This window comes from Globicephala melas, chromosome 2 (assembly GCF_963455315.2).
Source record: "Globicephala melas chromosome 2, mGloMel1.2, whole genome shotgun sequence".
In the NCBI taxonomy this organism is placed as follows: Eukaryota; Metazoa; Chordata; class Mammalia; order Artiodactyla; family Delphinidae; genus Globicephala; species Globicephala melas.
In genome coordinates, this window is record NC_083315.2 from 171,810,977 (window position 1) to 171,955,155 (window position 144,179).

The 144,179-nt window shown below is 50.3% G+C and overlaps 1 protein-coding gene across 3 annotated transcripts; it reads right to left on the minus strand.

Annotated features, from left to right (window-relative positions):
* Nucleotides 1-15,196: 15,196 nt before the first annotated feature.
* BCL11B (BCL11 transcription factor B) lies at nt 15,197-107,650 on the minus strand. Of its 3 annotated transcripts, none has more exons than XM_030883404.2 (4): nt 107,522-107,650; nt 93,753-94,118; nt 67,647-67,862; nt 15,197-18,486 (listed from the first exon to the last, which is right to left on the minus strand). In XM_030883404.2, exons 1-4 carry the CDS (start codon nt 107,577-107,579, stop codon nt 16,415-16,417), a joined length of 2,712 nt encoding a protein of 903 aa, XP_030739264.1. In that variant the 5' UTR covers nt 107,580-107,650; the 3' UTR covers nt 15,197-16,414. The 3 variants fall into 3 exon arrangements, with proteins under 3 accessions (XP_030739264.1, XP_060149651.1, XP_030739266.1); XM_060293668.1 differs by lacking the exon at nt 107,522-107,650 and adding an exon at nt 105,434-105,442 and having other exon boundaries at nt 93,753-94,121; XM_030883406.2 differs by lacking the exon at nt 67,647-67,862.
* Nucleotides 107,651-144,179: the final 36,529 nt, after the last annotated feature.

The window sequence follows — 144,179 nt, forward strand, 5'->3', positions numbered from 1 at the left end:
TACTGCCCAATATGATGACCACTAGCCACATGTGGCTACTGAGCCCTTGAAAGGTGGCCAGTGCAACTGAGGACCTGAATTTTTAATTTTATTGATTGTTAAAATTCACTTGAATTTAAATAGTTTCTGGTAGCTACCATATTGGACAGCACAGTTCTAGAAGATGGCAGCAAAACAAGACAGAAGGGGCTGGAATTCCTGACTCTCTCCATAGGAAGCTGCCCATCATTCACTTTATGGGACTGTGACATTAACAAGAAATCAACCTTCATTACATTGAGTCATTGGGATTTTGAGGTTGTGCCAGCAGAAGTGTGAATGATCCTGGCTGACTCACTGGTGCCTATTGGGTGTTGACTCAGTGCACCGTGCTGAGCACTTTGCATGCCGTACCGCATTCAATCATCCCAACAACTGAAGGAGGTGTGTAGCATCATTACCCACATGTTACAGATGAGGAAACTGAGGTGTCGGGTGGTCATACATATGGAAAGAGGCTGAATGGGATTACAACCCAAGACATCTGGCTTCAGAGCCCCTCCAAGGTTAAAACCAAGGAATCCATGAGGGATGTTCTTGTCGGGACCCAGACGGAAGGCAGTGGCTATATTGGAGATGAACCCCAAATAGTTCTATAATCTAAGGGAGCTCAGACAAGAAGACCCCTTGGCAAAAGAGGCACCAGGTACCTGGTGGTCCTGTTCCTAGCTCTGAAATCCTCCTTGCCATGCTGCTTTGACAGTGCCTCTGAGGGGAGGGTAGCTGATTCCCCAGGGTTCTGTACCCCCCCACACACAGATGGGTGTTCCCCCCACTGAGCACAACGGGACACTTCCTCCTTCCTCAACTCATAGCCCTCCAGGACCCAGGATGCTAAAAGCTACAGGGGACCATGCCAGGGCCTATGTGCCCATAGGTGAGAAAGCAGCACATGGTCTGGGGTGCAGGAGGTCCAGGAGACGGGGCAGGAGAGGATCTCGAATCATACATCCCATAGGACATGGATGGGAGGGGACACGTATTCCTGAAGGCGGGGACAGCGTGGAGAAAGGCCAGATGTCTGGGAAGAGCTTGCAGTGTTCACAGGGGCAGGAGGCTTCCTCTGAGGGATGTGCTGTGGCAGGTGAGGTGGACTTGGGGTTGCCATCGTTCATTTGGTTGTTTATTTAATACATCCATCATTTTCTGATATATGTCTAGGAGCATAAGTCCTTCAGAGCCTTCCTCATGCATCACCTCATCAATCTTCCAACCGTGCTGTGAGGACCATACATCCACCCCTGTTTGCACAGAAGGAAGCAGGCTGAGAAGTGACGGGACCCGTCCAGGGTGAGGCCTCAGAAAAAAACGTGGAACCAGGAGGCGCCAGCTGACGGGGGCAAGGCCGACTCTCCCTCGCTTCTCATCGGCCTGAAATGGACCGCACCAGCTCCGGAGACTAGCATTCATTTAACCCACACGGGGCTTCTCGCATGTGAACCTCCCCAAAAACCCAACATCAGAATCTCTCAGGATTTATGTTGAAAATGCATACTCCATATTACTCAGCCACAAAAAAAGAATGAAATAACACCATTTGCAGCAACATGGATGGACCTAGAGATGATCATACTAAGTGAAGGAAGTCAGACAGAGAAAGACAAATATCATATGATATCACTTATATGTGGAATCTAATTTTTAAAATATGATACAAATGAACCTATTTACAAAACAGAAACAGACTTACAGACTTAGAAAAGAAACTTATGGTTACCAAAGGGGAAACGTGGTGGGAAGAGATAAAACACGAGCTTGGAATTAACATACACGCACTACTATATAAGATAGATAACCAGAAAGGACCGACTGTATACAGGGAACTCTACTCAATATTCTATAATAACCTATATGGGAAAAGAATCTGAAAAAGAATGAATATATGTATATGTATAACTGAATCACTTTGCTGTACACCTGAAACTAACACAACATTGTAAATCAACTCTACTCCAATTAAAAAATGCATATTCCAGGACCCAGACCTGCAGACTCGGAGTCTCCAAGTAGCATGAGCTGGAAATCTGTATTTTAAATACAACCTCCATGGATGAGGCTTCTACTAGTTAAAGTGTGAGAACCAGCAGACTAATCAGGTTTTGGGAGCTCCACATCTTCAGGGAGCCTGTGGGACTTTCTCCAAGAGGCAGCAGCCTCTGGACAGGGTCACTGGTCCCTAGAGCCCTCAGGATGACCTGGGTGGGTGCCACACAGCATCTTTGCCCAGAAGATGCTCGCCAGGGTGGGTTCACTGGGTGTGCAGCGCAGGGGAGGGAGGAAAGGATCAGAGATGAAAGAACAGAAGGAGAGACGGAGGCGAGTGAGACTCAGTGATGACAGACAGACAGACAGAACGAGAAAGTGGAGGGAGAGGGAGGGGAGGGAGCATAAGAAAGACTAGAAGACAGAGGAGATGGTGCAACGTGACGGCTGCCATCTGCCAGGTCTCTGGCCCCTCCTGCGAGCGGGGGCCGGCCAGGCCGGATCAGCGCCCCACCTCCGGAGAAGCGCCCATCCCACATGCCAGCCACCCCCTGCCCAGCTGCCTGGCACTCAGGGCTGGGGCAAGTGGGTGTTTCCATGACTGTGCCCGGCAAGGCTCCCCCAGACACACACATGGTGGGGGGTGCAGTGATGGAGCCAGCCTTCCCGAGTCCAATCCCAATGGCGATCCGGAGGCTGCAGGTCATCTGCAGACTGCAGGGCGTCACGGGTGGGAGGCAGGGGGCAAGGAGGCTGGAGTGGTGAGGGGTGAGGTCCAGGGCTTGCTGGGAACATGGGACCACAACCAGAAAAGGTAAGGGAAAGCAATGGAATTTTGTTGGGCACCTTGCTTGTACCAGGGGCCTTGGCTACCTTTTGCTATTTGAGCCTCACAACTCTGCAGTGAAGAGATCTTGTCCCCATATTACAGATAAGGAAACTGAGGCTAAGAGACTACAGACCCCAGGTATTTAGCTGGTAAGAAGCAGAGCCGAGATTCCTGATCAGTCTCAAGTGCATCCAATTCTAAATTCCATATTCTTTCCACTGCACAAAAGTTTCTAAGTTCATAAGGAGACAAAGAACAGTACAGGAGATTTTGAAAACAGTGCAAGTTGGCAATACCAGAGCCATCACAAGGCAATCATGACCAATCATAGACAGGCATGTTTGGGAGTCTGGGGGAGAGAAGAGTAGCTTCAGCACAATGTCTTGGGAAGGCTCCATGGGGTGAAGGGAGTTATCTACTTATTTATAATTCTCTATCTCACCATCTTCTAAAAAGTATTGAAGAGGTTACAATAAGATCACATATACAATAAAGCTGTCAAAATAGAAACTCAAAAATAATATAGAAGAAGGAATATTTTTTTCGACATCACTACAGCAATCGAAGGAGGAATATTTTTTTTTAAATCTCAAACTATGTGGATGCCGTGGTTGAACACTAAATTTACACGGAGCTTCCTGGCAGTTGTGGCAAAAAGGGAAATGCAGCAAGTTACATGATTCAAATACAAGATGAGCTATATGGACTTATCAAAAGAGATGTTTATTTCTCAATGCTAAGTCCTAGAAATCAGGGATAAGAGTTCCAGAAGGATAAAATATCACAAATTCTTGATATACACTCAGACACACACATATATATAACTACATATATAAAACATGTGTGTATATAACAATATAGTTGTGTAATTACACAGTTATACAACCATATAACTATACAAGTATAGTTGTATATAAAACTTGTATATGTAACTCTATATACTCTTCTAGTTATGTATATATGATTGTAAATACAGTATATAACTATATAGTTATATATACAACTGTAGCAATAGAGCTAAATAGTATATAGTTATATGGTACATAGTTATATATAGCATGTGCCTGTGTGTGTGCCTGTGTGTGTGTGTCTAAACCCAAAAGAAAGGGAATCCTTCCTGTAATAAACCATAATGGAAAAGAATATGAAAAAGAATATATATATATATGTATAACTGAATCACTATGCTGCACAACATTGGAAGTCAATTATAAGTTTTAAAAAAAATTAAGTTGCATGTACCTAATAAAAAAAAAAAAGGGGAATCCTGGAAAGAAAAAGGAATCAAAGCCAGAGTGGTGAGAACTGACTCCACAGCTCATGGGTTGCAGACCCACAAACAGAACCTGGAACTAGGGACTGTAGTTCTGGCATCAGTCCCTGTGATGCTGGGCACGTAGACTGGATCCTTCTATATAAAGCCTGGATTCTGAAGAGCTGCTCTGTTGGCAAAAACAGGACAAGAAACACTATACCCACTGGAATGTAGTAAAGAAGTGTGTGGCCTCTCTGGGCCTTAGGTGGAAAAAAGTGCTGGGGCCAAGCATGTGTGGGATCCAGGTTTACACTCCCTTTCTAGACCAGCTGAAGTTGCTGGGGTCCCACAGAAGCAGCCAGTAATGTGTTCTGAAAGATGTTTTTATAGCAGAAGTCATCAGACTCACCCAGAGGGGGAACCCACAAAGATGAATTCACAATCCGAAATCACAAACCACCATGGCATCAGATCCATGAGAGTCCTTGGAGGAAACAAACCAGAGAGAACTCAGAATGATGCAAAGAGCTGAGCAAGAGATCAAACTACTGTGTTCGAAGGATGTCAAACAACATAACAGAACGTGTCTTTAACAAACTTTTTGTTTGTTTTCATTGGCCGTGGTTGAGAGAATTGTTGAGTGACAATAATTGTTTTTGTAGCCAGCCCTAGAAATGGCCATCCATGGCAGATGAAAGTATCACATTATAATGAACCCCATTTTAGGTGTAGCCATAGAGAAAAGTTAATTGCTCGTGCAGTTTTGTGATGTTGTACCTGGAAATGAGGTAGATCGTGAAATTCAGAGAGAACTGGACATCTTGAAGGATACAAGTGGTCAGACTCCGGTGAGAGTCTAAATTCTGGTCCTCTTTAAGAAAGGGGACAGTCATAAGCCCAGTTACAGGTGCTCAGAGGTTTCCAAGTGGTTGGCTCACTGGATATGGAGGCACGTTTACAAGAGTTATTAATTGCATCCTCATCATAACTCTATGACATAGTGTCTCGATCAGCTCACGCTGCCATAACAAAATACTACTATCTTCTGTCCTCCATCACCTGCTTTACCTCCTGTCCATGACAGCCCGCCCCCCACATGCAGCCGGAAGGGTCCCACTAAAATGTAATCCAGAACCAGCCACCAGTATCCTTCCCACACATTTCCTCCTGGCACTTGTTTTGACTCATATGTGTCTTCATAAAATCACAAGTATATAACAGACCCTGTAATGTGTTTATTTTAAAACCTAACATTCCATCACGAACACCTTTGCAGTGCCATTTAGGTCGATCCAATAGCATTATTTTTGATACCTGAAAAAATATTCCATTGCATGGATGTTCTATCACTTACTTATCTCATCCCGTGTTTTGGGGCATTTTCTAGATTTCCAGCACAGTGAACGTCTTTTTAGTTAAATCTGTGACAGAATTATAGTTTCTTGAGGATGATTTTCTAGAAGAGACATTATGTCAGAGATTAATAAAAAAAAAAAGGCAAGTTTGCTTGTGTTGTGATCCACGCTAGGTTTAGGGATGTATAGGCATTTCCACATTGCCCAATGGTAATTCTGTATGGAGCCTTTATATGTCTTAGAAAATCATCTGCTAGAGCAAAGGGCTCCAAGAGAGAGCAAATACTGGAGAGACATTTATTAAAGCCTCTCTGACACACATTGTTCACTTGAATATTTTCAGTTGCAAAGGCAATAGCACTAATCTCCTGAAACTCTGGAAAAGGTAGGAGAAATGAGGCTCTCCCTGAAGCAGCCACATCTGATATACTTCCATAGCCACACACACGTTTAGCTAGATAATTTGGAATCATAGCATATGAACATTTTCTATTCTTTTAAGAGTTAACATTAGGTAGGGCAGAAGATCTGAACAGACATTTCTCCAAAGAAGACGTACAGATGGCCAAAAACACATGAAAAGGTGCTCATCATCACTAATTATTAGAGAAATGCAAATCAAAACTACAGTGAGATATCACCTCACACTGGTCAGAATGGCCATTATCAAAAAAATCTATGAACAATAAATGCTGGAGAGAGTGTGGAGAAAAGGGAACCCTCCTACACTGTTGGTGGGAACGTAAATTGGTACAGCCACTATGGAAAACAGTATGGACGCTTGTTAAAAAACTAAACATAGAACTACTATATGATCCAGCAATCCCACTCCTGGGCATATATCCAGAGAAAACCATAATTCGAAAAGATACATGCACCCCAATGTTCATTGCAGCACTATTTACAATAGCCAGGACATGAAAGCAACCTAAGTGTCCATCGACAGAGGAATGGATAAAGAAGATGTGGTACATATATACAATGGAATACTACTCAGCCATAAAAAAGAATGAAATAATGTCATTTGCAGCAACATGGATGGACCTAGAGATTGTCATACTGAGTGAAGTAAGTCAGACAGAGAAAGACAAATATCTTATGATATTGCTTATATGTGGAATCTTAAAAAAAGGGTACAAATGAACTTATACAAAACAGAAATAGAGTTACAGATGTAGAAAACAAACTTATGGTTACTGGGGGGAAGGGAAGGGATAAATTGGGAGATTGGGATTGACATATGCAAACTACTATATATAAAATAGACAACTAATAAGAACCTACCGTATAGCACAGGGAACTCTACTCAATACTCTGTAATGGCCTATATGGGAAAAGAATCTTAATAAAGGGTAGATATATGTATATGTATAACTGATTCAGTTTGCTGTACGCCTGACACTAACACAACATTGTAAATCAACTATATTCCAATCGAAATTTTTTTTAAGTTAGCATTATCTCACATACAGTTTTTCTACTATTACCAAAGTCAACCCCCTCATTTTAAATGGATATAAACATTCCATTTGAACAAAGCCTTTTTCAATCATTCACTTCTTTTTTATTGAACACAGAGGCTGCTTCCAACGTTTGGCCGTCATGCATGTCATTGGCTGGAAGTTCTCTTCATGAATAATAAGCAGTGTGTCTATGTTTCTTCTTTCCCTTTGACTAGTGAGAAGCTTAGACGCACACTTATGATTTCAGTGCGGCACCGTATAGCCTGCTTCTCTATGATATACTTGTACACAGGTGCGGACACCTTGCTCTACCTTTTCTTCTCTCTGGTCTTGACGTTTTTCCGCTTACTTATATTTTATTATGTTTCCTATTGGCCTCTTCAGAGCTTTGTGGAATCATGGAAAAAGAATTTAATGAAATGTCAGCGTGACCATCTGTAAGCATATAACTCTTCCTCTCTCTAGGAATCGCTGACGAGTATACTTAGTACAGTTGCTGAGAATAACATGACCAAATCAAATAATCACAATACCATTAAGCCCTTGATATGTACTACCCCAGAGCTTTCAGAAGGAAAAAGGGGAACGTGGTTGAAACACAATAGAGGTAACAAAACTGAATCCTCAATTACACCACCAAACACAGGCCAAAAGGCTGAGTGCCAAAAGTGGTTGAACGGCTGGGAGTGTCACCTGCAGTCTACCTCTTAATTTCTTCCTTTCACTTACCAATTCCTTGGATCTGTTTCCACACTGTACCGTGGGCCATGGAGTAGATGTTTTGTACAATCTTGTCAATGGAAGGAGGAAGAAGGGCTATGAAGAAAGAAGGAGGAAGGAGACACCATCCCTGATCCTCAGTAGTTCCTGGCTTTGCTGGAAGACCTGCCTACCCTTTGGAAACTTCAGCCTGCAATGCATTTTGTGCCAAAAAAGTTCCATATGGCCTGTCCCATGAGCGACATGCCAGCATTGTTATCACATCATGGGATTTAGACTGGAAGGGAGACCACCCCCTTCCTCTAGACAGGACCCCTGCGTTCACATCCTGGATGTGTCCCAAACTAGACATTTCTTATTTTTTACATCTTTGGTTATAAAAGGTCACAGAAACACAGGTATATTTTCATCGTGGCCTGTGAGAAAGAGATCACAGTAAAGGGAGACAGTTTGGACTGCAGCAGGACACAATGGGGCAAGGATTGTGTTTCTAATCTGTAATGAAGACATGAATGTCTCCCCCAGCCTCATGTTGGACCCTGAGCTCCCATCCAAAAGACAGAACCCTGCTTGTCTGTTCACTCACTGCCTCCCCAGCTAACTGGAAGTCATCCATGCTGTGGACTACATCTCCAGGGTCTAGGAGCATGGGGCACTCAGCAGGAACTCCAGGGTCATTAAGGAAATAAATAACTGAATAGATGGATGGATGTCCCATCCTGCCAACTGAAAGGTAAACCCCTGGAAGGCAGGGGTGAGTCTTACTGATCTGTAACTTCCCAGCAGAGTATGTGACACAGCATATGTCTTTGATAAATGTTTATTAAGTGAATAACTTGTGGGTGGTTGGCTGGATGGATAAATGGAAGGACGGATGGATGGATGGATGGAATGGAATGGAAGGATGAATGGATAAATGGGTAGGTGGATGGATGAATGGTTGATGGGTGGAATGGATGAATGGATGGATAAATAAATGGATATATAGATAGAAGGATGGAAGGGTGGATGGATGGATGGACGGACAGATGGATGGATGGATGGATGGATGTGCTATAATTTAGGGTTTGGGAGAGGATTCCTATATTAGATGGGCTTGTAATAGATGACTTCTAAGGGTCCCAGCCAATGATAAGATTTTGCTTCTCCATGGGCTTCACTGTGCTTTCCCAACATCCATGCATTCTCCTGTTCCATACCCTCTGCAAGACATGCCATTTCTCCCTCACCTCTCCTCAACTTCCCAGTGAATCCTTACTCATCTTTCAAGGAGCAGCACAATTTCCCTAGTCTGCCCTCCCCCCAGCGGATTAGTTGCTCCCTCTTCTGGGCTGCTCTCACTGCCCACATTGCCCCATCCTGCAGCCTTGTTTCATAATGCATTTCTTTCATTAAACAAGGAGTCCCTCGAGAGCAAAGACCAAGCCCTAGACCTCCCTGTGTGCTCAGGTCTGACCTCCAGCTCAGTCTTTGCTTTGGGAATTAAATAGACTTTTGAGCTCAACCTGCTTTGACTTCTTCAGTGCATCCTAGATGATCTTTAACCAGAATGCTATAAAATTGTTTTGAAGGCTAGACAGAGCAGACAATTAGTGACTAAGATTTCACCTGCACACAAGAAAGTCAGAATTTGATCCTCCCTGGCTTGAAAGTTACATGCGTTTCATTATATATTTCATCACATTAACATTTTTTTAAAAGTTCTATTCATCTAGTTTTAACTCCAAAGCAGAAGAAGATGTTTTCTAGCTTTAATTGCTGAACTTACAGTTGAAGAGTGAGCTGTTTTGCAGCCTACTCTGAGGTCCCCAACGTCCTCGGGACCGCTTAGAAAATGGGGAGACCCTGTGACTTGCAAGGTGGCGGAAGACCCCGAGGTAAAACCAGCAAAAACATGGGATTTTCTGTTCTTGAGAACCCATTCTCACCCTGTGTTTTGTCATCTGAATAGGGCACATTTCTGACCTTAACTTTCCCATCAAATTTTGTTGCTCTGTGCACACACGGCAAATGAAGGCAGAATGGTTCCTTCCAGATCACCTTAACTCTCCATTTTACAGGTGGGAAAACTGAGGCCCAGAAAAGGGAAAGGACTGGCCTGAGGTCACAGAGCTATGGATGGGACAATGAGAATTGAATGGAGCTTTTCCTTTGCGCTACTGGTGATCTCCAAATTGGGCTGAGGGAAGGGACAGGCCATGAGTGTGAATGTCAGGCATTCACACATCATCCCAAGCATATTTTTTTTTTACTCAGTTTAGATGTCTGTTCCTCAACCCTAAGATGGAGGTTCTTCCCCAAATGACCACATCTCCGTGTATCCCTATCAGAAAGCAACTGACCACTTCAGTTCTGCTATTTGCACCGTTTTCTGGGCGGGAAAAATCACAAGTCAGTGGGGGATAGGCAGGACCTACGGAAAAGAAGAGAATTCTTATCGGGGCATTCTTATTCTCTACACCCCTAGAAAGCAGGGCAGGCCACCTGCCCTGAATGGCTACCCACTCCGTTTTTAGTGCTGGACTTTAAATCCTACCTCTATTCATCCGGTGGTTAGATATGGCCTTGGGAGCATGGTGACTTTTTGAAGACAGCACACAGAGGAACACATCTCCCTCATTCTTCCTATCATCTGGCCAGAACCCACACAGCATCTCTGCAAGCATGGCTCAGTGTTTTCATTTTCTGCAGTCTCCTTGTGAAGATTCCCAGGTTGCCTACCTTGGTACCTGGTTTGTGGATGGTGCCCAGTGAGTTTGCAGAAAAGTGACTTGACTGGAATGTTCTTTGTGTCTTGAAGAACAGGAAACATAAGAAGAGTGGTCGAGGGGGACGTCCCTGGTAGGTGGTTAAGACTCTGCATTTCGGCTGCAGGGGGCATGGGTTCGAGCCCTCGTTGCGGAACTAGGATCCCACATGCCGCAGAGTGCGGCAGAAAAAAGGAAGAGTGGTCGAGAACCCAGCGGATCTTTGATCCCGTTTCACGCAGGGGTGGGCTCTGACCCTCACTCATTGGAGGAAAGCAACAGTTTCCTAAGTGGGTGAAACCCAAAGGAAAGCTGCCGTCTTCCTCTTCCATCTTGTCAGTTGCTCTGGGCCCAGCAGGGGGAAAAGCCAAGCTAAAGGCTACTTCCTTCTGAAAGACATTGCCTCCTCCTCCAGATCTGAGATTATCCCTAAAGAAGGCATCCTCAACTCTATCAACCTCTCGCACAGGGGGAGGGAAGGTGGTCCTCCTGTGTGATTCTATTAAAACCCATGGATGGGTGGAGATGCTCTCTAGTCCAACAGCCTCCCTTCATGATGGGAACCCCAGGGGACCAGACCAGACCAAGGACCCAGAGCAGCAGGGTCTCTGTCCCACTCATTTCTGACCCCTCGGTGCCTCACCCAGTGGCTCTCCCTGGGAATTCAGGAAACGTCAGCTTAATTATACTAGACCTGAGCCTTGTCATTCCCAGACAAGGGCTTTTAGTTCTAAACGACTTGTTCTCAAACTTGCCTGTGTAAGAGTCACCTGGGTCATTTTCAAAACTACTGATGCCTGGATCTCACCTCCAGATTCTGATAGAAATTGGTCTGGGGTGAGGCCTTGGCAGTGGAATTTGGAAAAATTCCCATGTGATTCCAATGTGCAGGCAGGATGGAGAACCACTATTCCACATCACAGTGCTTCACAGGGGTAAACGAGGAGCACTGTTGGTCTCTCATGGCATTATTTCCTGTCCGCCCAAACACAGCAGTGAGGGGTTGAGTCAGGAGGAAAATGGAGAAAGACCTTTAAGTCACTCTTGGAAATAAGCTGTCCATTCCCTACCCTTGAAAGACACAGAAAAGGACAAGGTTTGGAGATCAAGTTAAATGTCCAATTTATTTTTATAACTTGAAACCAGAACAAACTTGGTTTTGAACAAGCGTACAAATGAAATGGCAGACACATGCTGAACTGAACATTGTGACATTAAGGGAAAAAAGAGGCCCAAAATCTTGTACAGAGAATAAAAGGAACAATAAATATTTTACTAAGCCATATTGAAATGACCTCCTGTCATCTCAACATTTTATCCATAATAAAAAAAAAAGTGCCTGTTTCTTAAACAGAGCACAAATACCAAGCAATAATAAATAGTTCCAAACTTGTAGTAAAAGACAGAACCTCCAAGTAAACAACAAAATCTCATACAATAAGTAATAGAAAAGGTAATAAAAATATTTCGCCTTGCCAGTACAAATGCAAACAACTTAACTCAATGTAACTTTGCTTCACAGAGCTGATACAAAGAGCACCAAAATCATGGGTTTGCCTGTGTTCCACAAAATCTTTGACTGTCACTTAGGACAGGGACGAAAGGCTGATTTCCCTACTTTTCACATTTTTGCTTAGAGGAATTCAGCTTCCTCCTCCCCCCGTGAAAGACCCTCAAATGGCAAGTGGCAGGTTCCAATTTGGGGCAACTTTGAACCAAGTTGTGGCAACTTTGAACCAAGTTGTGGCAGTGTGGAAACCGGCAGGGTCAGCTGGGTCCCCCAGGCTCGGGGCCTCTCTCACTGGGTCATCTGCTTCAGTGTTGGCTTTTTAAACATGACAGAGAAGCAAAATGCTCATTTCTCTGCAGTCGACAGAGACAAAATCTTTGTGCTTTAGGATGGCTTAGTCCTGGAATCGTGGTGACTTTGCGGAAGCTGGTGAGAGCTGGCTAGCTTCTGTTAACTACAGGAGGATCGCCTTGGAGGCTCTAAAGGACCTTCCCAGGGCATCCGGAGGAAAGGACGGGCCCCTGGGTCTTCGGATCAAGCAGGTAGGAAATGGACATCTCAGCTTTATCTTCCACTTCCTCTCCCTTTCTTTCTACTTTGCAAAGGTAAATGGCAAGGAGCAAAGAGCATACTAAACAGAAAAGCGCCCAGAAGAAAGATTTCTGCATTTGGTAAAGAATTGCCCGACAGGATGCTTGGTTATACTTTCGTAACCTGAAATGGTTTCTTAGAGTTCCTGAAATAAAAAATGGCTTCCTGATATAGGTATTTTTTAAAAAACGTATTATTCCCTCATCCAAAAAAACACCATTTTATTATCTTAAAGCTACTTGGCTTTACAAAAAAAAAAAAAGGAGTGGGGGGACAGAGAGGGAGAAATAAATTGAATAAAAACGAAAAGAACAAATAAAGGACTGACAGAGGCGTAAGGATGGAGAGGAAACACAGAGGAAGGAAAGAGAAAGCTATGGAAAGGCACCGAATTCGTCCCAGGCCCTAGGCATTCGGAAACTTGACGGAATGTAGGTTTCGGAGAGAAAAGCAGCAACGCAGGTAAGAAAGACAACAGGCCAACACTCTCCAAGGGATAAAAGGTCCTGGTTGTGATGGGGACTCCTTCCTGAAATCCGATTTGCGCTGGCCCCAGCCACAGATCACGTCACCTGCGCCTAGCTGATACACCAGCTCCCTTTATTACAATTTTTGTTTGCTTGTTTGTTTAATGCTTTCTCAAGGACTGAAGAAAGCTCAGCTTGCGTTTCTCTCTGCTCTGAAGGGCAGGGTGACGGCAGAGGAGGAAGATGCTCTGGGCTCTCCTCTACATCTGACATCTTTTACAGATGCCTCTTAAAGAAAGGGAGGGCTCTGTGAAATGGTACCTATACCTTGACAAACACTGATTTTTCCACTCAATACAAATAAAGAATTTCCCATCTGGTTTGCTGTGGCCACACCAGGGAGCCTTGATGCAAGGTTCAGGGCATTCAGAGTGAAGCCCTATTCGAACAGTCCTTTGTAGAGGCCAATTCCGACAAAAATATATACAACTAAAATGATTTGTGAACCAAAGCATTTAGCTACTTCCTTTTGTTTCTTTTCCTCAAAGGTTGTCAAACAACCCTTTTTTCTCCTGTACAATAGGACTTAACATACAAATTTTTTTTTGCAATATTTTATCCTGCCAAATTAAAAAAATATATTATGGCAGCCTGCTTGTTTTTGTTTTTTTTTTTTCTTTTTATTTCCAAATTCACTAACAAAAAGGTACATTAAATCCTTTTAAAAGGACAAGCTTACAGTTAAAAAATTACAAGCTCCAGTAAAAATACAGCAAGTGCTTACATCATATGAACCAACCAATATCCATTCCAGAGAGAGGCGGGAGGAGGAAAATAAGTACAGATCAGAAATGTGGATTTTTTTTTCTGCAAAGCAATAACAATATTAAGCACTTTTTTTTCTACATACTTTTTCTACATGGTGTAGCAATCCCCTTTTAATCCCCAAATACAAGTTTCTATACATTTTTTTTGAAATAAAAATTCAACACCCAAGGCAGAAAAAAATTTACTAAAACTCCGACTTTACAGTTACTGTGACAAGAACAAATTATTATAGACCCCACCATTTAAATTTTACTGCAACATTTTCAAGGAAAAGAAAAGGGTTTTTTTTTTTTTCTTGTTTTGTCAAATGCCCAGGCATTCTCGATTATTACAAATACTGGTCCACTTTTACAGTAATCAAGAAATTTTCATATATATAATATATACTAAAACCCCGTCACCAAAAGAAAACAATATACACGCAGCCACTGTGGCATCTTTTTATAACCTATTAAGCAAACTCTGAAAAAAACGATCGCTCCAACACACATACACACAATTTTTTTTTACCCTTGTATGTATCCAATACTGTAAACGTATTTTTAAGACAGAGTGCACTAAATTTAACGTTAGAAAAAAATTAGCCGTTGTTCCTGAATTGTTTTTGTTCTGTTTTTCATTCAACGATATCAACTTGTACCTTGTGTCACTTGAGTTTTAATTCAGCAGTAAATCACCTCCACTCCACATCTAAGCAGCGTTGTCCCACAGACAAAAGGGGCTGAGGATAATTCAGCTAATGGATATCCAAGGTTGTGCTGGGTTTATTTCTTCATTTGATTGGGTCTTATGGCATTTTCATGTCTTCAACCAGGATTTTTGAAAATTTATTTAAAGTAAATGTGGCTTTGTTTGTTTGTTTCTAAAGAAATGTACTTTTCTCGTTTTACTTTTTTTTTAAAAAAGTCTTTTCATTTCAAACAAAAAAAAAAGTTTTGCATTTGTCTCAAGAGACTCAAATAGGAAGATCAGTTTTCAAGGCACTCACATCAAATTGAATGGCAGTAGAAAAACTGTCCAATAAATTATTTTATTTTGTTCTTTATAGTGCCAGTATTGTGAATGCCACGCTTAGCAATACTGACACTCCATCTCAGCCATCCCTTACAGTTTAACCCACCTCTGGGCCAAAATGAAGAAGATGCTGCAATTTCTTGTTTAGAAGCCATTTAATTTAAATGCAAACAAAAGCTTTAAAGTGCGGGTCAACAGAATTCAAATGTCTAATCTTAACAGTCCAATGTTTAGTACCTTCCAACCTAATGGGATAGAAAAAAAAAAACCCCAAAAAACCTGGGAAGTAGCGCTGGGCATCTTCGGATGGAACTCTTCCCGTTCTCCAGTAAAAGGGAACTGAAATTGGCAAGATCCTCCCCCCACTCCCCCCCCCCCCGCCCCCCGTCCGTACAATGTCATCAGTGTGCATTCCGTGAGAGAATAGTAACTTCCCTCAATTCACCATCAGTACACTTGTCTGCTTGGGAAACGATCAGTTGTCACTGGCAGCAATGTATGACTTAGGATTTCTGTGGTGGGGGTGATAGAGAGAGAGAGAGAAGCTGTCAAGCCAGAAGAAGCCTGAAAGAACACCACTGGTTTCTCTCCTTTCTGTGTCACTGCAGGTCACCACCATCTACCCCCAAAAGTACCCTCAGCCCATTTTATTTAGTCTAATCTACGGCAAATAGCAGAGATGGCATCCCAGGGCCCACCGACATTCCAAGAAAAGTACGGGATCTGATGGGAATGCACAATTTTAGAATGCTCTTGGGCCATTTCCCAGGGGCAGCCCTCAAAAACTCCTGTTTCTCTGGCAGTGCTGAGTTTTCTGAGGGCCTCTCCCCACCACCACCACGCAAAGGTTTCCTTATGTATTGCAAAGTTGAAATCAACACAGAAAAGGCCTCTGTTACTCGGGACATCATCAGTGCTACATCTCCTTTCCGATTCTGAAACAAAGTGCTACAACTTTAAAGATTGTTATCCGCTGTTCATCCACCCCCTCCCCCAAAACAAAAACAAAAACGCATGCCACTTTTTATTTCAGGACAAAAAAAAAAAAAGGAATAAAAAAGTAAACAACTTTAAAAGTCATTTAAGTGTTGGCTTCTTCACAAGAAATTACACATGCTTAGCTTAGATTTCAAAAAAGCAGCGCCCTCCCCCCCCCAAATTATAATTTAAAATATATGCTTCCCCTCTACATAGCTCGGGAGTCATCGCTCAGGCTACTACTGAGTTTTTAAAAAACAAACAAAAAAAAGAAACAAAAAAAAGAAACAAAAAACTGAAGAAGGGATGGATACCCAACAAAATCTCTTAAAGGAATTTCAACAGAAAGAATAATAATAAAAAGTACCTGCACATGCCAAAAAAATTACAAAACCCAATAAATACAGAAATTATTGCACAGTTAAAAGGCTCCACAATTTTTACTGCCTTAATCAACCCTCGGGTTTCCATAGGACTTCGCAGACACAGGTTAGGTTGGAGGGCCGCCTCCCCTGGGGCCCCGGGGGCTCGCAGAGGGTGCCGAGCGGCGGCGGCGACACGGAGGCAAGTGTCAGGTCAGCATTCTCTCGCTTGGCGACGGGGCTACTGTACAGGTGCGCGGGGGCCGCGCGCGCTTAGCTCCTCTCGGCCTGCTCGATTTTGACGTCGTTAGTCAGCAAGTGCTCGCCGTGCCACTTTTTCATGTGTTTCTCCAGGGTGCTGTAGACGCTGAAGGGCATCTGGCAGATGTCGCAGCGGTACACCTCCTTGCCGATCTGCCCGTGCGTCTTCATGTGGCGCGTGAGCTTGCTGCTCTGCGCGCACGCGTAGTTGCACAGCTCGCACTTGTAAGGCCGCTCGCCGGTGTGGCTCCGCCGGTGCACCGTCAGGTTGCTGCAGTTCTTGAACACCTTGCCGCAGTACTCGCACGTGTCGCTGCGCCGGCCCTCCTTGGAGCTCGGCCTCCCGGGGCCCGGGCCGCCCAGGTGCGGCGTGCTGCCCCCGCTGGCCGTGCCGCTGCGGCCCGACAGCCCGCCGTCCAGCAGGTCCCCGGGCGGCGTGGAGAAGCGCAGGCTGCCGTTCTCGGACGAGTGCTCGGACGACGTGGCGAAGGGCGACTGGCGCGCGTCCGTGAAGCCCAGGAAGGGGTCCTTCATGAAGTGCCGCGACGCCGCGTAGCCCACGAGCCACTGCGAGTACACGTTCTCGGATGGGATGAGCGCGGCGGGCGGCAGCTCCAGGTCCTTCTCCACCTTGATGCGCTTGGCCGCGCTGTTGAGCCCGGGGCTGGGCAGAGGCGCCGGCTTGCGCGGGAAGAGGCCCGGGAAGGGCTCGGCGCCCGGCGCAAAGCCGCCGCCGCGCCCGTTGACCGCGCCGCCCGGGCCCGCGTCGCCGCAGCCGCCCGCGTCGTCGTCGTCGCCCGGGTCCCCGCCGCCCGCCGAGCGCTTCAGGAAGGCGCCGCGCTTCTGCTTGTCGGCCAGCAGCTCGCCGTAGGGCGGCAGCGCGCCCAGGCCCACGTTCTCCATGACCTTGCCCAGCACCAGCGCCTTCTCGTCGGCCAGCGCCTTGGCCGCGCCGCCCACGCCGCCGCCCGCGCCCGGCACCCCGGCCACGCCGCCGCCGCCGCCGCCACCGCCGCCGCCGTTCTCCCGGTTGCGGCTCAGCTCCGAGTCCATGCTGAAGCTCGACTCGGGCCGGCTCTCGTTCTCCAGCAGCAGCTCCTCCTCCTCGTCCTCCTCCTCCTCGTCTTCCTCCTCAGGCTCGTGGCCCAGCGACGGGTCGCTCTCGTGGTGGCGGAAGTCGCCGTCGGCCGCCTTGAGGCCCTCGCCGGCCAGCTCGCTGGTGCCGGGCTCCGGGGAGCTGGCGGCCGAGAGCCCGTCGTCGGAGCGGCCGGCCAGGGAGCCGGCCTTGTGCATGTGCGTCTTCATGTGGCGCTTGAGCTTGCTCGCCTGCGAGCACGCGTGGTCGCACAGCTGGCACTTGTAGGGCTTCTCGCCCGTGTGGCTGCGCCGGTGCACGATGAGATTGCTCTGGAACTTGAAGGTCTTGCCGCAGAACTCGCACGACTTGCTCTTGGCCGGCGGCTGGGGCGGCGGCGTGCCGCCGGGGGGCATGGGCGGCAGCGGCGGAGTGCTCAGGAACGGGGACTTGGGGCTGGGCTGGAAGGGGTTCAGGAGCCGGTGCATAGGGTTGCCGCGGCCCGGGGACACGGGCGGCGGCGTGGAGCTGTTGCCCGCCAGCTCGCGGAGCCGCCGCGAGAAGTCCATGGCGGGCGAGTCGATGGCCATGGGGTTCAGGCGCATGACTCGGTCGAAGGCACTGGGGTGCTGGGCGACGAGCCCCATCTCCTCGGCGCTGAGGCGGTGCGGGTCCAGGTGGTGGCGCGGCGGCGGGCTGAAGAGCGGCGGCGTGCCGGGCAGGCGGCCCTCGCCGAAGCCCGGGTGGTCCCGCAGGATGGGGCCCGTCATGCGCAGCAGGTTGAAGGGGTTGCTGTCGCCCAGGAAATTCATGAGCGGGGACTGGGCCACGGCCTCGGGCCCGAGCGGCGGCGGGATGGTGAGCCGCGGCGTGAGCGAGCTGCTGGCCGGCCCGGGCTCCAGGTAGATGCGGAAGCCGTGCGTGTTCTGCGCGTGCTGCAGCAGGAACCACGCGCTGTTGAAGGGCTGCTTGCATGTTGTGCAAATGTAGCTGGAAGGCTCATCTTTACCTGGGGAGACACACGGACGGAAAGGCAGAGAGAGCGTGAGAAGCGGAGGACGGGGGCTCGCGCACCACGGGGCCACTGACCTGGAGGCGAGCCGGAGCCGAGTGTGTCCGGGGACCCGCGGCCCTTGAGGGCGGCAGCAGCGGGACGGCTTCTGAGCAGGCCCAGGCCTGCGACCCCCTGGCAGGTCCCCGGCAAAGGGGCTGAAGAAGCCTGCTCTGTGGGCTGGCGGCCCTGGCAAAGCCCGGACCAGGCATGCGTCCTCAGCAAGTTACCGCAATTCGGTAGACATCCCTCTGTGCCCCTAAAATACGGTGTCCTTAAGCCCATCACCTCAGAAGCCAAAGGAGATGTGTTTGTGAGAATGCCTGATTCCAGTAATAGGAAGTATGGGAAGGCTGGACTGCATAAAAGATAGCAGGGCAGATTTCAGCCGTTCAGGGCTACCTTCACACTGGCCACGGTCTAGACCAGGGACTGACAAGCAAGGCACTACTGACATGTAGACCCTGATGATTCTCCGCCTGGGGGCCGGGGGCCGCCCTGTGCTTTGCAGGGTGTTCAGCAGCATCCCTGGCCTCTACCCACTAGAAGCCAGTAGTACTCCCTCCCCTCCCAATCGTGAGGATCCAAAATCTCTCCAGGCATTGCCAAACCTCCCTGGGGGGCAAAACTGTCCCCTCCCCCCCCAGTCACTGACTAGGCAATCTTTGATCCAATAAAGTTCTAAGAAGCACAAATCAAACCAAATCGCCTTGCAAACTTTTTTTTTTTTTTTTTTTGCGGTACGCGGGCCTCTCACTGTTGTGGCCTCTCCCGTTGCGGAGCACAGGCTCCGGACGCACAGGCTCAGCGGCCATGGCTCACGGGCCCAGCCGCTCCACGGCCTGTGGGATCCTCCCGGACCGGGGCACGAACCCGTGTCCCCTGCATCGGCAGGCGGACTCTCAACCACTGCGCCACCAGGGAAACCCGCCCGAACATTTTACGAGAAACGGCTGATACCTCTGCATCACTCGGGATTTTAACTACAGGAAATCCCAGGGTTTCACACACCAGGGTCCATGCAGAAAGCGCTGTCAGATTTAAACACGGATGCGTAGGAACAGAAGGATTCAGCATGTCATGAACATCACTACTGGGTGACAGCTGTCCCCCACCATTGCTCTCCTGGCCTCACACACACACACACACACACACCCCTAAGCACAGTGTGGAATCTGGCCTCCAGAGACCCCTGGGGGGGGGGTGAGGTCCTTTGCCAGAAACACTGAGTGAAAGAATGTCACATCTGACAGGACGGTCAGGATTAATGGTGGCAAGTGTGGAATTGTTACAAACTGGCTCTGGTGACATCGGGAGCCAGTCTTAGTGGACGCTGGTGGCACAGAGCCAAAACGTCCCTGTCTTTGTCCATCATTAGGGTCATCACAAAATGGAGCCTAGACCTTCCAACCAGAACCTCTTTTGCGGCCAACGTCCTGAACCTGCGGGTGAAACTGGCTGCTTCTCCAGCCTGAACCTCTTCTCCTCATGCTTCACGTGAACAGGACAGGTGTGGGCAGGTCCTGCTTTCCAACATCAGGTTTGCTCACTGGCCGGGAAAGGAAAAGGGAACACGACATCACAGCTGAGATCCTGAAATACCCTTTTGTTTTTTCAAACGTTCTTGTACCTGGAAGATTTGAACGCTGATAAAGCACGGTAGCCGATAAAGCACGGTAGCCGCAAGCTCCCTGGTGGAGCCAAACGTGCATGTTAATTTCCATACCCCCGTATCAGGAAGGGGAGGGGGGAGTACACGGGGCGGGCTGGAGCAGACAAGCCCCATCTCAGCCACTCCCTGGAAGATTAAGGACTTCTGAAATCCCGTATAGAGATGTATTTTTTTGGTTTTCCAGCCACAAATTATGTTTCTTGGGGGCTTCACCCTTAGCAGTAAAATCCAAGTGGCTCTGGGACCAAACGTCCCGAGTTCCATACAGGTTAAACTTGACCTCTCCCAAGGTCCAAGGGGCCTGGACCTCCCTGAGCCATGCAGTGTGTGCGGGCTGTCCAGGGGGCAGGGGGGCAGGGTGGAGATTCTCCCAGACACAGAAGCAACTGGGCCAGATCACCCACCACTGGAAACCAAGACCTGCCTTCCAGGTCTGGTGGTCTACGGGCATCACTGCACGCTCATGAGCAACAGGACATGTGTCTATGTCTTTGGTAGTGAGGAGACCAAGAGGGGTGCGGGGGGCAGGGAGGACAAAAAGGAAAAAAGAATTCCGAAGGTCAGCTTCACCTCACTTTTCAACACAGCTCCAGGAGAACTTCTGAGGCAATTTTCTTTATACAGGGTGTCTGGGCAACTTCCTCCTCCCAGTATGTCTGTGTAATTCAGTTCCCCATGCTGGAGCCCCTGGGGAGAATTTCCCCACCTGGAAACAGGGCCTTTCCTTCCCAAGGCCCTGGGCGGCCGTGGTCCTTACTGCGGGAGCGGTAAGGCCACACGGACACCCCAGCCTTCCCGTCCTGCGTGCCACCCCGCTACGGCAGAGAGCGCCAGCTTCCTGGAGGCAGCATCTCCTGTCCTGGCTTATTAGTTAACGCGTGTGGGGAGCAGAACTCTTCACCTCAGACAGCCTCACGGGAAAGCTGGCCAGAAGCCATGATATTTAGAGCCCTCCGCAAATCCTTTTCTGGAGCTAGGCAGAATAAACGAGTAATAAATAAGATAAAGGAAAAGTCCCTTTCTGACACAGGAGCTCATAACACAAGTGAAGCCCCACCTCCCACAAGGTCATAGATCTTCCAATTAAAGCGCAGTCTATACCCTTCACCTCCGCTCCAGCCACTCTCATTAACCAGGCTACTGCACACAGCTGCTCTGGTTCCTCATGTTTTTAAGACGACGGGCCGCCTCCCTTCCCCCAATCTCCTTTTTCATCATCTTCATTTCCTTGGGTCTCTCCAGAGCACTTCCTGTTTCTTCTTCTGATGGCTACACATTTTCTAGAAAGTTCTGCTGCCCGTGAGGAATGTTGGGTATCAGAAGACGATGCAAAACTCTTAGGCAGGCCAGGAATGAAATGGCCAATTAAAATATATATATTTTTTAACTCAAACGGCAGCTGCTGAGAAACATGTAACTGCGTGTTCTAAAGAGTTCAGATGTTTCCACTTTTTGTATAAAAAAAAAAAAGAGCAAAAGACACTGCTAAAACTCTAACTTGGAGCAACCGGGAGGAAGTTAACTGTCCGGAATTCACCATCAGGGGGAGAAAAGCTCTGTGCGTATCCCTTGAATAGGATTCCAGGGTCCCTCGTCAAGCCAGGGTAAGCTCTTTTCCCGCACCCCTGAACCCATCTGGCGCCCACACTTCTCTCCACGCCATGGCAAGATTCACTGCAGGTGCCGGTCTTCCCAGGATCTGACAGCTTCCGATGTTTTTAAAATCTCCCAGCCCTCAAAGGCCCTCCCTAGACAATGCACTTTCCACTCTCCTCCGTAACTTTCTCTTTTAAATAAAATGTTCATTTCCATATTACCACTTCATGGTTATCTCTTACCTAGAAGCAGCCTTGAGCACTGGGGCTGCTCACTTTTGAGAACTGAACAATGTCAGGAAGCCTTTGAAGAGCCGCTCGGAACATTTTTCTGTTCAAAAACTCACTAAATATTTTAAAGCCCCAACACACACAGTCACCAATGGCTCATTTTTAAATGCAGCGGAAGACCCTCGGTGAGAGGGCTGCTTCGGACTCAGGGCTGTCCCCGCTCCTGGAGCTCAGGGCCACCTGCCCAGAGGTGAGCTGGAAGCTCTACCACGTGCCGACTTCGCTGGTGGCCCAGACAGGGTCCATGTCCCGACACGCTGCCACTGTGGCTGCCGACGTTCCAACTGAGAGGTCGACGCCTAGGTTATTTTTATTTTTATTTTTATTTTATTTTATTTTTTTGCGGTACGCGGGCCTCTCACTGCTGTGGCCTCTCCCGTTGCGGAGCACAGGCTCCTGACGCGCAGGCCCAGCGGCCATGGCCCACAGGCCCAGCCACTCCGCAGCACGTGGGATCTTCCCGGACCGGGGCACGAACCCGCACCCCCTGCATCAGCAGGCGGACTCCCAACCACTGTGCCACCAGGGAAGCCCGACGCCTAGGTTATTTTGAAGCGACTTACCCAGCGACGCCAAACCTGGCCTACAGGCCGAGAAACGTCAGCTGCGTTTGGATCACTGCATCACTGCATCAGGCTTGGCGACTCAGAACCCAGGGCCCGTGTCTTGTTTGCTTGCTTCCTTCCTTCTTTCTTCCTCAGACATTTTTGGTATCCATTGGCAGAAACCCACACTGGGTCTTCTTTTGCTCTCCTGGCTTTCAAGGGAGGCCCTGTGTTTTTCTCAAATTCAAAACCCTCCCAGTGATCTCTGCTGAAGAGAACCCTGGACAGCAGCGTGAGTTCATACCTCCGCCTTGACATTCCCAGCAGAGTGATGTTGATCAAGTCGCTTAACCTCTCTGAGCCTCTGTTTCCTCATCAGTAGAGCGGGAATAACATATCTGCTTCCAAAGAGGGCCGGGGGAGCAAATGAGATCGCGCATGTGGACACACCCTACAAAATTCACACATCACTGCGCACATGTTACGGTTGGGCTTTGCGTGTTTTGTTTATTATCCATCTCGTACCTGGCAGTGGACGCTTCAGGGATGCCTTTCAGTCTAACTCTGGCAGTAATAAAACCCTGGAGGAATTTTCTTTTCTTTTTTATTTTTTAACATCTTTATTGGAGTATAATTGCTTTACAATGCTGTGTTAGTTTCTGCTGTATAACAAAGTGAATCAGCTATACATATACATATATCCCCATATCTCCTCCCTCTTGCGTCTCCCTCCCACCCTCCCTACCCCACCCCTCTAGGTGGACACAAAGCACAGAGCTGATCTCCCTGTGCTATGCGGCTGCTTCCCACTAGCTATCTATTTTACATTTGGTAGTGTATATATGTCCATACCACTCTCTCACTTCGTCCCAGCTTACCCTTCCCCCTCCCTGTGTCCTCAAGTCCATTCTCTACATCTGCATCTTTATTCCTCTCCTGCCCCTAGGTTCTTCAGAAACTTTTTTTTTTTTTAGATTCCATATATATGTGTTAGCATACGGTATTTGTTTTTCTCTTTCTGACTTACTTCACTCTGTGTGACAGTCTCTAGGTCCATCCACCTCACTACAAATAACTCAATTTCGTTTCTTTTCATGGCTGAGTAATATTCCATTGTATATATGTGCCACATCTTCTTTATCCATTCATCTGTTGATGGACACTTAGGTTGCTTCCACGTCCTGGCTATTGTAAATAGAGCTGCAATGAACATTGTGGTACATGACTCTTTTTGAATTATGGTTTTCTCAGGGTATGCGTCCAGGAGTGGGATTGCTGGGTCATATGGTAGTTCTGTTTTTAGTTTTTTAAGGAACCTCCATACTGTTCTCCATAGTGGCTGTATCAATTTACATTCCCACCAGCAGTGCAAGAGGGTTCCCTTTCTCCACACCCTCTCCCCTGGAGGAATTTTAATGCAGCCTGCCTAATGCATTAGAGGTTCCAGGGAAGTAGAAACTTGCAAACGTTGAGGAAAAGGCATTTTTTATTGTGACTCTTGGGAACCAACACGCAACTGGGCTCCTGCAATGAAGTGCTACCGCCTCCCCACCTCTGCTAGTAGGAGTTGTTTTTTTATTTTTTTAATGAGCATTTAAATAATTGTTCTTCCTTATTATGCTGGTTACTCTAATAATACCAATAAAGGTATCAGGGATGTTCAATAAAAAGCACACCTTTAACTGAGTTATTATTCAATAAAAAGGCCATAATTGAGAGCAATAATTTAAGAGGGCTCTCCTAAAGCCAAGTGATACCCAGTAGAAGGGTATTCCTGCCTGCAGGGGATTTAGTGGTTCACGGCTGCTCAAAAGCCACCTCCCAGCTCAAGCAGGGCCTGGGGCGATCACCGGCCAGGGCCTTTCTCCTCCCAAAGATGGAGGCAAAAATGAGAGCCCTGACACTTGGACACTGAAGAAAGAACTGGGTCTTGGCTTCACGTGGCCCTCTACAGTTTGCAAAGCACTTGACAGTTGGTTTGGCATTTTCACAGCCATTAGCGCATTTCATCGTCACTCACACGACCGCTGAGGGAGGCCAGGCAAGGACCACCTCCCTGCTGGCACGTGATGATGCGACAGCTCAGAGAGGCAGAGTCCCCCAGCCAGCAAGGGGAGGGCCATGTCCCTGCTCGGGCTTCCAGAGACCTGGCTCCATCCCAGCTGCACCCCCCAGCACCACCTGAGATCGTTCTCTTTACACTCGTCAGGGCCTGTTTCACAATGAAAAGGTCCTCCCATCACACTGTGTGTGTCCTCCCAGGGAAGGGCATCGATGACCCTTTGATGGAGCCCAGTCGGGTCCACCACGGGCCTTGTCCCTGGAGTGGAGATGTTTAAGAGAGCAGGTGAGCCTACGGGGCGACGTGCCACTCAGGACCTGGTGAAGGGGTCATGAGACACTGGCAGCCAGGGTCTGGGGCAGGCTGTTAGATCCAGGGTCTCCCTGGGGCAGGCCCCTTCCCTCTCTGGATTTTAGGGTACCCGGTGCCCAAGGAGAGGGCTGGATTCATTGGCCGACCACCCAATCCTCCTCCAGAATCTATGCCCACTAGCAATGCCACCTCCTCAGCGCCAAAATGTTAATAATTATTGTCACTATTATCTCTAGATGTGTAGACCCCTTATTAGTTTAAAGACTGTCTTCCCTTTCATGATCCCCCAGAAAGAAAATGTCAGTTGGTTTCCTTGGGGAACTCTGTAAGTTTCATGTTCATATCATTTCTGAGCACAGTCACCTATGAAATCTATAAGCACCCCTGCTTGTTCTGAAAGCATCCTATCAAACAAAACCTCAGCCTCTCCAAGAGAGAAGGTGGAGCTAAGGGAAAAATAACAGCAGTAACAAGAAACCGTTATTAAACCCTTACATGAGCTGCCTGCAGCTAAGGAGAACTGTCCTCACAACTCCCAAGGTCAAGAACTGTCAGCAGCACCATCTCACAGATGAGGAAACTGAAGACTGGAAGAGATAAGGTCATCAGCCCAGAGCCACACAGACAGCCGTGCTCTAGATAAAAGCTTAGTCAGAAGAGGAAAGGGTGCGGACCTGGGCCCCTCCCAAGACAAGGGACCCCAGGGTAGGAGACGGGGCAGTTGTGTGTGCCTCGGGATCTCACCTTTGGTTCCAGCCACGTGCTAGTGAAACGTGGAGACGTGTTGTTCTCGGCTAGAATTCAACAACTTGGTGAACTCAGGCCAATCATCTCATGGAAAAGTAATAGATGCCCTTTGTTGGGCGTTGGTTCTGGTGGTGACAGTAGTAGCACTACTACTGCTACTAAATGGTCTCCCTGGTGATGAAGTGCTGAGCCAGCCTCAGTCTAGCACAGCCAATGCCCGTGGCGGACATTGCCAATCCATCCCCACACTCCCCCACCAGGCCTCAGAATCCTCCTTAACCCAGAGCTCCAGACAGCCATTACCACCACACAGGGTGTGCGTCTGCCTCTTTGCCATCCCTGGATCCCGGCTCACATAAGCCCACTAAGTGCGGGGACCAAGATAGGTAGAGCTGAGTGGACTAGGTAGCAGGGTGTGTCCTGCAAGAGCAATGCCTACGCTTGCCTTTCATTCATTCATTGAAACACGTAGGAGCTGGGCACCCTTTATCCACTAGGTATTCTGCTGGTATCGAGGGATGCAGCTCTCGAATTCCAGGGGGAGACGAGAGCACCTAATAACCCTCTCAGTTATTTCATGAAAAGTAAGAGTGCTGCTAGGACCAAGCTCAAGGTGCAGGGAGAGAAAAGCACGCAAGGGCTTGGCTGCCTTTGGGGGTTAGAACCTGCATCACCCCATGTAGTCTCATGATAGCTCTCTGCCCGTGACCACACAGGAGCAATAAAGGAGGCTCAGAGACCGCAAGTAAGTTACCGGAGGCCACATGACTGGCCTTGGGTCATTTATTTAAAATTCATCATCTGGTCTGGCTTCCAAGCTCCCTGAGGACCGGGGCTGAGGTGATCGTGCTACTGCCCCAACTCCGGCCATCAGCAGGATGACGAACGCACACGTGCTTCAGAATTGCCGGCACCTGTGTTAGCTGTGTTCTGTCTGTTTGCTCCCGCCGTGGTCAGCGTGGCTAAAGTCATCACAGGCAGAACAAGGGCGTCTGCCCAGGTCTGGGTGAACCTTCCCAGGCTGCACAGTCTGCCCTCCAGGCAAGGCCGCCTCTGGAGCAGGGCCCAGCTCGGCACTCACCACGACCCCGCTTCCCGGGCTCGCTGGGCAGGACCCCACCTAGCATGCCCATGCCTCCCCGCTGGCTGTGTTCCAACCACCAGAGGATGCTGGGATCCAGGTGACTCCAAAGAAGCCAGACGCTCCGCCACCGCCCCCATCCACCTCTAAGCCAGCCGCCCTGGCAGAGGGGGCAAGCGGGCCAGCGATCCTCCCACATCACAGCCCTGACAGCCGCTGCTGCCCGGAGGAAGCACCGGGCTCTCAGCCTTCAGGATCCGGCCGGACTCACTGCCCACTCACGCGCTGGACCCCCCACCCTCCTGGTCCTCTCCCTGCCCGTGCATCTCACACCTCCTTGCACCTGCCGTTTCAGCTGCCTGGAATACCTGCCTTTCCTCCTCTCCCTGCAAAACATCTTCTTAGACACAGCCCAAGCGTAGCCCCCTCTGAATCCCCATAGCCTTGGGGGAATGCTGCTCGACACTGATCACCACACTGGTATCACCTGCCCTTGACTCTGGTGGGCTTGACTCACGTACCACTGCACGTGCCAGAGGTGGACTTGTGGGCGCTCACAGCCACTCTGGAAAGTGGGCTCTAATCCAGATCTTATATAAAAGAGAAACTCAGTCTCATCACAGCTAAGTGAGGGGCCCTGGGTCAGACAGCCTGTGGGTCACAGAGCCCAGATTCACAGCTGGGTCTGAGCCCAGGGCCTGGGTCGTGTCTGACGCACACCTGGCTGCCCCTCCACCGGGCTTGCAAACTCCGCCGTAACCGGCCCTGGACCAGACACAGCACACCATTCCCCCTGCCCCCGCGCACACCAGTGAGCTGGCCGGTGCCGCGAGCTGGAGGCTCTGTGCAGGAAATGCCACGTGGAGCTTGGCTGAGAATCAAGAGGCCCCACAAGTAAGAAACCTCACCCGGCTGCGGTCCACTCACCCTGAGAGCACCCATGCGGCAGAGGTCAGCTTTGTGCTTCCGATGCCCAAGTTACCTCGGGCTGGAGGACTGGGCCTTCAGGCTTCACCACAGCCTCAAACTGAGGCCCCAGCATCCCCCTAGACAGCCAGGGGCACAAGAACCCCAGCAGAGCAAAAGCAGCATCCTGGGAAGTTACTAAGGCCAAGGAAACCTAATCTTGTCCAAAATATTCTAGGGACGTCCCTTTCCCATTCATTCATTCACTCGTCCATCCGGTCACCATGTGCTAGGCGCTAGGACCCACAACAGGACCTACTTACTTGGAGGGATCAGCCACAGGTGGGGGTCGGGGGGAGCAGGGGTGGGTTAAGCTGTGGACACAAAGGATTCTGAGGCAGAGCAGGATCTGCCGAGTGACCTCAGAGCATCCAGGGAAGAGGCACGCAGGCAACACCGCGTGGAGGTGAGTTCAAGCCAGACACAGGGAAAGGGGCACCGGCCCAGATCCAGCAGGGAAGGCACTCGGGGTGGAGAGCCCTGTGTGAGCACCCTCGGGGTGCACCAAAGAGAAAGCAGGTCTGTTGGCTGCAGAAGCAGGCAGGGGCGGGGAGATGGGAGAGGCGATGAGAAAGGCAAGGACCTGCGGAGAACTGTGCAAGTGTTTCCATCCGATGCATCCCCTGCTCGTTCTGCAGGGTTTCCCGTGCAGGGCTGTCCTCACTCACCCACACTCACCCTCCAAACCCAGGGCTGAATCGTAAACGTGAAAAAGATGCCCCACTCTCGGTGTTCGCATTCTCCTCCTAAAAAGCCAGGAAGCCCCTCAGGACAACACCCAACGTCTGCACAACACTACGTCTGCACCCGGAAACCGAACCACTGGAGCAAAAGCTGAGAGGCTCTTGTCCACACGTCTGTTCGTTTGCTCCTTCCTCCCTTCCTCCCTTTACTCTACACGTGCAGGCAGCGTGTGTCGTCTGCCAGGCCCGCACTGAGCTCAGGAGGGATGCCCACGCAGAGCCTGCGGTCCAGGACAAGAGGCTCTTGACTCCACAAACATGCAGTAAGGGCTCAGGCCACTAGTTCACTAAGAAAGGGTGTGCCACACGGTGCAGGGCCCAGAGGAGGAGAGACTGATGGCCTGGGAGGATCGGGGGAGACTTCTCGCAGGAGGAGACCCTGGAGCTCAATGAGTCCATTGTGCAGAGAAAGGGCAGAAAGTGTGTGCCTAGCGGAGGAAACTGCAGGAACAAAAACATGGAGGTGGGATCTTAAGATTCGTGGAGGCGAGGACCTGGATGTGGAACTGAAGAGGCGATGGGGGATCCACCTGAGGAGGCTCTGAAAACACACAAAGAAACTGAGCTGGAGAGAGACCAAAGTCCATTGCTGCAAATTCCATCACAATGAAAACTTTGATTTTTTTTTTAAATGAAGATTTTCAAGCCCACGCTCAAGGTCTATTTGAATCACGAACTGTTCAGTACAACAAAATCTCAGTACAACGAAAGGATGGAGGTAAACCCCTCGAAGAGTTTGGTTGCAGGCCAGACCTGCCCTTCCCAAACTAAGAAACCGTAATGTATAAAGAAATGACACTGGGGGGTGGAAAACACAAAGAGGGAACTTCAGGTCCAATCTACGAGGACCACGAGCTCAGGAAGCGAGGCGGCTTCTACATCACCGTCTCCAGCAGAAGTTCTATTATTCCAGCAGAAGCCGCTTATCTGAACACCCACGGCTGAGAAGCCCGCCTTCAGGAATGGGGTGGTCCAGACTCTTGGGGAAACAGGGAAGTATGAAAACTGAACTACGGCCGCAGGCCCCATACACCCAAGATTTCCCCCAAACAGTCTTGACTTCAACTGCTCGATTCTGTGGTCGCACCAGGTGTGCAGTTCAGGCTCAGGAAACAGCCACCCAGCCCTGAAACAAAGCAATACCTCTAACTGTGGAGGGGGCATCTCGGGGCAGGGTGAGAGCCGTGGTGTTTGCTAGTCAGATGCAAGAGCCGGAGGCAAGACACACAGAGTGATTTTATACGTGGCAACTCACAGCATTCTTGAGAAACTACAGCGCACTCCTCAAGATCATCTTTATACAGTCCCCCCCCCGCTTTACACCAGGCTCTCACATGCGTTGGAGATCATGTCTTCCCCGAGATAGATGAATGCATCGTCAGACTCCCTTGAAATCTGCTTTCCGTAGACTTCTCTGAAAAGGACCTACACTTTTCCAGCGGGTGTTGGTGGACTGAGAGATGAATGTACTTCCCCAACCCTCTCCCCCCCAGTACAGGGTTTTCTGAAAGGATTCTAGAATTCTGGGGACGGGAATTTAGCAGAGAACATGAAGAGGAGGCATAGAGCAAACCATCCTCATCACTTAATAAAATAAAGAGTGAATTAAGAAATACACAGGCAAAACCCGTCACGCAGTGAGCTGCTTGGGTGCTTGAGCGCCGGTGTGTACACAGTTGTGCACACACGTACACACGCCAAGCACACCTCACACACACATTCTGGCTGACACAGGAAGTCTCCCTTCTCTGTAATTCATGACTTCCTTCACGAGGCGGGCCTCCATCCTTCCTTTCCTTAAATCCACAGAACTCTCCACGTTCCACCCCGAGAAGTACTGCAGGGGCAGTAAGCCTCGTTTTAACGGAGTGTACCTTTAGCCCGGAGGAGGTAACTGACGTTACTGAGCGCCTCGAGGCCGAGTGATACGGGTTAGCTAACGCGGAGCGGACCCACAGCCACACACCACAGACAAGCAGTAGTATGTTACATAGATTTTTCTGAGCGGCGTGCGTTAGAGCAAAAGTGTGTGGGCCCACTGGGATTGATAAAACACAAGGAAACAGCGGATGCGCACCTGTAAATGTGTCTCATTTGTCTCTGAAGTGAAAGGTTATTCCCTTGTTCGGAATTAGTGATAAAAACATGCTAGCCCAAGGTTTGTGGAGAATATCTGAATATTTAAGTTGTGTATAATGATAGGCGATCATAGGATAAAAACTGGACCTTATGAACGGGGCAGGGGGCACTGTCTGGATCACCAAGTGCTTCCCACCGCTGAGTCATTTATCTTTAACGCACGAGCACTTCCACGCCACATGCTCCCCCCACCCCCACAAAAGGGCTGCAGGGACTGTTACCAGACCCCACCGCCACGAACCGGTAACCACCCAAGCTTGACTTTGCCTGGGTGGGTGGATTCTTTTCTTTTTTTAGTTTTGTTTTCTTAAATATGTCTAGTATCTCCCTGCAACCAAGAGCTGAGACTGAAGTCATGCCCCTCCAGGACAGCCTCCTCCAGTGGGCCACCTTTCCCGACCCTGAGAGCCGAGGCCAGGCGTAGGGAGGGGCCTCGGCCCCCGTGTGGGCGCCCTGCTCCCCAGCACCCTCCCTGGAGGCGAGCAGGGGGGCTGGCAGGAAGCACCAGCTGTGCCGCACGCCCGGGCTGGCACCTTGGCATCCCGGCTGGAGCCGAGGTGCCCGCCTGGCCCCATCCAGGTTAACCAACTGCAATGTTACAGTAACTCCAGACAGCCTGTCACCGAGCACAAAAGTCACCAGCGAGTGAATGTTCTTTTCTGCACCACAATTAAGACGAATCAATACGACGGGCCACAAATGGTATTTTACTCTCAATAAGAACTCGAGCTGAGTTTATTCAGAATATTTTAGCGCTTCCCCGGGGGATTTTGGGCCGACGCAGATGGCAAATAAAGTACTCAGCCTAAGGCTACAGTACATTATGGTAATTCTAATGTCAGATGTACTTTAATATACAGCTCTATTTAATCACCCCATTATTTCACATTTCCATATGAAAAACCTGCAGCACTTCTGCGGTGCTTTGCCTCTGCCACGGTGCCAGCTTCCTGCAGCCCGCGGGCGGTGGGGAGATGGTCATCCTCGCCAGCCTCGGCTCACAGTGTCGAAGTTCCCAGATGCCCCTCTGCACAGCGGAGCTGCCCGGCATGATCAGAGAATCAGGGCGTTCGGAGACGCACCAAATGCCACGGGAGGTTATGGGAGAGAAACCTAGCAGCCCCCACAGCGGCTGCACACAGGTTCACACACACATGCAGGGGTGTGCGCGCACACACACACACACGGGTGAGGGCTCACCACTCAGCCTCTCTCCAAACACCAATAACCCCAGCGATGTGGCTGGGTGGCCCACTGGTTAGACCCAACCAAGGCACTGGGTTGGACCAGACGCGCCTCCTGCACGCGGTTGTCACAGCACCGCCCCACGCCCCCACCCCACAAGGGCAGAGGAAGGCGGCAGCAACGCCAAGGGCGGGAGGAAATGTGCAGGGGCAAGCGGAGGCTGGCTGGCGACAGAGGAGGCGGGGTGGGAGGGGCAGAGGAGCTGCAGCCCAAACCGACTGTACATCTGGAGCCAGGAGGCCCCCAGGATGTCCTGTCGGGTTCGCACTGGAGAACGTGAAGCTGCGGAGCTCAGGCCCCAGGGGAGGTGGAGTCCCGCGAATTCCAAATGGCCGGAGCACCTCAAGGCTGGCTCGGGCGGCCAGCTGGCGGGAAGAAGCCGGCGGAAGCACGGGTTTTGGCTGAGCGCAGGAAATCACGCTGACGCTGTCACGTGCGCACTTGGCCACATGGCGTTCCAGAGAAGCCCAGCGCGAAACCCGCGGACCACCCAGTTCTAGATTTCTCACAGATAGGCTGCCGATGGGCGAAATGACACCTGGCGCCTGGCGCCTGACCCTATTGGATGCCCCACTAACCAGTCAACATTTAAGGCCACAGAACAGGATTGCTGTACATGGGTACAGCACATGCCATCCAAATGAGGCCGCTGCTGCCCGTGAGCGGGCCCGGTCCCACTCCTAACATGGGGGAAACAACCTCTAAGGGAAGCAAGGAGGCAGGCGGGGAGAGAGGAAGGAAAGAGAGGCGACAACACTGAGAAAGTCCTAGCGTACGTTGCCAGAAACACTACCAATTCCTCAGAATCGTCCACTTACCAATAAGACTATCAGTTACCTAATTCTAGCAGATTTGTCTCATAAGCTCAGTCTGGGAGATTTTTTTTAGAGGAAAACTGCTTGATTATTTGAAGGTACAGACTCTGGCGGTTCCAAATCCTGCAGGTATCACCGCGACAAACGGCTCACCGCCCAGCACCCACCACCCACCGTCGTTGCCCCTCAAACCAGGATCAGGACTTCTTAAAATACACTTTGTGGGGGGGAAATTCAACAGCGGGAATTCTTTCTCCATTTCCAAGGCCTTTGATTCCACCCTATTATTTTTGGTGATCCGTGAACCTAAAAATAGATACTAATATTCCCCAGTCCTTTTCCTGGCTGTAGCGAGTGCCAGTTTGGAAAAAAGAGCTAGAACAGTGGTTCTCAACTGAGGACTATTTCGCCCCCCTCGGGGATTTTGGCAATGTCTGGAGATATTTTTGACGGCCACGATTAGGAGGGTGGCGGTGTTACTGGCATCTGGTGGGTAGAGGCAGGGATGCTGTAGAACATCCTGCAAAGGTCAGCAGCTCTGGGGCTGCCAATCCGAAGCTAGACGTGCCCCGGCTTCCCCAGCAGCACGGAAGCTGCACCTGGCAAAGCTGACTGCAAGGGGAAAGTGGGGATCGCGGGTAAGGCGGAGAGTGGGAAGGGGAGGAGAAAGAGGGGAGAAAGAGGGTGGAGAGAAACTCTGAGACCAGAGAAGAGAAGGAGGGGCCCACATCACTGACTTTTGGCAGTAAGCGGACTTGTGGAATCCCAGTCAATTTCGTCATTATAGAAATCATATGAATTCCAGAACGGCCTGGAGCTGCAAATATCCGGGGCTCCTAGGGAGCTCTGTGCCTGGTAAAGGGGAATGCCAGCCTCAACAGGCAGAGGGAGCAGCACCCCCTCCCCCGAGCCTGCCACCAAAAACCGTCCGCCTGACGGACGCCTCCCTCCAGAACTGGGCTCGGCCACCAACGCCAGGACGTCAGGGGCTGCCCTACATTCGGCTGCTCAGACGTGAGCCTTGCAACAGCGGCTGCAGGAGATGAAAACCCAAATACACTTCCTGAAGTCAAAGAGATAAAAATACAGTTTCTGCTGCGTACACCACGCTTTAACAAGGCAGCAATCCTGCCGCGTTGGGGGAGGGGGAGGAGGGAGCAGAGAGGATGACCACGCAAGCTTGAGTCCATTAAAAAAAAAAAAAAAAAAAAAAACGCGATCCGGAGAGATTACATAAAAAGTACAATTAAGGACCGCTCAGAATCCCGAGGCCTTGGAGAACGTGCTGCCTCCGGAATATTTTTAGAACAATCACTGGAGTGATTCTTCTGAGTTGTAGAAACACTCCCAATCAGAAAGTCAATTTTTCCTCTATTTGCAGAAGTGAGCTGGCTCCACGGGACGGAATGCGTGTGTTTTGCTTGGCGCCCGTTCACAACGCTGTCTTGGCAGGCTTTCCTTGGATCGCGCGCGGTGAACCTGGCGCTCGCACAGTAGCACTTTCATCTGAAGCGCCCGGGCCACGCTTCCCTAATAACAGCCTGGGAACTGCAAAGCCCCTGCAAGCCCAGCCCTTTACACGGGGAACAGAGACGGGCTTTCGGGGGGCCCCTCTCGCCACAAGAGGGATTGTAAACCGGGGCTGGTGCTTTCAATAAAGCTGTTAAAAGGCGGAAAAGAAAACAATGCCAGCGAGTTCTGGCGACCTTTCACCTCACCCCCACCCCACCCCACACACACACACGCATACACACACATACACACACGCACACGCACACACACCCAGCCCTGATGGCTCCTCCTTCCCTCCCACTGCCCACACAGGTACCAGATTATCTCTGGACCATCTGAAGTCTGGATGGGAAGGGACACGGCCACTTCAGAACCTCACCGAGGCTGAGTCCCTTGGGCCTGACAGATCTGAATCTCCTGCTTGGGAGCTTCGGCTGAACGTGAATGTGTGAACTCAACTCTGAGCTACAGTTTCCTTCTGCACGAATGAGGTTAATACCCGTCTTGAGGATCTCGGGCACGCATGTAAAGAATCTTACATCTGGCCGGCACCCAACAGAGGAAGCTATTCATGGGTAAGAATGTGAATGAGTGAATGAATGAGTGAGTCAGTGAATGAATGAGTGAATGATTAAATGAGAGAATGAATGAATGAGTGAGTGAACGAATGAGTGGGTGAATGAATGAGTAGGTGGCGCCCATGAGCCCGCCCTTCACCATCACTGATCAGCAGCCGCGGTCCCGCCCTCCCCATCAGGGGAGCTGTCACTCAGAAAAAGGACTTCCAGGTACCACTTCCTCCCCCCCCCCCCCCCCCCCCCCCCCGGCATCAAGAAGTGTAGTTATTTCGGCCTCTTGGAACTGGCGCATCACCACTGTCTTGCTTCACACATTCCCTTTTCTTTCTCTCTGTGTTGTTTACAAAGGTTTCACTCTGTTTTCAACTCATCAGAAAGGCCCCGCTAATACACAATTAACATGTGATTATAAAAAAAAAATAAAATAGCTTCCAGAAGAAGGAAATGTAATTAACTAGAGAATGCTTTTCAGTAAGTGCTTGCTTTAAGCCATTGTCAGAACACAGTCTACGTTCACCCACAATGCCTGGAACAGATGCCCAGGGCAGAGTGTTAAAAACAAGTAAAAAAGGACATTATTTTCGGGGGGAATAATAACCATCGACTTGGTACAACACGCTGGAGAACTCAGATTCCGGCTGCAGAGGGCTGACCTCCCCCCAGTCCTCTCACCACCCTTTTCTGTAAAAACGCTTCTCTTCTAAAAAATAAAATAAATGACTAAACCCAACTCTGACATAATAAGTGAAACAGAGTGAAAAAGCAAAAGCCAAACACACATACTTACAAACTCCACCATTAACAGAAACTCTAGTCCAGACCATGAAAAGAGTCTGACGTCACCACTTTTTAACCAAGTCCGGGATCATTTAGTTTCAGATCATTCTGGACAAATTTCAAAAGGGATCTCTCTTAAAAACCCCCAAATCGAAAATGGACTTTTAACCTCATGTTCAAGAAGCAATCTGAGAAATCGAAGGAATTTTTCTCCCAGCTTTCCCTGCAGCCGCCCTGACGAAATCCAGTCATTCTATGGGCCCGACGTTGATGGTTTCTGCCCACCAATATGGTGCCACAGCAAAGTCGAAATTCAAGGAGCTCCCATTTCCTTGGGAACCCTGTGAGAAACGTGTGTGTCCCCGCACACGAACCATCTCCCAAAATGATGGAGGAGAAGCAACGTCGGAAAGCTCAGGGCTGGTGGCAGGGCCACCACACCAGTCACCTGTCTTCCATCCTTTGAACCCGAGCACAGAGCAAACGCTCCCAGCCCCAGACTGTTCCCAGCCGCTGAGGGAGCAGTCAGTGAACGGCCCACACTTCCACCTGGCCGGCCAAGAAGCTGGGGCTTCTGGACAAACATCGCACCGGGGAGGCATCCCTCTGGGCCACTCAGGACTCCATCCAGCGCCGCCCCTGCGCCTTGAACCACGCATGAGGCACGGCTCTATTCCTGACTCGGTGGGTGTTAGCTGGGTGACCCTGGGCAAGCTTCCCCACTCCTCTGGATCCATCTCCAGTGTGACATTCCTCATCTGTGAAATGGCCCCAGGAGGAAGCAAATGTCTGTGTCTTACAGGAAGAAAAGTGAGATTCAAAGGGTTTAGGTGTCTGGCCCGAGCTCCTGTAGGAAGTGAGGGAGCAGAGACCACGGGCCAGTCTTCTCAACCAGGGGGCCAACTGCCCTCGGGGACAGCAGCCCCCGGGAGCCGACAGACCCTGAGGGGCACTGGGCACCCACGGGCACCAGGTCAGCAAGACCTCGTTTCATCCCACAAGTTACGTGCTTTCACTGCAGTCCATGGACGAGAAGCCTGTGGCAGAGGATTTACTCATGTCTGTCTAAGGCCACCCAAAGTGTAAACTTAAGGCAGGCAACAGCAAGGTCATCCAGCCCTCCCCACGTACCGGATGGGGAAACTGAGGCTGCCCAGTGGAAAAAAGACTTCCCAAGTCACACGTGTGTTCGGTGAGCCAAGCTCTGGCTCCTAACCTGTGCTTCTGAGTCCCCTCGACAAACCCACCCCAGGCACCAACAGGCTGGTCCGCCCTGACCCAGGGCTTCTTCTGAAGAAAAGAAAGAGAAGCCACCAATGGCTCCCCCGATATTCCCCACGCCTCCCTCGTGGGGTCTCCCCCAGCACCCCCATTTCACAGATGAGACCAGAATGCAGAAGGCGGACAGCAGGCCCACGGCCTACACTTCGCCACCCAGCACCCTGTCATCAGCCCACCCCACAACCCCTGAGACCCAGGACCCTTCCCTGGGACCCCAAATACAACAGCCTGCATGTCTCAGCATTCGTTTGATAACTCCTACTAGGGTCATTGCCTCGGGTTCAGATGGAGAATCCAAGGCTCAGAGACATAAAGCAATCTGCCTGAGGTCACACAGCTCAAACCCATCCAGCGGCCAGCAGCCACAGCGGCGCTCAAACTAAATGCAAATACATTTCCCAGTAAAGCGCCCCGACTCCGCTCCCAAGGGACAGCAGATCCCTCCAGAGTGGGAGCCTCTCTCCATCCATCCCGGAACCCCTTCATCGCTTGGCACCGTCTTGACACATAGTAGGTGCTCTACCAACACCTGCTGAACTGAATCCTGCCTGCGTCCAGAAAAGCCATTAAAATTCTGCAGCCGGCGCCTGCCCCGCGCATCTGCACGGCGCAGCAAGAACTGACAATTCTTCCTAGATAAATATCTGGAAAGAAGTCGGGAAACAATTAAAACTAGAAGCTAATAAATGATGGAGAAGCCCATGAGCCAAGTCCTGGCCCACTTCCCAGTCTTCATTCATGCATCAAAAAACCCCAGCGGTCCGAGGCTTCAAGAGGGCAGCTGGGCAGTGGGGCTGTCCGGCGTAATATAAATGGGAATTGGATATGATCGAGTGTACTCATTGCACTCCCAACAGCAGACACTATCTCCCAACTCCCCCTCTCGTGTCTCCCCAGCCAAGCCCCCTCCTCAGGGAACTGGTGACAGATGATCTTGTAACCAGGCAACCAGGCGGAGGAAAGGTTCCAGAGTTCCTCCACTGGAGCGCGGACGGCTGCGTTCTGCTGAGCGTGGCTCCCGGGATGCAGCGCCGTGACACCCTCTTCCGGACCTTAAAAAAATTGGGGGAGGGGGCAGGTGCACGAGCTATCCCCCCACCATGAAAACAAGTGCTCTGGCGTCCTCCCTCCCCCTCCCAAGCTAGGCCAGTGGCCAGCTTTTCAGGGAGACAGGTTTCCATGTCTCCACGTCTCCCCCAAGGACAACCATGGCTATGGACGGACCTGTAACGGAAGGTCCCAGGGCCACAGTCTTTCCAGAAAAGCTCTCGCTCTGCGGTGGCCATCCTCCTTGCCTATCTGCCATCTGTCGCTGTCTTAACAAATGCCCCCAAGATTCCAGGGAGCCTCAGATGTTCAACCGGGTCAGCTGCACTTTGGGCAAACATGTGCCTACAAAGAGGATGCCCTGTATCCATGGTGCGGGGGAGGCAACGGAAAAAGGCTGTTGGGGTTCTCAACCAACAAAATGGAAGCTCTGTGTGCAGGGAGCACGTGTACCCGTCCACTCTGACACGTCAAAATGCTTTCAAGCTGTATTAGACACCTCGAGAGCCCTTTCACTGGGTGTTTGCCATAAGCCAGGTGTCCTCACATCCAAGGCGATACTGGGTCCACACCAGTTAGGTGGGTATCATGATTACCATGCGGATCATGGCAACATCGAGGCTCAGGGCTAGAGGGGTTGCAGGAACATGTGCCCCGAGCTAGGAACTTGGTCGGGAGGATTTGTATAATCTCGTGAACTTTATTCTCAGCCTGGTAGGAGGCCCAAGATGTACAACCAGGGGGGCAGCTGTGTGGCTTCCTGCCTCCCTCACCTGTGCCCTTCCCAGGGTTCGTGACGGAGCCTTTGCCAGCCGTTGTCTCATCTTGGGGCACTGTGTAGGATTACGGTTGGTGGCATCGAGCAGATAAGTGAGAAGAGGACCACGGGCAGATGGGCACATCTGCAGAGGGCCCACAGCCTGCCAGGCGCCGCCCCGGGTCTAAGGAACCCCCTGGCCCCTTCCTGCCAGCCGGCTGAAGTCGGTATGCAAAGCAGGGTCCAGGCACTCTGAATTCAGGGCAGAGCTGTCAGTTTCTTTCTTTCTCTCCAGTAACCATAGTGCACTTAATAAAGAAAAGGAGCGAAGTTGGAAAATTGAAAATTGGAAAGAGAATAATTTCTTTTCCGGAAGGCAAGCCTCCAGGAGGTTCCTGTGGGTATCAGAGGGTAAGGGGCACTCAGGGAGGAAATGAAGACCCTGTTTGGGGGGGTGGATATCATCCAAGTATCTAATAAGGTTCTTCTGACAACGCTAAGATACACACACAAACCGCACACTCCCTCTTCCTAGCTGCATGAACAGATATGATTCTTTCTAACATCTCTATCAGAATGGAAATGACCACTGCCAGAGACCGGGCAGACGCTGGAGCGAAGAAGATGCAGAGACTGGGGCCCATCGACTCAACAGATGTCCTCACCATATGCCCCCACTTCTGGACCGCGCAGCCCCAGACCCAGAGGAGGAGGGCCTCTGACTCCCAATTTGGGGCCACAAGAAGGGAATGGAAATACAGCCAATAAAAAGAAGAGGCCTCCCAAACGCACAGGGATGCAAGCCTTCCGTGATGGGAAGCTATCCATCACCACTGGGCTGACACAAGTGTTTTCAGCTCGTATCCCCCTGTTACATCTAAGGGCTGAATGGTTTTCTGGGAAGTGGGAGGAGCTAATGAAACCACAAGGTTGGCAGGGCCCGAGGCAGGGCGTCCGGCTAGAAACTTCTCTTTCCGATCAGCTAAAGTCACCACAACTTTAAATCAATGTTACTGCGTCTTCTGATTTTTAAAGGAACACTTTCTTCTCGTAGAAAATTTTACAGATAACAGACCAGGATACGGAAGGAAAATAGAGACCACCAAAGTAACTTCCATTAACATTTCGGTGCTCCCTTCCAGTCCCTTTTCAGTGGACTTGTACAAACAGACACCTACTGATTGAGCTATTACTGTATACCGTTTTGGTTTGTGCTTTTCTCTCTTGATATTACATTGGGAGCATTTTCCCACGTTGGGAGAAACGCCGTAAAATCCTTATTTTTCATTGCTATGTGATGTTTCCCATCATACGGCTGGGACACCGTTCATGTAGCCATTCTCCTCCTACTGGAATCGACTTGCTTCCAAAACTTTCCACTGTGACAAGGACACTGCAGTGCGTGCCCATGTTTTCAGGCATATACCTAGTTAATCTTCAGGATGGTGACCCAGAAGTAGAATTCCTGGACCCAAGGGCATGAGGGATCTCTCTACATGTTCCCAGCTATGTCTCCAGCCCTCTAAATACTGAACTGCTTTACAACCACCCTAAAAGGACAAAAGAATACCTACGTATTCTCAAGTCAAGAAAGCTTTCCACACGATCGATAATTTTGGAAAAACATTTCCCAGAGGAGCTGGCAGGCATGCACTCTCCTGGTCCCTGCCAGGCTGACAATACCTATTGTACGGTACAGCTGTCTCCCCCGTGCACCCTAGAAGTACACCCAGCACCGAAGACCCACCAGCGTGCCTCTCTGGACGCCCTGGACGCCATCTCCCTCCACATGGAATGATGCTATTGTCCACAAACAATCATTTTTTAAAAAACAAACAGAAAGGGTGTGTAGGCCAATACTTCAGCGAGATAACTTGTCCGCTTCCTGAAAATGTGAGATAATGAATAAAAATGTTCATTACGGAATTATTCACTTTCCTCCCCGATTCACGTCCTGGTAATTACCGTGACCAGCCTAATAAAAACTGCTACAAACCGAAGGTCAACTGGCAGTTAGAAGTGTTCATTTTCATTTCAATGTATTCATCTCTGGCTCCTAATGGCCTCATTTTCTCCCATGCTCCTTAATAAATACCACTGAATTACAGGTTAAATAGCTAAATTAAATTATTGCAATTACAGCGTGCAGAGCCCTGAATCTGGGTTTACCTTTCCCAGTTCAATTAGAGGCGAAGTTTCAACAGCCACAGAATTCTGACTGCTGTCAATATTCTCAGTTGCTGAGAATCTGCGCAGACGGCCAGAAATTTGGTGAGAGGGCATTTTTTCCCCCTGCTTGTTTCTGAGGGGCTGATTGGAGCGCTCTCGACTGAAACAAAATCACACCATCAAAAGTGGTTTTTGGAAAGAGACCACAAGGCATAATTGATTCTTTTCGACTGAAAAGGGAAAAGACTTAGCAGGGTTCTGGCTAAATGCTCTGTGCATGCGTGTGTGCGTTGTGTATGTGTGTGTGTGTGTGTGTGCGTACACAAAAGAAAGTCCCATCTTCTGAAGGGGAAAAGTACATTTCAATAAATCCAAGTCCCCCCTCCTTCGTGCCACTGGCCCACAATGATTTTACAGGTCCGCATTAGAGAGCTTGCTCATCATTTAAATATATTTGAACGTTTGTTGCTATTGTCTCACCACAGGATTAATTATCCAACATCCCTTATAAGACAGAGTGTCTTAATAATACGGAGTGCCTGGGAAGAAAAAAAAAAAAAAACCCTCACCAGTTCTGTTTTCCCAAATCCCAAGATATGAGAGTCTATTTCTTGTGGAAGAGCTCCCCCTTACTTCTCCATCCCTCTGCTTCTAAAGGCACCAGATTCCACCACGGACAGGGACTCTTGTCTGGCTGTGGTTTGTTTTGTGTTTTTTTTAACAATCTTATTGACACACAGCACGGGTGAGCGATAAAACCCCTCTAGGCCCACCCATGAGTGTTTAGAAATCTGGGATGCTGCAGGGGTCCACACCATGGAGAAGAGAGCCCACCCACTTCCCTGGCCCCCGAGCCCAGGCCTGGTCAGACTTGAAGGGAGGGCCGATTCCACCCCGGTGGGCGGGGAGGTAGGGGCCCGGCTGAAATCCCATTTGGAGATTCGTCATCCCTGTTCCGAAAGCCCACAGCTGAGCGCGTGCCAAGCACTGAAAGGCTGGTCGCGTGGCCAGAGCCCGTGTATGTGGGCGGCGGCTGAGACCCCGGGCACATCGACTATCAGGGCCAGGGGTCTACTCCCCGCCCGTGGCTCAGGAACCCACATCTGGAAGCCCTCCAACCACGACAGACCTCCTCTGGAGGCCTGGGCACTTTGCCCCCGCAAAGGTGGAGGACTCTCTGCCCAGGGCCCAGGGAAGCCACCTTGCCCGTGACGCTGGGGTGTGGGGCATCTGTGTTCACAGCGTGAGGCCCACCACTCCAGCCAGGACCATGGCCAGGGCAAACGCCTGTTCCAGGCCTGGGCCACAGCCACTAGGGACACGTGCCCCCGGCACAGGGCAAGAGGCTGGCACGGCCACTTCCAAGTCAACCCAGAACGGCATCAGAAGCAGGGGTCCCGACGGGGAGCTCCCCGAGGGCAGGGCCTGCATGCGGGTCACCTGTTGGGCCCTCTCCTGGGCCTGGCACAGAGCAGCCGGCCCTCCGTCAATATCTGCTGATCCAGACTGAGTAGGCAACAGCCTCCCAGTTGTCCACGGGCTGGCCAGAGGGAGCCAGGCCTCCCTGTCCACAGCCAGGGGCCTCGGGGAGGCCCTCGGGCCTTTCTCCTCCTACACCACGCTTTGCTGACATGGGGACAGCCAGGCCCGGCGTGGTGAGGAGATGCCTGGGCGTTGAGGCAGGTCAGAGAGTGGACAGACATGGCCCCAACGTTCCAGGCCCCCAGCATTCTCCTAAGGACCGGATTAACACCACAGAGCATCCAGTTTCCCAGGAGAAGTGGCCAGTGGCCCCTGCAAATATTTCTACAGAGGAAAATGCGACTCTAGCCAGGGATTTGTACCCCTGGAAGCCAAACCAAGACTCATTTTAAAGAACGCCTGAAAAGCAAATTGACCATCCACTGCTTAAAACGGATCGGTAGTTGAAAAGCTGTCACGCACAATTAACACATCAAATACTGGGGGGTTTTTTGGAGGGGGGGGATGACACAAATGGCGACACCAGCCCTCCCAAGTACTAGGCGTGTGCACATCTGGATCCCTAGTTGAGCCTTGCAACAATCTGATGAGACATCACCATTGTCATCATCATTATTCCACTGGGTTGCCTCCTCCAGTTTACAGATGACAAGCTAAGATTCAGAGAGGTGAAGTGACTTATCCAAGGTCACACAGCTGGGAGCCCTCAGTCTCCCATTAGAGGGCTGCCCCCTGGAGAAACAGCAGACCCCCAAAGCTGGCACCTGGGTACCTCTTGATCTGCTGCCAGCGGCCTGCTCCACCCCCTGTGCACTTTGTCCCAGGCCCCCGACGTCAAGCTGGCTACTCGTAGGGCCCAGAAGTGTCTATTCCCTCACACCCTGTGCGCTGTCGCTCCCTTTGCCTACAGTGGCCTCCCATCCTCCGTGCAGCCTGGGGAAAGTCTTGGCCTCCCATGATGGTCCCTGGATGCACTGCACTGTTCCCTGGCCATTTACCTGGTGTCCTCCAGGGGCTGCCTCCCTTGTCCCTGGATCCCAGTGCCTAGAACAGTGAGTGGCCTGAGCAAGGCCTTTCCCCACTCTGGACCTGGGTCTCTGGCTGGGGAGGGAGTCAGGCCAGACAACTCCCCACCCTCCACCAAGAATCCAGGGCCGCAGAGCCCGAGAGCTCTGGGGCAGGGGTGGCCACTGAAAAGCTATGTCCACGGAGAATCGTGTGGGGCTCCCTGGTCCCTGCCCTCGGCCGTCCAATACCACAGCCCACTTGGACAGGACAAATGTCAGCTGCCTTTTCCAAGCCTCCAGCACGCCCAGGCACCAGGCTGGGCCCTTCCACATGTCATCTCAATGAACTCCCCATTTCCCGGAGGAAGAAACTGAGGCTCAGACATGGGAAGGAGGTTCCCAGCCACCGAGCAGGAAGGCAGCGGCTGCTGCACCGCCCACCAGCCCCGTTCTCGTCCCTGCTGCCCCAGCAGGCAGAACAGGCCTCGATGGCCACATGAGCACGGACCCGCCAGAGGGTCCACACTCGTCTCAGGTTTGCACCCGCAAATCCCACCGTCACGGGCGGAGACGGTGCAGGCATCACCAGGCTCTGAGCTGGGGGGGGGGGCATGCAGTTATAAAGGGACCCCCCAACACACACACCTGAATGCATCATTACAGCGCAGCAGCAAGCAACTACCTCTACCCCTTGGGGCCGGATAAATCCTTTTGCAGCACCCCTGCCCAGCCCCTCTCACCCCTACCTTCGAGCCAACAGGCATCGCAGAAAGGTCCGGGGTACCATGTGGTCCTGTCCTCCCAGGCCGCTGCAGATGGAAAGGCTTCTTCCTCATGGTTTGGGCCACTGCCCCTGCCCCAGACTTCCAGGCTCTTCCTGGCCCCCAGAGTGTGGGCACAGTCAGAGCTGACCTTGGAACGGAAAAGGCCGCACTGGACATGATGATGGGGTGTGCAGTCCCCATCCTGGCCAGTTGCTGCAGTTAAGACCAGCGCCCCAGCTGCGTGGTGGCGCCTGGTGAACTGTGGAGACTGGCTATTTCCCGGGGGTCTGGGGCGAAGGCAGAGGCTGAGGCTCCTATGAAGCCCCAGCTAGCCTGTACCGAGCGCCCTGAGCTCCTCTTGTCTGCCGTGACTGAGGGCATCTCGCCCTACAGTGCAGGGGGGATGGAGGCCCAGGGGCAGGGAGGCAGGTGGGGGACCCAGAACTTTGCTCCCCCCGCCCTGGCATTTCACCCCAACAGCGCACAGGTAGGGGGTGCATGGCGACCCCTCCCCCCAGGACTTGCTCCACAGATGTCCTGCCAGTTACCCACCGTGACCCCTCAGCTGCTCACTCAGCAATCCTCAGTGATAGGGCCACCGCTGGGCAGCCAGGAGCTGGGCATTGACATGCATCCGACAAAAGTCCAGAACCTTCTCCCTGAAAAGTGACTTCCCTCTTTCCCTGCACCCAGGCAGAGGGGGAGCTTCAGCGAAAGTTGGGGAAGGAATGTTTCAGACTAAACTGAGCGCCAACATCTTAAGTTCCACCCTTGGGTCCCTGAAGGTGGTCACGAAGGGCATTCCTTGTTCAAAAATGTTAAAAACGCTAAAACCCGAAAGAAACTCATGAACTCATTCACAATAAGGTCACGTGGGCAATGTGAACACAGTTGCTTGGATTGGTTCCTAATTTAAGCCCACCTGGTGTGACAACACCTCTTATCAAAGGTACCTGGGACGGGACAGGTGGGCCAGGTCCCAGACCTGTGGGCAGGTGTTCGGAAGATGCACCTCCATTAAGGCTGAAATGACCGTTACTTAATGAAACGTGATTTTTCACAGCAGTGGGAGGGGGGAATTAAAACAGTTCCTTGAAGGAAGGGTAGGGCTGTCCTGGGAAGACGAGAGAGAATTCTGGGGCTGGTACCTCTGATGCTGCTTTATCCTCGGCCATTACTGCAGGGTGGTGTGGCCAGTGGTTCTTCAGACCCTAAAAATGAGCGTCCGGGGACATCCCTAACTCAGAATCCAGGGCCGGCTGGGACCATGGAGAACTCCCATCTACTCTGGGTGTCCCATGCAGGTTTTATACAGTTTGGGGAAATTCAAGGATTTTCCCAAAGGCTGCACTGCCCACTTCTGACAACAGTTAGTTAAAAGCAGCCACACTGCCAGGTGTCGGCTACACTGGCATCTAAGGAAAGGCGAAAGTCAATTCCCCGCACCTCCTGTGTGCCAGGTCCCGCCCTGGGAGCTTTACAAACCTCCACTTTCCAGAGGAGGAAAAGCAGCTCAAACATATGTATATCTTAGCGGTCCTCGCCCCCCTCCCAGCCTTTGGGGAATTAGGTCAGGAATAAGTAAACAAACTGAGAGTAACGGGGTCATGGCATGCACAATCTTCTAATCCCATACAGCGTCTCCAACAATCAAAAGAAAATACCAGCCCAACTACCTCTTAACCACTGTGAAGCCATAAAGCCAGCCCCAAGGCCTTCCTTCAAACACCTTTCCTTTGCAGAACAAGTTGCTGAAGGAAGGTCAAGGTCACCCCGTAAGGGGCCGCCCTTTACAGTGAGGTCTCACAGGAGGGGAACCCGCAAGGCCAGGGCTTCCTGAACACCTGAGGCCAGGGCTTCGGGAAGGGAACATCTAAGCCAGCGAGGTGCATCTGCCCGGGGCTGGAGCCGGTGGCCTCCTCGACCCGATTCTCTCTCTCTAGGGACAAAGATGCCGAATGAGGTCTGGGGATGAGGAATAAAAGGACCAGACCCTCCACTTTATGTTCTGTCTCAACTTCTACCAGGGTCAGTATGAGAACCTGTCTCCGTTTCTGTGTGCTCAGTGCCATGGTGATCTGCAGTGTGACAGTCACTATTCCTTATCTCAGGGATCCTCAAACTACAAGCCTTGGCCTGGCTACCTGTTTTTGTAAATAAAGTTTTATTGAAACAGCCACACCCATTCAGTACACACTGTCCATGGATGCTCTTGCCCTGTAATGGCAGAGTTGAGTAGTTGCAACAGAGATGGTTGGGGCCCACAGAGCATAACATAGTTACTACCTGGACCTTTATCTTAGATAAAGCCCTGTCTTATCTAAAAAACCCTGAGATGAAGTCTCCCAGACTTGAAGTTGATGCAAAAATCTCTCTGTCTTGAACCATTATGCTTTGTTCCATAAGCAAATCAGAAGTCACCGTGTTTCCCTTTTTGCAAAGGCTGCCAGGAAGCTCAGAGCTAAATTCTGTGCTCCTCTGCTGTGTAGTTTACTGGGATAACCTTTCCAATAGCTTGAATGTATGACTCCCATTGTTTCATCATTGCTTTAATGCTTCTGTTACTGGTTTACTTAAAGTAAGAGACTTTATATCCCTTTATTATCAATGTGGCTACGGTATAAATCATAAAGAGAAAAAGAGCATGAGGACAGGATGACACTCCAGCTCAGGGGTCCCTCTGCATCATGATAAGTCTTTGCAGACCCCGCTCTCGAATTCACCCAGGCAAGGGACCCCCCATTCCTTCCCTTCCAATCTCAACTCCCTCCAGCTGAGTCCTCTGGACCAGGAATTCCTGCGTGAAGCTAGGTGAGCTTCAGGCACTCGCTCTGGTCACTTCCAGTGCCCTACCTGCTTCTGATGGGCAAGACACTCATTCACTCAGACCCTCCTGGACAGTAAGGCCCACTTACATGCTAAGACTCAGAGACAGAAACACAAAGCTCAAAGCACAGTCCGTGCCCTGGGAGCCCCCCATTCCACACAAGAAGGTGATGGACTCAGTCCAGAGGTGTGTACTAAATGCCGCCCAGGGGAGCTAGTCCCGGAGATGCGGACGAGAGCTGGCTCTTCGGGAGTCAACAGGCTACCCAGAGAGCCTGAGGGGCTTGCCGGGTAGAGCGCAGCCAGGCCAAAGGGCAGAGGTGCCCAGGGCTCAGCAAGGAGCCCTGGAGGCCGAGCTCAGCCACCTGCCAACCACCACCAACGGGGTTCGGGCCTAGCAGTGTCCCACAGCTCCACCCAGAAACCAGGTGTGTGGGCTGGGTGACCCTGAGCCAGCTACAGATGTTTCCTGTACTCACACCAACGTCGCAGCAGCAGCCTTAGGAAGACGCGAGTACTTTACCAATTGAAGCTGCGATGCACGGCCTGGCTGGGTGGTGGAGCCCAGGGACAGCACTGGAGGGTGAGGCCAGAGGTCCCGGAGGCCGTGAAGCTTACTTACGAGGAGCTTACTTTCCCCTGAGCATCCCCAAGGGTCCTGACATTTAAAAGCAAGAGCTCAGGATCCAATCCCTCGTCCTCCCCAGCAGCACAGTTTGAACTTGAGCTCAGCTAGGCCTGCCACCCCTTCCCCGCTATGGAAAAGCCCAGGTGTCACTGGGGTGCCAGCCACAGGCCCTGGGACTTCACTGAGCCCTGGATCCCAGGTGCGGACAGGGATCTGCCCCGGCAGAGGCCAGCGCCTCCAGGGCCGCCGCGCCGCTAATCACCACACTATTTACCTGGAGTTTATAGGCAGTTGCTGCCACTGGCTGCTGCCAGGCTCTCATATTTACACCTAGCTTTCTCGAGGTCTCCCCAAGTGCGGAAGTAATAAAAGGGCCGTTCCTTCGCGCCGCTGGCGGGAGGCTAACCCAAGCAAAACCAAGCGCGGGGCTGCGTTTAACGAGAGGAAAGGGGCTTTCGGGCTCTCTCTGGCTCGACTTCAGGATTCCGGCTAACAAGCCTCCCTTGGGGGGTGACACGCCCAGCCGCCTCCATGCTGTCCAGGGAGGCTGGGGACAGAGCCTCTGCCCAGAATTCAGCCAGACTTGCTTGAAGCATTCCTGACCCAGGGCGCAATGGGGTAGCGTGAAGGTGTATTTGCTGAAGGACCACTCTGGCTGTCCATCCACCCATCCCCCAGACATCCGCAGGCCCCTTCAGTGAGCCAGGCAGGATGCTCACACCAGAGATACAGAAGTCACTAGACAAGGTCCCTGCCTCAGTCCAGAGAGGGGGACATGCAGGCAGACACCTACACTGCAGCCAGGCCAGGACACCCAAGAGGAGGGAGGGAAGGCTCCCGGCAGGGAGCACGTCCCGGGGGAGCAGAGCACGCAGACGGCTGCACAGGAGGGAGGCAAATTCAAACCACATCTAGAGGGAGGAAAAGAAAGGCTGTGGCCTCGGAGACCTGGGATGAGCTTCCCTCTGCTGCTTCATAGCCGTGCGGTTCTATAGGAGAGCTTGACCTGTACCAGCCTCAGTTTCCACATCTGTAAGATGGGAGTGGCCACTGTGACGAGGATTCAGGAGGTATAGGATTGGAAAGACGGGGCCCATGGGTCCCCAGTCTCTCTCAGCTCACGTTCCTACTGGACCCCAAAACATACATCCTCAGCTGACATCAGCCGGGAATTCTCAGGTGACTGAAGAGCAGGCTCGTCTCTGGGGTGCAAACCCCTAGAGACCACGGAGACCATGTGACGGAACAAGCCGAGTCCCGAGCCAGGACCAGGTCAGCGCAAGGGCCTCCCCAGCCCGCGGCAGCTGGGACGAGCAGAGAAGAGAACCGGGCGGCCACAGTCCCGCACCCGCCCTCTAGGGCTCACAGTGATCTCAGCCAGGTACCAGAGAACACGGGTCCCCGGGGGCCGGGAGGGGAAACCTCAGCCTCGGGTGGGCCAGTGCCCACCACTCCAGGCAGCCAGGCCAGAGCAAGATCTGGGAGGGTGAGGCACCCATAGCTCAGGTGAGAGGTGAGAGGCCTGGGGTTGAACTGGCCGGGTCAACCATCCTCTCTGCCTCTAAGTCTGTGACCTCACGCCAGGCCTTTGCTTCTCTGCATCCTCACCGCAACACTGGGCAATGCGGTCTGCTCCAGAGGGTCAGACTGGCTCCGGCACACACCAGCCCTCAGCGAGACAGCATCATTTTTACAACGGCTACACTTAAACCGAGGCCTCCCAACTACCTCCGCCCAATTGTCCAATGACTTGGAAAGACCCACAAGACGCAGACATTCCCCTCAAGGGCTGAGGACACAGTGCAAGGTGGTGTCTCCTCTCCTATCAATTCCCTCACGGCAAAGTCATGCCAGGATGGAAATGAAATTTCAACTTCTGGGCTGGTGTGATCAGTTAGTAGTGGCAGCCTCGCTTAGCCACTTAAGGTGCCCAGGCCCAAAGGACAGAGGTACCGTTATGGACTAGTAATAGCTGTCATAGGTACAGGAGGGGGCAACGGAGGCACACGTGCTATACACACCTGACCCCAACACATCTCTGGACAACAGCATGCCATTTCTTCAGGAAGAAACAAACGAACACAAGCAGAACATGGATTGTAGAAAATCGGAAAGCTGGGACAGCTGGTCCAAAAGGATGGCCAAGACCAGGGGAAGGAGGAAGAAGAGTTGCCCAGAATTCCCATAAACCTCTGAACTTTACCAGCAACAATAAACACAAGGCCACGGGTTTTCTACAGAGGTGTTTACTGAGAAGGTTTTCTCCAGGGAGAAATGACTGAGAATAGATCTCTCCCCTCAGCTAGCCACCTCCCTGGCTCTGGCCCCTCTGCTCTGGGTCTGGAACAGGCTCCCAAAGGCACCCAAGCAGCTCGTGTCCAAGGACCAGGAAACCGCCATCCTGGGGTCTGGGTTCGTGGCGAGGTGCGCAGGGCCATTCAAAGAGGAGACACAGGCAGCAAAGTCAGAAAGCCAGGACAGGGCACGGCTTCCCACAGGGGACAAGGAGGGCCAGGCGAGCCCCAAAGAGCAGCTCACACTGGTCTAGCAGGGGACACCTGGGTACTCCAAAGCCTGGGGCCTCCACACATAGGACATGAGAGGACCCTGAGGCAGGGGCCCGGCCCTCATCATCACCCCCTCTGCTCAGCTGTCCCCAGCATGGGTCATCATGAAGAAGACACCTTCCTCTCTACCAACAATCACAATGATCATCATAGGACAGTCAGTAAAGGTGCCCTTGCTGGGGCCTTCCACGTGCCAGGCCCCGTGCTTAGCACCGTGCACACACTGGAAACTAGGTAACACCATCATCTCCTCCTAGTAAGTGAGGAACCCAGGCTCCAAGACGGAAGCAAAAGGCCACGGTCACCCAGTTAGGAAGGGGCAGAGCCAGGGCAAGCCCAGGCCCGGCAACTCCCCGGCAGGGTTCTCTGCCCGCCCATCTCTGCCCCTGAAAGCACCAGCACGGTGGCCAATACGCACCCGGAGAGTAAGAGCCGGGGTCCCCAGGAAAGCCTGCATTCACACACTAGGGCAACATTTGGGTCTCACTTCCTCTTGGTCCTGTTTCACTGCTCCCTGGCCCTTCACAAAGCAACAGAGCAGCTGACCGTGGAGCCTGGTCTTCAGGATGGAGGGCGGAAGCACCGTTCATGCACACACATGCACATGCGTCCATGCACGCAAACACACGTAGGCATGCACACATGTGGACACACATACACATACATGTACATGCGTGCATGCACACACACATGCCTCCTTCTGGATACTCAAGTCCATTGCCCTTACTCCCCAGGGTGACCTCCTTAACATAAATGAACCTGCTGCTGTAGAGTCCAAGGCTCTGACATGCTGGCCCACCTCTAACCCAGAGGTTCACTTGAAATGTTTACCCACCCTTCGGAGTCCTCCATCATGGGTTCCTCCGATCTAAACCTTTGTTTATTTTATGGGAAATTTAATGGGTAAACGAACTGCTTTTCCAGCCTGCGCTTCTCATGGTCTACACGGGCTTTTTCTTCTTACTCATAAAAAGAGAAAACTTCAACTTAATAAAGGTAAATGAACTTGAACCCCTGCCCACTCCTACTGCCCCACACGCATCCCCCAAAAGATGTGATGGTGCCAAACTCAAGAAACCAAACTCTGTATCCCATTCCAAACCAAGAGCCTTCCCCTATCCTGACTGCTGACTTCACGGGTCCATCCTCCCCACACGCCTTCCGTCTCTGTCTTTCTCAGATGTGTCCCTAAGCACTGTCCTCCTACCTGAGGATTCACCTGAGCGGTGGGCGGGCTGGAGCATCTTGTGGAATAAAGAGAAGCAAAATGGACCCCCCAAAAAAGGCTAAAATTCCAGACATCAAGTGACGCACCCAAAGCCAGAGAGACGCAACTCCAGGTTGGCCTGACGGCTACATCTTACAGAACTCAAGTCTCGTATTTCTTCGATATGCAAAGCTGCTGTTTCCCCTGGCCCAGCAGAGACTTCCCAGACGACACTCCCTCCCTCCCTGCCCCCCTGCAAGCTGCATCTGGGGCCGAAGGTCAGCTTACCTGTTGCCCAGGCCCGTGGTGAGAGAATGAGAGGGTGGGAGGCACAGGAGACAACAGCCCAGGGGCTGACCCCAGCCTCACTGCACTCTTCAACCTCCCCGCCTGCTTTGGTTGCTCTCCCCCAAAGCAGGATGCACGGCCTTCAGACAAGAAGTCTCTGGGTCTGGCCCCTCCCCTCCAGTGACACCTCCCTGCCCTGGTTTAGGACTTGGGCATCGGAGGCTCCTGGGAAAGATATCCCAAATCTAGAGACCAGTTTTTCTTCTTCTTCCTTCCTTCCTTCCCTCCTTCCTTCCTCCCTCGCCCCTCCCTCCCTCCCTCCCTTCCTTTCTTTTTTTCCGTGCTGCACAGCTTGCGGGATCTTAGTTGCATAACCAGGGATTGGACTCGGGGCCGGGCAGTGAAAGCCCCGAGTCCTAACCACTGGACCACCAGGGAATTCTCAAGACCAGTTTCTTTGAGGGAACAAAACACAGCCTGTCTTCTGCACCCTCACCTGAGCAGGAAACCCACCAGCAGAGGGGACCCTGGGATTCTGTGCCAGGGCCGGGCACGGAGCAGAGAGCTCACTGTACCCCACGCCCATCTGCTTCCAATTCACATGAGCAGACAGATATGGAACCCTTTCAACTGGACATTAATCATTCACAGCAATTAGATCCCCGAGACCTCGCAGAGGGAGTGCGACGAGCCCAGGAAGGAAGGAAGCCCCGAAGCGCTAAGCAGCGCGGCCGTGCCAACCTACGTGTGCCGACACAAAGGGAGATAAAGGCCCCGGGTTGCTCTCTCTCACCTGCCGCGTGCAAAGCCCCAACTGTGATCAGATGGCAGAGGGCTGCGCTGCAAAACGCTCAGTGGATTATTCTGCAGTAAGGTATAATTGGAAGGATTAACATGAAGGCGATGTTTCCCTTCCAAAAATTCGAGGAACGCCAAAACGACTCTCATCTGGTCTGGTATGACTCATGTTTTAATAGAGGAACTTAATTTTCACTTCTGAGGAATTTGGGCTCCGGGAAACATCGTCTAAGAAACACTCGTTTTGCTCCACCGATGAGAAGTACCGCCACCCCGAAAGTAAAAATAAAGGTCCCCCAGCCTGTCCCATCTCCCAGAATCCACCGGGCGGAGCCTCCACACGCTGGGACAGAGCACGAGTTCTCAGGGGAGAGGGTGGGGTCTGAGGTCAACCAGGCAGGTCCTAACTTGGCGTGGTGGCCCTTCCCGTCTCGAAGGCACTGCTCAGGCCGGGCCTGCCCAGAGGCACCTGGCAACACTGCACAGCAGCCCCTGGCATGGGACACTGTGTGGGCAGGATGTGAGCCTCCTGAAGAGGGACGGTCTCCACATCCCGACCCTCTGGCATCCTCCGCCCGGCAGCAGTGGCTCCCAGGAGATCGCGCCCCAGGACACTGACTCCTGCCCCTGCCTGAGCCTGGCCCTCACGCCCAGCAGGGGCCGATGGAACCAGGGCTCAGAGGTCAGGACAACCTGTCACCACTCACCAGCTGCCTAATTAGTGGAGGCAAGATTCCCTACCTCCGTGATGAGACATCACAGAAGCTCCAGAAACACCCATCCCTTCCCAGACCCCGCCCTCCTCGCACCACCCGTGTGCCCACGTCCGTGTCCCTGCCCTGAGCCCCACAGAGACCCTGCCTCCCAGGGACCCTCCAGACACCCCACCCCACTCCGGATTCCAACACGTGTTGAGTTTTACCGAAAAACTGAACCCACGATGAGCATCTGGGGTGCAGATTTCTTGCAACCAGCAGTACCTGGCAAGCCTCTGCTTTTCTGCCTCTCTACTTTCCCAGCTGTATTTTCTTATTTACATTGCCCCCAGCAGGTCCCTAGCGCCCACAGCACCTAGCTGATGGACGGTTCCTGAAGGGAGCAGGGATCATGGGGGCCGGCTTGAGGCTGCAGCCCCCGAGTACCACCGTCACACCACGGAAGAGCCCCACAGGTGAGAATTTCCCATCAAGCATTTCTGGACAGAGGATGCTCCAAGATACCACCAATGCTCAGGTGCTCATCACCGCATCCTGGCAGCTCTGTTACCTGACTGGCCGCAGCAGGAGTCCCTTCTCTGTGCTGCGCACCCTTCACCAAGGCTTCCGCAGGACCCGACAGTGACCGGGATGGCGCCTGCCACCCCTACCCCAGCCCTGCAATGGAGAACAGATATCCAGATCCCCTCCCCAACTCGTCCCCACCTCTGCTCCGGCCAAGGGAGAGGCGCTCATTTATAAGTTGCAGATAATGTCACCCACCATTCATCCAAATGTGTCAGTTACATCCCATTAGACAGTAATTATTTTTTAATTAAAACTAAGAAAACTGGCATGCCTGTGCCGACTTTATGCATCTGTTATGGGTTAAAATAGCTTTTAAAAAATGTTTCGGAGACCGCAGTCTATTGTGGCCATGGCCTCTGCCAAAGAAAACGCAAGCTTGCTTATTTTCTCTGTGGGGCGCGACAGCGCCTGTGTGTGCCGGAACAGAATCGGCTGGCCGTGAAAAGAATTCTAAATAAAACACAAACATGGAATTTGGCAACGCCACAGAAGCAAGCTTAAGACTAATTCCAGCATGCGGACGGCTCTCACATAGTAAGTCTGGCTCCAGCATAAATGAAACCAGGCACTGTAAAATACCAAGCAAGTTGGAGTTTCAACTTAAAGGGACAGAACGCTGGTTCCAGGTATAAAAGCTTATTAAGCCGGCTCATACTGGCTCCATAAATCCATAGGTTATTAGCTGTTTGCTTTCAGCCAATCCCTCCTTAAAGAGATGCATATTAGGAGAGAGAGAAAGAGAGAAGGAGAAATGAAAACCATCACTTTGCACTTGACTTTTAGTACAGCCGTTCTGGAAATACTGTGTTCATTATCTCAATTAGAGGAGAAAGACTGTCAGACCTCAAGTACACACAAACCCAAAAGGGAGGGGAAGGTGAGGGAGGGCCCGAGGGATGCAAGGTAGGAATGCCCATCGCACTGGAAAGATGAAAACGGTCCCCTCACCCCCGCAGAAACCAGAAACATCAGGGGGCGGGACTCGGCCACAGGGGGAAAGCCATGTGGATGCTGGAATACCCCCACCCAGGGAAACAGCAATGGTAAGGATTTTGATAATAATTATAGCAACAATAGTTGCTATAAAAATAGTATAGTACTACCTGCTACTGGGCACCACCTTTCATATACCAGCTGCGGCTGAAGGTGGCATAGTATAACAGGGACAGTTCTAAAGTCTAATCAAGGGGTTAAGGTCTCTGAAGTCAGACTTGCCTCAGTTTCCAAATGTGTAAAATGGGGATAACAGTGCCTTCCTCACAGAGCTGGGCTGAGGGATGCTGAGGATGCAGCCCACGGTAAGCATTTAGCAAAGCACCCCTGTCAGAGTCGGGACTTGAACTCAGCCGTCCTAAGGCAAAGCTGGCAGCCCCCTGCCACACTCTCCTGGGCAGGGCACCCACGGGACTGGCCAGATTTTCCGGACTGGGAACTGCGGGCTCCCTCTGAGATTGGGGTGGGGCAGGGGCCGCAGTCTCCCCCAGAAGGTACTGAGAAGGCCAGTTCATCCCCAGAGAGAGACTTGCCCTCAAAGGCTTCAGCGGACCTCAGCGCTGAAACATGATCGCACACACCGCAATCCAGGAAGAACTGCAAAGTTCAGGGAAGAAAAATAATCAGAAGTGTCTCCACCATAAACACCCGGCACTGGGCGGAGGTGCAGGTGGGGGAGGGCCCTGTTCTGTGCTGACAGTGCTTCCACACCACCACACACACACACACAACGCGCGCACACACACACATGCATACATACACACACTCACGTATACACACACACGTATGCATGTACAGACATATAAACACATGCACTCACATATACATACAAAATACACGCACATGCGTATACATACACATGCATGCACAAATACACACATTCATACACACAAATACACACTCAGATATTAACACACAAACACACAGGGCCTCCTGTTACGGGGTCTGTGCCAGGCCCAAGGACCTGGCAGAGGCAATGGGAAAAACCAGGGAGAATATTACATGAGGCGATGTTTTGCTCCAAATGAAAAAGCCATGGAATGTTTTCCCTCAAGTCTTGGTTATGTCTTGCAGGTCCACTCAGACCCGGCTCATCACAGCCTCGCCCAGAGGGAAGCCCTGACCCTCCTGGTCCCGGAGTTAAACCAGCTTCAATCCTCCCAGTGGACCAGGTGTGGCCACAGTCAGGCCGCTCAGGGACTACCCTCCCAGCAAAGATATGCGCGGCCAAATGGGGGTTCCTGACCCTCTGACCCACCCCCGTCCCCACCCTGCTCCACAGGCTACTGCACCCTGACTTGGTGACATCATACATGTGCATCTTCCTGAAAAGATGCTCGACGTCTTAGAAAATGCAGACTAAAAATACCCCTGGCTTCTCAGAGCCGGTTTACAAAAATAATTATATTTTCTTAAAAAAAAGTAGATTAGAGGCAAGTATGTGTCCGGCTATTTTTAGCTTCTATTCAACTCTACTAATTTTTTCTCATAATAATCATTGCAGACTTTTTTTTTTTTAAAGCCACCCGCCTCTCTGTTAATAGCTGCGTTCTGACTTGGCACGGGGGATTGGGAGGGAGGGCACACAACCTTCCGTAAACCATGCAGGTCTGAGTGCTGCCCAGAGGTGACAGCGTCTGAGAGTCACCGAATTCCTGGGAAAGGAACATGCGGCCACTCCTTCGGAGACCAGCCCCAAGTTCAACCCACCACACATTTGGGGGACCCTGTCCCAGACCTCAGGAGTTCACAGAGGGCTTCCTGGGGTTCCTGGCCTGGAGGGGCTCACAATTCAGGAAGGGGTATGTCGTGGGTTGAATGGCGGCCCCCCGAAATGAAACACCCATAACCAAATCCTTAGAATCTGTGAATATGACCTTATTTGGAAAAAGGGTCATTGCAGACATAATTAAGTTCAGAATCTGAGATATCGCCCTAGATTACCCGGGTGGGCTCTAAATCCAACGACAGTTGTCCTTTTAATTATCCAGGAGAGAAAACAGACCCCCAAGGAGGAGGCCACGTGACCATGGAGGCAGAGACGGGAAGGATGAGGCCACAAGCCAAGGAATGCCCGGTGCCACCAGAAGCTGGAAGAGGCCAGGGGCAGATTCTCCCCTTCAGAGGGAGCACAGCCCTGCTGACATCTTAGCAAGGTTGGCATGATGACCCCCAAGCAGAGGCAGATAGGAGAGGCTCAGAGAGGGGCAGCACAGGCCCCGGGACACCAGCCAGCCTTAACCTTGCCCCCAGGTGTCCCCACTCTAAATACACTTTCTGCTGAACTGAACCCAAATCAACGCCCTGAGGACACAGCAGGAAGGAAAGTGAAAACTGTCCATTTGCAAAATTTTCTTCCCTTCAACTCTCAAGCTAGTGAAATGTTTAGCTGACAGCCAAAAACCAGCATCTGGGAGATGGGGCCACGGTGGGGAAGCATTTACACGAGAGACTGATGTTAGAGACCCTGAAAGGAACTGAAGTCACTGGCCCGTGACCAGGGCCACAAGCACCAAGCCCGAGTCAGTGGGGGCCGGTTCCATGCCGGACGCTCAGGCCTATTAACCACATACCCTGGGCCAGCTGGTGTCCACATCCCTGAGACTCAGATTCCCATATGGTCCAGCAATTCCACCCTGGGTATTCACCCAAAGAACTGAAGGCAGGGTCTCCCACTAGTACGCGTACACCCACACTCCCAGCAGCACTATTCACAGTAGCCAGAAGGTGGAAATAAGCCGTGTCCATCACAGGATGAATGGATCAACTCTGGTCCAGCCACACAATGAATATTACTCAACCTTCAAAAGGAAGGTGTAACCTCTATGGGAAAAGAATCTGAAAAAGAATGAATATATGTGTATGTATAACTGCATCAGTTAGCTGTATACCTGAAACTAACACAACATTGTAAATCAACTCTACTCCAACAAGAAGTAACAATTATATTTAAAGAAATAAATAAATAAAAAGGAAGGTGATTCTGACACACGCTGTAACCTTGAGGACCTAATACTGAGTGACACCAGCCAGACACCAAAAAGACCGTGATTCCACTCATAGGAGAGTCCCAGCGTGGTCAGACTCATAGAGACAGGAAGTGGAGTGAGGGCTGTGGGCTGGAGTTGTGGGGGGGCGGGGGTGAGCGTTTAATGGGGACAGAGCTTCCATTTGGGGTGACAAAAAAGTGCTGGTGATGGATGGTGGTGACTGTACTTAAGGCGACTTGACTAAAAAGGGTTAAAATGGTACATTTCATGTTTTGCATATTTACCATGATAAAAAATAAATAAATTCCGGCACACGTAGGCTCAAACCGTTGCGAGAGGGCTTCCCTGGTGGCGCAGTGGTTGAGAGTCCGCCTGCCGATGCAGGGGATGCGGGTTCGTGCCCCGGTCTGGGAAGATCCCACATGCTGTGGAGCGGCTGGGCCCGGGAGCCATGGCCGCTGAGCCTGCGCGTCCGGAGCCTGTGCTCCGCAACGGGAGAGGCCACAAGAGTGAGAGGCCCGCGTACGGCAATAAAAAAAAACCAAAAAAAAACGTTGCAAGAAAGAATCGGTGCAGATGATCGTATGCAGCCCGCGCACACAGTGGGCCCTCAAGCAGTGGTTCCCTTCACTAGTAAAGCAAGAATAAAACAAGGCGCCGGTTAATAAAGCGCAAGGAAACTCAAGACGAGCGCGCCTGCGTCAGCGCTGCTCACATACAGCTCCAAGGGCGACTCAGGCACCCGGGGGCCTGGTCCCGCCAGCCACTCCTCACCTCTTATGAACAAAGGCAATCATTAAAAATGTCTGGACTTATGGAAAGACTCCAACTGCCCCTGTCTCTGCAGGTGGTGACTCCGTTTTTGCACTAACCTCCCTGGAGAAGTCCCGAGACCTCTGATCCCTTCCGCTGAAATCATAAAACACAGGCATTCTTAGCACCCCGAGCTGCTCTGTGATTCATAACTTGCTCCTCTCCCTCACACCTGCCAGGTACAAGGCCAGCAGGTGGGCAGTCTGGGAGCCAGAAAGCAAGAAAAGGAGCAGGCTGTGGTTCCCAGACCCAAGGAGACCCGGGTTCAAATCCCACCTCTGCCGTCTACCAGCTGTGCAACTTCGGGCAAGTCGCATCACTTCTCTGGTCACAGTCTCGTCACCTGTGAACTACAGAATAGGTTGCCTTCCTAAGGGAGAAGCTTACATGTGTGGGAAGGCCCCTGCAGAGAGCCTGATGCACAGTGGGGACACAAAAATGATGACCAGGGCTTCCCTGGTGGCGCAGTGGTTGAGAGTCCGCCTGCCGAGGCAGGGGACACGGGTTCGTGCCCCGGTCCGGGAAGATCCCACGTGCCGTGGAGCGGCTGGGCCCGTGAGCCATGGCCGCTGAGCCTGCGTGTCCGGAGCCTGTGCTCCGCAACGGGAGAGGCCACAACAGTGAGAGGCCCGCGTACCGCAAAAAAAAAAAAAATGATGACCAGGCCATGACCCGGTGGCCCCCTGCTGAGTGTAAGGACGCTGATGGGAGAGGAAATCACGGTGGATGCATCACCCACCCTGACCACACACCGTGGTCACACACACCCCCACCCCGGGCTCTCGGTTATTATTAAATAACACCCAAGGAGGGGGTGGGAGTGACGGGCAGGCTATGATTCCCCGCAGGTGTAACGCCGGGCAGCTCCGAGCAGCTAAACCCCACACAGAGGGACCCCTGCCCGCCAAGGGTGTCTTCCCATCGCTTTTTGGATTAAATTGGCCAGCCTTGATTATGTTTGTCACGGTTTAGATTATCTGGGTTTGATTGTGAGATGTGTACAGTCACAGCCCCTCTGCCCTGACCAGCCCTGGGGTTTGAAAAGTCAAGTACGTCTTGCTCCTCCCACCAAAAAAGCAACAAAGAACACCTCCAGCTGTAAGGACGATGAAAAGTTGGTCTCTCCTGAAGGCGGAGAAATTGCTTCTAGGGAACTGCGTATGAAAATGAGATGGGAGCAGCATGCCCTGTATGTCTTCGGCTTGCTCTCACAAACGTGAGCACCACTTTTCTGGGTCTTCGTCATCCACCAGCACCTAGAGGGCTCGGCCAGCCCAAGCGCTGGGAAGACCAAAATAGCGATATAAGTCAACCTGGTGTGTGAAGGAATCTGAGGTTGATTTAATGATAAAAGCTTTTCCCATGTTCCAGGCCTCTTCATCAATGTCACAACTTCCCTCTGGTGGTCTGAGGGTCCAGAAACACTCTGTGTCCCTGCAAGTCACTAACAACTCAGACCCCTTAGGGGCCAGCCGGGACTACAGAAGGCTCACTGGGTCAGCAGGACCCCTCCTGGCAGGTACCCACACCCACATCTGTCACTGACCCACGCCTTGGAAGAAGCCTGTCCCCTCCGCCAGCCTCACCTTCTCCATCAGGAAAATCCCAGTGGTCCTCGGGGGCCCTCCCAGCTCCCACAAGCCCAGTTGTTTAACTTCCTTTAAGCAGAGAAAGGCATCATGGAGCGTGTCTCTCGCACTCTGTGCTCCCCCACTGCCGTGAGCTCCTCTAGGGCAGAGACCCCAGGGAGCTCATTCCTGGATCCCTGGAGTTCAGCCCAGATCAGGCACCAGCATGATCGGTGAAGGAAGGAAGACGCAGGGGACTCTCCCAGGATCGTGTCCGAATGTGGTCTGGTCTCTCACGGGTGAGCTGCTTTTCTGTTGCCCACGTCTGAGCCACCAAGCAGCCCAACGTGAAGCCGGAAGGGAGAGCCGAGAACACGACTTCACAGCTGGCCAGACCTGAGTTCCGATCTCAGTTCTGCTGTTTGTGTGCTGTGTGACCCCCGGGGCATTGCTTGGCCTCTCTGAGCTCCAGTATCCTCATGAGCAAAAGGATGGAGCTGCCTTTCCTTACAGGTGCTATGACGACGGGTGACTGAGTGAGGTATGCAAAGTGCCCAGGACAGTGCTGGGAACTAGCAGGCCCTTTAGACACGGCGGCAAGTCTTAGGAGCAGTGATGGCGGTGGGCCATCCTCCTCTTTCATTCATGCTAAGAACACCTCCCAGGCAGGACTTTCAAACAGATGGCAACCAAGTCATCATCGAGGTACGGGGTACCCAGGCTTTTCGACAGCCCAGCCTTCTCCTTCCTGCCCCCCCACTTCCCTTTGCCTCTGCTTCCCCACGTGCTGGTGATCAGCAGTGGCCACCCCAGCGTGGAAGCCCATCAGGGGACCCTCCAAGGCAGGGATCAAGAGTGGATACTTCTAGTGTCCCCATTTCCCAGATGGGGAAACTGAGGCTTGGAGAAAGAAAGCAGCTGGCCCAGGGTAACATATTGACACCTGTGCACCTTGAGAACAAGGACTAAGCACGGTCCCATCGCTGGAGCTTCCCACAATGCCTGCAGCTCTTCCGCCAATATGTGTCCACTATGGCATTTAAGTTCAAGCATAAATCCAAGCCACAGAAGAGACGCCCAGGAAGAGATGGAGCTGCCAGCGATCAGAGCACAACCACAGAATGTCTCAAACCTGGGATGCACAGAGGCAGGTCCCCACTGCAGATGGCAAAACTGGGGGCCCGAGAGGCTAGGTACAGGGCTCCCCAAAGCAAAATTTCTCTCCGTTGCCAAATCTAACTGCACGTTTCACATGGCTTCAGCTAGACGATGAATTTCCTTCTCCAGTTTTCAATATGAACTCAAGAGGGGCAGTATAGCCTAGTGGGCAGAGCCCGGGGGACTCGGTCCAAGCCGGCTCTGCCCCACACACCTTGTGGTCTCTTCCCCACTCTCTGCCTCGGTGTCCCCATCTAGACAATGAAGGGGTTGGGTGAGATGATCTCTCGGGACCCCTGATCCTAGATCGTTTAAAATTAACTCAAACCTTCAGGTCACCAGAGGCGGACCCATTTCTGGACCATCCCATCCAAGCAGAGGGCGCACAGCCTCCTCTGCCCCTTTCGGATTCCCTTTCAAGCTGCAGAACGTGGCCGCCTTGCTCTGAGATCTCTGATGTCGGTGGCCAGTGCTGCTTCTTCACATCCACTAACTGCTTTAAAGCGCTGCACCCGGCGCTGCATTAAAAATTAATTACACATGCTATTTTATTGCCAGTGCATAATGTAATGAGCACCAGCTGTGCTAAACAGCCAAACTCCTTTTTAAGACAGCTATAAAAAAAAAAGAAAGAAAGAAAGAAACTGCACTTCCAAAGGCCTCTCCTGTCAGAGCAGAAAAACAGCAACATCTTGTGCGGATTTGAACAGAACTCTTTGATTTAGCTCTGCCTTCAGAACGTCTGAAGGGCCGGCTTGCAGAGGGAAACGGAATCTGGTGAGGCTGCACCGGTCTCCACTCCGGGATGTTGCTGGGACCCCCCTTTTATCTAAGGACAGTCATGCGGGTAGGTGCCCCTGCTCCCCACTAGGCAGCATCGCACTCCTTCTGGCCCCCAGTCCCCGTCTGGCGCCCGGTGGTGCTGGAGGAGATGTGAGTCTGCAGCTCTGGCGGACAGGGGACTTTTCTGGAGTCCACCCAAGCCCTGCCACCCTCCGTCCCGGGAGCCTTGCAGCTCTCCATGGCCTCTCCCAGCACTTCCTCCGATTACTGAAGGAGGTGCCTGGGTTCTAAAGGCAGGTGGTCAAGGGCAGCCTCTACAGCAGCATGATTCCAAGAAGCCAGCAGACACCAGAGCAGACTCCAGGAACCGCTGATAAGCTGGACCCACAGCCCCTTGCACGATGTAGACAGCGGCGCAGGGCGTACAGACGACTCTTTAAATTTTTAATAATTCCCCTGAAAGCCCTTCCTCCACAGCGAGCCAACCACCATGGCCCCTGGGACCTGGTGAGCCCAGAAAGACCCCGCAAGGAATGGGACTTTGCAGAATCAGGAGAAAGGCAAGGGAGTGTCCGGAACCTTCCCCGAAAGCGTGCTTCTGTCCACCCACACTCACCCACACTCACTTCTCTTCTTCACCCCATACTCACCCCTCCCTCCAAGGTCTCCACGGAGGCCCCCACGCCCCACCGGAGCGCCTCTGCACCCCCTGCCCCAGACTGGAGGCATATGCACCAGCAGGGGCCTGGAGAGCGTTGCCATCTTGGGCCACATCGCCCTGCGGCTGCCCACTGATCCTCCAGTGTCAATCAAACCCAGACCGAAATGAAACTACGGCCTGCTTCTTGTTCTGGTATGAAACGTGCAAAGCACAGACCATATCATTAACATAAAACTTCCAGAAATAAGACCACTTTCCAGACAGACTGTATTAATTGCATCAAGCTTCCACAGCTAGGGTGGTCTAAGCTACGGCATCCCATTGGAAGGATTCGGTTATAAAAACCAACGCAAAATGAACACTGGGATATAACTGAAAGAGGAGAAAACGACAGATTCTACTGTGAAATCCTACTATGTACTTACAGGTATTCTTTTATCTTTATTGTCCCTTTAACCCATGCCAAGACACCCCAGACTAGTTAAATAACACAGCAAGCACAATTTCAGTAGAAAAGTAAATTGAATTTAACTTTACAAGATTGCCCTGTGATTTCAGCATATCCTAATGACTGCAACTGACTCCTTCTATTAAATCCAAACACTTCACTTCCCCGAGCCAGGATCCCGTGCGTTCTTGCTGAAGACCTTGAACTTCACCAAGCGCATGTATTAATCATCATGGCTGATGACCATTTGCGGCTTTTAAATATGCAATGAAGTTTCTCAGTTCCTTTTCCACTTCCCGATGCTGGTACACGATCTGAGCCAGCCAAGAGGCTAAATGCCTTTAAGAATGGAAACTAGGGATCCAGCTTGATTCCAAACAGAGCCGAGCAGGTAATGATATAATGATGTGAAATCCATCCTGCTCGGGCATGAGTCAGAATGTCTGGAGGGCTCACTCAGCAAGAGGCATTGTTCTCAGCACCTGGCGTGTATGACCTCAGCCAGTCCTCAGAACAAGTCGTCAATGACCCCCATTTTGCAGGTGGGGAAACTGAGGCAGAGGGTGGAAATGACTTGTCCAAGGTCACAGAGCCATACAGGACGGAGCAGCCTTCACCCTGCAGTCTGATACTCTGATGACTGCCTCCCAGTGGTAGAAACCTCAGAATAGGGAAGGGTTCAGGGGTCCAAAGCCCAGTGGTTCTCTGAACACCCTACCCCTGCCTTGGGAACCCCCGCCAAGTCCCATACCCAGGCATCCCTAGCATCTCAGTAATCGACACTGATCAGTATGTTCTCAATATGAGGAGCCTCGTTTTTTTGTTTGTCTTGTTTTGTTTTGTTGCGGCACGTGGGCCTCTCACTGCCGTGGCCTCCCATGGCAGAGCACAGGCTCCAGACGTGCAGGCTCAGCGACCATGGCTCACGGGCCCAGCTGCTCCGCGGCATGTGGGATCCTCCCGGACCAGGGCACGAACCCGTGTCCCCTGCATCGGCAGGCGGACTCTCAACCACTGCACCACCAGGGAAGCCCAAGGAGCCTCGTTTTTAAATGCTACATATGTACCACACACACGTGTGTATGTGTGTGTGTGTATACATATACATATTTACACAAGGGGAAACTGAGGCCCAGAGAGGGGAAATGACTTATTCAAGGTCACTGGCCGGGTGGAGTAAAGGCCAAGACCACAGCCTTAGACTTTTGATTCCCCGGGCACCTTGGAGAAGTTCCTACGTGGAATTTCTCAGGGTAGAAATTTCAGTTTCCAGGAACACCGCAACCCAACAGAGTCAAAAAGCAAAGGGGGCTCCCCTGGTGGCGCAGTGGTTGAGAGTCCGCTTGCCGATGCAGGGGACACGGTTTCGTGCCCCGGTCCGGGAAGATCCCACATGCCATGGAGCGGCTGGGCCCGTGAGCCATGGCCGCTGAGCCTGCGCGTCTGGAGCCTGCGCTCCGCAACAGGAGAGGCCACGGCAGTGAGAGCCCCGCATACCGCAAAAAAAAAAGCAAAGGGGACCCCTCCTTCCCACTGTGACCATCAGAAGGAGATCTGGGGTTGGGGTCCTGGGAGGCGGGGCTGCTTGGGATGCCGCCAGCCGGAAAGGTACACAAACACACATAACTGTGTGGATTTCTCCCCCATAATATCACATCTTTCTATAAATAACCTCAAATGCATTCACGGGCATGCAATTAACCTGTGTGAAACACAGTTACATCAGGGTTTTCCATATTAATTTGAAGAGATAGGTTCAGTGCATCCTGATGTGAAAAGGGACAGAACAAAGTAAGGACGGCGGCCCCTTTCCATCTTTACAGAGGACCGCTTCTTCCTAACGGGTTACTGGGAATTTAATGGCTCCATTCAAACTACTAATTAAACAGGCACTAAAAACACTTTAGCAAACAGCCCAGTGCCAGGGACAGAAGCCACGAAGGGACCAAAACCACTGGAATAGGATATTTTCAGGTACTGAAACTGATCTGAAAATACGATGGCACAACCTGGTGCAGGCTAATTACCGCAGACCCATCGATGAGAGATCAGTGCCGGCGATCAGGGTACAGCGTCGGAAGCTGAGGGTCGGCCCCTTAGCAGGTCAGGAGGAGAGGTCCCAGGGACCCCAGAAACAGACACAGGCCCACCTCACTCCCCTCCCCAGCACTGCCAGCAAGCATAGGGGCTGTTCACGGGTTCTGAGCCCTCACAGCATCAAATTCTAAAATCAAAGAAGGCTCTAAGCCAGGTGAGCCAACGTCAAAGGTGAAGCAGGTGCAGGATGAGTGACCCAGGATCAAACCCCACCTCTGCCCTTGCAGCCTCTCCCTACAGGTCCCCATTCCCACTCCACCACCCGGCCCACCAGACTGCAAGCTGCAGGAGGGCTGGGACCTGCCATGATGGACCGCACTGTGGTCTGCACAAGAATGAATGAATGGGGTCCAGTGGTTAGGACTCCGCACTTCCAGTGCTGGGGGCCAAGGTTCGATCCCTGGTCGGGAAACTAAGATCCCACAAGATGCGCAGTGTGGCCAAAAAAAAAAAGAATGAATGAATGAATGAGTGGACAAATGAAGGTGAGCCTCATTTTCTCAACTGTAAAGTGGGGACAGTAAACCCACCTCCTAAGGTGGCTGTGAGCATTAAATTCAAGAACGCACACAAAATGCCTAGCACAAGGCAGCACACAGTAGGCCCTCAATTCACGGTCCCTACGAGGAAGCGGGCGGCACTGTGGCTGAGAGAGTGACTGGGTGAGAACGTCCCCAGGATGTAGGCAGAGGCATGGGGCTCAGCGGGAAGAGGGGTGGCCTTGTCGGGAGGCACCCTGACCACAAATCCCAGTTCTGCAACCTGGGCCCAGCCCCTCACTCTCCCCAAGCCTCTGTTTCCCCATCTGTAAAACAGAGGTGTAACAGCTCCTGCTCGGCACCACAGCTTCTAAGCAGAGCCAGAAGTTAAGCAAAGTGGAAAGTTAAGCGAAGCCCCAGGCACTCCACTGCCAGGGAGAGCGTGTTCCCGCACCACAGAACTTAACCAAGTCCAGTCATGAACGCTCAGGCTGATCTTTGACAGTACGGCCCCCCGAGTGGTTGCAGGGCTGCAGCACTGATTACAGGAAGCCATTAGAGCAGGGCAGCCACCCAGACGGAGTAGGCATCCCACACTCAGCAAGCAGGGATCACAGCACAGACCTGCGGAGCTGGGACCGGAGCCCCAATCACCGTGGGCACCCAGGCAGCCCGGGGCAGGGAGCCGGCTTCTCTGTAAGCTGTGCGGACTCCTTCCCAGGTGATTCAGTCTTTGCTTTGTGCGTTCAAGACACAAGCCCAGTACCTATGATGTCACGATCTGTCACAGCAAGGGGTGCTGAAGGCTGCAGGCCACCCCACCAGCAGGAAGGCCCGGGGAGCTCTTGACCCTGGAGCTGGGCCACCTGTGGCCCTCTGCAGAGCTGTGGCTCTAACAGGGACCATCCCTTGGGACAGCTTCAATTAAAAGCAAAACCTGCCCAATAAACAGTTTTCCTTTTACCACTCGAGTCAAGAGAAAGCCTGCAACATACCCGGTGAGAAAGCAGGGACACAGAGAATCTGCCCCGGCTCGGCACCCACCCTCTCCTCTCCCGGCCCCTGCAGGACATTCACCACCACCGGTGTCTGTGTCAGCATCCCGGCTCCCGTGGCCTCAGTGCTTTTTGCATCAGGCTCCGCAAAGATACTGGGCAGGAGAGGCTGGAATGAGAGGTCCCTGCCTGCAAATTCCAGGGACCCCAGGCCAGGGCAGGAGTTTGGGTTTCGCTTGGGGAGGGAGAAGGGATGTAACAGAGAGCAGGTCGGGTCGCCACACTGCGCTGTCTGCCCATCTGTATAATGGGCAGCCACGCCGACCCGGAGCTGGGCGCTCAGCCCCGCCCCCTACCCCTACCCCCACCCCCGACACACCCCACAATGTTTCACTCCCTCCCAGAGCCGAAGCTAACAGGCTCCTTCAGAGAAAACTTTCTTCTAAAAGTTAATGGGCAACACATTCTCGCAAAGAGAAACTCAGCATTTTGGACGGCTCCAGGGATGTACACAGACAACCAAAGAATCTTCTCCTAGCCATGAGCTGGGGGTGAGGGTACTGGTTGGGGTTGGGGAGGGGGGGCGGCAGTGGCGAGGGCAGAAGAAAACCTCAGATGTTAAGCGTTATCCAATTAAACTTTAGCTAAACAGCCCAAAGAGATGAAATTTGGGGGCTGGGGGAAGGCGTTCTGGGAGTGAGACCTCAGAATGGGTGGAGGCACGGGGGTATCTCCTGACCAATGGGGACCAGGGCACCCGGGTACAGCTCTGCCGACATCCTTCGCCATTTCCCAGGCACCTCCCCAAAAGTGCCTTCTGGGGTGCAAGTTGCACGTCTCCCCTGGGTCCCCACCTTGCCCCAGCCCACCTGGGAGAGGCAGCCGCCAGCCCTGCCCAGGGCACACCCGCCATCCCCGGGAGCCCGCCCCCACCGCGGCCGTCGGTTACCTGACAACTGACACTGGCATCCAAAGGGAGCCTCCGTCTGACCCTCACCCTGAGTCCCGTCACCCGAGACAGGGCGCGCGCTGCAGCACGGCAGGGGGAAGCAGGGCGGTAGAGCGCCCAGGGCACGAAGAGGTGAAGTAATCACAGATGTGTGAGGGTGGGAGGAGGAAGCAGCTATGGGGGCCATCGCTGGCAGCTGGGCAGGCCTGCACGGCCCTGGAGAGAAAACAATAGAAAAGGCTGGTCAGTCGGACCCTGGACTGGGCAAGGGCTTCAGGGTGTGGAACGGGGCCCGGGGCAGAGGGCTGCAGGCTGCCCTTCCAGGGTGGGAGGCTCAGGGTGGCAGCCCCTGTGGGGGGCTTGGCGGGGGTGGAGAAGGGAGATGCAGCTGGGACTCGGGTGGGGGCAGGCATCAGGGAAGCGGGAGGGGCCTGAGGGGCTCCTACGTCCTCAGCTGCCAGGTTGGGCTGTCTTGGGACCAGACTTCCATCCCAGGGAGGCCTAATGCCGGGGCCGGGACAGATAGGAGCTGTTGGGGGCCCCTGATCCCAGGAAGGTCTCCCCAGGTAGGGACTTCTGGAGTGTTCTGGAGCAGATCCATTTGGGGATCTGTTTCCCCAAATCTGGGCCACCCCCCTCTGGAAGACCCAGTAAGTTCCAGGCCACCACTTTTCGCTCCATCAGGATGGGCTGCTGGTGCAGGCCTCGGACACCTCCAGGCCACCTCCCAGCGCCTGGGCACTGGCTGAGCCTCCAGCCTGGAGGACTGCCCGCCGGTGCCCCCTCCGGCCCACAGCCCTCAGCAACCGACACCTACACGCAGCACCCAAGCCCCAAGGCCTGTGGGACAGCTCTGAACCTCCTCCCCGAGAAAGCACCGGCACCGCCCAGCACCCCTCTTCACACCTCCCCGGGTCTGACAGCCCCAGCGCAGGGCCAGGGGCCTGCCTGTCTCCAGCAGCCCTACGGCTCGCCCGGGCTCCCCGGCAAGGCCTGCGTTTGATTTGGCCGTTTATCTTCAATGGCTAAGAGACCACCAGGGCACAACATTTGTGTGGAGCCCTTGCCAAAACCACAAGTGAAGAAGCCCAAATTCCCTGGGTAAATAATTGAGCGGAGAAGCATCAGACAAAAGGAAAACATCAAGAAGATGACAGGCAGCTGGGCCCCGGGCCGGCCCTGCCAGGGGTGCCACCCCGCACCCCCAGGCTGTCGGTGCCCCGCACAGGTTTACAGGGGCAGGGATCTGCCCACTCTACGGCCCCCATGAGGGAGTACCCCGTCCGGAAGAGCCACGGGGCCCTGCAAGCCCACCGTGAGCCAGCAGCCTATCAATCTTGATCGTGAGTGCGCTTCCCGGCATGCCCTTGGGGGCAGGGCTCAGCAGACCCACTGCACAGACCAGGAAACTGAGGACATGACTGCAGAAAACTGCAGACAGCAGCAGACAGCCCCACCAAAACCCCGGCTGGCTGCCTGGCTCCAGAAGCAGGGCTCTTTCTCTGTGACCCCTGTCTCTCCAAAACAGGTATTATCCAGGACCGGGGGCATTAGAGCATTTGAGGACCACTTGCACATGTCCGGCCAAGAGGCCAACGCTAACACCACCACCAGCACCTGGCCCCTCTGGGCCAATGAAGACCTTGTGCTAGGCTAGGCTCAGGGCCCAGGCCATTTCTGAGCCCATGACACAGCCCTGGAAGGTGTGGCCAAGACCTCATGCGCTATTCCAGTGACAGACACTGAGCGCAAGGCCGAGTCCCAGATCTGGTGCAGGCCCTCGAGAAACGTCAGCACCTGAGACCAACGTCGGCCACCTCCTCCCGGAAGCCTGCCCTGGCTGGTCCTTGCCTGAAACTCCCCAGCAGTGGACACAGCACGTCCGTCCTTGTCAACCACGTCAGCCCCACTTCACACCATTGAAAGCTCCGGGTCATCGTAACTGTGACAGCGGTTTTGTGCTGGGTCCCTACCACAAGGAGCTGGGCTCGCTTCACCTCAAACACCTCACTCGGCAGGGAAGACCACCCCCCATTCCACAGGGCGGAAACTGAGGCTCGGGGAGGTCTGGACTCGAACTCAGTGTGTCTCCAAAGCCTGGATGTGCCCTGCCTCCGCCTGGGGCTGCAGCTGGGGTGGAGTAACCAGGGAACCCCAGAATCTTGAGAGGAAGGGTGGGAGGGAGCCTGAGGGTCCTTGGGCTGAGTCGGGCTGCTGGAGGTTACAAAAAACAACTCCGGGCCCCCAGGTTCTGGGTGAGGCCACAGCACAGCCACCACCATTTACCATGGCTGAGAAAACCAGCAGGATGCCCAGGTAACTGCTGTCCCAGGCCGGAAGGGTGCAGAACCTGTGTGTCCATGCTTGGGAGGAAGGACCAAAGGGCGTGTCTGGCCGCACCCCTCTCCTTCTGGAAAGGTTGGGCTGAGTTAGGGCCAGAGTCTGTAAAGGCAAAACGTCATCCTCCAACTCAGGTAGGGCTGGGGGGCTGGGCCGCCCCCTGGAGGGGCTTCTGAGTGGCCTCATTAGACTTCTGGCCTCCATGAAGCCCACCTGCTCCAGGGACTGGCTCAGTGGACGCAGGGGAAAGAGAAGCAAGGGTCAGGGGCTTCCAATCCCAAAGCTGCCCACAGAGGACCCTCAGGGTGCTCTCAGAGGGACCCTCTGCCCTGGGGGAGGTCCCCTCACGCCAGCCGGAGCAGCTTAAACCGGAATCCTGCCCGAAGGTGGAACTCCAAAAACACTCTTCTGAAGCTGCAAAAGCCCAAGGCGATGCCAAGAGCCACCTGTTGTATGATGAGAGGGAGCGTCCGGAAGAGCAAATCCACGGAGACTGAGACGGAAAGCAGAGAAGTGGCCGCCGGGGCCGGGGAGGGGGGCCGGGGGAGTAAGGGCTAAAGGGCGGAGGGCTTCTTTGGGGGGATGATGGAAATGCTCTGGTGTCAGTGTGACAGCTGCACAACATGGTGAACATACTCAAAACCACTGACTGCACACCTTAAACTGGTGACTTTTACATGATGTGACTCTTATCTCAACTTTTCTTAAAGCCCAACGTGAAGACCGTCTCTGGCTGCAGCACCTGTCCCAGGCCACCTCCCAGCCCTGGGGGTGGCTGCCTTGAGAAGCGCAGCCAGGGAATCCAGAACGCACTTGACAGAGGACTTGAGACCCTGTGATGAGACTGTGCACCTAAGCAGAGGCGGAAGAAGCCCAGAGCACAGAGGCTACGCTGCCTCGGAGAGAGGCCCACGTCCGTCTCCTCCTCTGCCATCTCCTGGCCGCATGACCCGGTTTGAGTCACTGTCTCAGAGCCTCGCCTTTAAAGGAAGGTCAGGACACGCCTGGCCATCTAGTAAACACCCAATAACCGTCACTATCCTTCATTTATTTTCCATTCCGGAACTTTCTCTGACTCCCTATGGGTCCTCCCCACAGCATGGCAGCAAAGGCCGCCACCACCCGTCCCCACAAAGCCCTGAAAGGCACTCCTTTAAAAAGGTACTCTCTTCTGAGGTCTAGGCCGGCTCCCCTCTGGAACTGGAACAGACACACGTGTACCGAGGTATGTGGCAGAGGGACGCCAAGACGCCATCTCAGCTTTACGTGGGATCCAGGTGGCTTAAAGATAAAATCCCGGCTGGCTCGATTCCTTACCATGGAAGTTCACTTTGGTTAAAGGAAAAAGAAATAAACAATGGCTACACATGTCATCTCATTTAAGCCCAGCAGCCTTCCTATCAGAGAGCTATTAGGACCCTCCTCTCACAGACAAGGAAACTGAGGCTGGGTGTCCAACACCACAAGGCTCAGAGGGCTGAGACTCTAGCTCTATGCAATCCATACAGAAAGGTACAAAATGACCAAAATTAAGACCCCTAAGATATCTCCTAAGCTCCAAATCCGGGTGATTTGGAATGCCTCCATTCTGCGGGAGTCTGTAACCACCCATCTCCCTTCTAGAGGGGCCCTGCAGATGGTCCTGCCTCACTCTGCACACATGCGCACTACCCAGCAAACACGCCCACACCGACTGATGCAGACACAAAAAACTCCCTGGAAAAGCCCCAGCCTGGTTTCAAGGGGAAGGCGAGCCTTTCCCAACGCTGCATCCTCGGTGTCCCCTCCCACATGGGAGGGTTACAGATTCCTAGCTAGCAAGAGGAGTTCTAGAATACACTGTGTAGGAGATGTATATTTTTCTCCCTACCGATGCCTTTCAATGGATACATTTTATAAGCCAAGAACTCCTACTGATGGTGCAAAAATGAGTCATAGATCAAGGAGGGAGACAGACAGGGAGCGAGTGCATGTGAGTGAGGGCCACTGGCAAGGAAACCTGACAGTCCCCGCGCCCCCTCCCCCCATGCCAAGACATTAATTCTCACAAGTCGGAGAAAATTACTATGCATGAATGCAAAAAGCATGATCAGGAGTAATTAACATGGCTTCATATGCAAATTTTATTAATGCAGAAGTACAAAGTCATTATGCAAATGAGACTTACGTCAACTCTCTTGACAAATATTCATCTCTGAGGCTCAAGTTTCTTCCTTTTTATTTATTTATTTAATTTCTCTCCCCACCCCCACCCCCACCTTTTTTTTTTCCTGGTGGTTTGGTTTGGTTTTTCGATTTTTTTTTTTTTTTTTTTTTTGCAGGTGGGGGGCAGGTAGGGCTGGTGGCCACTTCGGTGGCAGCAAACCACGAGGTCTGTTTGACAAGTCTGCAGAGTTGTTTTTCAACCAGAGAAATTTATTCTTGCATTGTTGATTTTTTTTTTTTTTTTTTTTTTTTTGCGGGGGAGTGCTGCTGGCAGGTACAAGACAGCTCATAGGAGAAGAGGAAAAAGTAAAAAAATTTTTAAAAAAAAGCTCTGGGCAGCAGGCAGCCAATCAAAACGCCAGAGCCTGTAATGAGGGCGATTGATGGCTCTTTGGCTTTTACTGCAGGGTAATGAACTAGACTCCAGTCTGAGGAGGGGGAAAATATGAATATTCATGAGACTGTGCTCCTGCCTTTGATGATTAAAGAAATTTTTAATATTCAAATAAGCACTTGCCAAGTGATTAACAAAGAACATGCACGCAGAAATATGGAAATGGGAGCCGGGAAGGATTCGAGAGGCGAACAGACTGCAGGAAAGGCAGCCCCAAATTTCATAAACAAGATAGGCAGATAACCCAGTTCGCACGCGGGCAAATAAAAACATTTCTTTCGATCGCTTAAATATTTTGCCAGCTACTTTGTCTTAAGGATGATAAAAATATTACGTATTAAGCAGGAGGGGGTAGCAGGGAGGGAGAAAGAGAGAGAAATCGCATGAAGTCAAATGCTCTGCTCACACTGAAGAATCCTCATCCTAGCCCACCTCCCCGCACCCCGATGGGAAACGGGGACTCTTTCTGGTTTGCTAGAGAGAGAAGATGGAGGGAAGCCACCTTAGACTTGAAAACCCAGTGATGGAGGTTCTGGCCTGCCTGTCGGGGGCACTGCGTGGTGGGGATACGGCCTGGGGTTGGCATGTCCGCGGCAAGTGGTCATTTGTTGCTTCGAGGCTGGTCCAGAGGCTCAAAGGCAGGAGACCATGACATCTAGAGGTGCGGGGGGTGTGATTCTTGGGGTCTCCAACCTGGAGAGCTCAGGGCCTCCTCTGGACTCAGACCCTGGTCAAAACACCTAAGGAAAGTAGTCATAGGGAATAACAGGTACATCTCGAGAAGGTGAGCCGACTCAGACTCCAGCACGGGGTCTGGCCTGGGCCTCTGCAGGGCCATCGAGGGAAAGGGCTCCATCAATCCAGCAGCCTCCATGAGCTGTCTGCTAGGGCTCCTATTTTAACAGCTCCACCACGGGTTCACGGTGAAGCACATAATAACAGTATTAGCTAGTAAAACGACCCTGCGGTTAAAACACATCTAATTAGCAGCCGATGACATCCATTTTGGCGATTTCCTATTTGAAAGAAGCAGAGCGCTACCTTAGAGCCAGGCAGTGGATACTTACCCAATAAACCCAGGCCTTTCCATCATCTGTCTCTTTCTCTCTCTCCCTCTTGTGCGGGGACTGGGGAGGGGTGGGTAGAGAGTAGGGAGTGGTTGAGACAGTGGGAATAGGGAAGAAAGATTCTAAGGAGGCTTCTTTGTTACTCAATTTCTGAGCTACAAGGGTCCTGGGGGAGGGGTACTCAAAAAATAAATTCCTTCACTCCACAGGTATTATTTCATGTCTTTTTCTTAGTTTTTCATAACCAAGCTCTGGGAACCAGCGAAGACTAGAAGTTGTTTTTCATTTCATTCTAGATATAGATATAGATACAGATATAGATATAGATATAGATATATAAAATAAGACAAAGCAGAAAGGGAATCCAAGGCTTTAAGTGAACGCAGTAAGTCACCGTGAGAACCCCCAAGCCCAAGGTCAGGTCCCCAGGGCAGGCCCCGAGGGTGAGTGGGTGTGGGGCACGGCTTGGTCACTGCACCAGAGCGTTTGGGGGACCTAAAAATCCTCTATGGGGAGCTGCGGCTCCCCAAGTCCCACTTCCCACTACCAGATTCACATTTAGTCAGGCTAGTCTGAGCACCCACCAGGGTGTCCCTGGCTGCAGCAGGTTTGGGTGTGGGGGTGCATGTGTAAGGTCCTTTAGAAGAGAAGCAAGGAAAAGGAGAAATGAGGTCTCACGGGGTTTGCACAGCTGTGTTTCAAGCCTTCCCTTACGGTCATTACAGGAGAGACAAAACACATAGCTCCAATCCACGTCCGGCCTTTACTGAGGCTGCATGCTGCCAACAGCAGCCCTCTCGCCTGCCTGGGAGAGTGGAGGTTCCGATGCAGGTGGAAGGGGCTGCTTGGCTTTCCTCCCTGCAGCCTGGGCCTGGCCGGGCTTAGGAACACCGTGGGTACCCAGTGCCGGGCAGCAGGAGGGAGGAGCCTGCAAGAACGTCTCTGGGCCTAAGGCCAGGTCCACTGCCACTCCCCCAGTGAACATCCAGAGACCGCCCAGAGCCCTGGGTTAACACCAGGGCATCTTCCTGCACCCACATTCTCCAGAAGGCTTGGCCACCGAGAGGAGGCCAGAAGCACAGCCCTCCCGACACCCCAAGCCTGGCCACCTCCCCCTGGTGCGCCTCCCACCTCCTGTGCTCCTGAGATCTGTCACGGTGAATCACCACTTCAACTATTTTTGCTCTGCAGTACGCGGCACATTTAATGCATCCCAGAAAAGGGAGAGGCGAGGCACAGGAACAACCTTGCCCCCCAAAAACACCGCCACACCCGCTTTCCTCCTTCCACCGGGGCTCGAAAAGGGAACACCCTCCCCGGCAGCTGCATCTTGCAGTTAGAAGCAGGCACACACGCGCACCCCCTGGCCAGGTCCAAAAGCACCTGTTCCAATGACTACCAACCACAGTTTCCTCAAGATGCAAGCAGCTGAAATACGCCAGGGCAGCAGATCCCCTTTCCTGCGCCCTGAGCCAAGGATCAGTGAGGTTACATCACAAATTCCAAAACCTTCCCTGGCCCTTCCAAAAGGTCCAGTAAGGGATCAGAGGAAACCTCAGGCACGGCTGGGGAGGCAGGGTGTGGCTGAACCATATTCTGGGAACCGTTTCGGGGTAAGATGGAGGCAGCTGGGCAAGTACTCGGGCTGACCACGCCAACCCCTAGTGGGCACCTGCAGGAGAAAGTGCACAGCTTCAACTCTCCTTCTGCTGTCTTTCGGGGAAATCCCTGGAGCTCTCTGAACTGCTGGGATGCCAGTAAACACAATCACTTGTTCTCCAGCCGGGAGGTAAGGCCTAGGCACTGTGGCTTCGAGACACACACAGATAAACAGGTATGAGTCCTCTGGGATGACCTCAGCAGGAAGGGTCGGCCAAATTGGAGCCCACGATCCTGGAATGGGCAGGCCTGGGGACAACAGAAGGTGAAACCATGTGTCTCACTAGCTAGAAAAATGTATGCATGCACATCTATTATAGAGAGATTGTACATATATGCATACACACACACACACAGGCACGCATACATCAGCAATGTGGGCATGTTAAAATGTCTGCATGCGCTCCACGCAATCTATAGAGGCCAAGGACAAACCAGAGTTGACAGATTCTGTGAATCTCACCAGCAAAAACAGCCGACCAATACCTAGCAGAGGAATTTCCCCTTTCCCCCTGATTTGGGCCTTCTGATCAGAAGCTGGGTAGCGGCTTCCATCTTCAGCAGTTTCTGCCCTAAAACACAATGTATGCAAGATCCTCAAGGAATCTTCTCTTGGGCTGTATCAGGAGCCACAAACAGCATAAGCACGTATCTTCGTGAAACACCCCTGGGCAAGAAGCTCAGTCTATACGTGGAAGTCAGAAGCTGGTTAAATCGTTGGGATTTCAAGCAGGAAGACTTTGGGACTTGGGGTCAGGACCCTGCAGCCCTTTCCCAGATGGCCAAGCTCCAACGACCAGCTTGGCCAGGCAGGCCTTAGACATGTCCCCATTCATTTCAGCCTGGGGGGAGGGGGGAGGGGGAAATCCACAGTCAAGACAGAAGTCACGTGTCCCATGAAGGGAAATAAGCCAGGAGGTGATTCTTCAGATTTGGCGCCTACAGTGAGTTTTAAACTAAGGGCATATTTTTGTTTCGCACCAGCATCCACTGGGCCTGGTATCTGAGGGATGCCTGGGAACACTGAACCCTCACATTAGTTTACAAACTGGTGAGTTCATAAGTTGTCGTGGTTTGCAGGTCCCACCAACTCCAACACTGGCTTTGCCATGTGCAGAGTGCACAGTGGAACCACAGGACAAAGTCTGAACTATGAGAATCCCAGAGAATTAAGAACGAAAATAAGGCAGCCCAGCCAATGAAAAGAACATCACGCCACTGGAATGCCCAGCAAGGTGCCCAGCAAGGAGGTTACCCTGATGACTCAGTCTGAGAGGAGCAGGCAGGAAAAGGGATTACAATTCCAGGTGTTGATGGAGTTGTGGATTTGAGGAATGTAGGTATCACCAACCTTTTTTTCAGCTCTTTTTTTTTTTTTTTTTTTTTTTTGACCATAAAATTCTACCTGGGCAGTAAGGGAACATGCAACCACAAGGGCCAGTGGAGGTCCTTGCTTTAGATGGACTAGAAATTTAACCCGATTACAAGGATGTTTTAAAAAATAATAAAGGGAGAGAGGGAGGGAGGAAGAGAAAGAAAAAGAAGAAGAAAAAAATCCAATTGTATTAAAAAAAAAAAAAACCCTGCTACAGTGTAAATGCATTTTTTGGTTTTAGCTGCATTTATTAGAGTTACATGCAATTGATCTCTACTATTGTAATAAAAAAACCCAGCTCTCCCCTGCATTTTGTTGTTGATTGAATCTTCTTTTTCTCCCTTCATTTCTTTTCACCTTTTGCTAATGGACATATAAAACACTGAGGTTCAACTCTTTGCATCACGTAAGAACAAAATCTTTCTATGGCCTCTTTATGTTTCTAAGCCAAGTCTGAAATGTCACTGACTAAAACACACTGAACAGGCCTATAATTACTTTCAACAAAATACTTCCTTTAACTGAGTTTTCTGTATGTAGATGGCATTTCATGTACATATTGTGAGCCCTCCTTTCAGCGCAGGTAGCATTTGATGGCGAAAATCACAAATGTTTCTTCTCAGGGAGCCGTCTGACAGCCACCTTCTTCTTTTTCGACGTGAAATCATTTTCCTTTCCCAACACACCAACAGTGACGTACAGTGTGTGCACAACAAAATTTGTAAAAATTAACACTTCGCCAGATTAATTTAATAAAGATAGTTAGCACATTAACACCAATAACATTGCTCCTTGCGATTCAATCTAGCCGCGTTCCCGGTGTCGCTGTAACAGGGGTTTACGTTCAGCTGAGGTTTACACCGCCATTTAATGTAATTAAAGAAACCGATAGTACAGTCCTCAATGGAAATATCATTTCTATTGCGGAGTATTCCCATTAGAAATTGGGGGAAATCAGAGCACGCTGACTTTGATTTTGTTGTAATTTTCTTTTCCCCTGGCTCTCTCTGAAACAGAGCTGATGTCCTGGACCTCAGACTGAATGCACTGCAAAGATTCCCTGATAAGACCCGCCTAGACTCCTGGAAGCAGCACCCAACATTTATGTGCCATTGTTTTGAATTTGAAACTGTTAAAAAAAATTGTTTTTAATCTCTAGTCTATATTCGGCCGTAATTCTCTGCCCAGCAAACAGCGTCACATCGTGAAAATGACTTTTCAGATACCCCCCAAACAACATTATGGATAAAAACCCAAAGGAAGGGAGGCCTCCCTAGCTGTTCTTATATATAAACAACGATAGTGTAGCTAGAATTCCAACAAGCTCCAAACCCCGAACCTGGACAAGAATTGAGCTATCACCTCAGAGGATGATTACAGCAAAGCACTTGCTCAGGAGGCCTCCGAAACTAAACAGACACAACACCAACCCGAAAACAGAAAAAAAAAAAAAAAATCTTTGTACCACATCGTCCAAAATGGCAGAGAAAATTAAGTCTTGGGGCAGAAATGAACCCGGCTCAGCTCTCCGGGCCGAGCAAACAAAAGTGAGACGATTTCTGAGCCTGCTCGCCGCAGGTCCCTGTGCTGCGCAGGTGACTGAGTGGGGTTTTTTTTCCCCTTCCCTAAGTGCATTTTAATACCCTTATTCTACAATACATCCTAATTTCTTTGGGGAGAAAAAAAAAAATTAGTGACACTTAAAAAACGTCACTCTGTTTTGCAAAATCCAGCAGCTTCCTTGGCAGCAAGAGAGGCTGGCTGGCATTATCCCCTCATTTGACAAAACTACTATTTCTGGGCATGTGCTCAAAAACAGGTAGGAAGCAAATGCTGAGAAATAAGGAAGTAAAAACAGCCAACAGATTTTTCACTACCAAGAGCGCCAAGCGTAAACATGATTTATTTAGCTGTGTTTAACGTCTGTCCTCCACACAGCTACAAGACCGCTTGGGTTGAAGGAAGGGTGGGGAGGATGGGACAGAATCGGGGGGTGCGGGTAGCTGGGGGAACAGCAGGGGACCGTGGAGTGGGGGGCGGCCCTGGACGAGGACTTCCTGAACGGCTCCCCTCAGAGTTTTAGGAGAACAAGAATCTTTAGCCCCAAAATATATGCATGTGTCAAAAGAAGGCAGCAGTAATCTGCTGGTTAATTAACGAGCTGCCACTAACAAAAGATGGAAAACCCAGTTCATACAAACAATATTTACATGGGAGCTGCGAGATCCTGTCCCCAGCCCCCCACAGTTGCCTTCCTCTTTTGCAAACCACGTGGGCTGGGTGCAGGGAACGGCAAGGAGGCCCTCCGGGTTGGGAGGTTCGGAGCTTCCAAGTCCAGGGGGAAATCTCACTGCCTTCCCTGCCCACCCTTGCATGCCCACGTGGAATTGACCGAGCTCTGTATTCAATTAAGGAGCACCAGACAGCTTCTGGCTCCAAGCCTGCACCAACACAGGCTACGGGATCTGCCGTGCCTCCTCCAGCCCCCTCCAGCTCCCACGCCCATGCCAGGGAACTAGGGCTCCATCGCATCCCCCGTGGAGAAGGCGGAGTGCCACACTCCCCCACCCCGACCCCAACCCTCAAGCCTGGGGTCTCAGCCCTCCTGGGGTGAACCGACCACATACGTAAAGAAAGCATCCGTATTTTCCAACTAGCAAAACTAAGCCAGAGGTTTGGGGCCTTTGCCAGAAGTGATTCCTATTAAAAGTCGAATTCAAGTCATTCAGCATTTGCTGGAAAAAGAATCCAAGCCTCTTCAAAAGAAAAACGGCAACAAAAATGTAAGACGAAGCCCCAACAGGACACTTGGGGCCTCCCATTTCCCCTGTGAAGGTACCATTTCAGTGCAGCCAGCTGTGTGCTCAGTGGGCATAAATGCCAATTTTTGTTAGCTTTGTGACGTGGTGGTATAGCAAACCGAGGATTTCCTCACCGGTCTGCACTGAGTTCCTTCCTCACCTGCATTCAGCAAGACTGTGCACTTAAAGGCTGCCTGCTGTATGCACTCTTCCCCAACACAAATCTACATTCCTCCACTCTTCTCTTGGGGCCAGACACCAAATGTCAGGAAAGATACCTTTTCTGGTGTATTCAGGCCAAGGACAACAACTCTGTATTAGGATTCTGAATCACATGACAGTCCCCAACAATAACAAGGAGCTGAGGGAGAGGGGGCAGCTCCCTAAAATGAATGGGGACGGGGAGAGGTGTTTCCTATCGGTATTAGGTTCCTAAATTGGAAATTCAAGTCCTGCCCCTCATACCCCTCCTAAATCTCCCAATTCTTCTCCCTCCCATTGAAAACGACAAGCTACACAAGTAGCTATTTGATTCCTTTCCTTTGCAAATTAGTCACCCTGCCCCCATGGACTAATAAACAAGAACAGTTTACACTTTTATGATGTCTTTGCAATCAGCAATTACTTCACTCCTCCAGAATGATTTGTTCTCGTATCTGGATGGCGGCAGGCGCATTAAACAATTGGATAGCCCCATTTTACAGATGAAGAAAGGAAGAGATGAACTGGTTTGCCCTGCGCTTTTTAGGAACAAACCCATTTCAGACTTGCAGGTCCTTGCCTACATCTAGGATGCTTCAACACGGCCCCCAGCACAACAGCAACAGCTAATACTGATCACAAGTCTAACCCAGACTCAGGTGCTGCCTGGGAGGCCATGCTCACAGAAAATCCTCTAAGAAAATCTAGATTGCTCACAGCAGTAACATTGAAGATGCTTAACTGCACCTCTGGAGGAGGCCTCCCCGGGATCCCTCTGGCTACCAATTCCACGGGTATTTCCACACGATCCAGCCAACAAAATCCCCCGTTCGCAAGCCAATCTCCAGAACGTGGCTCCTGATCGAAGCAGGGCTAGTCACCTGTGCCCCGCAGACCTGTCCCACGGCTCAAAACCACATGCCGCAAAAGCAGCCCACCTGCCACTCCAACACTGAAAGGTGTGTGTCCTCCAGAGGAGTGAGAGGACCCAGAGGGGCTGCGAGCTCTCTTCGAGGATCCTGAACGAGAACCTTCTACCACTCTGCCCCAAGCCTTGACCAAAAAACTAGCGGGAGAAATCACTCGTAATTTTTATCATTGTTAAGCCGTCAAAATAAAGAAAACAGAAATAAGGTGGCCTCCTCCTCCCCGCGATAGCCATCAAATCAGCCAATCACACGTTTACCTGTCTTGCAGGCCAAACATGAACAATCACACCCGCACACACACACACACACCTGGTCTCCAAAAATCCTGAAATGGACATCCCTCCAAAGGAACTGCAGAGACCCAAGAGGAGGCCCCTCGAATACACACCCATAATTAGTGTTTCATGTTTCTTTCTGTAAAGGAATCCGGTAACATAAATATTAATCACACGTGAGAATCTGCCCCTTCAGTCTTGGACCCTTACGAGTGTCGGACTGTGATCTTCTACCCATATTTACAGATATTCAAAGGCAGATTCTATCTTGTTAGAACTGTTATAAACGGACGTCTGAGAAATCAACGAGCAAGTTCAGGCAGATATGAAAACCTTCCTGTCCAGGACTGGCAGCAGCTTTGAGTTCCCAAGTGTTGAATTTGTTACCTTTTCCGTAGGCCTTTCAAAAAAAAAAAAAAATGGACAGATGCCTTCAGCAGAAGTTCGGGTGAGCTAAATCTGAGATTTTCTGAGATCAACTGTTGCTCAAAATGCCATGAAAGCATTGTTTACAAAACACTTTAGCCTTTGAGAGCACAGAACGTGCCATACGAATATTCTGTTATGATCTGCGCCAGCCCACATCATAAATATATATGTATATACATTTTTTTTTAATTACCTTGACTCTCGTTACAGCAAATATATTCTGCTTGGTTCAGACCTACTTCTGAATAATGGAAAATAGAGACATGGTTCCAGTTCTAGCTAGAAAAGCTGTCACGGTGAAGGTAAACTTTTAATCTTCTATAGGCAAACAGCATACATTTTTATTTCCAGAGCAGCAGCTTTGGGGAAATGTTTGAACATTCTCTTAAGAGCTTTGTGGTAAATACATTGGGCGTCCAACCAATGCTTTTCTGGGTCTTTAAGGGCCTGTTGGAGTGCTTTAAACAATTGGAGGCCAATTTTTAGGAAGCAAAAATAAAGAGCGACTCCTAAGACGGTGACCATTTGCATTCAAATTCTCTCTGGGGGGGTTATTGTAAGAGGTCAGGCTGGAAGAAGGACTGACATTAATTCCCTGTAATTCCAGGAGGCTTTATGCCCCATTCTAGTGGAGGGTTCCATTCCCACACAATTGGGAAAACACTTTTGTTCCTGAGTGCTTTAAAATCCCAGCCCCAGGAATTCCCTCTAGAAAAGCAGACTCCCTCTCCTCCCCCGCAAAAACAAAACAAAACTCCAAAGAAAACCACTCTGGGACAGGGCTTTTGGCCCGGGATGGACACAAAAGACACAAGGGAACTCTTTGAGGCACCTTCCAACCGGGCCTCACCTGGATCTAGGGAACTGTGGGACTCTGTCGGGCCGGGCCAAGGCGGGTTGATGAGGGCGGCACGACCCTCTAGAGCACTGGCGGCAGGAGGAGAGGGGATCCCCAGGCGCCCCCAAGACCCGGCACCAACGCCAGGGAAGGAATGCCACCCCAGCCTAGGAGGCCCGCCCCTCGCGCGCGGCGGTTGGGAAAGAGGGGTCCACTGGCAGGAGTTTTCAGGAGTCCTGAAATGCAATTCCCCACGCACGGAAAGGTCGCCAGCGCGGGCGCACGCCGGGGGGTCTGGGGAGGGGGCGGCGGCGGCGGCGGGTGGAGGAAAGGCGGCCCTGCGCGCACAAAGGGGCCCCGGGCCCGCGGCCTCCCCGCCCTTGACCTTGGGTCTCCGCCTCCATCCATCTCCGGGCGCTGCCAAGGAAGAGGGCTGGCCCGGGGCCAGGGGCGAGCTCGCCGGACGGCTTCGGAGCCGGGGACCAGGGGGGAGGATATCGGAAAGAAAGACTCAAGGGCAGCAAAGTGCTCCGAAGAAACCTGCATTCCAACTCCCCCGGCTCCTTCGGGAGCCGAGCCGGGTCTTGGGGCGTCTCCGATTCACTGCACGCCTCCGCCCCCGAGGAAAAGTTGCACGAAGGAGCGAAGGAAGCCCCCTCCCCTTGGCTAACCCTACGACTCGCCCGTCCCCCGCCTTCCACGGACCCGGGCCGAGAGGGGGAGGGGAGCTGTCACGGGAGGAAGAAAGGAGCGCGCCTTCCCGGCCAGGCCAGACGCGGGCAGGGTCAGCTGCGCCTCCGCCCGCCCCTCGCCGCCCAGCTCGGGCAGCTGGCCCATTAAGCCCCCGAATTATGCATGGGCCTTAAGTCCCCTCGGCACTCCCGCCCCTGGAAGACACAATCTACGTGGGCGGCGGCCGGGGGCCGGGAGGGCAGGAAGGAGTGGCTGATGGTCGCACAGCCGCGCGCCCGGGGCGCAGACCGGAGAGGCCGCTGGAGAGTCGGCGAGCCCGGCTGCCCCGCGGGGGCCAGACGCGCCCAAAGGCCCTCGAGCAGAGCCTCTGCACCCCCGGCGGGACCAGGACCGGCCGGGAGAGGGGCACCGACCGCAGGGGAGGCCCCCGGAGCGGTCACGAAGTTGCCAGAGTGTCCGCCCATTTCCCGTACGAGGTCGGGGGGGAGGGGCGGGAGGGGAGGGTTCCGGCCGCCCCCTCGCCCCTGCCTGAGCTCTGCACCACCCGCCGTAGAGAAGACCATTGTGTGTCCGGTCTTGGCAGGGAAGGGAGACTAATGGACCCCAACCTTGGAGGCCGCCCCGGGGGGCGGGGCCTAAGTCCCCCGCCGGTGTGGCAGGAGGCGCTCCGTCCCCGCCCCCTCCCACGGGGAAGGGGATGGTTTGCAGGTGGTGGGCACCGTCGGGGGGAGGGGAGGGGACTAGGCTGGGGGTGGGGGAGTCGCTGGAGATCCGGAGAGGCGGCCAAAGGAGTCTTACACTTTGTAACCGTCAGGACACATGGGAAATTGCGTTCGTGGTGAGGCAGGTGCCGGCTGGTTTCATGGGAGCGGGAGAAAGGGATCCAGTCTCAGAGTTGGGAGGATTTAGGTGTCCATCTTCCCACCCTCCCCCGTAACGCGCCAACGACCCAGGCCCCAAAGCGCAGGGCAGCCTCGTAACCCCTCGGAGTCGGGCAATCCCCACAGCAGGCTGCTTTCGGTGTCTGGAACCGCCGTGCTCCAGGCGGGCAGCACGACCCCGACGCCAGAGTGTGGACCTTGTTTGCTGTCTTAGGCCCCATTTGTCTCCTCTCCCCTTCCCTCCGAAGCACAGGCCAGGTCAGGAAAATTACATACTTCTTTTTCCCAGCGAATAAAGTCGCCTCGCCTCCTTTGCAGGGAAAGTTTTACAAGCCAGTGATGTCAGTGATGCAGGGAGAAGACCACACCGTTTAGATTTCTTAATTGGCTGGCTTTGAACTCGGGGTGGGAGGGGGAAAGAATCCACTCCGTCTCCCTTGGAGAACTTAGTTTTGTGGGGTCTACCAACCTCAAACGTTTTAGCCAGTTGCTGGGGTGGGAGGGGGTCATCAAAGCTCCGTCCTGTTTCTCCTTAAGGGAGAGGAAGAACCCTAGACGACTGTGGTCACACTGAGCCCAGGACAGGCAGTCCCTGGCCCCCAGCCCCAGGGGAGGACCCCTAGAACCCAGCTGGGGGCTATGCTCTCCAGATGCCATGCTCTGGCCCAGAAAAGCCTTTGAAATAAAGCCAGCGTTTCCTCCACTACTTTCAAGGATCCCCTTGGTACCTGATGTCAGGAGAACAAGCCTGTTTTCTGGACACTGCTGGGTTAGACAGGCATCCTCCCTCGTGCTCCATCACAGCCCAGGCACTGAGGCTGTCAGGCCGCGGGGCTCTGCACGTGCGGGTCCTTCTTGGGTGGGCGAGGACCCACGCACCTGTTGGCACCTTTGAGCCTGGATTCATCTGCCTACACCTAAGGCTGTGTCCACACTTGGAACATGAAGGCGGTGGAAGCTGCCCAGGGTATTCAGCCAGGGTCAGCAGCCCTGATCAAATACTGCCTCGGCTTAGAGAACCAGCTTGCTGTCTCAGGCTGGGGGATGCACCCCGCCCTTGGTGGTACATCCAAACAACTGCCTTCTCCTCTCCACACCAGGAGGGGGGGATTCTGACTTCTCACGTCCAACGAAAGGCCCTTTTGTAGCTGTTTTGCCACCCAAAGGAGCCTGGGGTCCCAGTTTCCATGCTGTCTGAGCAGCGGCAGGCAGCTCTTCTCCCAGACCTGTCTCTCATTCAAGTGGTCCCACCTCTCCCTCCCAGGCCTCCCCTCCCACACCCACCTAGCCTCAGCACAGACTCCTCCTTCCTGAGCGCCCCCCACGCAGGGGAGCCTGCAGAGCAAAACCAGCAGACCAGGAAGACAGCCCTAAGGACACCCACTTAAAAACAAAATAAAAGGAAGCCTTGGGCTTCCCTGGTGGCGCAGTGGTTGAGAGTCTGCCTGCCGATGCAGGGGACGCGGGTTCCTGCCCCGGTCTGGGAAGATCCCACATGCCGCGGAGCGGCTGGGCCCGTGAGCCATGGCCACGGAGCCTGCGCGTCCGGAGCCTGTTCTTCGCAGCGGGAGAGGCCACAGCAGTGAGAGGCCCGTGTACCGCAAAAAAAAAACAAAAAAACAAAAACGAAGCCTTGCCTTCTCCAAAAAGGCCTCCCTTCCCCTGAGTCCAGCTTAGGGCCTCCAAGTCCTGAACCACCCCGCCCTGCCATCTGGAGCTCCTCCCTGGGCTCAATTCCAGCAAAGCTGACACTCCTGCCCCTTAGGTCACTGGCGGCCACCTAGCAGTGCCTGGGCCAGGATGGGTCCAGATTCCGTGGGACCTGAGGTTTATACAATGCGGGGCGGTCCTCTTAACAAGAAAACAAATACCAAGCCATATCTACAACAGTGGGGACAGTGCCCAGAAGGGGCCTGGGCACTCAAGGTACCCCGAGCCTAAATTCCATCAGTCTCACAGTGCGTGCACCAGATCCTCCCAGAAGAATCTTCACAGCTTGGAGCAGAAGGAGACCCTGTTTATCCTTTAGTGTAACAGTTTTCATTTTCAGCCACCAATTTCTTCAAAGAAAACCTACTTCCAAGCCCAATATGTAACAAATGAGGAAAGTGCCTGAATAAACTTGCTTTATTCAATAAAATTAAACTTTTTGGCTTCTTTAAAAAAAAAAAAAAAAAGGAAGGGAATTTAGGTGGAAAGTTGGAGTCCACCCCCTACCCTGCTGCCAGGCTCCGGAAGCTGTCGGAAACCACTGGGGCCTCCTTCTCATATTTTGGCTAAGGAATTTCAGGCCCAGAGAGGGGTAGGGTCTGCTCAAGGTCACACAGCATGCGGGCCACAGGTTTGGGGCCTGCCCCTCCCCACACTGCATCCAATAAGCTCACCTGCCTGTTACTAACCCTACCCTGGGTGGAGGTCAGCTCCTAACAAGACAGTTTTTTTGCACAGATGGCGGTAGGCACACAGACATGCCTAAGACAGGGCTGGGGTGTCCACTGTCCTGATTCCTGCACCCCACACTAGACCCCAGGGGCCATCACGGAGCTTCACCCTTAGGGTGGAAATCGGGAGCAGAAGGGGCCCGTGTCAGCCACAAAGACCCACATGAACCCCGGGCGGCCTGGGCTCCCTGGAGATGACCCGGTGAGGACCCCATGCCACCCTGCGAAGGTCACTGGCTGGAAGTCAGGAGCCTAGTTTCTAGACACAACCGTGCCACTGACTCACAGGGTGGCTGTGCAAGGCGCCTAACGTCTCTAGGACTCAGTTTCCTCGTCTACAAAATGAAAGTAATATCTGATTTACCGCCTTGGTGGGGCAGAGACAGTGGATGGGAACGTGGGATGAAATATGACCACCGGCAGCCCATGCCTCACCACAGGAAAGAGCATGACTGCCGGAGTTTACACCATGGGCCCCTGTTCACTGGCTGTGTGACCTTGGGCAAATGACTTAACGTCTCTGTGCTTCAGTTTCCTCTTCTGTAAAGTGAGGTTGCTAGGAGGATTAAATCAGTTAATATGTGCAAAACCCTTCAGTGACTGGCATGTTGTAAGTTCTAATAAGGATGTGTTAAATTAAAAATCCAAATATGAAAAACTCAGTCTTTCTGTCTCCTCGGTGAAAAGAGAAATCCAAGGGCGCAGGGGGTGACAGCCAGGCTGCCTTATTTATGTAACTTACTGACGTAGAGCCCACTCCAAAGAGATTCGACAGCTGCTGGTTATGCCTTAGTCAGGCACGAAAATTAGGGGGGGAAAAGCTGTCAAATGCCTAATAAAAAACTTAAGTCAACTACTAACTATTTATTGTCAAATAAAAACCCTAATAATAATAATAATAATAATAATTGAGGCTGAATGCTGGTTAGGTTCTCTGCTTGGGAGCCCAGTGCCTTTTCCTCTCACTCTCTTGCTTTACTTTCCTTCTCCCTTCCTGCCCTACTGCTGGAAGCAGGGATCCACCTATATAAGTCACAGATAATAAGGTCCAAGACCTAAAAAGGGGAGAAAACAATGACCCTCTAGCTGACCGGTATTTCATGTCTTCTTAATTCAATACGACTTCCAACTACGACTCTGTGCTACAGTCATGTTGCGTAGCTGCTGACACTCTTTGCCATGGTTTGGACAGTTTACCAAGGTACCTGCCATCTCCTGCCTCCCTGGGAGGCCAGCAGGACAGGGACCACTCACCCCCCGTTTACAGGTGAGGAAACCAGGACTCCGTGAGGGGAAATGGCTTGCCTCAAGCCGCAGGGCTGGGCAGCCTGGTGTGGCCAAAGGTCACCTGTCCCTATTCAAGATAAACGGGGTCTGGACTCAGCCCCGCCAGCAACCAGTTACACAAGCTCAGACAAGTCCCGTAATAGGCAAGAATGGGGAATCAGCAAAGAGATCCTTCCAGCTCAGGCCAGGAGGCCAGAACCCCCATGCACCCCACTGGCAGCTCTAGTATTAACAGTTAAGAATCTACAGGGACCTATTATATGCATACATTGTCTAAACCAAACCTTATAACAAGCCTGAATGGTAAGAAAGATTATCTCCATTGTACAGCAAACACATTTGGAGAAGTGAACATTTGGCTGCAGGTCATACAAGTCACTGGCAAAACCCAAATTCCAGCCCTGGTCCATCTGAATTCACATTTTATTGCTTGCTTTTCTGCCACCTTCACCAGGAAGTATGGGCAACTGTATGAAGATGCCTGGGACTGTGCATCAAGGTTTCTGGGGGCCTGAGGCCTCCTGGCAGTATCTCCAAGTGTCATACCCGGGACAGTCTTCAAAGACCTCCTTGAATGGGGTCTAGAGATAGTGCCTGCCACCAATGGCTCCACCAGCCAGGCAGAATTAGAATACCTCTTCTCCCTCAAGGCCTCCACACCCTGTGCTATCCGAAGAAGCCAAGCAGACCTGAATCTGATTCCACTTTGCTGTGTGACCTCGGGAAAGTCCCTTAACCTCTCTGAGCCCCAGCTCAAAGTGGAATTAGAAATATCTAGATTTCAGAGTGGGGTTAATGGTATCTGTTTCAAGACTGACGTCTATTTCAAGGTGAGATAACCCAAGAAAAGCACCTGACACGGTGTGGGTGACCAAGTTGGCCCCCTCTTCCCCACAACCCACAGGCCCTGCCCAAGCTCTGAGGTCAGCCCTGCAATGCCCAGCACCCCAGCCGGAGCCCAGGGCCATGTCTAGAACACTCCATGACTCCTTGGTGCAGACAGAACTAGTAATTAGCTGTCACGATTTAATAATAAAAAAGATAATCCAGGCCCCAGCACACACGGATTTCACTAATCTTAATTTGAAGGGAAAATATAAATATATCAAATGCAAGTTTTTTAAGACAACCTGCAAGTGGGGTTTATCTCCAGTCTCCAGCACAAGCAAGCTATTTAGTTCCTCCCACTGGCCAAGCTAATATTCTTCTCTTCACACTTACTTATGTTTTACAGTCTGAAGCAAACGTTCTCAGAGCAGCACGTAAATCCTCCAGCTGAGCAGAAGCCCTTTTCTGCAACGCATTTTGTCACTGGGACCCCAAACCAAAGCTCTGGTCTGTGCCCTGCCTGCTACGTGAACCCCACCCCCTACCCGCAGACACACCCCCGGCCCTTCCCGGGTTCCCAATAAAGACATACAGAGCGGGTGGGGCCGTCACACCAAGGACCTGCCCGCCACCTCCAGCCCAGGGGGACCGGCCACGTCCTGTCACCCACTGCCTGTCTCCTGCATTTCTCCAGAAATCTGACATTTGGGGTTCTGGAGGAGGAGCAAAAAAAAAAACAACAACAACAACAAAAAAAAACGGCAAAAGGCAAACGTGTTTCTGACAGCTGATAGCTCGCTCCTTCCGTGATAGCTTCTTTCGGTTACGGAAGGGGTGATAACATGCAAAAATAAAATACCTGTGATCGGGGGCTATAAAATAGGAATTCTAAGGAGGAATCTGGAGAGAACGGCTGAGAGAGATATCCAAAGTAAGTTTTCAAGGTTCTGACTTAGAAAAGCAAGCACCTTATGCCACCAGGCAGGGTCCACGCTCTTTTAAAAGATTTCTAGATGCTTCCACTTCTCAGTGGTCTATCCAAGGCCAGACCCTGTGCTAGGTGGGCGCTTAACACCCTCACCTCATTGAATTCTGAGCTGAAGCCAAAAAAGTAAGTGCAGACAAGGAAACTGAGGCCCAGAAAAGTAAAGTGACTTGCCTGGGTGAGCGCGTAAATCCCACCCTGGCCGACTGGCAGCAGAGCCTGTGCTCCTTCAACCCCCCCCCCCCCGCCCCCGGACCCTACCCCCAGGGCGACCCGCCCTCAGAGCTGTCACCATATGACAGTAATGTGACTGGAGACAGGGGAAGGAGGGGTGACACACCAGACGGGACAGTCGTCCTGAGGTTGTTTCTGATGATGGCATCCTCAGAACCCCATGGAAATTTCTCCCCGATCCCAGGGAGACCTACAGTACTAACACCAGGAGATGACGGAGCCAGGGAGAGAGCAGAGCATCCGTGAGGGAAGGGGGAGGGTGTTCATATTTGCAGTACTTGCACCGTGCACCAGGCACATGTCATTTAAACGCCATGAGTGTTGTCAGGTAGGTTCCCAGATGAGGAAGCTGCAGCTCAGAAGGTCAACTCACAATGCGAGGGGCCGGCAAGCAGCAGGGTGGGGCGCAGACTTGGGCTCTCCAGTGGAGGCCGCAAACCTGGACACCCCTATACCCCCTTCTCCTCACCCCTTCCCAGGATGCCCATCCCAGATAACAGCTCAGAGACTCATGCTCTTGGCGAAGCCTGGGCCCCACTCATCTCCCCTCCCAGGCTTTCCTCTTCCTGCTCCCCTTGATGCATGGGTCCCCCAGCTCCATCAGAACCCTCCACAGAGGCAGGGAGAATGCAGCACGAAGGGATCTTGAGAAACGTAAAGAACTGCTATTCAGGCAGACATGTATCCGATGCTTGCCCCTGAGTCAGGTCTCCAGCCAAAGCCCTCACCTCTGACCCATGCCAGCCCTCTGTCTGCAGATGCGCCTTGCACACAAGCTCCAGGGACCTCCTCCACCCGCAGCTCATGGTCAAGGAGCAGCGCCCCAGGCCTCGACCGCACACATCAAGGGCAGGGCCGCTCACACTCCGGCCGTGTCCCCCAAGCGGGACAGAGCAGCGGCCCAGATGGCCATCCTCCCACATGCTCCCACCCCCTGGATGTTCTTTCAGGTGGGGATGTCCGGGGTGGGGGAACGGCAGTAGGTGCTCAGTTGTTGGTTGAATGAATGAATGAATGAATGAATGAATATCCTCCAGGAGACAAGGCTTCAGAAACGTCCTCCTTCTACTCTCCTACTTCTCTATCATTAAAAAAAATAAAAAAGGAAGAATTAACTATTTCTTTTATACCCGTCTCCAGAATACCATCTCCAAGAAAGGGTCCAACCCTGGTGTCATGATCTACGGAATTCCCACACAGTTCTCACCCTGGGGATGCCCTTAACGGTGGAAGGGATCCCACATATTTACAGGCCAGCCCTGCCCATCCATCTCTGGAGCCCTGCCTCTAGAAGCACCTGGCAGGAGGAGAGTTGGGACCTGCCTGTCTGGACCACACTCAGATTGTGGGCTCCAGGAAAGGCGGGACCCTCACGACCACCTGGGCACCTCGCCTCAGACAGCCAAGCCAGAGGCGGAGTCCCGAGGATCAGCCCTCCCCGCCCTGACCAGCTACCGAGCGGGGCCAGCTCTGGGGACAACAGCGGAGCATGGACTGGCCGGAGCATGCCCCTGCCACGGCCGGGGAGCAGGGACAGGAGAGGCCTGGGCGAGGCCAGCGGTGCCAGCGGCCGGGGCAGCAGCTGTGTGGATTTCCGGAAGCCCGGGTGGAGAAGCGCCTGTAATTCTTAGTCCCCCTCTTAAAATATAAAGACTCAATTATCTCTGAGCAGCTTGCTTTGCACATGAATTGACACATTTATTTTACAATAAATAACTGAAAGTTATCTGTGTTTCCTTTACTGTTAATCTACACAGAGAAATAATAAACAGGGCTTGTCTACAAAAATGCAACTCCTGCAGTCCTCAGAATTCAATTAAGCTAAAATAATTAATGCTCCCACCATAGTAAATGACTATACATTGGAGCCACTGAAGTTTTGTGCTTTAATCTTTCCTTTTTATTAAAAAAAAAAGAAAAGAAAAGTTGGTGCCAAAGTAGGGAGGGGAAAAAGCAGAAAGGGAAACTGGGAAGGAAAGAGCATGATGGGCTGTTAAAATGGAATGGTCGTCTTCAGCTGACACAGCATGGAGACTGTCTTGTGCTTTCGATTAAATAACATTTTAAATGCTTTGAACAAACATATCTCTTTAGGCTTCTAAGAGATTATTTTACATATTTCTTCAAGAATGAAGAAATCCATTCGTCCTGTTGCTGAACAGAAAGGGCCAAGAATATCTTTCGTCACACATAGAATAAAAATACTGTAGGCCACTGCAGTATTACAACCCAAAAAAGGGGGGGATGGTGGGGGACGGGGGGACAGGGGGGAGAGGACAAAGCTGCCTTGAAGATTAACGTTTATGAAATCATAAACAAACCTACCCACAATGATCTGCAAACAAACAAACCTACCCACAATGATCTGCAGCCTCTCGTTGGAAAATACCTTCAATGCGAAATGAGGATTCGGATGGGTTCTGGAGAAAGCAGGAAGAAAGCCCTTCCACTGCAACATGAATAGGGGACCGTCTCATGGGCAGAAGCCACCCTGAAAGGTCTGTGTGCACTGATGCTAGGTGTTTATACCACTGGTGAGAACTATCCCTCTAGCGCCAGGCAAAGAAAAGAAACACAGACAAAAGGGGCCCAACACCTTTGTGGATCGTGGCTCTGGCCCTAAGGAAGGAGCACTCAGATCTACACGGTGCTCTGAGAAACCAGGGTTTACTTTGGCCTGAACATGTCAGACACTTTTCTCAAGGCCCTTGGCAACTTAAGAGTGTGGGAGACTTTGTGCTAGGACACCCACAAGAAGGCCAGCCGCACAGGCCAGTCTGGTTAGACGGGGTCTCCCCAGGGCCCAGCCGGTGCCTGCAGGAATCTGCACACCACCGCAGTCTCTTCACAGGAGAGAGAGTCCATTAATCCCACTGTACAGATGGGCAAAGGGAGGCCCAAGGTCACAGAGCTGCCAGGTGGTTGCCACAGAGCAGCTGGGCTTGCTGCATCAGCCTAACTGCCTGCTGGGTGATGGGGGGTTCCTGGCCATGCCCGCCCATCTCACCCGTGGGAGCAGAGTGCCCCACTTCCCTCAGGCTCACCCCACAAGGACCACCCAAAGCCTCAGTCCACCCAGTCTGCTTTGGACCGAGACACGGTGGAGATGGACACACAAACTTCCAGCCAAGCAGCTGCTTGTGCGCTGCCACACCAGAAGGGACCCCCAGGAGAAAAGTTCCACTAGCAAAGCATTTGTGGAGCTCTGCTCCTTTAACCCACACACCAGGCCTGCCGGGATCGTCCCTCCTGGTGACACGTGGAGAAACTGAGGCTCTGACCCTGAAGGTAGTCCAAAGTCTATCGGCAGGGTCTAAATCCTCACCTGCACGAACTCCGATAGTGTTTGCTGCAGGACAGACTGCTGTTTCTAGGAAACACAGGCCAGCCAGGGCCCTGAGCTCAGAAGTATGAACCGGAAGCAAACACTCCGGGCTGCACGGAGCACAGGCTCCCTGCAAGAGGCTCTGGTGCGCCGTGACCTTGACCCGGAGAGGACTTGATGCGTAAGCCGACCTGCCCGAGGACGCAAGCCTCTACACCTGTGCTTCAGGTGCTAAAAGCCAGCTGTCCAGATGACCGGCCAAGTGGGCATGGCAGAAGGGACGGCCAACCTCCCCCAAGGGGCACCTGCTCCAGCAAGTTCTCACAGGCCCCTCCCCAGACCTACGCCTAGGACCAGGCAACATCAGAAGGAGCCTCTTTCGACAGATGGGAAACGGAGGCCAGAGAGCAGAGGAGAAGTGAAGGCCCCACCCACACGCAACATCTCGTAAAGCCTCACAACCACCCCGACGAGATGGGTCTCATTCGCTCCACTGCGCAGATGTGGAAACTGACTTGTCCAAGTTGTGAAGAACGAATTCCACCCAAGACTATCTGCTTCCAAAGCCAGAGACTAGGCCAAGAACGCCTGCAAAGGGAGGGCCAGCTAGCCTTCCGAACGTCCATCCTGTCCTCCTAGCCGCCTACGGATCAGGCCCCACCATGGAGCCTGTGGCCAAAAGCACAGTGACCACCATCAGCCCACCGGGCCTCTCCGAGCTCCAGGCCCGTCTCCTCCCGAGGGTCACTGGACGGCAAGGGCGAGCCCACCTGTGGCCCCGTCCTGGTAGCCCCCGGGCCCTCCCAGCACCAGCACCCTCAGACAGAGGGTGAGCCCCCCCGCAGTGCGAGGGGCGAGGGCAGGCCTGGGACCCGAGAGGTGGCTTCGGCAGCGGCCAGACGAGTGCAACGTTCCATACCTGCAATGTTCTCCTGCTTGGGGCAGATGCCTTTCGTGGGTGAGAGCAGGTGGTCATCTTCGTCGGGGGTGACCTGGATCCCGATCTCCACCGGCTCGGACACTTTCCTGAGCTCAGAGCGTGAGGAGGGCGGCGGGCTGCCCTTGTCCAGGCCTTTGTCATAGCAGCCACCCAGGCTGCCGCCACACTGCTTCTTCTTGTGCTCTATAAAAACCAGGATGTCCCCCAGGGGGAAGTTCATCTGACACTGTCCACAGGTGAGCAGGTCAGGGTCGGGGCCCCCCACCATCAGCCCCAGGCTGCTGGGCTCCTCTATCTCCAGACCCTCATCTTCCTCGAGGATGGTGGCCTCCACATGCTCAGGCTCTGCTGGAGAGAGAAAGGAGAAGGGAGGGGGGGGGCAGAGAAGACAAGATGGGCTTAGGCAATCACAGGCACCCAGCGCTCATTCCAACCCTTCCCCACCAAGAGGCAGGCCCCTCCGCTGCAGGATGCTAGACGTCACCACGTCCTCCCCACAACTCCTGGAGGCAGGGGGTTCGCCATCCTGCGTGCAACAGATGGGCAAACTGAGGCTCCCGGAGCAGCGCTGCAGCTCCCAGAGGTTGCTGCTTAAGTGGTACTGATCTTACTGCTTTCTAGTTTATTTCCTGCCAATTCCGCCTCCCCCACCACCACCAACTCAGCATAGGGACACACACACATGACCACCCGCATATCCACACACATCTTGGTTTCACCAGAGACTGGGCCGTCTAGAGAGGTGTCTCTCAAACTCTGCAACATCTAAGAACCACCTGGGAGCTTTGAAAACCCCCGACACCCAGGCTGCACCCCAGACCAACTACACTGAGAGCCAAACATCAATCAGTCTTTTCCTTTTTTTTTTTTTTTTGTAAGATTCCCAGGTGACTCCGATGGGCGGCCAAGGCTGAGAACCGGGAGCCAGAGCTGTCTCTCCCCGCTTAGGCTCAGGCTGCCCCCTCTCTTCCCTCCCACCTTTCATTCACGTCCTCCCCATTCATAAGAGTCCTGCTTGCATTCCTCTACCTGAGACCTGGCTGCACACCAGACAAGAAAACAGAAACCCAGACGGGCGTCCCAGGGCCAGTCCTTGCGAGAGAAAGGAACCCACGGGCTCAGAAAGCAACAAGTGAGCGTTGGTTCAAAAAGAAATATTGAAAGAAAAAAAAAGAAAAATGCAGGGAAGAGACGCTGGGAGTTGGCTGGCTGAAAGCGGGAGCCCGCTTTCCTGCCAAACACTCTGCTCCCGGTCAGCCTTCCATTGCTTTGTAGATTTCCCGACACTCACCAACTCCCCACTGTCCTTTTTTGTTTGTTGGTTTTATTGTCACTCCCAGAAAAAAGAAAAGAAAAAAAAAATAATTCTTCAGACTACAAAAGCATTTCTTGGCAGAGGACGAACCACACTTTCAACGGGCTGTACGTTTTCATATTTCTTTAGCAGCCGATATATCTCCTTTCATTCTTTTTTGTAGGGGGCACGGGACCCAACTATTTTGAAGCTAATAAATGCCTCAAAACGCAGCAACCCCCTCAGGGAAAACTGGGAGACACGGCAGCCGAAACTGTCATAAATAAGGGACGCGGACAGTGAGGTTGCATCCTTCCTCGGGGTCTGAGCAAATTCGGGGTGGAATTTTTCGAGAGCAAATGTCAGTCGTCATGTAGATAGCACAAGCGGCAGGGTCTTCAGAGAAGCAAGAGGGCGGCCAGAGGTCTGAAACCCGAGGAGGCAGGTACATTTTCTGTTGTACGGTATTTAGGAAAGGATAATGAAAACCACAGAACAGAGGGAAGAAATGGAATGGGGGAAAACACATTCCGTGGCAGTGAAGTTATTGACGGGTCAGAGCCAAAGAACAGACAATTTAAGGAAAAAATTCTGTGGCATCTTCCATCCTACATATAAATCACTGCTCTGTATTTTCTGAATACAAGCTTCTCCAGGGCCTGTGAGAGTCCATGTATAAGACCGGATAGACGGCACATGTAACATGTATGAACTAGGCATGCACGGGTCAGTGCACAGGTATTGCTGAGAAGGGAAGTGACAATTTGAGATCCCGCCTGTGCTTATAGAAAAGCAGACAGAACCCTCGATGAATTACACGTAGAAACGCACTGGAAATGTGACCGCACAGAAACACCCCGCAGATGAGGAAATCCGAAATCTCTCGTCTGCATACCTCTAACAAAAAGAACCTATAAGGTATGAGAAACAGTGCACAAAGGCAGCCCCAGAAACCACTAATTACACTTTAAAAAGAAATCGGGGTTTATTTTAAAAAGAGTTGGAAGACAATGCTACATGATTCATTTACCAATTTATTTTATGAAAAGACGCTTTGCTATGGTTAAAATGTAATCACAACCCTCACGCCGAACAGTGGTTCTAGGGGGCACTGGGTTCCAGGTTCCTGCGAACGGTTTGCCAGAATGTAAAAGGTAATTATTCAGTGCCTCTTTCCCCTTTAATGATCTAACATTGAGCAATACTGTTTATATTGAAAAGCTCGCACCTTTAATTACCAATTACATATACATAATTTCAGAGCCAAAGGAGAGGGCTGTGAAAACAGTTCTTTAGAAATATAAGGATGTATTGTAGGCCATTTCTAGAAAAGGAACTCTAATAAATGGGGAGAGAATGTCAAAATATTGTTTTGTTAAAAAGAGAGAGAGAGAGAGGCACAAAGGAAATGCGCTAAAATGCGAAAGAAAAAGGACAAAATGAAATTGAGAATTCAAATGAAACAGGGGTGAGTTCTGTGGAGGTACCCGGGCCCTCCTGAGCGGGCCTGGCAGCCGGCTGCCTCCATAAGGGCATTTGATAAAAATAAACAAAGACAACAGCTCATCCATCCAAATCCCAACTTGATCATCCTTTCTGAGGATGGGGAGGTGTTTTCTGCCGTCTAATTTCATCTTTGGTTTCCTTGTTTTGGTTTTGCTTGGTTTTGCTTTTCATTAACTTTTTCAGCCAAGTCCGTCCATCCGTACTCCTGGTGGGAGTTTTGGGAAGAAGCATGAATATCTCCTCTCTGTTGGGAGGTTTTAAGCTACATAATTTCAAATTTCTTTTCTCTTTTAAAAGAAACACAGACGAATTTAAAAATGAGCAAAGGTCACCTGTTCATAAGTATCCCTCCCTCGCCCCTCCATCTTTTGCTAAGGACTCTGTACCAGTACTTCTTCCTTTTTCTCCTTTTTTTTTGTTTTGCTGTTTTGGGTAGCATCTGGTATTCTTTCCTTTATTTGGCGGCCTCTGCCTTTTCACTTTCCTCACGCAGCAAGCCCTTGTGAGCCCCAGTAATTGAGTTTGAAAATAGCCGAAGCCGTTCACTGGGCTGCAGGTCTAATTTCTCCCTCCAGCCAACCAGCCTGAGCAGCCAGGCGCTGCTGGCGTCCCATCCTGCAGACGGCTCTGAACTCGGGTCTCCAGACCCCGGGTCCAGCTCACTGCCTCCTCCAAGGGCGTGCAGGAGAAAAAGAAACACAAAAAAATCCCCTTCCCCCCCTCCCCACTTGCAGTGCTGAAAGTAAAACTCCTTAGGATGACAGGGGTTTTCACCCAACTCCAATAATGGGGTTCCCTCTGCCCAGCCCCTGGCATGGGGAGCTCTGGGCTTTGACTCTTCAGGAGGCGCTTCCCAGGAAGGTAGCGACGTCACCCCGAACCCCAAAACTGTCAAATTTCTAGGCCAGAGCAGGTGGACCAAGACAGCTTGCTGAATCTCATGTTCAAGGCCTTCGGAGACACCCCCAAAGGGCTGTGGTTTCACTTCCGCTGGCAGGCGGATACCGAGCTGGGCGTGTGGGGTGCATGTGTGTGCGTGTGTGTGTCTGTGTGTGTGTCCCTTCTTAGAACCCTGTCCCTCACAGAAGAAATAAAAGGAGAAAGAACCACTTGCCCAAGCTCAGAGGAGGGCAAAGTGAGATGGGCCTGGCCCCCACCCCAGAACCTTCCTTCCTCTGACCTGTGGGCACCTCGATGGAGCCCACACAGCCTCAGAGAACCCGGCCCCTGCTGGGACAGGCACCCAGCGATGAGAAAGCACCAGAAAAGTGAAAAGCCACATACAAACGAAACAGCCTTTCAAATTCCCAGACCCTACAAACCAGTCCCTCAGGCTGCCCTGTCCGGCAAACTTCTTCAAAAAAAGAAGGCGAAGATGAGGTCTTTCCCGCGAGAGGATTTTTGCTTTCACGCAAAGCTCCCCGAGTGTCAGGCAGCCCTGGAAAATACTGCTGCCCTCACTAGTACGAGCTGAATAAAGTAGAGGGATCGCTAAAATGTTTGACTCATTAGGAGGAAAAATGAATGAATGCAGCAGACGACCTGTTTAAACGTCAGGTATCAGATTGGGGTGGGTCCTGAAATGTGACGTCCGAAAGCACATGGACAAACGTGTATTCACACACACACACTTATACATTTGTTGTAATTTTCCTTTACAACAAAACCACATTTAATTCACAAGGCGAGGCCTCCTCCCAGCTGATAAATGCATTCAGAAGCAATGAAATCAGGGTTCGCAGATAATAATGGACGTTGTTGTTAAGTGGACGAGGAAGCACTTGGTCCTAAGACTCGCTCCCCCATGCTTGGCTGGGAAGGAATGTGGGCAGAAGACAGATGGAAAGACATCATTAACACCGGCCCAGCCAAGCAGCCCACAGGCCCCCGGCAGCTGCAAAGGCCTAGCGAGCCTTACCTGGTCAGTGACTGCCCTACACACACGCTGGGCTCCAAGGGCCCCGCCCACCCTGGGTCTCCCCTAACAACTGCCCCTGCACCTGCCCTTCGGGGAATTCCAGCCAAGGGGCGGGCCTCTGTCCCCAGAGCACAGCGTGTGTGCCCTGCTGCACACACAGTGCACAGGCCCGTGTCCCCTTACCCCTGCACTGATTCAAATCCAAATCGCTGTCCTTAATGGCTAAGCCACAGACCAGGAGACACCTACATAGAGGTATGGATTCAGTGATGGGGGCGTGGGTGGATAGGGGAAGGATGTGGGGAGGAGGGGTGCCAGGCTCTCAAAATCTTGGGCCACCAACGTCACAGCCGCCATCCTATTTGCACGAGTGTTTACAAGAAACGTTGAGCACCCATCCGCCTGCCGGAGCCCTGCCTCTGACTGGAGACGTTACACCTGCTTCCTACGAAGACGGAGCCTTTGCCAGCCGGCCCGTGCTCACCAGTAATCTGCAAAAGGATCTTTTCACTCTCCTCCCCGCGAACAGTCAGGGAGGGGCCAAGACCCCAGGCGACACCTAAACGCCACTAAAACGCGAACTCGACGGAGCACAACACTTTCTGAGCTTCCATCAATGTTTAATTTATTGGCTCCAAGAGAAAATAACAACCGTGTGTGGCGGGGGGAGGGGTGGATGGGAGAGAGAAGGAATCAATTCTTGGTGGAGAAAATAATCTATGACTAGATGACGCTTAAAGGCTCGACAAGACATTTATGAAGTTCTCCGCACAGAGGGAATCGCGCAGCGCCCGGCAGAGGAGTCGCAGATAAGCGGGGAGCCTCAGCTGAGCCAGGCAGTGTCCCGAGGACGTTCCTCGAGGGGCCAAGAAGGGTCAGGACGCAGCCGGGTCCCTGCCTCCCGTCTGCCCACCCAACTCCCGCCTCCAAGCAAGGACCCGACCCGGGGGGGTGCAGCCAGGCTGGTGAGAGACGGGTTCCGCAGAGAGATGAGCTCTCTCTTCCCGGACCACCTGCCCTCCAGGGAGAAGGGCTGAGGACTCCAGCCTGTTCCAGGTGTCACCCAGACCCCGAGCCTCCTTGAGACCCTCAAAGGCCACCTCCCCAGCGCCCTCAAATCCGCTGCAGGGACGGGCACACACCAGGGCCGGCCACCACCCCTCAAGGCCCCATCTGCTCCATGCCAGACACAGCACACGCCTCAAAATGAAATGTTCAAGATTTCTGACATCTGGGTAGAGAGAAGGATGCCAGGGCACAACCTTATCTGTAACGTGGATTTCCCTTCCCGTGAAAATGACCCAGGGTCTGGCTGACCGGGCCCATCATGGGGAAGGCTTGGCCTGCATTTCAGGAAGGCGGGGATTCCTGATCCGAGGAGAGGTTTGGGGTGCAGGAAGAACCCAGCCGGTAGACTCCAGGTGGGGAGTTCTGAGGGTGTGAGGGGCACCCCCATATACATACACATATTGTCCTCCATGCCCCCGGCCTGGTTTCAGAATACTTTAGCGTGTTAAAATCAGCTCGCTGCAACACACCCTAACTTGCTCCATGGACTCAGTCCAACCTCTCCCCCCTCCCCCACTGCATCCACCTCTCCAGATCCCGCAAAACTGAGCTCCGGAGGCCGGGTCTCACACAGTCAAAAGCAGGAAAAAGAGCCCATTAAGGAGAGCAGCGTTCAGGTGTATTCACAGAGCCCGTCCACTACTAAAAGGTTACTAAGAAAGAAGTCAAGTCCATGAGACCAAAGAATGGAGTGACCTATGATTTGAGAAATAAAATAGTTCTTTAAAGAAAAGAAAAAAAAAAGGAAAGGTACAGAAATACTTCTAAACACATTCAGAAGATCCCAGAAAATTGCAAACGCCTTAAATCTTCAGAGACACGACAGAGCTCACAACGATGCGACGTAAAAGCATTCTTCGGGGCCCAACGAAGAGATTTGTTTTATGTAACGCTGTGCTTTTTCAAAGGTGCTCAGCAGAAGAAAAGGGCCATCATACAGGACGCTGAGCTACAAGCCCTTAACTGGAGGAGAGTCTCTGAGGCCGACAGCAAACTAGCAAGAGTGGAAGCTGCTTTCAGCATCTCGTTTCCAAGGGAGAAATTTAAACGTGATCCTCCACCACTTTTTTAATTCTCAGCAGGGCATCCATTTCTGAGGTGCACGTTCATCACAGTAACATTGGCATTCAGCTTCCTTGAGTCATTTTCGTGTGTTGTTTTAGCACTGAAGTTGTTAGAACGTTCTCAAGTGTATTTGCATTTCAGCAGTTCAATTGAAGGGGGTCATAAAAAAGTTGTGTGAAACAGAGGATTTTTTTTTTTTTTTTTTTACTTTGAAGTTACCTAATTTTGTGTGGTCTGGGATTTCATTACAGTACCAGAGCTCAGTCTGTCTGATTCAACACCCAAGCAGATGATCAGCTGCCTCGGAAAAAGAAATAAAGAATGAATTTCTTGAATTTCAGCAACTACACAAAAGACTTGCATATGTCAAAATGCCGGACGAGAGTCCCCGTGAATGTAGCACCATTAATCAAAGCGCAATCTGGTGTCACTTTTGCCAGTAAAAACGATGCTGTTCCCCTCACCCCGCTCGCAGGCTCGTGCAGAAGACACACGAAGTGTGTCCCTCTGCTTTTCATGTGTCTCCAAATAGCCTGCTCTCGGCACTTTTTATACTCGCCTGGGGAAAACTACTGCTCCAGGGAGGCGGTCAACAAATGGCTTTTCTTGGGGAGGGGACGACAGCTCGGGTAGATCTCACTGAGGTTTGGCTCTCTGGGAAGGAAGGAAGATGTGTGGGATTGGGAGCAGGGGGTGGGGAAAAGGACACACAGGCCCCCAGGCCCAAGCGTGTGAGTAAATAGAGCTGGAAAGTGACAAAGCCATGCTCAGAGCAGCCGGGTGACACAGACATTCATCCCTGGTCTTCTGATGTGCCCTCTCCCCATGAAAAAAATACCCCAGCGGGCCCACAGCTAACACCACCTGCAGATGCTTGGCCGGCATCAACAACTTGACCATGGGCATGGTCCCCAAGGAGCATTTACTGTCCCTTGTCCTCCCAGATGTGACAACAGCATTCAACTTAGTCCAAAGTCCCTGGAGAGTTTCAGCTAACGGTAAGACCTAACTAGACAGCCAGAAGGTCCTTCCTTAAGCCATAGGAGATGGAGGAGATAGTCCCCAAAGGTCAAGGACCCCATCTTTACCCTCCCCCATATAATATTTTTCTTCACACATTGTGGTATCTGTAGTCTGTGTTTAGTTACAGCTTGTGAAACTCCCCCAAGTTCCAAGGCAAAGGACTGGGGATTTCTGAAATGAATTTTTTTAACGGTTCTCTGCAGGCCAGAGGCAACCGTCCCAGCCCAAGGCTTCGAGGTGACAGTGACGCCTCGTCTCTGAGTCGTCAAATGAGCTCGCTGCCACAATATGCTTACAGCAGGCTCGATTCAGACATTAAATGAAGTCGAGAAATCATCAGATAAATTGCTGGCCCTCTGTACTGGAGAGTGAAGGCTCTTGCTCTGCCTGATGACAGCGCTAGGCTTTTGTCTGACCTAATTTATTTCTCTTTCAGGTTAGAATAAAGCACTCCTTTCCTGTCGCCACGTTACCTCTTCTGCCCATATATTGAACTCAAGCAGAAGACTCTGGGTTAACTGTGCTGTCTGCAGATTTCTTTTTTTTTTTTTTTTTTTTTGCGGTACGCGGGCCTCTTACTGTTGTGGCGTCTCTCCCGTTGCGGAGCACAGGCTCCGGACGCGCAGGCTCAGCGGCCATGGCTCACGGGCCCAGCCGCTCCGCGGCATGTGGGATCTTCCCGGACCGGGGCACGAACCCGTGTCCCCTGCATCGGCAGGCAGACCCTCAACCACTGCGCCACCTGGGAAGCCCTCTGCAGATTTCTTGAACTTGGAGAAGAAGACATTATAGATCCACAAATTCCGTGATCAAAAGCACACATATTCCCCAGCACGAAATTACACGGTTAGGGGAGAAATCGTGTCATTAAAAGCCATCCATTAAGGGCACCGTTTGGGGTGAAAGGTATTAGCAATGCTGGGTCTAGCAAGCACATACTCCTTCCAGACAAAGTTTTACACATTATTTGAGTTGGCATTTTATCTCTTTGGGGAATGGTGCTAGTTCACTTAGTACAGTGGGAACGTTACCTAATAAATGGAATTGAGGATCCAAGTGTTATAAAATCTGAGCTGAAAAGATTTCCACTCATCAAGCTGTTTGAGACGCATGACTCCCCAGAGCAGTGGCAGATCCCCAGGTCTGTGACATGCAACACAGGAATGGACAAAACGAGGTTCACTCTTCGCAGACCCCCTCACCCCATCAGGCATGCCTCAACGACCTAATGCAATTCAGAAAGTCAAGACCACAGACTAACCGGAGGAAACACGCCCATTCAAAGCTAACAATTGTAACTGTTTAAAAAAAAAATTAAAAAAAAAGAAAATTGTCCCCATCTGCCTAGTGAGGGCTTGTAAATCAATGCCGATGGCTCGAAAATAGATTTCTCAAACTTATATTCTCATTTTGTCCTGCTCGACTCTCTGCAGGAAAATCAATATTACAACTTCACACTTAGGACATTTTGCAGCAACGTAAACTGCTTTCGCGGCTGATGGAAGCCGGGTCCCGGCCCCTCGCAGCGACGGCTCCACGCATGACACGGGCACCGAGCTCCCCCTAGCTGCCAAGAGGCGCCAGACGCTGCTGGGCGTTGCAGCCTTGCCATCAACTAAAAGCCAATTCAACTGAAAGTTTATTTTGGAAAGTATTTTATCACAACAAGCAACAGAGAATGCAAAGCGATCGGAGAAAGGAGATGAAAAGGAAAAAGAGAAGGCGAGTGCAAGCCGTGTTCTAAGCCCAAAGACAGTGCCAAGAGCTCGATTCTGATAAGGCGCTAGAAACCAGTGCCCTCTACAGCGGGAAACTGATCGATTGCTTTGCGCGCTCCCATCTCACCTGAGACAGATGCTAATTACTGTCCGGGGCACCCAAAATTGGCCTCCCCTTTGGTCAATGAGACCCATCTGGCCCCGCACAGTGGTCAGCAAAGCATCACATCCCAGCATCTGACTCAGCCTCCCTCCATGTTCCTAAGGCCGCCTTCACCAAAGCAACTGCATTCACTCCAGCACTTGAGAAATGACTCGTTTTCTGTTACGAAATATTTTGAAGGCCAGACAAAAATCGCCAAGGCCAAAGCACAGAGAGCCACCTCCCACCCTCAGAAAAAAAGGAAATATGCCCCCGTGCATAATTTTCAGGGAGGGAAAGACTACCCTTTAAAAATATTATGGGTTGTTAAAATATGCTCATGGCTATTTTTTCTCTCAGGTGTGAATTACAAATGAATAAAGTCCGCCTGGCATAACACCTTGGATGAACACATTTCTATTCTCCCTTAGAATCAGAGCAGCTGACTTATATCACACTTCTAATGATATGGGGTTCCCTTCTGTGCAGAAGGGAGACAAACTTCACTCCCCCCACCAACTACCAAAAAAAAAGAGGGACCCAGGTCTTATGAAATTTATCAGAGGCCCAATTTTGAAAGATATGTGGACACCTGGAGATATACTCTACCCTGGGAAGTTAAGATAATTGTAAGCACAGCGGCCTTCAAAACACACAGCCACAGCAAAGCCTAATTTAAAAGGCAACCATGGAATTAACACACCCTAACTTCCGTGTCAAATCTGGGGTCTCTAGTAGTTCTGCAAAATCGTGAATTCATACGGAAAATTACTAACCTTCCAAGGAAACCTGTTGGTGGGTTGTCGAAGAAAATCACCTTCGCTGGGTCTGTGTAATCTACCCTGGCCTTCTTATTTCCTTCGGGAAGCCTCAGAGCTCCTGCACGGCCTGGGATTCATCTGCCTCCCCACTCACCCGGCCTGGCACAGTGGGCTCACGGCCCTTCCCTCTGCCTGGCCAGTCACTGGTCCTCATCCTACCCTGTCCACTACTGTCACTGTGTTGTTTTGTGTTTGTTTTTCTTGAAAGCTGTGTCTGTCCTCCGGTTTTAAAAGCCATATCCATCTGGGTCAAACATTTTGAAACAAACCAGAAGCCTCAGTCTTCATCCCCAGCTGTCTCCCACTCTCTCTTTTCTACCTCACTCCTCTTCTCACTGGCCCTGTCTGTAAATTTAACTAGCTCATTATGGAGCCCTTCTCCCACTTGCCAACCCCCCTGCAAGATGATCGATGCTGTTTGTGTGCTCTTCTGTTTCTCAAACCATCAGTTATACTAAGTTGCATCATCTCTAAAGAACCTGAGGCCGGCGGGCTGCCACCCAACTGAAGATGCACCACGTTTTAGGCTGTTTCTTTCACATTTGAACTAAAATGTGGACACCGGATCGGGGCTGCGGCAGCACTCATTTTGCTGGCCAGGGCTCCAGAGCACACGAGACCCACAACTCCTGCATCGTTGTGGAAAGGCACACTTGCACAGGCCCTACAGCCGAAACTGCATCCAATTCTTGCTTTTCCCCTGCCTGCACTCCCACCTTCCGGGTGACATAGGACAGACAGAAAAGCCAGCTGCTTTTGGATAATAAATAGCCTTGTCTGAAAACTGGTTGGACCACTCTCCCTGCTTAAACCCCTGCATATGCCCTGGGCTCCGTGCACTCCAGGAAGGCAGGTGGGATATCCTTTGCCCCCTGGTCTCCTCCCCACCTCTCCTTCCCTGCCACTGCTCCAGGGTCAGCCGGCTTTCCCCAGCACTGCTCTGAGCAAGACTGAAACAGCCGTGAAACAAATGAAGGATGGAAGGATGTTGCACTAGGCACCCCTCGCCCCCCATGCCCAGCTGCCGCCAGTCCTCCTGGCCAGGGCTTGCTCCTGAGGTCCCAGGAACACCAGAGAGGAGAGAGCAAAAGCAAAGCGAACCTACCTGCTTCTTTCCCCCTTTACACACAACTGCAAACACTCCTGGCTCCTTCGCTGCTGCCAGCTTGTCAATGCACCCCAGACAACTCCCCCTTCCCGGACTCCCCCCCCCAACTTCCCCCTCCTCAAAAACAACCCTTGCAATTATACAGAGGCTCTGTGGGGCAAATTGCCTCCTGGAGAAATTAGGCGTCTGCAAGTACAGACATTCTAACAGCCACTCCACCATCTAAACGGGGGAGGGGGGTAGAATAAGCGATTGCTAAAGGATTGGTAAAGGACGAAATGTCAACTGGCGATGAGGACCTTGATCAAACCAGGTTCAAATATGGTCGCAAAACATTTTGTTTTAAATGCAACCAGCGAGTCTCCTTTGATGTTACAATGATGAAAAATAGAAGTCCTCTTCCCTCCCTCCAGAAAGGTATCCCTCTCCCAAGGCAAGCCCACTTTAATATCTATTCCCTTCCCCCCAAAATAATAATAAATCCACAAATTCTTACTAATGTATCTGCTGTAACAAAGGAGAGATGGCAGCAGCAAATGCTCCGAGCAGATGGCGCCTATGCTGGGTTTTCAGGGGAGGGGAGAACCCCTTTATATATTTATTTATTTATTTAAATTTTTTAAAATATAACATAAATATTCGGCTCTCGGCCGCCCCGCAGCCGGTCCTCGGCGGCGGCTGGGCGCGCAGCCCTTCTCCAGCTCCGCGCCGGCAGCCCGGCCCCAGCCTGACGAGGTGCTCCAAGGACTGCAGGAACACAACCTGCCCGCTGTTTCGATGGCACCCAGAGGACGTTTTATTTCTATTGCAGTTTCAAAAAAATTAAAAAAAAAAAAAAAAAAGCAAAGGCGACCCAGGCACCGCGAGAGAAAGGACCGCGGGGAAAGGTTTGCGCGCCGCGGAGCAGCGGCCCCGCGGGCTGCGGCGGGCGGGGAGCGCTGCGAGCCGACCTTCCGGGGGTGCAAGCGTGCAGGCAGCCGGGCGAGCTCCCCTGCAAACCCCGTACCTGGCCCGCTCCCGCACGCTTCTTCCCTTTGCTAAATAAACCCGACTGGGGCGCTGGAAGCTGCTGCGTCTCTGCCCCGCTGCCTGACTTTGCCCGCCCCGCCACTTGCTTGAAATCCACACGATTTCAGCCGGTGGATTTCCACTGCGACCTGCCTTGTTTATTTAGATAGGGGAGATGAAAGATCCGAGATAGGAAGATGGGTGAGAGATTGATAGATCTCTTTCCTTTTTTCTTTTTTTCTTCCCCCCCTCCACTATTGTACAAGCACATCCCACTCCTAGCTAACAACGCTTTTTTTCCCCCCGTGGCGGGGATTTTTCACCAGCCCCCGATGCCCCCACCTTCTTTTGGAGTGGGGGAAAGAAGACAAGATCATCCCAGGAGACAGACGGAGGTGGGGAAATGGGGGTTGGGGTGCAGGAGCCCGGCAAACAGCCACGCAGCTGGATTCTTTTGCAAATAGCAAGAGGAGGGGAGAGAAAGGCGGCTGCGGAATCCTAGGACCGGCGTGGCCGGCGCCCTGCCCGGCCGGGTGCAGCGCCTGGGGGACTCGGAGCCGGCGGCCGCCCCTCGCCCCGCATCTCCCCCAGGCCCGAGCGCACCCCGCTCTCCTCCGCCCGCGCCGTCAGCGCGGACCCACGCGCTAGCCAACTTTTCCCCACTTCCCGGCTCCCCTCCCCCTCCGCTCCCCCAGCCCCCTCCCCCTCCTCTCCAAACCCCGCCACCAGCGCCGCCGCCGCCACACACGCCGCTCGGAGGGGCGAGCGTCCAGCCGGGATCCGCGCGCACACACACACCTCCTCCAGCCCGCGCGCCCACTCCCCGGCCCGGAGCCCGCTCCGCAGGCCCCCGAGCCCGAGGCGCGTCTGAGTGCGCAGAGCCCGGACTCTCCGGGCTGCAAAGAAACTTTCCCAAGGCCCCCCGCCCCCTACCATGCTCTGGGCCGACGCTGCTGCCTCTGCGAGCCCGCGGGCCTCCCCGGCGCCCGGCCCGGCTGCGCCTGGCTTGGTGTCCCCAGCCCCGGGCGCCCGGAGCCCCATCCTCCGGCCCCTCGCGCGCACGCCGCAGACACTTACGGGTGATGAGCTCCCTCTGGGACAAGTGCTGCGGGTTGCCCTGTTTGCGGCGGGACATTGCCCCGGCATCTATTCTGGCATCGCCCGGAGAGCTGCACCGATGGGGGGAGCCGGGGGAGGGGTCCGAGCCGCCGCCGCTGCCGCCGCGCCGCGCCGCTGCCGCCGCCGCTGCCGCCGCCGCCGCCGCCGCGCCTCCTCTGCCCGGGTTGGTGTTTTGTTTTTTTTTTTTTTTCCTTCCCCTCTTGCCCTCTCTTCCTCCTCTTCTTCTTCTTTATTTTGCGCTTTCTTCTATGCTGTTTTTTGTTTTGTTTGCAAAAAAAAGAAAAAGAGAAGGAAAAAGGAAAACCTCTCGATCTAAAATAGGAGAAAGGCAAAAAAAAAAAAATCTGCTCTTGCTTGTCGCGGACTGGCTGGTTTCTTCAAAAATATATTCTTTTCAAGGAAAAAAAATTGCTTACACTTCTTCAAACTGCTTGGCCTCCTGGACTTGCAAATGTCTTCTTGAACTTAAACCGGATTTTGCACCGGCTCCTGACACTTTCTTTCAGGGTCTGGTAGGTGGAAAGCGCACTTCTACCAGGAGGGGGAAAAAGGAAAAAAAAATGCAAACAAATAAAAAATAGAAGAAAAAGAAAAGAAAAAAAAGCAAAGAAAACTTGGGGACTTGTCTCGTACCCCCTCACCCCGCCCCCTCCAGAAACCCAAAGCAATGTAAAACTGCCCCGGTTCGGTTGTTTCTGGGTTTTCTGCGGGCTGCCTGTTTTTTTCTCGGAGACTGACCCTTCCGAGGCTCTGGGGGGACTCCAGGAGCGGCTCCTTCCCAGTTCACCTGGCAGGCTGGCGCCGACCGGAGAGGCTGCCGGGTCCCCGCGAGCGCTCCCCAGCGCTCCCCTGGCGCCGCGGGCCCGAGGGGAGCTGGGCCGAGGGGCGGCTCGCCCAGTGCGCCTGGGTCGGTGCGGGCGCGGACTGGGAGCTATAGATTGCAACGTGAAGATGGCGGAGTCCGGGTTCTCTGGGAGCTCTCGGTCTCTCTATGGCTGGGGCTGCCTCTGTACAATGGGATAAAATTCAAGTTCAAGTGCGGACGTGACGTTTAATCTGCACTAGAGACAAAAAGACCCAGAGAGTCGGAGCACTGGGGGCGACTAGCGGTGGCTTTTTAACATTGTACCCTGTAAGAGAACAAGAAAGCGCGCACACACACACACACACACATACACTCACACACACTCACACACATATTCGCCCGTGCGCACACCCGCAGTCCAGGCCGGCCACACGTGCAGCGTTTTAGAGCGCTCCTCTCCTCCCCTTGCACTGCCAGCGCAAAACGCCTGGGGGAGGGGGGAGAGGGAGGACGCTGGGCAGGATATTTTTAAATAAAAGAAAATCCTCCATCCCTCCTCCCCTCCAGGGAGCTGGACCCCGAGAGAAGAGGGGCGGAGTGCGCTGTGCGTGGAAGTAAGTTGAATCAACGCAAGTCCCCACCCACTCATCCGAAAGCTCTTGGCGGGGGGGGGGGGGGCGTGGGGATGGCTGTGAAAGAGGGTTGGGGTCGACACGGGGACTGGAGGCAGATGGTCAATTGCTTCATGTCCCTAGAAAAGTACCTTGGTTGTTTTCACTTTTGTTTTATCGAGGGGTCGGGGTTAAACTTCCAAAAAGTGTCTCCATATAAATCCTGATATTCCAAACTCGGCGAGAGCGGAGCGGACAAAATAAAAGATGCTAAGAGCAGAGAATTAAGGGCACATTTGGGGGAGGGGAAACGTGAGACCTTGTCTGAGTCGCATTCCGGAAGGAATGTTCACCCCAATCTGTGCGCTCCCTCCACCTCATCCCATTAACTCCTTGCGGTGTACACGGACACCCCGGCCCCAACGTCGAGATCTGTGGGAAGCGTGGGGGTGAAGGGCAGGGCTGCTCCACGTGGGAGAGGTTCTCGTACCTGCTGACCCAGAAATAGGTGTGGCCGGATCTCTGGACCCACTCGTGTGGGTGACCCCCTCAGGTCCCCCAGTTCCCTCCCACCCCCTGACAATTACTGCAGCCTGGAAGTAACGCCCCCCTCCCCCAGGGCTCCTCCGCCCAGGGCAGGACTGGAAATCGCCCGTCAGACCGGGAAGGACACAGCTGCCTTGTCAGCCGTTTGATCTGCAGCCGGCGAGGACAAGAGGAGTTGTGGGCGCCTGTCCGTGGCCCGGGGACAAGGCCAGGCCGCAGTCCGCGTGGACCTCCACCCCCACTCCAACCTCCTCGTCCCTCCCCAGGCCGCAGCCAACTTCATCTATTTCGCGACTTGCCCTCCCGGCTGGGCGTGCCACGCGGCCGGCCCCCTCACCGTTCCCAGGGCATCTCGGGTCTGGGCCGGGAGGCGGCGAGGGCGGGTCCGGGCCTGGCTCCGGACTGGGCTTCGCGGGCGAGCCCAGCTGCACCCACCCCACCCCGCCCCCAGGCCGGGCCCTGGCGGCCTCACCGGAGCGAAAGGCTGGGCCGTGACGCCTCCGGGAGCGCCGCCTCCCTCAGGGCCTTTTCCTCTGGGGAGGATACGGGGGTGGGGGCGTTCGCCCCCAAGGTCGTGGGTCGGGCGACGGCACCAACAACTTAACAGAGCGCAGCGCCCATTGGCGAGGACAGAAAAACCTCTCAGCCCAAGCCACCCCCACCTAAAAACTAATAACAATAAAATGTGCCCTAGCGTGCAGCTCTGCGGACCGGGCGGCAGGGTCGGCGGACGAGCGGGTGGAGACTGGGCGGAGGGGGCGGCGTGGGGGGCGAAGGGGAGCGGGGGGCGAGCCAGTCCGCACTAGCTACCCACCCGGGGCTGCGCGCTGCAGCCCATCACCCACCACCTACACCCCACCTCCACGTGGTCCAAAGTCTGGAAGCACCTCCTCCCATGCAGCCCTACCACGAAAATCTTTCCAGGAAAGTGGCCTAAGTAAGAAAAAAATGCCCACACGCACCTTAAATAAACTTCTTAAGAAAACCATAAACCGGCCATCCCAACTTGCCCACATTCTTAAATTTGGGAGAGCTCTCTGAGCACTGGTGGTGTGAAGTCCAGAGAGGGACAGTGCTTTGCCCAAGGTCACACAGCGCACGGGGGCAGGTCTGGACTCAAATCGCCGCGGCTGGCCTGCCTCTCCGCGCCGCCGGCGCTCCGGCGCCCGAAATCCCAGCACGCGACCCTCACCCTCCCGGGGCCGATTACAAGGATGGGGGACCCGGTCTGTGGCCTGGGGGAATGGGGCAGCCCCCTCCTAGGAAGGAGGCCCCTCCGCGGACTGTGCAGGGTGCCCGGGGGCCCCGGCTGCAGCTGCCTAATCGCGCGCGCTCGGGCGGCTGGGTCCAGGGATGGGGCACCCCCGCCCCACCCCCAGCAGGAAGTAGCGGGCAGGGGGCGGCGCGGGCCGCGACTGACCCGGGGAGCACTTCCTCATTGGCCCCACGCTGCCCCGACGGCGGGAAGAGGGACGCGCGGGCGGGCCGGCGCAGGGCTGGACACGCCGCAGCCCGCCGGCGCGCTCCACCTCGCGGCGGCCAGGGAGAGGCTGCCCTGCCCCTGCCCAGCCCTGTGCTGGCCCCTTCGCCCTCCTCCCCCTCCTCCTACTTCTCCTCCTCTCGGGAGAGGCGGCCGGGCGCACGCAGCGAGCGATCCCAGCTGCCGCTCCAGTCTCCTTTTTTTCCCTCTGCCCGTCTGGCACGGGCATCATTAGCGCTGAAAGCTGTTAATGTCTGGTCTCACAGCTCCCCCTTTAGTCTTGCTATGCTCCCTGTCTCGCGTTCCAAGTAGGATCAATAGCTGCCTCTCCGCCGACCTTGACCTCTCCCTCGACCCCGCCCGGCTACGGCAGCTGGCCCCCAGTTTCCCCACTCTCTCGATGCCCAGACAACAGGCGGGCGGAGCGAAAGTGGGGTGGCGGAGCTCGGGTCACAGCCCCGTCCCTACCCCGTCCTCAGGACCCCTGACAGGCAGGGGATCCAAGACCCTTCTGAGAAGGTTACTACACACACACACACACACACACACACACACACACACACACACCACTCCCTGACCTACCAAGCCTTTGTTTAGAGTAAAAGTCACTCCCATCCCCAAAATGGGGGGGTGGGGGGGGAGGCAGGTGCTTAACATATGAAAATATAAATGGGAAATTGCAAGTACAAATGTGGTCCTAAAGTAATACCACAATCCTTCCGACTCTTTTCTTCAGAACGTGCTGTAGACCTACTGTGTGCTCCGCCCAGAGCTGGGGCTTTGTGCAGACTGCAATCAGACAGAAAGAAATGCCACATTTTCTGCACCATCTTTCAAAAAAAAGGAGAGGTCAGAAAGCTTTTTGAACTCACAAATATTTCTAGCTTCACAGTGCGTTCCAGCAGATAATCCTTAATATTTTTCCGTTTCTTTAAATTTCTTTATTGAGGACTAGTTCGGAAATCATAAATCATTTATCAAATCAGAGCGTCTTCTTACTAACCTTGTGTGGGGCTCTGATTCCCAGTGTGTGCTGCGTGGACCACGCCATGCAATGGGGGCAGATTAAACAGTCACGTGACCCCCTAGCCGAGCTTCTTGTTTAAAATTTTTTGAACGATTCCCAGTGCTTAACTCTTAGCTAAGGTGGGGCTCTATTCGAGATTCTGCAATGTTATCTTTGCCTTCTGAGCTGTTATATTTTATATTATGTCTTTACAGAAAATTGGAACGAATCGAGATGTGTAGTGTCAGTAAAAATGGGAACTCAATATTTCTGCAGAAAGAAAATCGTCGTTTCATTTGTTTGTTTGGTTTTTAAACACGGATCCACCCTCTAAAATGTAGTCAGATAACTTTGTAGCAATATAAAAACTCAACAACATATCTTATCAAATTACCTTGGGCTTCATTTCTGATGCTTTAAAAAAGAAAAAAATCCAGGCAAAGAGAAGGCAGATCTTTTCGTATTCACAGGTGTAGGGCAAACTCAGAGGCAAACTGTGTCTGCTGATTTCTATTCCTTGGAGTCTATAAACGCTATTGACTGCGAAGATGAGGATAAATAAAACACATCGATCTGATCAGTGGATTGACTTGTTTTAACCTTCGAAGAAACTGCCATGGAAGTCCTATGCAAGTCATATTTGTGTACATATTAATAAGGTTCCCAAGATGGCCTTTATCTCCTTCTTTACTGTTCCAGAATCTCTAGGAGCTATCAAATCCCAAAGCCTAAAAAGACAAAAGAGGCATTTTAAGCTTCCTGGCATATCTTCTAGAATTATTTTATGTCATTTCTGAAAATTACAGCCAATTTCTAGGAGCCATAGCTCTCAATTAAGGCTTTGCTAGATTTGGCGAAGTTTTTTGCATTGTCACCTTACAGCAGAGACAGGCCCACAAAACTTGCCTTCCAACAAGTGTGAGGTTGATTCTTTCCATGCACTGAATTTAGCAACATTGCTTTTGTTAAAACATGGCTTAATTTGCACCTTATTTGTTTCTGCAGTAATACCTGGGCTTGATACAGTGGTAGATTTCGGACTACGGGAAGCACGGAAGCTCTAGGAAATTGAGGCATCCCTGCCTGCAGGCTTTATAGCTGCAGCCTGCAAGGGGTTAAACCAAAGTCACTGTTCCTGATTCATGTATTATTTTCCTTAAAAAATACTTACCCAGCTCTCCGTATATGAAAAAGACTTACACCCACATTGAATGTTCCTAGCTCTGTCCCTGTCATCAGAAATGATATTGAATGGCTCAGTACTAGGGGATCTGGAACTATTTCTACAGCTTTCTCACCTCATTTGGAATTTTCTTGCCTTGCTAATTTTAATTCTTTAGTTGAGTCATCAATTCAAATTTGGTAGGGATTGGCATCACCCAGTTGGTCGACTTGGTAGAAACATTGTTCACGAAGATGATCAAACCGCACCAATCCCACCCCCTCCCCACATACACAGAGATCAGAGTGGCTGTGGGGAGTGTGGTGTGTGAGTGTGTGTGTGTGTGTGTGTGTGTGTGTGTGTGCTGTACAAAAAGGGTCTCTCTGCTGCTTTCCGTCCTGTCACCAAGTCTCCAAATTGTATATCTGAAAATGCAAAACGCACACACAGACACCAGTTTGAATTCAGTGGGCTAGTGACCGTCAATCTACCCTATTTAGAGCACAGACAGGGAAGAGAAAGAGAGTTAAAATGGTTCATTTGGGGAAAGAACTGGGATTCAGAAGGGAATTTTCTGTTCCAACTCTGGCTGTCAGCGGCTGTCGTCAGACCTGGCGCTACAATGAGGTGTCTTGGTGATAAGAAACGGGGAGGCGCCGAGGAGGGAGGCAATAATGATCACCTTCTTAACAAGGGTTTTATGAAGCTGTGAGGATTAATTAGTTTGTATCCTTAAGCAGTTTGAGAAAGAGGAAGTTTCAGTAAATGCAAAGCTGGAGTTGTAGACATCTCTGACTCAGTTGCGAGCTCTGCGCCCCTCCCCCCTCCCCCCACCCAACAATGTAGGTTCTGAATGCTCCTGTCTGTGCTGTGATGCTCTACAAAGGAAGCGGTGAAAAAGGGAAGTAAGGGGGAAGCACTCAATTAGGGAGGAGCAGAGGAGAGAGAGGCATGAGTCAGGCGAGCATCCCTCTGAAAGGCAAAGGCACCGTTAATGAGGATGCTGCAAGGGGTCACTTACCAAAAAAATAAAACTGAAAACCGGCCAACACCTTGTTTTCAGATATGCCTTCCAGAGCTGGAAAAGACAAGGGAATCTGGGAGAGCTCATCGGCTGTTTCATAGTTTTAGAAAGACCCACAGTACGCTTTCAAGTGAATTCAACAAAGGTAGTTTGTATCCTAGAAAACACTTAAGGGCCATTCCCTCTATTCAATAGCGGAGCGTTAAGGTTGCAAACTGACAAATAAACAACCTCTACAACACAAAGTTTGAACTGCAGGTGCGTTATTGGAGGTGGAATAATATATCTACAGTACGTGGAAGTTATCAAAGTTCTCCCATTGTGCGCATTCTAAAACATTGCATCTGCTTGAAGACGCAATTTACGGGGCTCAACTTACAAGGCAGACAATTTGCTGCAACAAAAGATAATTAATGCTGTAGAGGGAAGATTGAGACGCTGGATTGCTGTGCATTCTGGTATTAGTTTAAGCTGGGTCCTTTAAAAACATGGTTTCAGTGTGATTTTAAGCCTTTGGAATCGTTGAAACAACAATGGCTTCTAAAATATGGATGTGGCAAATAATGTTTCCGATTTGAACTTGCAACAAAGCCCCTCTCTCTCTCTCTCTCTCTCTCTCTCTCTCTCTCTCTTTCTCTCCCATATGTGTCCTGAAATGGAACACTGCACAGGAGCAAAGACACCCACCTTTGACCTGTGTCCAATGGTCCACCATCTACACAGGGCGGATCTATGGTCGATTTTTCACATCTGAATTTGGACTTCCAGATTCCAACCCATGGATTCATCAACTGCTGAGATTTAGCACAGGCGTCTGCAGTTTCATTATTTGTATCTGATTAACAGGAACAATTAGAGAACTGAAGAGTGAGGACGCCTGTTTGGGGACCGTTTCGGTATTGTACCCAGACCACACATTCCAGCTGGGAAGGAACACAGTAATGGAGAAAGCAGTAGTGGATTTAACGCTCGGCATCGTGTTTGGGGAATCGAATTGTTGATGTTTCTGGCAAGAACTCATACTCCAACTGAAATCTATCAAACACCTTAATTAGCTCTGGGTACCTAAAGGCACCCAACCCAGAAGCAAGTTGGAAATCCAGGAGAACACAAGGGCAGGAGCTGCACAAGGGTGGCCGGGGACTCCCTGAGTTCCCCCCAGGGTCCTGTGGCCTCAGTTTCAGGACCAGGATGTACGGGCCGTGGTGCGAAGAGAGCCCCGACTCTCACCACGGCGGCCATGGAATACAAAATGGAGGATGTTTGGATGGTTTGACGGGTGTCAGCTAATGGGATGGGAAGAAGCCACGGTGACACGAAGCCGTTGCCGATGGTAACTGAAGTCTTTTCCTTCAGCCAACCATTCCACATGGACCTCAGCACAAATTATTGTTTTCAATTACCACCTGTGTATTCCTTCCCATGCAACTTATTGATGTAAAATTATAGCTACACCGGTATAAATAAGTTATGCTGCAGTTGTAAAATGGAAGAAATTTTGTTGTAGCAATTATGTTCAGCAAGATGACAAAATAAATTTCCAGAGCTGTGCCTGCAGTAACCTGGGGAATTTAAACCTCATAATTTCCATTCATTTCAGATAATTTGGAGTAATTTCTATATGTAATAACTTTGTAATGAAAAACACAGCAGTACTGAAGTGATTTCGCTCAGTTGTTTTTTTTTTCTCCTATGGTATACATGGCACAAAATAAATGATAAAAATAATATTTCCTTTTTATATGTGTGTGTGTTGAGTAATTCCTTCGGCAAAAAATCATAAACTAATACCCAGACTAAATCTCTGTCCACAAAATGAAAAATAAATTGAGTTAAAGAAAGTGAAAAAGTATGAAAGGCTTTGGATGTTTTATTGTGACTTTATTGAATTGTCTTATTCTCAGGTTCCTTCTGATCTCTAAGGGTTACACTTCCCAAGTAAGGGAAGGCAGGCCTGCCCCCAGATTCCCAAGGGGGGCCGCAGGGAGACCCCCAAATCTGGAATATCCGGGCCAGGTAGCGATTTCTTCCCCAGAAACTGTAAGGAAAGGCAGTCTCCTCCTGAGATCAGCTGGGATGTTCTGAGTTGCCGCTTCTCATCAAGGTCTTTAACAGAAACTTTCTCTGCGACTGGAAATGACTTATTAGGCTGGGCAGTGGTCACGGAGGGCCTCCTTTAATTAAAGACATGTGAGGTGGCGCTGCTTCCCTGCCTGCCCCAGTGCCCTGCCCGACCTCTGACAGTGACACCCGCCACGGATGTACACAGCCCCCAAACGCCCCGTGTGATCCAGCGGAAGCCCCCACTGCGTTGTTGGAGGTGACAAGGATTACAGCAGCTGCATTACTCCCAGTGCCGTGCAATTAGCCTCCAGGGCCCATCAAGGGTTTCCTCCAGAATGAAAAATGGAGGCTGGATCTGGTTGAGTCATCTACCCCCTAAACCCTCCCTGCCAGGAGGGAAGGCCAGACCACTTGTCAGCTCCCAAGAGGGCTGCCGACTGCCTCCTACTAGAGTTTCTCCCCCTGCCCTGCACGATCCTGCCACTGCGTGCAGCCAGGGGCGCAGACCTGGGGTCTCGGACTGTGTACCAGGTGCCCACTGGCTGGGTGCTCTGGGGAGAGGGGGGAGGGCCTTCATTCTCAGCTCGGTGACCTCCCTTGTCAGATGGGGCTCCAGAGCCCCTGTGGGCTACTGGCTGAGCGGAGGTAAGTGCTGGCCCAGTCCCTGGCACGTAGCAGTCACCCCGTAAGCATCGCTGTGACTCATCCTTTCAACAATGCACGCTGATGGGTGCCTGCCGTGTGCCAAGCACGCTGAGGTCCAAAGACTGCTGTGTGGTTCCTCGTTCAGACAGGCCTGAATTTGCCACACCACCCCCGCTCTGAGGACCACGTGGTAAAGCAGACACAGTTACAGGACTGCAGTAGTTGTAACCTAGCCCACCAAAGGGTCTCGTGGCCATGCATTCTAAGTGCTATAGGAGCGAAGGAGTAGGAGGCAGGGGTCCTGAACAGAGTACAGAATTTTCCCCAGACCCTCAAGACCTGCTAGGTCAGAGAGAGACTCGGGCGGTTTATCTTATCTAATCCTGGGAAGAGAAGGACCTTCATCCCCAGGAAGCCCAAGGCCACTCGTGAAGGGGCCAGGCCAGAATCACCACCAGGTTTGTCTCGGGTACAGCCGTGCCACCCGCCTCTGCCCAGATTGGACTCCCAGACGTCCTGCAAGGCAGCAGCAGGTGACTGGAGGTACCACTGGGTGTGGAACTAAGTCAGCAAAGCAAAGTGAGTGCAGGACTGGAACCCAAGAAGAAAGAGAAAATTTAAAGAGAAGCAAGGATGGGGTTAGGAGAGGATGTTTTCTTCCACTGGGGACAGCAAGATCCAGGAAAGCACGACCATGGCTCTGAAGCCACGTAATCTAGAAATGGGATGAAGGAGCAAAAATAAAGAAGGTCTGGATGTGCTGAGTCTCAGAGATGGCTCAACAGAAGAAAGGGGCTTGAAGTCCAGCCAGAGGGAGTGGGGGTAGACAGAGGGGTCTTCTGGTTAAATTTCAGAATAGACAAATACTAATACTGGTACAGACTGTTACAGAGTGCAGAGCCCGGTCGCCACCCAGACTTGAGTTTCTCCTTCCAGCAACCTTGTGAGACGTGCAGGGCGGGGCACAAGCATCTTGATCCACACCTCCGAGAGGCACAGGGGTTGAGCCCCTGCTGTCCCCACTGTTTGCTGGGAAACCTCAGGAGAGCTGCTCCCCTTCCCAGCATCCCAGGTCCTCCTATGTTATGTCCCAGACTCTCAGCAAGGATTCCATCAGATAATCTATTTGAAAGCCCAGATCACGGGGCCTGACACATAGTAGGAATTTAATAAATTATAGATATTATTCTTTTCATGGAGCCTTACGCTGAGATCAAGAGGAAATTCACATCCAACCCAATCTATGGTATACACTTGAGCCCTTCATTTCAGGAGTGAAAAGAATAATTCTCCCTGGATTTCATTCGTGAGCGTATTTAACTAATGTCGGTGAAGCGCCTACTGTGTGTCAGGGACCAGGCTAACCTCTGGCCAGACCCAGAGGTTAACCTTATCTTTAACAGCAAGCAGGCTACAGCACATCACTGGACTCTGAGCTCCTCAAAGCAGATGGCAGAGTCTGTCTTTTCTCCTCCGCCCGTGACGGGCATATAATAGGTTATCAATGAACAAGACAGCAAGACGTCCATACAAGACTTAATAGGTCTGCACGGGGGCCCTGAAAAAGCCAAGCCTGCAGAAATAAGACCGAGAAGACACCCTTTGGTGTGTACGTGGGAGTCATCTCAGAGATGGGGAGCAGAGCCTCACCATTTCCTTCTCTCAATCTCCAAATGCCCCGTAGTCAACATTTATGGCTTTTATAATCAGCCACAAGAAATTAAAAAGGGTTGTGGCCACAGTACTTTGTGTTAGCAGAGAGGGGGGAGATAAACTAACCACCTATGAAAAAAAGACTGGAAGGAGATACAGAAATAATGACCACTATTGTGTTAGGATTATGGGATTAGAGTGTCTTTTTAAAAAAACTTAATTTTCCAAATCTTCTAAAATGTCGTAGAAGATTTGCCATACATTTTTAATAAAGTTTTGCAAAAGCATCATAGGAGCAGTCCCTGGGCTCTGAAGAGCTCTGTGGGCTCATCTGGCCTTAAGTCGCAGTGGTTGGCGGACACTGTCCTGACACAGGGACCGTCCTGGGGGCAGGGGCCACTGCGAGACGAGGTTGGATGGGATCCTTTATAAGAAGCTCCCTCATTTTTTTCCCTTCATTCCCTTCTGTTTGGAGGCCTCCATCACCGGAAACTGCACGTCGGGTAAGACTCTCAGAAGTCCAAAGGGGCAGGTGTTAAATGCCCCCTCTCCCCACCTGCTGGGGACACCAAGGAGCTGGCATCCTTCCCTTCCCCCTCTGCCATCAGCATCAGGGAGCCGCCTGGCCGGGCTCTGTGCAGGGTACGTGCTAAGTGGGGGTCGTTTTAGACACGCACGATAAAGAATGTCCTCTCGAAGCTTCCCCCTCTTTCCCACCTTCTGTCATCCCGGGAGATAATTCATTTATGCAGCTTTCACAGAAGACTGACATTTTCGACTTTTTTAACAGAATAAATTTATAAGGTAAATTAGGGGGTGGGAGCCCTAGTGTCCTAGGCAGATTCAAACCGGTAATTACAGAGGGCCTAATTATGTATTCACCACGGAGCCTTCTGGAACAGGGAAGGCTACAGGGTGTCCTCCTGCAGAGGACATTCTCCCCTGGAAACTTCACAGCCAGCGTGTCAGACGCTTTTTCTTCCAGCCCCGAGCCATTGTGGGGAAGTGTGCTCCCGTCAGCGACACCCAAGCCCTGGTATTTGCAGAGAAAATCCTGATCCTAGTCAGAGTGCCCAGATTTTCCCCAGCAGTTGTGAGGTCAAGTATTTTTCAGATCAAGGGGGCCTGACTTGGATAAAATAAAAGTCATTTTTTAAACCACAATGTTTTCGTGTTTTGGTTTTTTTTAGTATTTATTTGGTCGCTCCGGGTCTTAGTTGCGGCTCGAGGGCTCTTTTGTTGCAGCATACCAGCTCCTTAGTTGTGGCATGCACATGGGATCTAGTTCCCTGACGGGATCGAACCTGGGCCGCCTGCCCTGGGAGCGCAGAGTCCTAACCACTGCGCCACCAGGGAAGTCCTACCACAGTTTTTAAAAAATCTTGCTCTGCCACATCTTCCCCGAATTCCACTCAGAATTCTAGATCTACATCTACCAGCCTATGGTATCAAAATTATCATCAGAGCTATCTTCCGTGCTTGGCTGGGGGCTCCTTGGGAGCCGAAACTGTGTCTTTTCCTTCTCCATCTCATCAGAACTCGGCTTGGGAGGCTGGCCTCTCTATAGTTGCTTAATGAACAAATGAATGGCCAGCAAAAGCACACAATGACCCTCAGAAGGGAAGGACCCTGGTCCTCAGCAGAGTGGTGATCTGGGTAAACGGCAGCCTTTCTCACACAGCCCAGCGCACTCGATGTTCGCATGTGTCCGCTCATCTTAAGCACTGAGCCCTCCTCTCTGTGGCCAGCTCTGCCTCATTTTCCAGTGCCCTCTCTGCTCCCCAGGTGTCTAATCATTCACTTGGTAAATACGGGTTGTGCTCTGCTGTGGGTTGAATTGTGTCTCCCCCCCAAAAAAATATGTTGAAATCCTAACCCCTGTACCTGTGAATGTAACCTTATTTGGGAGCAGTCTTTGTAGATATCATTAGTTAAGGTGAACTTACACTGGATTAGGGTGAACCCGTAATCCAATATGACTTGAGTCCTTATAAGAAAAGGAGGGGACACGCAGAGAGAAACACAGAGAGGGCGGCCATGTGTCCACGGAGACAAAGACTAGCCCAGCAGCCACCTGAAACTAGAGAGGCAAGGAAGCATCCTAGGGCTTCCCTGGTGGCGTGGTGGTTGAGAGTCCGCCTGTCGATGCAGGGGACACGGGTTCGTGCCCTGGTCCGGGAAGATCCCACAGGCCACGGAGCGGCTGGGCCCGTGAGCCATGGCCGCTGAGCCTGCGCGTCCGGAGCCTGTGCTCCGCGACGGGAGAGGCCACAACAGCGAGAGACCCACGTACCGCAAAAAAAAAAAAAAAGGAAGCATCCTCCCCTAGACCTTCAGAAGGGGTGTGGCCCTGCCGACACCTTGATCTCAGACTTCAGGCCTCCAGAACTGTGAGACGATAAATGTCTGTTGTTTTAAGTCTCCCAGTTCATGATGCTTTTGTTACGGCAGCTCTAGGAAGCAGATACGCGCTCTTGCCACGTGCAAAGCGTGAGCGAGGCATGGGAAACAGAGCTGGACCACGCAGATGAGGGCGCTGCTCTCAGGCAGCTCAGAGGCTGCCGGCCTTTTCTTGAAGGTCGTGAAACGCTGTGAGAAGCTTCCCAAGAGTTTCACATTTGCAAAGAGAATGTTGACAAGAACTGTCAGTCCTCCTTGTCACCCTAAAAAGAGCAGTGATGACTGGACTAGAAACACCCCGATGCCAAGACGGTGGCGGGTCCCTCCCTCCACCCTGAAGCCCCACTCATACACCCACGCTGCCCTCTCGTCCTCTCTTGGTACTTGCACAAACTTCAGACTCCAGTTATAATGGCAGAACTTGGGGAAAAGCAGAACTTCAGCGAGGAGATTCTGGGATGGGAGGGCTTCCCATCGGCCCTCAGATCACACGCCCCCCAGTAAGCTCACACCGAGCATGGATACAAGGTTGACTCTAAAATGCGCCGCCACCTCTGAAACTCTGCAGCCGCTTGAGGTGTTAGCTTGGTGTGTGGTTGGGTTTCGTTTTCATTTTGGGGTTTAATAAACAAAGAATAAAAAGCAAGAGACAACAAAGAACAGCCCACTTCGTAGCGGTGGTAGCCAACGACCATACAGGACTAAGGAAATGGAACTGGATAAAAGTTGGGTCCCTGGAGTTTTACTGAAAACCCCTTGGGGTGAAGTAGAAGACCCACTGCTTTCTCTTCCCCCCCCCCCCCGAATCATCCAGTCAAACAAACGCAGCCCTGCTCCTACACGTGCCAGAGAGGAAAGACAACTTTTTACCTTTCTCCCCCACGGACCCTCTTAAGAAAGGTCCAGCCTGGGCAGGACTGGCTCCGGATGGCTCTACCAGTTTCTGGCCTGTGTGTACAGCTGCTGGGGAGCCGGATGGAGAGTTCACACTTCTGAGAAGTGCTGAGTTCACACCCAGACGCAGGCATCTGCAACTTTGACCAGACGCAGGGATGAATGGCAAGTGGATATTACTTAGCCAATGCAGGGACTCTCTTCCTGCTAGGCTGTGAGGGAGTGGAGAAATGGGGATGGGCTTCCAGACGTGGTCTGGAACGGACATGGTCTGTACCCCTACTATGTGCCAGGCCTAGTACACATAGTAGGGGTACAGCTGACATCTACAGTTGAACAGTTGACACCTACTCTTCCAACACACGCACCCTGTCAGGTACATATCAGTATATCGCATTTTACAGGAGAGAAAAACCAAGTTACATAGCCAGCCCCGTGCTGCACAGCCAGAAGCAGCAGTTAGGATTCCAAGTGTGGTAGTGCGGGTACCATTCATTTCTATATCCTCACATTAGGTTTAGGCAGGCTGTGCTGCAGAAACAAAATAATCTCTAACAGGAAGAGTTTGACACGAGAAAGGCACACAGTTTTCCTGATGTCCTATACTTTGCATGTTAGCGGCCCTCCTGCCCCTCTAGCCACTCCAGGTGGCCTCCAGGGCCATCGCAGCTGAAGAAGGACATCAAAGAGGCCACTGGCTCTTAACTGCCACAGCCAGAAGTGACATACATCACTTCTACTCACAGCCCATTGGCCAGAGCTAGTCACGTGACCCAGCATAACTGCAAGGGAGGCTGAGAAATGTGGACCAGCACCTGGGATATTGGAAGTCTGTGCCTGTTGCCACCATATCCAGAAACAGCACTTACTTGAATAAACGGGCAAATGGGCCTTAACTGGAAATTTCTCTACCAGTCAGTTTGGGGAGCAGAAGCATGGCTCCATGACAGTAATAACCTGATTAATAGCCTGATTTGTTACATAACTGTACTTAGGATTCTTACTCTGAGCTTTTTTTTTTTTTTCCCCATCTTCTGATATTTACTCATGGCACTGTTTCTCTATCCATCTCTCACCAGGCTTGCCCCCATCACATGGAAGAAGGGAGGACCTTCAAGGCAACACAGAGATCTTAATCTAGAAGACTTTATTCCTCATTGTGCAACTTGCCACTGAGAGCAAACAAACCTACAGGATGTAGAGGTGACCAGTCAGCTCCTCAGAGAAAAGAGGATAATGGATGGAGCCCCTCTGGTCCAGAAATGTGTCCATTTGACATGACAGTCAAAAAGACTTTGAAACTCTGGAAGGTGTGAAGTAGGTGTGTGGGATGATGTAAAACACCCAGGCTTCACTTCAAAACCCTCAAAATAGTGTTTGATGGATGGATTTAGATCAGAGAACTTTTAGGCTGGGAGGAGTCAAGAGATGATGCTGTCCACCTACCTCAGGGGGAGTCTGAGGCTGCGGGAAGGGGCCCATGCCCAGAGGGAGAGCCCGAGCCTGGAGGGTGGGCCCCCCTGGCCCCGGCTCCCGGGCCGTGGCTGCAACCCCAGATTCCCCAAATGCCCTTTTGATCTGTCAGTCAACAAATGTGAAATGAGCTGTTAAGAAACCACAGGACTTTGTCACCATTAGGCCTGACAAAGGCTTGGAAGAGCTCACAAATGCCAGTCACCTAGGATGACAGCTGGTGACAGGAAAATGGCGGGCGTGATGGGAACCTTCCATTGTCAGGGAAGGAAAGGGGCGACTCAACACGGGGCTTCCCTCCCTCCAGGCCATCTTCTCCCAGTCTCTCCTCAGCACTGGGTGCCACCCATGCCGTGCTTGAGGTCAGACTGGCCAGACCTCACCTCAAACAAGGTGTCTCCCTTCAGGAAGGCCACCAGGTCCTCAGGACCTAAAGAGACTGACTCAGGAGGGACAAGGGTGTCGGGGGGCAGCAAAGAGCACCACCCAGGCCACATGGGACCTCACTGAGGCCTGGCGGGGTCCCGGTCAGGATAGGGGCCTCTCCCAGGGGTCTTGCCTTGGAACACAGGCCACCCAGAGCTGAGTCTCACCACTCTGCCATGTCCTCGTGGGTCGGGAGGCCCAGCACCCCTCCAAGTGGGAAATAGAACCCTCCAAACTGCCAGGGACTCATTGTCTGGATGGGTCAGAATGGACAAGCTCCCCCAGGGAACACTGAGAGCTAAAGGAACCCCGGGATGAGTGGTTTAGTCCCAGCTGGTGACAGATGGGGAAACTGAGGCCCACTGAAACCTCATCTCCAGTCGGGCCACCTCCTCGCTGCAAACCAAGCACGGCCTCCCTGCCTGAACCCGTTCCGTCTGCCTGGGGGGCTCTGGCCTGGCTCCTGCAGCAGGTGACAGGCGGCAGCTCATCATTCAGGGCCCCATCCTGGAAGCCAGTCCCCCTCGGCCCACCTTGCTTAGGCGCTCGCTCTGTCCTCCTGCTTCCACAGCAATTAGCCCTGCTCCAGAAGCAGCAACCCCTCCCAGGCTTCAAGGGTTCTCCCTCATCCCCTCACCCAGACGGTGAGTAACTGCGGGCAGAGACCAGGGCTCACTCAACCGTGTGTTACCGGCCTCCCCCCACCCCCACAAAGGAGGCTCCCAGGGTTAATGCACGGAGCAGCGAGGGGAGAGGTAGCAGGTGAAGCAGAGGATGAGGGTGCAAAGACGCTGATGGGGGAGGGGCAGGATGATGAGGCTGGACCAGTGAGTGACCCACGGAAGTGCTGCCCTCGCTGGGACCTGCTTCCTCACCAGAATGCAAGACCCAACGCACTGCATGATCTCAACTAAGAAAAAGAAACGTATAAAAGAAAATAGTTTATGATATTTTTAATAAAAGGAAAAGAAGGCAAGGAACAGAGAGAAAAGAAGAAAGGGAGGGTGGGATTAAAAAGGCAGGGAGAAGGAAAGAAAGAAAAAAAGAAGAGAGAGAGAAAGAATGAAGGATGGGAAGGTGGGAAGAAGGGGGAGAAGGAGAAGGAAGGGACAGGAGGGCAGGAAGGGGCCGAGAGAGGGAGGCAAAGACAGACTAGAAGATGCGCCAGGCTAATTTCACTGAACTTGATCCTCAGGGGCCCCTGGAGGGGTCTAGGCAGAAGTGGGGCACTGGAGGATTTGGTGCCACACAGGACCCCCTGGAGTTAGCCTGGAGCAAGGGTCATGCCTCAGTTCTCCCCACGGCTCACCGCTTAGCTCAGGCAACCAGGTGTAAACCACTCAACTCGCCCGCAGCAGGTCCTGCGATGGGCTAGCATGGATGCAAGACATGCTCTGAGTTGTTATCTGTGCAGCCAGCCAGGAGGCATTCTCCTCTGGCTTCTGAAAAAAAAAAAAAAACCTCACTTCTTTTTTACATCATCTCAAAAAATCATTTCCTGAGCCCCTACTATGTGTAAAGGCTCCTGAAGTGAAGGACAAGGTTTGCTGGGTAGGGACCAAACCGAATCCAAATCAGAGCTCTGATATTGCCTTGCAGGGTGACCTTGGGCAAGATACTTCACCCCCAGCACCTCAGTTTGCTCATCTGTAGCGGGAGTCATAGCAGGACCTCAGGTCCCCTGAGAACTCACTGAGATAACGCAGTCAAAAGTACCAAGCTGAGCATCTGGGTATGGAAGGTTCCCGATACAAGTAAATGGGATCGAGATAAATGACCAATACCAAGCAGAATGAAGCAAGTTCTAAGGAGATGAAGATGGGGGACGTTGTGCAAAAACAAAGGCAAGATAACTTGACTAGGCAGATCAGGGAAGGCTTCCCAGAGGTGGAGGCCTTTTGCCTCCCTTTCAAGGCTCAGCCGAGCATCACTTCCTCCAGGAAGACTTCTGTGACTGCTCAGCTGGGTCAGGTCCCCCTGCAGAGCTTCCACCAGCCCTGGGCTTCATCCATCACACTGCATCCTTCCCTGGGCTGTAAATTTCTATAGATCCATTGCTGCTGCCAAACTGCCCGGGGCAGAGGTGGTGTCTCCTTCACGCCCGAGTCCACAGAGTCTCACATGAAAGACACATCCTAAGTACAGAGTAAATGGCTCCTATATTCTGGGCTGTAATTAAAACATGCTGTGATTTTCCCCCATCTCCCCCAGGTACCACCCCATTTCTCCAAGAAGAGAAGATTCTTGAAAGAAGTTGTGTACACTTACTCAGTTGAATTACTCTCTCCCATTCCCTCTGGAAGCCACTCCATCAGGTTTGGCTCAGCCAGCTCCAGGCAGCTGCTCTTGTCAAGGTCACCACTGTCCTCCATGTTGCTAAACCCAGTGGTCAGAGCTCAGTCCGCACTCTACCAGACCCATCTGCAGCCTATAGTCCAGCTGACCACTCCCTCCTCTTCAATGGGCTCACAGGAGGCCATATGCCCCTGCTTTTCTTTAACCCCATCTCACTAGTCAGCAGTCTCTTTTCTGGCCCCTCTTCATCTCTTGACCTCTGGACATAGCACAGCCTCAGGGCTCATGCCTTGGCCTTTTCCTCAATTTACACTCACCTGTTTGGTGACACCAACCTGTCAAGTCCTTTAAAAGCTATCTACATGCCAATGACTCCCAAATTTATATTGCCATCTCCTGAACTCTCACTCCATCTACCCAATGCCCTGCTGACCTCCTCACTGGGTGCCTGATAATCGCCTCACCCGTAAGCCCTCCAAAACAGTCCTGAACTTCCTCCCCCAATTTACCCCTCCCACAATATTCCCTAACTGGGAAGATAGTCATAGCTCAGGCTAAAGTCCAGAGAGTCCACCCTGACCTTTCTCTTTCTTCCACGCCTGACATCCAATCCGTCAGTACATCTTACTAGTTCTACCTTAAAAGTCTTTCCAGACGTGACCATTTCTTACCACCTCCACTGCCACCTCCCTGGACCAAGAACCTTCTGTCTGGGCTTTCCCTCTCCATCCTTGAGTCTGTTCCCAATAGCCAGTCTGACCATTTGAAACATAAGTCAGACCACCACAATATTCTACTCTAAACCCTCAATCACTCAGAGTAAAAGCCAAAGACCCTACAATGGCCTGGGTGGTCTTAGGTGGTCTGGGCTCCATCACCTCGCTGACCTCATCTCCATCACCTCTCTGACCTCATCTCCATCACCTCTCTGACCTCATCTCCATCACCTCTCTGACCTCATCTCCATCACCTCTCTGACCTCATCTCCATCACCTCGCTGACCTCGTCTCCATCACCTCGCTGACCTCATCTCCATCACCTCTCTGACCTCATCTCCATCACCTCTCTGACCTCATCTCCATCACCTCTCTGACCTCATCTCCATCACCTCTCTGACCTCATCTCCATCACCTCGCTGACCTCATCTCCATCACCTCTCTGACCTCATCTCCATCACCTCGCTGACCTCATCTCCATCACCTCGCTGACCTCATCTCCATCACCTCTCTGACCTCATCTCCATCACCTCGCTGACCTCATCTCCATCACCTCGCTGACCTCATCTCCATCACCTCTCTGACCTCATCTCCATCACCTCGCTGACCTCATCTCCATCACCTCTCTGACCTCATCTCCATCACCTCGCTGACCTCATCTCCATCACCTCTCTGACCTCATCTCCATCACCTCGCTGACCTCATCTCCATCACCTCTCTGACCTCATCTCCAACGCTCTTCATCTCTCTTGCTCTCCACTGGCCTGCATTTTGTTCCTCAATTCACTGGGCACACGCAGGCCTCAGGGCCTTTGCACCTTCTGTTTCCTCTCTCTGCTATACACGCCCCCTCCCCCGATATCCGCGTGACGTACTTCCGTCCCTCCTTCAGGTCTCTGCTCAGTGAAGCCCTCCTGGTCCAGCCTATTTTACATTAAAACACAGACAACTTAGATGAAATTAACTAAGTTCTTGAAAAACACAACTTATCAAAACTGACATAAAAGAAACAGAAAATCTCAACAGTCATGTCTATTAAAGATTGAATCTGTAACTTAAAACTTTCCTCCCCTCCCACCGTTTTCCTTGCCTCCCTGCACCCCAACCAAAAACAAAAGCAGACCTTTACGCCCAGAAGAATTCACTGGTGAATTTTTCCAAACATTTAAAGGAAGAAATGATACCAATTTTTCTCAAACTCTTCCAGGAAATAGAGAAGGAGGGAACACTTCCTAACTCATTCTATAAGGGCAAATAATGCTGATACTTAACGCCTGACAAGGATGTTACAAGAAAAGAAAATGACAGTCTTTTACCCCTCATGAACATAGAGGTGAAAATCCTAAACAAAGTATTAGAAAATTTAATACCACAATGTATGAAAAGGAAAATTTACATCATGACCAATTTATTCTGGGAATGTATATTTGACTTACTATTCAGCAATTGATGTACTGATGTGGAATGACCTCTAGGATATAGTATAAGTTGAAAAAGCAGAAGAGTATCTATAGTACATTACATTTGGTGTAAAAGAAAGGGAGACATAAGAAAATATACATACGTCTGCTCATTTGAACAACAAGGAACAGGAAAGATAAATCAGGGACTAGTAAGTTTGGTTACTGTATTAGCTTTCTAGGGCTGTCATAACACAGTACCACAGTCTGAGGGGCTCAAACGACTGACATTTATTTCCTCACCATTCTGAAGGGTGAAGTCCAAGACCAAGATGTCAGCAGGGTTGGATTCTTCTGAGGCTTCTCTCCTTGGCTTGTAGATGGCCACCTTCCCTCAGGGTATGTCTGAGTTTTAATCTCTTTGAGAAGGACACCAGTCCTATTAGATTAGGGCCCATCCATATGACGTCATTTCAACTTAACTTACATCTTTAAAACCTCTATCTCCGGGCTTCCCTGGTGGCGCAGTGGTTGAGAGTCCGCCTGCCGATGCGGGGGACGCCGGTTCGTGCCCCGGTGCGGGAAGATCCCACATGCCGCGGAGCGGCTGGGCCCGTGAGCCATGGCTGCTGAGCCTGCGCGTCCGGAGCCTGTGCTCCGCAGCGGGAGGGGCCACAACAGTGAGCGGCCCGCAGACCACAAAAAAAAAAAAAAAAAAAAAAAAAAAAAAAAAAGTTCAAATAAAGTCTCTATCTCCAAATACAGTCATATTCTGAGGTACTGATGGTTAGGACTTTAACATATGGATTTGTAAGGTATACAGTTCAGTCTGTAACACTTACCTACAGGGCTTGGGTGAGAATGGGGTGGGAAAGATGGAGGGGATAGGAGATGGCAGAATAACATTTCTCTGACTATAATATTTTATAGAATCCTGACCATGTTAATGTTTCACATTCTCAAAAAAGAGAGGAAAATCAGCAAGGATGAGGGAGGGGACCTAAATTAGAAGAAACAAAGTAAGAGTTGTATTTCAAACAAATAACATGACTACACTGAAGGGAGAGAACTAAGTAACTTTTGGACACAGTATTTGCATTATATGCCCTCAGACAACAGAAAAAAAGAGTTTTAACAAATATTGAATTCTAATTAGTAGGCTTCCTTTCTGCAGAGGTATGGGCTAGCAATTCTGAAACTACCCTCTGCACATTCTAGGATGGGACAAATAGGTGAGTATATTGTTGATAACAAGAGCCAGGCTTTCCACTTTTGAGAAGGGAGTTACAAATACGGAAAATGAATCTGAGGCATTGTTGGAAATTGGAGTTATTAGCGTGAACCCGTAGTTTTTAATATACATATAGATAGCAAGATACAGAAATAAGTATAAATGTGTCTGGATGTGTGTCTGTGTGTGTGTGTGTGTGTGTGTGTACAGAATTTCCCAGCTCTGTCTGATAACAGAGCTGAGTAGCAATGAGCATATATTAAGACTAGATCTTGGTTTATAAATACTGTTCTCCACGCAAAGGAACTAATGGCTGATTCCACTCGGGCAGGGAAAGCACAAGATGAGCTTGGAACATCTTCTTGTAACAAAAAGTAAGGAAATGTTCCCCAAAAAATGATGGAGGCAGGTCAAAAGTACAGGAGCCAGAACAAAGGGGCTTCCACTGCACCAATCTGGGACAATTCAAGCATCAAAATAATGACAACAAATAATTGTAACCTATAGAATAAAGTAAGACTCTATGAGTCCTTACTGATTCATAAATAAATGAAAAGAAAGCTTCTTCCTTATAGTAGAAAGTCAACTAATAAAAGTAGAAGGAATGACATCATTAGAAAATCACCATTTGGTCGTATGTCGTAGTGGTAATGATAACAATAACCCATTCTAACAGTAGAATAAATGCATAGGATAAAAGCCATTTTAAAACATAACTGGCCTTTGCTCTTTAAAAGTGTCAGTGTCATAAAATAGGAGACTGACTGAAGAGGCATGACGAATGTGTCCGACAGATGACCTTGGATCTCCTTCTAGTATAAAGGACATTATTGGGACAATTGGTGAAATCTGAACAAGGGCTACGACTTAGATAATAGTTTTGCACCAATATCAATCTCCTGATTTTGATGACTAGACCGTGGTTATATATATAATAAATATGTATGAGAAATCCTTGTTTTTAGGTAGCACAGACTGAAATATTTAGAGATAAGGAGGTATCATATCTACATCTTACTCTTAAATAATTCAGGAGAGAGAGAGAGAAGGTGAATGTAGTAAAACATTATCATTCGAGGAGTTTGGATGAAGAAGACCTGAAAATTATTTGTGCTGTTCTTACAACTTTTCTGTACATCTTAACGTTTGCTCAATAATTAGTCAATGTAGTAAATTGAATACCATTCTTGGCACTTTCCATCTCCTCCCTGTGCTTTATTTCCTTCTGTAGCAGATATCGACATACATAATGTAGTATATTTTACTAATTTTGTTTGTTGTCTGCCTTCACTTACCAGAATATAAGCTCATGAGGGCAGGAAGTTGGATCTATTTTGTCCACTGCTGTGTCCCCAGCAACTAAAATAGTGATTGTCACAGCATTTTAACAATAAACATTTAAATAAAGCATTTGCACTGAGTAGTGTTTAATACATATTTGTTGAATGAACTAGTGAGGGCAGGGGGGAATGGATGTTAAGCTGGGCCTGGAGAGCAGAGTTCTTGTGGCCTCAAGATTAATATTTGAATGCAAACATTAATGGGAAGAACCTAATAGAGCATCCTCCACAGCCTGTCACTGGAACTTGCTCTGCCGTGCTGCTACCCCAACCTGGTTTTGATGAGTCCATTCCCACCCCCAACAGGAGTGAAGGCGCTCTTGGCGTGGCCCCAGGAAGAATGTCTCAGACATATTTGTCCTTAGCCCCCAAGGTGAAATGGAAATAAATTCTCCAGAAGCCACCAGAACCCACCAAGATCCAATCACAAACCCAGGACTAAGAGTCAAACCTCCCCAAATATTCTCTCTGAGTGTACTCACCGCTTTTCCTTGTAGGCATGACTGGAGGGCAAAGGAAGATCCAAAAACGCCTGCTTTATAGCACAAGTTTGGGAACAACTTGGGAAGAGGCAAAAGGTCCCGAGGAAGTTAAGACAGCAGAAAAAAATACCCACTCCCTTCTCTCTCTCTCTCTCTCCCCCTACTCCATCCCAGAAAATTTATGATCCGCTGTCGTGTTTTAGCAATCCTAGTCAGTTTCTCATCATAATTTCCACTCCTATTTTAGAGCAGTAGTTCTCCAATTTGTGGGATCATGAGACTCACCTGGGATACTGATTCAATAGGCCTAAGGTGGAGTCCTGGAATGTGTATTTCTAACAAGATAAAGGACCAGAATTCAAACCCAGGAATCTGCCTCAGAGCCCATGCCCTCAACCACTATGCTATGCTCTTCTGATTCTGATAGAATCAAAAAAGTGTGCAAAAAGTAATTACGAAGATGTCCACTGCAAGATTTTCCAATATCGCAAGTACTGGAAACTAGCTAAATGTTTACCAATAAAAGAGTGATTCAGACGCAAGAGGGAAGAGATATGGGAACATATGTATATGTATACTAATTCACTTTGTTATAAAGCAGAAACTAACACACCATTGGAAAGCAATTATACTCCAATAAAGATGTTAAAAAAAAAAAAAGTAACAGTGGAAATTTAAAAGAAAAAAGAAAGAGTGATTCATTAAATTATGATACAGTGGAATTCTGCTCTCGGTTAAGATGGACACCTTTCAGGAGACCAGTGTGTCTGTTAAGAACAAGTATAAAATCCAGATAAAGTTTTAAAAATTCTTTTTGAAAGCATCATGGCTATAGGCTGGGATGTAAAGCAATTCTCAACAAATTTGAGAAGACTGAAGTCATTTAAAGTTTATTCTTGAACAATGGTGGAATTAAGCCAGAAATCAATAACAAAAGAAGAACCCAAAATGTTGGAAATGAAGTAAAACTCTTCTAATAGTCAGTTGGTCAAAAATACATCAAAATAGAAATTAGAAAATATTTTAAATGAAATGATAATAAAAATACAACATATGAAAACATATTGAACTTAAACTGTGATTAAATGAAACTTAAAGGCACATATTATAAATGAAGAAAGTCTGAAACTTCATGACCTAAGTATTCAAGTTAGGAAAAATAAAAGCAAACTGAACACAAAGACAAAAATAGGAAAGAATACAGAATAAAGCAAAAATAAATTAAAAAGAAAACAAGTGTATACTAAAAAAAGTTAGCAAAAATAAAAATTAGTTCTTTGAAAAAATGATTAAAATCGATAAATATTCAGAAAAATCAGTCATGAATCAAAGAAAGAGAAATTGAATTACCAATATAAGAAATGAAAAGAGGACATCACTACAGATCCCATATACATAGAGTAGCCATTTTCCAACATTTGAATTCTTAGATGAAATGTCCAATGCCCTAGAAAAGTTCAACCTTTCAAAATGGACACAAGAAGAAATAGAAAATGTGGCTAGTATATAATTATTTTAAAATTGTTTTATAATTTAAAATCTTCCCAAAAAGAGATATCCAGGCACATACAGTTTCCCTAATGAATTCTTTAAAACATTTAAAGAAGTAAAGTCAACATTACACAAACTTTTCCAGAGAACAGAAAAAGGGAGATGACTTCCCAATGAATTTTATAAGACCAGAATTATCCTGATGTCAAAATTCTGCTAAAGCATATCAAGAATGTAAAATTACAAGTCAGTTCCTCTCATGAAGATAGATGCTAAAATCCTAAACAAAACTTAAGCAAGTTGAATCAAATGATTTATAAAATCATGACCACATATGATTTATTTCAGAATTGCAAGGGTGGTTTAATATTTGAAAATTAACCAATTTGATTCACTAAACTCTCAGAAAATGCAGAAAAATTATATTATCATTTGATAAAATTCAACATTCTTGTCTAATTAAAAATTTCTTAGCAAACACAGAATAGAAATAAACTTTCAGAAATTATAGCCATCTATGTAGTCACATTATTATTTCACACATTGAAATTAGTATATTATATTTAAATTTGATTGTATTCTTTTAAAATTCATTTTGCAATGCTTATAATTTTTTAACAATAATGTGTAGTGATAAAGATACAATTTAATTAAAAAACTATGCTAAAAATTAAAAAACAAGAAATGAGCTTTCATACTCTTATATAACATATAAAAAACTGACAGTTATAATCATCTTATCCTTTCTTCTTAATATAGAAAACAAGGATCCCACTACTACCATTTATATCAACATTGTTCTGAAGATTCTAGATGGTGTGATAAAGAATGAAAAATAAATAAATGATATAAGAATTGGAAAAGATGAAACAAAACTGTCATTTTCTCAAACAACACAACATATGTAAAAAATTCAAATAACCCACATATGAACTATCAAAATTAATCAAAATTAGTTAATCAAAATTAATTAATTAATCAAAATTAATAAGTGAAGGTAGTGAGATTGTTAGATACCAGCTGAGTGTGAAAATATCATTCTTACTTCTATATCACAATGGCAAACAATCACAATATGAAATTTTGAAATGATACCACTTACACTTCTGGCTTATTGTAATGGCAGAGGGAACTGGTTTGGCAACTACTCCCAAAGATAACAATTGTAGAGTATGAGCAAAATTTATCAAAAGAAAACGTATTTGAAGATATTGTAAAGTAATGAAAAGAAGACAGAAATCACAGGAGACTTTTGTTATAAAAGAGGCCATTGCAGTGAGATAAAATTGCAAATATGTTGATTTTTTCCCTGATGTGACTGAGAGTGATCTCCAACCCTCACAAAACATACAGCAGAAACCTCAGATTTCCAGGCGTGATGAGGCAGAAGTGGTATTTCAGAGATAGCAAAGTAGCTAAAAATTTAAGGGGGGGTGGGGAGGTTCCTGGAAACAAGAGAGCAACAGAAAGAAAAAAGTCTAAGAAATCTGAGTGTAAACTCTACCCAAAACCCTGGATGACTGCTAACTTGCACATGCATACTGGAGAGCACAGGGAGCCCAGTGAAAAATCAGGCAAAAATAAGAGAAGAGCCTACCTTTGAAAGATAGAACTGCATTGGAAGAAATTTGAAAGTTTGCTGCATTTTTTACTAAGGCTGTTCCCCAGTATACAGAGCAGGTTGCAGAAAGCTGAATTGTTTCTGCATATAGAGGTCAGAGCTCAAGATTGGTAAAACAGCTAGAAAGTTAAGGGAGAAACCATAGGAACAAGGAAGTCAGAGAAAGAGTGAATGACAAATTGTGGGTGTAAACTGTCCAAATCTTTGGCTAACTACTAAATTATGCTGGTACACGGGAGACCCCAGAGATCCAAACTAAAAATACAGCAGCTAGAAGCTGAAAAACTAAGGATAGAAGAGATGATGTTTGAAGATTGAGACCTGGCAGATTACCTACCAGCTAGAACCAAAAAACACAGTCTTTAGAAGAACATAACAGAATGTAGAATAATGTATTGTCTACAATGTCTAGTTTTCAACAAAAAATTACTAAACATGCAAATAAGCAAGAAAATATGACATGTACCCAGGGAAAAGTTAATAGAAAGTGACTCCAAATGGGCAGAGAAGTTGCATTAGCAAACAAAGACTTCAAAGCAGCTATTATAAATATTTAACAGAGATGTGGAGTTTTAAAAGGGTAAATAAAAATGTGATCTTAATGAGTAAACAAATAGGAAATTATAACAGAGACAACAAAACTATTTTTAAAAGTTAAATGAATATTCTACTGCTGAAAAGTACAGAACTGAAATGAAAAATGGAAAATTTATTAGATGTGCTTAACAGCTGATTGAAGATGAGAGAAGGAAAAATATCACTGAACATGAAAATAAATGACTAGAAGTTGTCCAATCCAAAGCAGTAAGAAAAAATTGAAGGAAAGGGAACATCAGAGAACTATAGAAAAATATCAAGAAGTCCAATATACATATCAAGGGAGTTCAAAAGGTGAGTAGAGAAAGAAAGTTCTGAAAAAAATATTTGAAGAAATAATGTTCTAAAATTTCCCATATTTGGTGAAAAATGTTAAGTTACAGACAAAGAAGCTAAACAAACTCTAAACAGGATAAACACAAAGAAAATGACACCTGAGAACCTCATAATCAAAAGGCTGAAAGTCAAGATGTAGAGAAATTCTTGAAAGCAGTCAAGAAAAATGGTACATTTCATAGAGAGGAAAAAGGAAAAAAATTAAATACAAAACAAAAACAGTGAAGATTAGAATGTATTGGAATTACGTATTCACAGTACTCAAAGAAAAATAAAACTAGCAACCAAAAAAGCTGTCCTCCAGAAATGAAAGCAAAATAGAGACAAAAAATGACATAGTCCAACATTACAAGAAATGCTGAAGACAGCTGAAGGGAAATGACACCAGATGGTAATTTGTATCTATAGGAAAGGATAAAGAATAAAGTGCACCAGAAATGGCCACCATGTGGATAAATTTTAGGATATATTTATTTCTTGTCTTATTGTCTTTAAGAGGCATATAATTGTTTAAAGCAAAACTAACAACACTGTATTATTGGGTTTATAATGAATATAGATGTAATATATATGATGATAGCATTAAATGTTACCGCTGTTTCAATGTTCCTCCACTTTACCTGAAATATTTCAATACAAATTCTAAGCAGATAAATTAAAGATGCCTAGTGTAATCTCTAGGACAGCACTTAGAAAACAATCCTAATATATATATATCTGTAAAGATGAATTTAAATAAAACATCAGGAAATTTGATTAACATAGAAGACAGAAAAAGAGAAATAGAAGAACAATAACAAAGAGAAGACATATGGAAAACAAATATCAATATCATAGACCTGGACTTCTCTGGTAGTACAGTGGTTAAGAATCCATCTGCCAATGCAGGGGACACAGGTTCGAGCCCTGGTCCAGGAAGATCCCACATGCTGCGGAGCCACTAAGCCCATGCGCCACAACTACTGATGCTGCACTCTAGAGCCCGTGAGCCACAACTACTGAGCCCACGTGCCACAGCTACTGAATCCTGTGCTCCTAGAGCCCGTGCTCCACAGCAAGAGAAACCACTGCAATGAGAAGCCCATGCACTGCAATGAACAGTAGCCCCCGCTCACTGCAACTAGAGAAAGCCTGCACGCAGCAACGAAGACCCAACGCAGCCATAAATAAATAAATAAATAAATCTACTTCTTAAAAAAAAAATCATAGCCCTAAAACCTACCAAATTAGTAATTAGGTTAAATATAAATGGGTCACACACTAAAATCAAAAAGGAAAGATTGTTAGACTAGATAAAAAAGCAAAATCCAGCCAAATGCCGTCAGCAATAGATGCACTTTAAGTGCAAAGACGTAGACAGTTCAAAAGTAAAATGACAGCAAAAGATGTACCACGCAAAGAGTGAGCGTAAGAAATTTGGAGTGGCTCTATTAATATTACACAAAGTAGCCTTTACAAAAAGTATTACTAAAGTGAAATTCATAATGATAAAAGAATCCATAAAGCAGAAAGATGTAAAAATTATAAATACATGTGCATTTAATAAGGCAAAAACTGATAGAACTAAAGAGAGGAAGGAAAAAATAACAATCACAGCTGGAGATTTTAAACATATTTTTAAAGTAACTAATAGAACAACTAGAGAAAAAAAATCCACAAGGATGTGGAAGATTTAACAATACATCAAGCACACTAATTGATATTTTTAGGATAGTACACTCAACATCTGCAGGATACAAATTCTTTTCAAGTGTATATAGAATGTTCTTCAAGATAGATCATACACTGGGCCCTAAAATAAGTCTCAATAGATTTCAAAAGGTTATAAAATCTTACAGATTATATGCTCTGACTAAAATGGTATTAAATTAGTTATCAATAACAATGAGATGCCTAGAAAAGCCCCAAGTATTTGGAAATTAAACAACACACTTCTAAATAACCCATGGATCAAAAAGGAAATTGTAATCAAAATAGAAAGTATTTTGAATTTAATGATGGTAAATATACAACATGTTGAAAATGTGTGAGTTACAGATAAAGTGATACTAAAAAGGAAAGTTATAGTTTTAAATGCACATAGTAGAAAATAAGTCCTAAAATCTGTGCTGTAACCTACTATATTAAGAAGCTTTAAAAAAAAAAAGGATCAAAATAAAAGCAGAGGCAAAGAAATAATAGAGAGCAGAAATCAATGAAATAAAAACTAAACAATAAAGTAAGTGAAACCAAATGTTGGTTCTTTGATAAGATCAATAAAGTTGATAAACCACTAGCTAGAGTAACCAAGAAAACAATGATCAATTTCAAGAAAGAGGAGACACAACCATAGATCCCACAGACATTAAAAAGATAGTAAGGACTTCCCTGGCGGCCCAGTGGTTAAAAATCTGCCGGCCAATGCAGGGGACACAGGTTCAAGCACTGGCCTGGGAAAATCCCACATGCCGAGGAGCCACTAAGCCGGTACAACACAACAACTGAAGCCCACGCACCTGGAGCCCGTGCTCCGCAAAAAAGAGAAGCCACTGCAAAAGGAAGCCTGTGCACCGCAACGAAGTGTAGCCCTTGCTCACTGCAACTAGAGAGAAAGCCCACGGGCAGCAAAAAAGACCCAATGCAGCCAAAAATAAATAAATACATATTTATTTTTTTTTAAAAAAAGATAACAAGCAGTGTTCTGCTCTCTCTGGCAGGGGAAAGAAAGTTTGATTTGCAGTGTTTGCCAAACTTCCATGCTGTAAATATTGCCACAATAACTGCTTTCAAGCTATCAAAGTGACATCACTGAATGTGAAATTAGAAAGCAATGTTCACAGTCAACTCCTGTGAGCTTTTAAGAGCTGGGTCCATGCAACAACATCCCTCACAAAAATGGACAAAAAATTTTTACCAAAATACTGTAAATAACATTATGCCAATAGATTCAACAACCTAGGTAAAATAAATTTTTGAAAGGCATGAATTATCAAAACTAACTCAAAAAGAAACAGAAAACACGTAGCCAAACAACTATTAAAGAAATTGAATTTGTAATTTTAAAATCCCCTTACACACACAAAAAAATAATGTCAGGCAAATATAACTTCACTGCTGATTTCTATCAAACATTTAAAGAATAAATAATACCAATCCCACACCAACTCTTTCAGAAAATAGAAAAGGAAGAAATACTTCCTGATTTATTTTCTGTGGCCTTGATACCAAAATCATAACCAATTGCAATATTGCAATCAATTCTAGCAATATATAAAATGACAATACATCATAACCAAGTGGAATTTATCCCAGAAATGAAACATTGGTTTAAGCTTTGAAAATCAATCCCTGTAATTTACCATATTAATAGAATAAAGAAGAAAACTGACATGACTATCTCAATAAATGCAGAGAAAGCATTTGAAAAATTTCAACATGCATCCATGATAAAAAATTCAGCAGGGCTTCCCTGGTGGCGCAGTGGTTACGAGTCCGCCTGCCGATGCAGGGGACACAGGTTCGTGCCCCGGTCCGGGAAGATCCCACATACCGCGGAGCGGCTGGGCCCGTGAGCCATGGCTGCTGAGCCTGCGCGTCCGGAGTCTGTGCTCCACAACGGGAGAGGCACAACAGTGAGAGGCCCGCGTACCGCAAAAAAAAAAGAAAAGAAAAAATTCAGCAAATTACAAGTAGAAGGAAACTTCCTCATCCTGAAAAAGGGTAGCTACAAAAATAATTACAGCTAACATCCTACTTGATGGTTAAAGACTGAATGCTTTCCACCTAGGGTTAGAAACAAGGCAAGAATGTTGACTAAAACTAAATGTATGCATTCCCTCTCATTCACTCCTCAACGGAAACGTGAATCTGCAGACACCAAAAGACAGGGAAAAGATTGTGCATAGCCACGTTATTCATTACAGCCCCAAACTGGAAACAACCCAAATGTCCATCAGTAGTAGAATAGATAAATAAACTGTGGTATGGTCACATAATGGAATACTGTAGATCAGTGAGGAAGTAAATGACCCATTGAAATATGCAACAATATGGACGAATCTCTTGAAACCAGATACAAACACCTACATACTATATGAGTCCATACATAAGAAGCCCAAAAAGCAAGCAAAATAAGCCATGGTGATAGAAGTCAGGATAGAGGGTATATTTGAGGGAAAACAATGACTTTTGGGGTGCTGATAATTTTCTATTTCTTGATATATGTGATGGTTACACAAACGGGTTGGCTTTTAAGAAATTCATTAATTTATACAGTTATGGTCTGTGTATGTTTTTGTATGTGTGTCATGCCTCAATTTTTTAAATTACTTTAAAAATTTTGGTGGATCCACTCTATAAAATGGCAGGTAACCATTTTTTAATGAGGTAGCTTTCCCTACTTGTACTAATTTGAAAATCTCCTCAAGACACCTTAAGGGAAAATAACAAAAAAAAAATCATATAGCGCGATAGTAAATTTTAGAATGGTCTATTTATTATGCATGTAAGTGCTGTGTGTGTATACACACGTACACATACATTTTAGATGGATGGATAGACATAGAAAGATAGATACTAAATTGAAAGTTTTGAATGAAGCACAAAGATACAATAAATTTGAAATTCAAAAATGAGAGTCCCAACCGAGATGAAAATTTTCAAAGGCAATACCTAAGTCAGTGGCGTATCATAGAGTATCAAGTGTGGCCCCACGAACGTAGTCTACCCTGTGCACAGACAATTTTCTATACATAATTTTAAAACAATAACAAAACTAAGTAAGCACTGCTCTTCTTTTTATTAACACCATGCATTGGCCATTCTAAATAATGCTAGTAATAAAATATTCCTCCTGGAAAAGAAAAATCTTCAGTTGGTCTAGGTTCTAAATAATTGCTGCTATTACATTTGAGTTTTAATAATTTGTAGGCAATTTCAAAATTAGCACATTTTATTACTTACCCTTTATTGAATATTATATCCTACGTGGACATTAATTCAAAAAACTTCCAGTTAAATGGTTTGTACCCAATACACATGAACTCAGTTCCATGTGTGCATTTGGAAAGTAAGTTCATAATGGTTAGGAATTGTTCAAGCTTGCAAACTGTGAAGTGTGCTTTTTTTGTTTGATGTGCAAATTTTAGCTCATAAATAAAATATTTTACTAAATTTAAATATACTTAAGGACTTCCCTGGTGGCACAGTGGTTAAGAATCCACCTTCCCATGCAGGGGACACGGGTTCAATCCCTGGTCCAGGAAGATCCCACATGCCGTGGAGCAACTAAGCCCATGTACCAGAACTACCGAGCCTGTGCTCTAGAGCCTGCGAGCCACAATTATTGAGCCCGCATGCTGCAACTACTGAAGCCCGCACACCTAGAGCCCATGCTCTGCAACAAGAGAAGCCACTGCAATGAGGAGCCCACACACTGCAATGAAGAGTCACCCCTGCTTGACACAACTAGAGAAAGCCTGTGCGCATCAACAAAGGCCCAACGCAGCCAAAAATAAATACATAAATTTATTTTTAAAAATTTATTTTAAAAAATATACTTAACATTGATACTTCTTTTTCTTTTTTAAACATCTTTATTGGAGTATAATTGCTTTGCAATGGTGTGTTAGTTTCTGCCTCATAACAAAGTGGATCAGCTATACTGATACTTCTTTTATTTTTTTTTAATTTAATTAACTAATTCTTAATTAGTAATATATGAGTACAGATGTTTTTTTTTTACCTTATATGGCCTTGCTGAATTCACTTATTTGTAGATTTCTTAGGATTTTCTGTTTACAGCTATGTTTTCTGCAAATGAAGCCAAATTTACTTTTCCCTTTACAATCATTTATTTATTTTTGCGGTACGCGGGTCTCTCACCACTGTGGCCTCTCCCGTTGCGGAGCACAGGCTCCGGACGTGCAGGCTCAGCAGCCATGGCTCACGGGCCCAGCCGCTCCGCGGCATGTGGGATCTTCCCGGACCGGGGCACGAACCCGTGTACCCTGCATCGGCAGGTGGACTCCCAACCACCGCGCCACCAGGGAAGCCCCCTGATACTTCTTTTTAACTGTTAATTTTTTAGAAGTAAATAATGATCATTACTGATGGTTATTACTGATGGTTGATCATTTTCAGCAAAATGATCAACAAAAAGGATTTTGTTCTATTGAGAAGGAAAAGTGTTAAGAAGCTTTGGCTTCGGGTGTTAAATATGCCACTGACCACAAGGATACCATAGGGTTTCAATAAGAAAATGTATACAAAGGTCATAGTGTAGTGCCTAGTGCATAGTAGACACTCAGTTCATGGTAGCTTTTGTTATTAACATTCATAAGTGATTGGCCCCCATCCACCTTCCTCAACCACTTATCTATTTCCAGACTTTGAGAAGTTGAGATTCAAATTGAGATCAAAGTTTCAACCATGTGCCAAGCCCTGTAATTAGTGTTTTATAAGCATTATCTAATTTATTACTCACAAAACCCTAGGAGAACAATTTTTTTTATCCTTAGCTAATATATTACAAAACTACAGAGAGTTTTTTCTCAAACTTACTTTCTCCAACTTATTCAGCTAATAAATGGAAGTATAATGATCAGATCTATGTTCTCTGATATTAATCCTGCACTCTTTCTATGTAACCATCCTGCAAGTTGTTATACCGTCATCATCAACATCATCATCATCACTACTACCATTTATGAGCATCTACTCAATATGCCCATACTTTGGTTGACATACTCCATATAAAACAATTTTTTACTCACATTTTACCGTTTTCTTAGTTCTGCTTTCCTTCATGCACCTCATACTCTTCATCTGGAATCATTTTCCATCTGCTTTTTTTTTTTTTTTTTTGCGGTACGCGGGCCTCTCACTGTTGCGGCCTCTCCCATTGCGGAGCACAGGCTCCGGACGCGCAGGCTCAGCAGCCATGGCTCCCGGGCCCAGCCGCTCTGCGGCATGTGGGATCTTCCCGGACCGGGGCACGAACCTGTGTCCCCTGCATCAGCAGGCGGACTCTCAACCACTGCGCCACCAGGGAAGCCCTAAAGTATATTCTTTAGAACTCTTTTAGTGAAGGTCTACTGGTGGCAAATTTTCTGGTTTTGTTGACCTTAAACAAAAGCTGTATTTAATCCCCATTCCTAGAATATATTTTCACTAGGTATAGACTTCTAGGTCGACTATTTTTTTCTCTGCACGTTTAAGATACCGTTCCACTGTGTTCTGACTTCCACTGTTTCTGTTGAGAAGTCAACCGCCAGACTGTCCCTCCTTTATGTATTTTCTGTCTTTTCTCATTAACAAAAATAAATCTGCTTCTAAAATCTTCTCTGGTTTTGGTGCCCTGCAGTTTCATTGTGTTATGTTTTCTTTTAATTTAACTTGCTTGGAATGTATTGGGCTTCTGAGAATTTTTCTTTCCTCAATTCTGGAAAGTTTTCAACAGTTATCCCTTCACACTGCTGGCTTTGCCCCATTCCCTCCCCTCTCCCCTGTGTCCCTTCATCTCCCTCTCTCTCTTCTTTTCTCTTCTTCTCTCCTTCCTTTCTGCGGCTGTGATTAGACTACATTTGGACTCTATCTTTTAGATCTCTTTACCTCTTGTTCATATTTTCCATACCTTTGTCTTTTTGAGCTAATTATCAATAATTTCCTTGTTTTTACCTTCAAATTCACTAGTTCTTTTTTTTATTGAAGTATAGTTGATTTACAATGTTTCAGGTGTACAGAAAAGTGATTCTGTTTTATATATAGGTATATATACATATATTCCTTTTCAGACACTAATTCTTTCTTAAGCTTTTTCTAAACTGCTATTAAATCTGTCCATTGAGTTTTTAACTACAATTCTTATATATTTTTTACATTTCAGGAGTTCATTTTCTAACCTACTTGCTTCCTACTCGTTTTAAATTTCCCCTTTTATTTCTTAAATATATTAAACATAATTTTGTGCATTCTTTATATAATACTGATATCTGAAGTTGTTGAAAGATGTATTATGCGGTATCTCATTCTGCCTTCTCTCTCTCCCTCTCTCTCTCTCCCTCTCTCTATCTCTCTCCCTCTCTCTCCCTCTCTCTCTCATTTTCTTATCTGTCTAGCGATTTTTACATTGAAGTTGCTCATTTTCCATGGAACTCTGGAAAGTTTTTAAAAGCCAGGGATGAAAGTGGTTTCTTCTGGAGAGCAGGTTTGCTCTGTTCTGTCAGGTACCTGGAATCACTGCCAGTATGAGGCCACTTTAAGCTAAAGTCTCAGCTTGAAATTCTTTGGGATCCCAGGTTGTGTGAATTCGGGCTACAAAATTCCTTGGTTACAAATTCTCAGAGGAAGCTTCATTTTCCCTCTCACCCAGCACCACAGTCCGAGACAGGCATTCTCCCTCTCAGTCTCAGTAGGGGAGGATTGATTTCTAGTTCTCTGTTACATGGCGGTGTGCCCTTCCGCACTCCTAGCTTCATACCAAACTTCGTATCTTGAGCAGGTCCTGAACTGCATCGTCTTACTCCCTTGCCTCAGGGTATACAGAATCAATTCTCAACTTCACCTGGTTCAACAAATGTCCCTGAGTCAAAAGCTAGCTTTAACCCTCTGCTGACCTTCCTGAGTCTCTGTCTTCACTTACAGCCTGGCCTGATATACCTTATTTTCTCACCAGCTCATGGATGCATTTAAGATTTTTTTCAATCCAAGATTTTTAGTTGTTTCCAGTACGAGAATTGTCCATTTTGTCCACAGTGTTGCCTGAAATAGAAGTTCCTGGGCCTCAATGTTCCTTCAAAATTGGCTACTACCCGTGCCCCCGGGGTTATTGGGAAGACCAAATGAGCTAACAGTTTTTAAGATAATTAGTAAACCAATGATTCTGCTGTGAGAAACAGACAGGGTCAAACACCTCAGACAGCAATGAGGACGTACGCAGA

What these genes read in the sequence shown, in the direction of transcription:
- BCL11B (XM_030883404.2), bottom strand. Translation starts at nt 107,579, where the DNA reads ATGTCCCGCCGCAAACAGGGCAACCCGCAGCACTTGTCCCAGAGGGAG. An exon ending in CAAGCAGGAGAACATTGCAG is followed by an intron (nt 67,863 to 93,752) that starts GTATGGAACGTT and finishes TTTTCTCTCCAG; the next exon opens with GGCCGTGCAGGCCTGCCCAG. An exon ending in ATGCCAGTGTCAGTTGTCAG is followed by an intron (nt 18,487 to 67,646) that starts GTAACCGACGGC and finishes GTGTCTCCCCAG; the next exon opens with GTAAAGATGAGCCTTCCAGC.